This window comes from Oncorhynchus clarkii, chromosome 7 (genome assembly GCF_045791955.1).
Source record: "Oncorhynchus clarkii lewisi isolate Uvic-CL-2024 chromosome 7, UVic_Ocla_1.0, whole genome shotgun sequence".
Classification (NCBI taxonomy): Eukaryota; Metazoa; Chordata; class Actinopteri; order Salmoniformes; family Salmonidae; genus Oncorhynchus; species Oncorhynchus clarkii.
Genome location: NC_092153.1, coordinates 68,388,621 through 68,492,088, shown reverse-complemented (window position 1 = coordinate 68,492,088; position 103,468 = coordinate 68,388,621). Strand labels below are relative to the sequence as shown.

Below are 103,468 nucleotides of genomic sequence, written 5' to 3'. Positions count from 1 at the left end.
ATAGGAAAGCACAACACAGTTGATGTCCCAACTGTCCAGCAACAGAAACCACAGTTCACGTCATCCTTCACTGTCATGGATACATCAAAGGCAGACTCAGAAGAAACACATTCATGGGAATGGGATAATTTATTTCCTCCATTCATCATGTATGAACTAGCACTGCGCTTGATTCCCAAACATACATCAGAGGTCATGGAGGGTTCAGTCAGCCAATGAGGAGAATCCTCAACTCCAGTGGTAGAAGTCATGTCTGTCAAGGCAGCTAAAAAGTAATTGAAAGTCATACAGCAAAGCCAATGTCTGCTACGACCAATGACAGGACACCCCTCCAACCCTTTTAGCCAATGACACAATATTACTGTAGGGGCAAGAACGACATAGTACGTGTCTTACCCTGCCATACGTTTCAGTCTTGGTAAATGTACACACACACACACACACACACACACACACACACACACACACACACACACACACACACACACACACACACCATACCTCCAGCCATGCCCACTCGCCCCTCTCATATATCTTTGCCCATGTCACCCCTCCACAGCAGAATGACAATGATTGTCTATATTTATTATTCCGCTGACCAACTGTTCCTCCAACCAATACTCTCACAGAGAGGCACAGTCCTGTCGTATCAGAAAGGGAGAGAGGGGGGGGGGGGGGGGGGGGGGGCGACCGGAGAGAGAGGGGAACAGGAGAGAGACAGTCAGACACTGTCAGTCATAGAGTGCATGACCAAGAAAGAGGACAGGGAGATATAGACAGCAGAGAGGAGAGAGGAGAGCAGACCCAGCAGGTAATGAAGAGAACTAGTAGGATTACCTTGTCAGAGCAGACCTAGATTAGCTGAGCCAGCTGACCTGGTGGAATACAGCACCGAAGGCAACCATCTTCACTTGGGCCAACTTGGGCCAATATCTGGAGGACCAGATCCGTTTGGGAGTACAGTAGGTGTCTGGCTGAGGAGGCCATTTTAGCGACCGACTTCACTTCATCCAACTTTCCAGGTAGAGTCAAGATGGGGGACAGTGGTGGCGAACCGAACCTGCAGTCCTACATTATGGACGAGGAAACTCTGAAGAGAAAGCAGAAGGAGAAGCTAAAGAAGCTCCTGGCCACTGGAGGAAACCCTCGGCCCGCGCGCTCTCTCTTCTTCCTCACGCTGAAGAACCCTTTCCGCAAGGCTGCCATTAACATTGTGGAATGGAAGTATCCTTTAGTGGTCAGGGGCCAGGGGTCAGGGGTCAGGGGACAGGAGTGTGTGGGAAAATGGGACGGGTTGTCACTTGATAGCCATGCTCAGAGTCATGTAGATATGATGTAGCCTGGTCCCAGATCTGTTTGTGCTGTCTTGTCAACACAGCACAAACAGACTAGGTATCAAAAGGTTTTAACCATGAAGCAGGGTCATGCTCTTGGGCATTCATGGTTTGAAAGCACTGCACTTCTATTGTTTCTTACATGGACAGATAGTGAAGCCTGTCTTTGGACTAGAAGGATAGCAAATGACTGTTGATGACACTGATAATGCACCTTTAGTTTGGTCTTGTTGATGACACTGATAATGCACCTTTAGTTTGGTCTTGTTGATGATACTGATAATGCACCTTTAGTTTGGTCTTGTATTGATGGCCATTTCAACCCAGTAGTGTTTTCCACATGGTGTTCTGGATAACCCAGTAGTGTTTTCCACATGGTGTTCTGGATAACCCAGTAGTGTTTTCCACATGGTGTTCTGGATAACCCAGTAGTGTTTTCCACATGGTGTTCTGGATAACCCAGTAGTGTTTTCCACACGGTGTTCTGGATAACCCAGTAGTGTTTTCCACACGGTGTTCTGGATAACCCAGTAGTGTTTTCCACACGGTGTTCTGGATAACCCAGTAGTGTTTTCCACACGGTGTTCTGGATAACCCAGTAGTGTTTTCCACACGGTGTTCTGGATAACCCAGTAGTGTTTTCCACATGATGTTCTGGATAACCCAGTAGTGTTTTCCACATGGTGTTCTGGATAACCCAGTAGTGTTTTCCACATGGTGTTCTGGATAACCCAGTAGTGTTTTCCACATGGTGTTCTGGATAACCCAGTAGTGTTTTCCACATGGTGTTCTGGATAACCCAGTAGTGTTTTCCACATGGTGTTCTGGATAACCCAGTAGTGTTTTCCACATGATGTTCTGGATAACCCAGTAGTGTTTTCCACATGGTGTTCTGGATAACCCAGTAGTGTTTTCCACATGATGTTCTGGATAACCCAGTAGTGTTTTCCACATGGTGTTCTGGATAACCCAGTAGTGTTTTCCACATGGTGGTCTGGATAACCCAGTAGTGTTTTCCACATGGTGTTCTGGATAACCCAGTAGTGTTTTCCACATGGTGTTCTGGATAACCCAGTAGTGTTTTCCACATGGTGTTCTGGATAACCCAGTAGTGTTTTCCACATGGTGTTCTGGATAACCCAGTAGTGTTTTCCACATGGTGTTCTGGATAACCCAGTAAGTAGTGTTTTCCACATGGTGTTCTGGATAAAGCCGTTGATGGACGTTTTTGGACATGTAAAATATGAGCTTGTTAAAGCGGCGGCGTAATGATATTCCTGGGGTTGTACGGACACCTGTCCTCCCTCGTCACAGTCTAAAAACAGACACGCTAAGCTGTGAGAACGCTGCCTCAGATACAGACTGGTGGCGGGACTGGGTACTGCAGTCTGAGAGGGCACAGCATGATTTGTATTTATTTGATATATTTATCCTTTATTTAACTAGGCAAGTCAGTTAAGAAGAAATTCTTATTTACAATGACGGCCTACCAAAAGGCAAAAGGCCTCCTGCGGGGACGGGGCCTGGGCTTTAAAAACAATTTTTAAATACAAAATAAATATATGACTAAACACACAACACTACATAAAGAGAGACTTAAGACAACAGCGTAGCAAAGCAGCAACACATGACAACACAGGATGGTAGCAACACAACATGACAACAACATGGTAGCACCACAAAGTGGTAGCAGCACAAAACATGGTACAAACATTATTGGGCACAGACAACAACACAAAGGGCAAGAAGGTAGAGACAACAATACATCACACAAAGCAGCCACAACTGTCAGTAAGAGTGTCAATGATTGAGTCTTTGAATGAAGAGATTGAGATAAAACTGTCCAGTTTGAGTGTTTGTTGCAGCTCGTTCCAGTCTCTAGCTGCAGCTAACTGAAAAGAGGAGCGACCCAGGAATGTGTGTGCTTAGGGGACCTTTAACAGAATGTGACTGGCAGAATGGGTGTTGTATGTGGAGGATGAGGGCTGCAGTAGGCATCTCAGATAGGGGGTAGTGAGGCCTAAGAGGGTTTTATAAGTAAGCATCAACCAGTGGGTCTTGCGACAGGTATACAGAGATGACCAGTTTACAGAGGAGCATAGAGTGCAGTGATGTGTCCTATAAGAAGCATTGGTGGCAAATCTGATGGCCGAATGGTAAAGAACATCTAGCCGCTCGAGAGCACCCTTACCTTCCGATCTATAAATTATATAAATTAATCTAGCATGGGTAGGATGGTCATCTGAATCAGGGTTAGTTTGGCAGCTGGGGTGAAAGAGGAGCGATTACAATAGAGGAAACCAAGTCTAGATTTAACTTTAGCCTGCAGCTTTGTTATGTGTTGAGAGAAGGGCAGTGCACCGTCTAGCCATACTCCCAAGTAGTTGTATGCGATGACTACTTCAAGCTCTAAAACCTCAGAGGTAGTGATCACACATGTGGGGAGAGGGGCATTCTTCTTACCAAACCACATGGCCTTTGTTTTGGAGGTGTTCAGAACAAGGTTAAGGGTAGAGAAAGCTTGTTGGACACTAAGAAAGCTTTGTTGTAGAGCATTGAACGCAAAATCCGGGTAGTGGCCAGCTGAGTATAAGACTGTATCATCTGCATATAAATGGATGAGAGAGCTTCATACTGCCTGAGTTATGTTGTTGATGTAAATTGAGAAGAGTGTGGGGCAAAGGATTGAGCCTTGGGGTACTACCTCGGTGACAGGCAATGGCTGAGACAGCAGATTTTTTGACTATATACACTGCACTCTTTGAGAGAGGTAGTTAGCAAACCAGGCCAAAGATCCCTCAGAGACACTAATATTCCTCAGCCGGCCCACAATAATGGAATGGTGATGATAATGTAGTTGTGGTATATCATCCATGATAGTACCCTGATTATGGCTTTGTATTTATTACACATCCAGGAGTGTAATACTACACAAGATTGACCATTTGAATGTGCTGTACTGAAGGGAGCCAGATATTTGAACTCTCCACCATCTTCACCCGGTACAGCCAGAAGAGGCCTGGCCACCCCTCAGAGCCTGGTTCCTCTCTAGGTTTCTTCCTAGGTTCCTGCCTTTCTAGGGAGTTTTTCCATGCTTCTACATCTGCATTTGCTTGCTGTTTGGGGTTTAAGGCTGGGTTTCTGTATTAGCACGTTGTGACATCTGCTGATGTAAAAAGGGCTTTATAAATACATTTGATTGATTGATTGATCTTTACCACAGGTGGCAATGTAAATAGGTCAGATTTTCTTGTAACTGACCCATTGTGTTGGCCTCAAACGTCTTCCAGTGTTTTAGATATGAGGATGTCCCTATTGAGGGGTTGGGTGGCACTAACATGCACATATAGCAGACTCACTTTATTGATGACTCACATTTTTATGATTCAGATTGCCAAGATTGCAATGGTTACGCTGTTAATAGTTATCCACCTAGTGATTCTCAGCTCCTCCAATACCCCTGAACAGCACACATTGTTGTTGTAGCCCTGGACAAACAACTGACACAAAACTAGCTAGAGCATGAGTTCACTGTAATATGAGGCCTGTTAAACCATACTGTACACCTTAAGGCTATTTAGATCAGTCATCTGATAGTTGGGTGAGGTTGTAAGATCTCATCGAGATGCATGTGTGCTACCCGAAGGCCTCGAACAGTGGAATAGCTATCCATATCCATCCATACTGCTTGGTTAGGTAATATCAGTGTGTTCCTGTGTGTTTGAAAATAAATGAGCATACCCCACACACCGTTTAGATACTCTGTGAGCATCTCACTGTCTTTTGAAATGATATTAATACTATACATCTTGCATCCAGTGGTGTAAAGTACTTAGTTAAGTAAAAATACTTGAAAGTACTGCTTAAGTCGTTTTTGGGGGTATTTGTACTTTACTTTACTATTTATCATTTTGACTTTGACTTTTACTCCACTACATTCCTAAAGAAAATAATGTACTTTCTACTCCATACATTTTCCCTGACACCCAAAAGTACTCATTAACATGCTTAGCAGGACAGGAAAATTGTCTAATTCACACACTTAAAAAGAAAATCTCTGGTCATCCCTACTGCATCTGATCTGGCGGACTCACTAAACACAAATGCTTTGTTTGTAAATGATGTATGAGTGTTGGAGTGTGCCCCTGGCTATCCGTAAATTTAAAAAACAAGGTTTTGCTTGATATAAGGAATTTGAAATAATTTTAGCAATTACATTTATTTTTGATACTTAAGTACATTTAAAACCAAATACATTTTGAATTTTGCTCAAGTAAGATTTTACTGGGTGACTTTCACTTTTACTTGAGTAATTTTCTATTAAGGTATCTTTACTTTTACTCAAGTATGACAATTGGGTAATTTTTCCGCTAGTACTTGCATCTCTGTAATCCACTGGATGTGTGTAAACAGTGTAAGTTGAACCTTTCCTAAGTGTTTGCCTTCAGACCTTTCGAGATCATTATCCTGCTGACCATCTTTGCCAACTGTGTGGCCCTGGCTGTGTTTCTTCCCATGCCTGAGGAGGACAGCAACAACACCAACAGTAACCTGGTGAGTATGGACCCGTATGGACCCAGTACCCATCTCACATCTCATATGATGCAGAGCATCTTATTCTACTAGTTGTGGTTGAATGAATTGAGGTTGGGAAGCAGGGTTTTCACAGGAAGCCTCCCTGTCTGACATGAATACACAGAACATGTATGTCTGAATGTGTAGTGAGCACCTCATTCATACCTCGATCATGGAGGTGAATGAGCTGGTTATTTCGTGGCCCTGCTGCAAATTGGTCACCGTTCTGTTGTAGGAGCACAGTTCATAAATCAATCAGACTGGGATCTGGAGTCTAGTGTGGCCATCTTGGCTCCACTTCTCATGACTTATAACAGGCACGAAGGCCTGGATGTTTGGTGTAATCCAGTTTCAGTGCAATTTGATTTGGTAGACCGAGATGTCTATTTCTGAGTGACCCAGTCAGGAGATAAATATAGAGGTTGTCAAAACAGACGTGAAGAAGCCCTGCACCCTATCATCTCTGTATGTCATCATCAGTGGACATGTGTGAGTGTGGACTGCTGTACAATATGAGTATATTTGTGTGTCAGAGAAACCTGATGATGCATCAATATACTGTACTATGTCCATGTCCTCTGGGATGATAGTGACCTGTTGCTTGGTGTATGAATCCAGCCGTGTTGAAGCAGGGTGAGGACAGGAATGAACAGGGATACTTTTCGGCCCACTACACCCTATTACTGAGAATCATGTAGTGAGGGGGTGTGCAGTTTTCTTAATCAGCCACATGAGAAGCAGTTGCCATATGCTTTGACTGGGGTGGAACCACTGACCTGATGCCTGCAGTATCTCAGTCATCCATCATTTACAGTTACAGAGGCACAGATCCAGGCTCAGTTTCATCTGCCTGTAGGTGGAAGGGATGGGGTGTTCTGTAACTGTAATGACCTGTGCTATTTGGGGTCTGGCTTTTTGAATGATCTAAGATACGGTTCACCTTTCGCCATGGCTGAATGTGCACTTTTCAAATCTTATGTGTACTGAAAAGAAAAATATGTTTTTTTAATGTAACATCAGTGCAAGATTTACAAGTGCTGTTATAGTGTTGTTATACTGTGGTGTACTAGTTGGAATACTGTTATGGATAATTATAGTGGTCTCAGTTATTATAGGCTGTGAAATGCTGGGTCAGATTGTACTAGAGCTAAGTTGTCTACCCATCAAAGGCCATCTCCAAGAGGATATTTTTTGCATCCCTAATAAAGGCTGGTCATTTTTTTTTAGCTCACAGACATCCACTAGAGAGTAGGCATAAGAACAGTATCATAAAGGAAATACAGACTGATGCTGTGCTGCGTCTTCTCTTTTGATAAGCTACAGCTGTACAGTAGCATGGCAACATTTCATTTTCGTCTTTTTCTTCTTTTTAAGGAGTGGGGCTGTCCCACTCCTGTCGTATGTTTTTGCTTTATTTTTTGGATAGGATAGATAGAGAGGAAAGAGAGTTTCATAGAGTTGCTGAAATAGCAGTGATCCAGATTCAAACGTTACATGTTTGCAATTGCAGCTTAGGCTACAGTAGAGTCAAAATGTATAGCTGTGAGCTTGATGCAACCGATTCCAAAATTGCCTCTTGGCTTAAAAAACATAATTTGTTCCTTCTAGTCATGATGTCTGTTCTACGGATCTTAACCTGGGCCACATTGTGATGTCAGAGACAGAGGGACTCTGTTCACACCAGAGGAGTGGCCATCAGGTTACAAAAGCTTTTTTACCTGTAAAGCACAGACCCATAGAGAGACTGGCCCTGTCCCTGCAGCATAATGTCCTCGACCCAGCTGACTGAGAGGGACAGGTGCTCCCTCTCCCCCTCCTGGTCCCCTCCCCCTGGTCCCCTCCCCTCAACTGGGTGTGTAAAGGCTATATATATAGACCGCCCCTCTTCAGTCCATCTACCACACCACATGGACTCAGTGGGGCACCAGAGGAATGTGTGACGCCACTGTTGAGCCGCATCATGTAATCAATATGTGTGTGTGTGTGTGTGTGTGTGTGTGTGTGTGTGTGTGTGTGTGTGTGTGTGTGCGCGCGCGCGCGCGGGTTAGTATGTGAAACCCAAAGACACATTCTATAAATGCCCCTATAGGAATGTTCATGACTTGACAGAATCTAACCCCAGTGTAATTTAGGTTCTCTGTGCTACATACAGTACAGCACTTTGAAGCGTTATTAAAGGTATTGTTTTTATGCTGTGAAACTGCTTACACATGCCCTTACCCTGGTGGGATGAATAGTCAGGCCCTATTAAGAAATCATACCTCAAATAGAACATGTTACCCATGGCCACTTGCTGGTGTATCTGTCATCACAGGTGTATTTATCGCTTGCCCACGCTCAAGATCCCGTTTCAAGTTCAACTTTAAGTTCATTTGCCAAGTTATGATACAGGCACAAAAGTATATACAAATTAGATGTTTTGTAAGTCAAGAGCCCCTATGTAACAGACCGTCAAAATATAAATAAGTAGCCTGATTAATTGATATACTGCTTTGTAGATTTTAAAAAATGAAGGCAGATAATTGTGTATACTAATAACCATTATCTCTAAACAATAAGTCCCACTGAGATAAGGAAGCTCTGTCTGGAGGGAGACCTGGGTGCTGTCTGAGTATTATGTGAGGGATGTGAAGGGTTAATAAAATCAGACAGGGCAGTGAGTGAGTAGGTGCCATTTTAGGGACCTTAGCTCTGAAGTGTTCAGTTGTTAGTCAGCGGGGCCATTCCCTGTATGCCTGGCCTGTAATGGGAGAGGAGAGACACAAATACACAGACCAGGGAGTTATACTGGGGGATTTTTACCAAGCAGGATCAATGACTTAGTCAGATTAACTCTTGTAAATACTACAAAATGACTCAATATTCCCTGTGTAGTGTAAAAAGAATATACTAGAAATGGTTGTTATCAATTATAGCATGTTTGGAGCATTTGCTACCAAGCAGAATCAATGAATTGTAGTCCATTACACATAGAAATATGGGAACTGTAGTTAGTACTTCATGATACCCTAACAAGCCGTCATTGATGTTTTACAGGAAAGTCTGGAGTACATCTTCCTCATCGTCTTCTCCATAGAGTGCTTTCTAAAGATAGTAGCCTATGGATTTCTATTTCACGAGAATGCATATCTACGGAACTGTTGGAACATACTGGACTTTGTCTGTGTGTCTGTTGGGTAAGTAGGGACAACGGATATGGAGATGGAAATGTACTGCCATATCATAACTTTTCTTTCTGTGAACCCATATGATGTTGTTTATCTCCCTTTGTGCTCCTCTGTCTTTGAACTTCTTCCCTCTCCCTGTGTCTCTCCTCTCCCCTCTCTTCTCCCCCTCTCCTTATTCTCCCCCCATTCTCTCCCTCTCCAGGCTGTTCGCAGTCATCGGTGACTCCATCACCTATATCAGTGGTGTGGAGGCTCAACCAGGGGAGAAGGGAGGAGGCTTCGATATGAAGGCCCTCAGGGCGTTCAGGGTGCTCCGGCCCCTCAGGCTGGTCTCTGGAGTCCCCAGTAAGGATCACTGTAAAATAGAGACCTTGTAGCAGTCATAAGGGCAGGAAATCAGCAGAAGGCAAGGCAGGTTAAAGTATAGATTTATTTACAAGTCTTGGTGATCCATATAATACAACATATTCAAACAAAAAGTAATCATAGTTTTACAATATAGATACAATGGCAACAGTCAAAATAAATAGCCTCTGAATCTGGCTTAACCAGTCCTGAATGGACACAGGTATATAGGGCAAGACAGCCTCCCCTTGAGAAACCAAAATGAATCTGTCTTTAAGGACCTCAAACACAAGGCCTATTGTATGCACTGGGCCCAACCAAATGGGCAATTACCAATAAACTGGTTCATTTAGGGCAATTTCCATATCAATCATTACATTAAAAAAACGAGTCAAAATTATACTTAATTATGATATAACATCACAGTTCCTAAACTGAACACTTTTATCTCAACTCACAGTAGGCATAGGATACTGACTCTGAGGAGTCACGTGACACCACGTATTTGTTGCGTTCTATCTCAGTATTTGGCGCCTTGGCGTGACGGAGAAACCAGACAAACACGGAGCGATCCAAACAAAAGACATCAGAGAAATGTACAAAATAACCAAACACTTTTTTCTCACTAGTGTAGCCTAGTTTGTAAACTCTGCAAACAATATGTCTAAATTCTAAGTATGAGAACCGTAAATTAACGCGATAGCCCTAGCCTAATACATTTAATGAATTAACAGAAATGGTTGATATAAGCAAACACTAACATTCTAAATTACTGGGAAATTAGGAGAAAATTATTTGCGGAGAATTCGGGCGCATTCAAAACAATGATCGCCCTATTGTCACGGGAAGCAGAGAGCCCGTTGCCCCCGTTACAGGAAGCAGAGAGCCCGTTGCCCCCGTTACAGGAAGCAGAGAGCACGTTGCCCCCGTTACAGGAAGCAGAGAGCCCGTTGCCCCCGTTACAGGAAGCAGAGAGCCCGTTGCCCCCGTTACAGGAAGCAGAGAGCACGTTGCCCCCGTTATAGGAAGCAGAGAGCCCGTTGCCCCCGTTACAGGAAGCAGAGAGCACGTTGCCCCCGTTACAGGAAGCAGAGAGCACGTTGCCCCCGTTACAGAAAGCAGAGAGCACATTGTTTCCGTTACAGGAAGCAGATAGCACGTTGTGTCCGTTACAGGAAGCAGAGAGCACGTTGTGTCCGTTACAGGAAGCAGAGAGCACATTGCGTCCGTTACAGGAAACAGAGAGCACGTTGTGTCCGTTACAGGAAGTAGAGAGCACGTTGTGTCCGTTACAGAAAGCAGAGAGCACGTTGCGTCCATTACAGGAAGCAGAGAGCACGTTGTGTCCGTTACAGGAAGCAGAGAGCACGTTGTGTCCGTTACAGGAAGCAGAGAGCACGTTGTGTCCGTTACAGGAAGCAGAGAGCACGTTTTGTCCGTTACAGGGTGCAGAGAGCACGTTGGTGGTGAGAGGAGCCTAGTGCTCACCACAACCACATTCCGAAAAAACTTTCCTTCAGCGACAATGCTAGTGTCAAATACAACTTGATTTGGATAATTCCAGTGAGTTTGCAGTCTGATTAAGTTAACTTAACATTGGTCGACTACAAGGCCTATGACGTTTATAATGTGTGGTCACCCTCCAGGCTTGCAGGTGGTGATGAATTCCATCCTGAAGTCCATGTTACCTCTGTTCCATATCTCCCTGCTGGTATTCTTCATGGTCACTATCTATGCCATCGTGGGACTGGAGCTCTTCAAGTGCAAGATGCACAAAACCTGCTACTACACAGGCACAAGTAAGGAACAGAACACACATTTATGCATATACATGCACAAGCACACACACTCACCCTGCCTATATATTTTCCCCAATTGTCCTTCAGATATCATAGCCACGGTGGAGAATGAGAAGCCATCTCCTTGTGCCCAAGCCGGGAACGGGCGGCGCTGCACCATCAACGGGACAGACTGTAGGGCAGGTTGGGCCGGACCCAACAACGGCATCACACACTTTGACAACCTGGGCTTCGCTATGCTCACTGTTTACCAGTGCATCACTACCCAGGGCTGGACCGACGTGTTATACTGGGTACTGTATTACACCCCCCCCTATACCCATATACTGTATATTACTACTGTATTGTATATCTCTGATTTACCCCACTTAATGAAGTTCAAATTTCAAAAAGGCACTTGCATATTTGAGCTATCTGGTTGTAAGAGCATGGTAACAACGACGTCACTTAAAAGAAAAGAGAAACCCGCACACTGCTCTTGCTAGTATCACTCTTTTTTTTATTGACTGTTACCCATCGGCCTCATGGCATTCGTCAAAAGCTCTGAAGAAATCCAAGAGGCCAACACATAAGCTTAAATAAAAAACAGTGATACTAGCAAGAGCAGTATGCAGGTTTATCGTTTCTTTTAAGTTGCCTCAATTAATGTAGCCCATATCTGTACTATCACTCTGTCTCATGTCTGTCTCTCCATCTCTCTTTCTTTCGCTCTCTCTCTCTCTCTCTCTCTTTCAGTGCATGCTGGGAGTGGTTTGTAGTTGAGAGGCTGTGTGGAGGGCTCTGTCCTTACTTATTTTCTTGATTCTTTCCTTAGTCTTCTCTTCAAATGTTTATTTTCTATGGTGTAAGTTCAACGCACTGTTAGTTTAGCGGTACCCACAGTTTTTTTTCAAAGTTAGGGAACAGGAAGAGGACAGAGTTTTAGTTTCCTGTGGATTTGAATGGTGTGGTATGCGCGATGGCTTCGCAGCCTAAAGCGGAGGAAACACTGTCGTTACGTCGTGGATTCAGGTGTGTCCTGATATGGTGGAGGAGGTTCAGCTCGCGGTCTGCGAACAGGCAGGAGCTGAATTCATACATTCCGCATCCAGAATGAACAAAGATGTGGTTGTGTTCATGAAAATAGTAAATTTGGTAGGTAGTGCCAATTTCTCCTCTTTCGACTAGGGTGGTAGTTGCAAATCTGCTTCCATTTATTATGGCTGATCAAATCCGGAAAGAGCTGAGTCGGTTTTGTAAGTTTGCTAGCGGTTTTTGTGTACTGTCAGCAGGTTTTCAGGCAGACGCAATTAAGCATGTTGTTTCATTCCGGAGGCAAGTATTCATGTTTCTGAATAACAATGAACAACAGTTAAATGTGCATTTTTAAAGTGGGGCATGGGGAGGAGCTCTACGTGGGGTTTCCTAGCACAGTGTGTGGGGATTTGCCAGTGTTTTGAGTGTGGGGATTTTGGGCATAAAGGTACATAAAGGCTGTAGACAAGGTGAGGGCACAAGCGCCAGTGGGGGAAATCAAGGTCAACGTGCAGGTGAAGCTGGGTCTAGTCAGGCTATAGATGGTGGTGTAGATGAAGCTGGGTCTAGTCAGGCTATAGATGGTGGTGTAGATGAGGCTGGGTCTAGTCAGGCTATGGATGGTGGTGTAGATGAGGCTGGGTCTAGTCAGGCTATGGATGGTGGTGTAGATGAAGCTGGGTCTAGTCAGGCTATAGATGGTGGTGTAGATGAGGCTGGGTCTAGTCAGGCTATAGATGGTGGTGTAGATGAGGCTGGGTCTAGTCAGGCTATGGATGGTGGTGTAGATGAGGCTGGATCTAGTCAGGCTATGGATGGTGGTGTAGATGAAGCTGGGTCTAGTCAGGCTATGGATGGTGGTGTAGATGAGGCTGGGTCTAGTCAGGCTATGGATGGGGGTGTAGATGAAGCTGGGTTTAGTCAGGCTATGGATGGTGGTGTAGATGAGGCTGGGCCTAGTCAGGTTCTGCTAGTGGATGAGGAGAGTATAGTGGGGAAGGGCAAGCAACTAGGGGTGGTGGAGGAGGGTGTCAGGTGGAAGAGGAAAAAGAGGGAGAAGAAAGGAGGTGGGAGGGGAGAGACTGGTGTGGTCAAAGGCACTAAGGAACCTTTGCCTGGTGCTGGGGGGGAGGTCCCGACTAGAGAGAAAGGGCAGGTGGTCAGAATGGGAGATGCAGATGAGGAGGTCGAAGGTGAGTCTGAGGAATAGGACAATGAGGAGGCTTTCTTTTCAGGCTCTTCCCCAATGGGTCCAGAGCTGACAGCCTGTCAGGCAGAGGTGTCAAAGTACACGATGAGGGAACTGTCAAGGTTCCTGAATGAGACTGAAGGAAAAAAGGTTAATCTTGAAGCTTTTTTTGAGAGTTTGTAAGGTCAGTACAACACGCAATGAAAAATGAGGGGCATGGTATCCTCTTACCAAGGAAACGTTTTAGGTTGAGGAAGTGGGTCACAACCGTGCGTAAGGGTCGACCTTCAGATGCTGTTTAGATTAATTGTTTTTTTTCTGGCACTGGGGCTTTTTGAGCTTTGTTATTGGTCTCTTTCATTGCGGGCCTTTCTCCCACTTATGGAGACTCTTCGGGTAGGCTCACTTAATATAAATGGTGCCAGAGATGCAGGAAAGAGGAGTGTGTTGGGTGAACATGTAAAACCCCAAAAAGTACAGGTGTTGTGTCTGCAGAAGACTCATAATGATGCGATGAATGAAGTCAATTGGGGGCTCTGGTGGAAAAGGGTAAGTGTGCTGAGTTGTGGAACAAATGTTAGTGCAGGGGTGGCAGTCCTTTTTGCACCGGGTATGGTGGTAAGAATTTGCTCCGTAAAAAGGAGGTGTGTAGGGGTAGACTGCTTGTAGTTAAAGCAGACATTAACAACAAAGGTTTTGTCCTTATAAATATGTATTCACCTAACACAGGGAGAGAGGGCGGGGGGGGGGGGGGGTGTCTTAGACAGGAAATCTCACAGGTAGCGCCTGAGGAGACGCTGGTGGTAGGCGTGGACTGGAACTGTATGATGGATTTTAGGAAAGATAGAAATGGGGAGGAGTCTCATTCAGGCTCAGTGTGGTGTTTAGAGACATCATTAAAAACATCTACAGGATCGGTGTCCTTCTCGTGGGACTGTTGAGCTAACGTAGGCTAATGTGAGTAGCATGAGGTTGTAAGAAACAAACAAAAAAATCTTAGAACATAGACATATCTGATGTGGGCAGAAAGCTTAAATTCTTGTTAATCTAACTGCACTGTCCAATTTACAGTAGCTATTACAGTGAAATAATACCATGCTATTGTTTGAGGAGAATGCACAATTATGAACTTCAAAATGTATTAATAAATAATTTGGGCGCATTTGGGCAGTCTTGATACAACGTTTTGAACAGATATGCAATGGTTCATTAGATCAGTCTAAAACTTTGCACATACACTGCTGCCATCTAGTGGCCAAAGTCTAAATTGCGCCTGGTCTGGAATAACACATTATGGCTTTTCTCTTGCATTTCAAAGATGATGGTACAAAAAACCCTCATGTTTTTTCTTTGTATTATCTTTTACCAGATCTAATGTGTCATATTCTCCTACATTCATTTCACATTTCCACAAACGTCAAAGTGTTTCCTTTCAAATGGTATCAATAATATGCATATCCTTGCTTCTGGTCCTGAGCTACAGGCAGTTAGATTTGGGTATGTCATATTAGGTGAAAATTGAAAAAAAAGGGTCAGAATCTTTAGAGGTTGCAGTTTGACCTAGTGGATGTTTGGAGAACTAAACATCCCAACACATGACAGTATACACGGGTGAAGGTCTTTGGGGCTAGGGTGAGTGCAGCCTGACTAGAGCTGTTTTACATGTCCAGGAATCAGAGCAATAGGCTGTTGGGCGCTACCATTCTCCCGGTGGGTTTTATGGATCGCCACATAAACATGGCTTGGCTGTCTATTTCACCAGGGCCTCGGCAGGAATCCAATTGGAAGTTTAATGTAAATCTCTTACAAGATGCCACGTTTTTTTTGCTCAGGTTTCCAGACTTTTTGGGAAAGGTGGGGGCAGCAAAGAGTATGAGTCTTTGAGTCAATGGTCGGATGTGAAAAAAGTCCAAATTCTGCTTTTCTGTTAACAGTATACAGCTCTCTCATCCTCAGAGGCTAGGAGAGTATTGGGGGAACTCGAGCGTAGTATCAGTGAAGTGGAGGTAGAGCTGGTGGGGCAAGGCAATGTAGGCCTCCAAGGCTAATTTGGCTGAATTACGTAGGGACCTGGGCAGTTTTTTACAGGCATATTGTGAACCGGGACACTCAATCACGGACAACTTGTTCTTAATCAGGGACATGTTGGACTTGTCGAAAGTTTCTAATGTGAACTTTGGACTGGTCTCTTTAGATCAAGAGAAGGATTTTGATAGAGTGGACCATGAGTATCTGTTCAATGTGATGTCTGTGTTTGGGGAAAGGTTTTTGGCTTGTGTGAAGATGTTGTATGCTGGGGCATCATGTATGGTCAAGGTGGGAGGGGGGCTCAGTAGGCCGGTCTGGATGAGGCGGGGCATTAGACAAGGATGCCCTCTATCGGGCCAGTGCCGCTGACGTTTCTGGGATGGTCAGTGATGGGCAGGATATGCAGGCACTAGAGACTAGTCTGAAGGTGTACGAGAGAGCTTCTTCAGCTAAGATGAACTGGGGCAAGAACAAAGCCCCCGCTACAACCCTCCCCCCACCAGTTTGCAACACATGATGGATTTTTTTCTGGTTGGGTCATCACTGGCTGAGGGAGGCAGTGTTGTACATGTCCGTCCACAAAGGAGATAGCAGATATTTTACCTATGTCAAATATTGTGATTCATTGGGCTGCAGAATGTTACAACATGTCTGCTAATTAATTGATATAAATGTTGAAAAGGTTTGGATTCAAACTGCAGCCTTGTCTCACACCTCGACATTGCAAAAATAATAATGTTCTTTGGTTTTTTATTGCACACATGTTTTCTGTGTACATACATTTGATTAAGTCATACACTTTACCGCCAAGCCCACTTTGGAGAATTTTGAAGAATAGACCTTCGTGCCAAATAGAATCAAATGCTTTTTTATAGTCAATATTGTAAGCAAAGAGTGTACGGTGTATATATGGAAAGTAGCGCAATTTTTTATTTGACCTTTATTTAACTAGGCAAGTCAGTTAAGAACAAATTCTTATTTTCAATGACTGCCTAGGAACAGTGGGTTAACTGCTTGTTCAGGGGCAGAATGACAGATTAGTACCTTGTCAGCTCAAGGGTTTGAACTTGCAACCTTCTGGTTACTAGTCCAAAGCTCTAACCACTAGGCCCCACTAGGCTACCCTGCTGCGATGGTTGGGGAGAAAGTCAATCTGACATTTACTTATTACATTTTTTCTTGAAGAAAGGTTTTAATTCATAACTTCAAAATGCTACAGAAAATCTTTCCCAAGTTGCTGTTTATGCAAATTCCTGTGTAATTATCGAGGTCTGATTTGTCTCCACTTTTGTGGACAGGGGAGATGAGCCTCTGGTTTCAGAAATCAGGGAAGCAGCAAGAAGTTAGTACCATGTTGAACAATTTAAGCACAGCATTTTGCAACTTACATATGCTGTTTTTCAGCATTTAATTTCTGATGTTATTTTGACAACAGGCCTTCTTTGGTTTTATAGATTTTAGCTTTTCATTTAGTTATTGTTGGGTTATTGAGTAATCTAATGGATTTTGGTTGTTTTTAAATGACTGATTGAAGGATGTTAAACTTTGCTCAAATGTCTAATTGGGTATGCTGTAAGTCTTTTTGTGGGATGTTTTTGTATAGATTATCAAAATAGGTTTTCCAAATTCATTAATCTTGTATGGCTAATTCTTGTAGCTTTGTTCTGCTTAAATTGTTACACATGTCCCACAACTGATGTTGTTCAATTGCGTTTTCAATTTCAACAAGTGTCTTGCTGTTATAATTCAATGTTTTGCATTTCAGTGTATGTTTATACTGTTTCAGAGTTTCAAACTATTCCTAGCTGAGCTCTGGGTTGTTTTGTTACTTATGTTTTTCATTTGACATTTGTTTTAGATTGTTTTACATTCGTTATCAAAATGTTTTTTGCTTCTAATGTTTTCTTTGGTTTTCTCTCTCTCTCTCCATCTATCTCGCTCTCTTTCTCTCTCTCTCTCCCTCTTCCTCTGTCTCTCCACCTCTCTTTCTCTCTCCCCCCATCTCTCTATCTCCGTCTCCTAGGTGAATGATGCTATTGGTATGGAGTGGCCATGGATGTATTTTCTGACTCTCATCTTGGTTGGCTCCTTCTTTGTGCTCAACCTGGTCCTGGGCGTGCTCAGTGGGTAAGTGGAGACACACACACACCATAAACACATCACCTAGTATGTCTCTTTTTCTCCTCCATTTCTCTCATTTTTATATTTTCTCTATCTCTCTTTTACCTCCGTCAGTGAATTCACTAAGGAGCGAGAGAAAGGCAAGGCGCGCGGAGAGTACACAGAGATGAGGGAGACCCAGCAGCTGGATGAGGATGTGAAGGGCTACATGGAGTGGATCACACAGGCCGAAGTCATGGACGCCGACGGGGAGGGACAGGGTACTTATAGCTTCCTAACCCAATCACCAACACACAACAGGATCAATTAGAATAGAATAGAAGAGTACAATAGGAGTCAGCCCTTACCAAACCCCATGCAGTAACAACAGTGTATCTTGTCCCAAGGCCTGCTACCCCTGGAAGATGGAGAATCTGAGGCAGGGAGTCTAAAGGACATGGACACAATGCAAAAAATCATGTACTACTAGTAAGTACACCAACACCTGCCTCTGACTGGGACAACACTCAGGTGTCTTAATGAAAGGAAAACAGACCTCATGAGTCTGACACATCTCCTAACATGACATCTCTTCATCTCCTCCTCTCCCTTATCTCTCACTGTTCAGCAAGCTTGCTCGTAAATGGAACATTTTCTTCCGGCGTAAGTGTCTTGTGTATGTGAAATCCCGTATGTTCTACTGGTGGGTGATCTTTCTGGTGTTTCTGAACACGCTGGCCATCGCTACTGAACACCACAAGCAGTCCCAGCAACTCACTGAGTGGCAAGGTCAGTATCTACACATATCTATAACATATCTGCACACATTTTTTTATTTGATATTTTACCTTTATTTAACGAGGCAAGTCAGTTATAACAAATTCTTAATTTCAATGACGGCATAGGAACAGTGGGTTAACTGCCTTGTTTAGGGACAGAACGACAGATTTTTATCTTGTCAGCTCAGGGATTTGATCTTGCAACCTTTCGGTTACTAGTCCAACTCTCTAAACAGTAGGTTACCTGCCGCCCCACACAAATCTATAGCGTGCCAACACATACAGTGCCTTGCGAAAGTATTCGGCCCCTTGAACTTTGCGACCTTTTGCCACATTTCAGGCTTCAAACATAAAGATATAAAACTGTATTTTTTTGTGAAGAATCAACAACAAGTGGGACACAATCATGAAGTGGAACGACATTTATTGGATATTTCAAACTTTTTTAACAAATCAAAAACTGAAAAATTGGGCGTGCAAAATTATTCAGCCCCTTTACTTTCAGTGCAGCAAACTCTCTCCAGAAGTTCAGTGAGGATCTCTGAATGATCCAATGTTGACCTAAATGACTAATGATGATAAATACAATCCACCTGTGTGTAATAAAGTCTCCGTATAAATGCACCTGCACTGTGATAGTCTCAGAGGTCCGTTAAAAGCGCAGAGAGCATCATGAAGAACAAGGAACACACCAGGCAGGTCCGAGATACTGTTGTGAAGAAGTTTAAAGCCGGATTTGGATACAAAAAGATTTCCCAAGCTTTAAACATCCCAAGGAGCACTGTGCAAGCGATAATATTGAAATGGAAGGAGTATCAGACCACTGCAAATCTACCAAGACCTGGCCGTCCCTCTAAACTTTCAGCTCATACAAGGAGAAGACTGATCAGAGATGCAGCCAAGAGGCCCATGATCACTCTGGATGAACTGCAGAGATCTACAGCTAAGGTGGGAGACTCTGTCCATAGGACAACAATCAGTCGTATATTGCACAAATCTGGCCTTTATGGAAGAGTGGCAAGAAGAAAGCCATTTCTTAAAGATATCCATAAAAAGTGTCGTTTAAAGTTTGCCACAAGCCACCTGGGAGACACACCAAACATGTGGAAGAAGGTGCTCTGGTCAGATGAAACCAAAATTAAACTTTTTGGCAACAATGCAAAACGTTATGTTTGGCGTAAAAGCAACACAGCTGAACACACCATCCCCACTGTCAAACATGGTGGTGGCAGCATCATGGTTTGGGCCTGCTTTTCTTCAGCAGGGACAGGGAAGATGGTTAAAATTGATGGGAAGATGGATGGAGCCAAATACAGGACCATTCTGGAAGAAAACCTGATGGAGTCTGCAAAAGACCTGAGACTGGGACGGAGATTTGTCTTCCAACAAGACAGTGATCCAAAACATAAAGCAAAATCTACAATGGAATGGTTCAAAAATAAACATATCCAGGTGTTAGAATGGCCAAGTCAAAGTCCAGATCTGAATCCAATCGAGAATCTGTGGAAAGAACTGAAAACTGCTGTTCACAAATGCTCTCCATCCAACCTCACTGAGTTCGAGCTGTTTTGCAAGGAGGAATGGGAAAAAATGTCAGTCTCTCGATGTGCAAAACTGATAGAGACATACCCCAAGCGACTTACAGCTGTAATCGCAGCAAAAGGTGGCGCTACAAAGTATTAACTTAAGGGGGCTGAATAATTTTGCACGCCCAATTTTTCAGTTTTTGATTTGTTAAAAAAGTTTGAAATATCCAATAAATGTCATTCCACTTCATGATTGTGTCCCACTTGTTGTTGATTCTTCACAAAAAGTTTTATATCTTTATGTTTGAAGCCTGAAATGTGGCAAAAGGTCGCAAAGTTCAAGGGGGCCGAATACTTTCGCAAGGCACTGTATCTACATCTACACATATCTATAGAATAAACTCACGAGTGGCAAGGTCAGTATCTACACAAATCTATAATATATCTATCAAATAAACTAACAGGTGGCAAGGTCACTATCTACAGATATCTATAGCATATCTACACATATCTACAGTCTGTATATAGAATAAACATGTAACTGAGTTAGGAGTGTGCCATAAGCTTACTCTACAACTAGCTTAAAATGTCGCCAATGTAGCTAGCGAATTGGATCCTTTTCTATAGCTCAATTGCTTGGTATGTTGTCAAGGAAGGCGGTCCCGGGTGTTTGCGATTAGAGGATCACTAGTTCAAGCCTGGTACGGGACAGGGACATTGGAGGAAGCAATACTGTTAGCGTCACATTAGCCTCACCAAATTGTATTAGTCACATTCGCCAAATACAACAGTTGTAGTAGACCTTACAGTGAAATGCTTACTTACGAGCCCCTAACCAACAGTGCAGTTTTAAAAAATACGGATACGAATAAGAAATAAAAGTAACAAGTAATTAAAGAGCAGCAGTAAAATAACAATAGCGAGACAATATACAGGGGGGTACCGGTACAGAGTCAATGTGTGGGGGCACCGGTTAGTTGAGGTAACATGCACATATAGGTAGAGTTATTAAAGTGACTATGCATAGATGACAACAACAGAGAGTAGCAGCTGTGTAAAAGGCCTTCCTCTGACACTGCCTGGTATAGAGGTCCTTGATGGCAGGAAGCTTGGCCCCAGTGATGTCCTGGGCTGTTTGCACTACACTCTGTAGTGCCTTGCGGTCGGAGTGCGAGCAGTTGCCATACCAGGCAGTGATGCAACCAGTCAGCATGCTCTCGATGGTGCAGCTGTAGAACCATTTGAGGAGCTGAAGACCCATGCCAAATATTTTAGGTTTTGTCGTGCCCTCTTCACAACTGTCTTGGTGTGCTTGGACCATGTTAGTTTGTTGGTGATGTGGACACCAAGGAACTTGAAGCTCTCAACCTGCTCCACAACCTGCTCCACCGTCAATGAGAATGGGGGTGTGCTCGGTTCTCTTTTTCCTGTAGTCCACAATCATCTCCTTTGTCTTGATCACATTGAGGGAGAGGTTGTTGTCCTGGCACCACACGGCCAGGTCTCTGACCTCCTCCCTATAGGCTGTCTCATTGTTGTCAGTGATCAGGCCTACCACTGTTGTGTCATCGGCAAACTTAATGGAGTCGTGCTTGGCCGTGCAGTCATGAGTGAAAAGGGAGTACAGGAGGTGACTGAGCACACACCCCTGAGGGGCCCCTGTGTTGAGGATCAGCGTGGCGGATGTGTTGTTACCTGCCCTTACACCTGGAGGCGGCCCGTCAGGAAGTCCAGAATCCAGTTGCAGAGGGAGGTGTTTAGTCCCAGGGTCCTTAGCTTATTGATGAGCTTTGAGGGCACTATGGTGTTGAACGCTGAGCTGTAGTCAATGAATAGCATTCTCACATAGCTGCTCCTTTTGTCCAGGTGAGAAAGGACAGTGTGGAGTGCAATAGAGATTGCATCATCTGTGGATCTGTTGGGGCAGTATGCAAATTGGAGTAGGTCTAGGGTTTCTGGGAAAAAGGTGTTGATGTAAGCCATGACCAGCCTTTCGAAGCACTTAATGGCTACAGATGTGAGTGCTATGGGTCGGTAGTCGTTTAGGCAGGTTACCTTAGTGTTCTTGGGCACAGGCACTATGTTGGTCTGCTTAAAACATGTTGGTATTACAGACTTGGACAGGGAGAGGTTGAAAATGTCAGTGAAGACACTTGCTAGGTGGTCAGCGCATGCTCGCAGGTAATCCATGGTAATCCATCTGGCCCTGCGGCCTTGTGAATGTTGACCTGTTTAAAGGTCTTACTCACATCGGCTGTGAAGTCATCCAGAACAGCTGGTGCTCTCATGCATGTTTCAGTGTTATTTGCCTTGAAGCGAGCATAGAAGTAGTTTAGCTCGTCTGGTAGGCTCGTGTCACTGGGCAGCTCCGGGTGTGCTTCTCTTTGTAGTCTGTAATGGTTTGCAAGTCCTGCCACATCCGACGAGCGTCAGAGCCGGTGTAGTACGATTCGATCTTAGTCCTGTATTGACGCTTTGCCTGTTTGATGGTTCATCGGAGGGCATAGCGGGATTTGTTATAAGCTTCCGGGTTAGAGTCCCGCTCCATAAAGATGGCAGCTCTAGCCTTTAGCTTATTGCGGATGTTGCCTGTAATCCATGGCTTCTGGTTGGGGTATGTACGTACGGTCACTGTGGGGACGACTACATCGATGCACTTATTGATGAAGCCAATGACTGATGTGGTGTGTGGTGTACTCCTCAATGCCATCGGAGGAATCCCAGAACATATTCCAGTCTGTGCTAACAAAACAGTCCTGTAGCTTAGCATCTGCTTCATCTGACCACTTTTTTATTGATATGGTCACTGGTGCTTCCTGCATTCATTTTTGCTTGTAAGCAGGAATCAGGAGGTTAGATTTATGGTCAGATTTTCCTAATGGAGGGCGAGGGAGAGCTTTGTATGCGTCTCTGTGTGTGGAGTAAAGGTATTCCAGAGTTTTTTCCTCTGGTTGCACATTTAACATGCTGATAGAAATTTTGTAAAACGAATTTAAGTTTCCCTGCGTAGAACCGCCGCCTCTGGGTGAGAGTTTTCTTGTTTGCTTATGGCGGAATACAGTTCAGTCAATACTGTCTTGGTGCCAGCCTCTGACTGAGGTGGTATGTAAGCAGCTACGAAAAATACAGTGTGGTCATGTTTATCATGAGATACTCTACCTCAGGTGAGCAGTAGCTCGAGACTTCCTTAGATATCGTACACCAGCAGTTATTTACAAAAATACATATTCCTCCGCACCTTGTCTTAACAGATGCCACTGTTCTATCCCGCCGGTGCAGTGTATAACCAGCCAGCTGTGTGGTGATAGTGTCATCATTCAGCCACGAAAGCCGTGAAGCATAAGATATTACAGTTTTGAATGTCCCATTGGTAGATTAATCTTCCGCGTAGGTCATCTATTTTATTGTCCAAAGACTGCATGTTTGCTAGAAGAATGGAAGAAAGTGGGGGTTTATTCGATCGCCTACAAATTCTCAGACGCAAATCACTCAGTTGGGGGCATGTAAAATGTCTGCCTTCTTCTCCGGCGTCATCTTATGGTTGAGCTTCCCTGAGAGGCCTCACCTTTGATATGAAAGCCTGTGAAAGTTCTTGTCAGAAAAAGGTTAAAAGAAGGTGGAGTGTATTCAAGCCGTTTGCCCCTCCCCACAATTGGAATAACCACCTTCAAAACAGAGGTGGAGATTCCAAACCGAAAGCCAATCATTTTCACTTGTGCCCATGTGGGGTAGTGTCATTACAACCAAATTATATATTATTTGTGAAAAATCTACATCTACTGACAACCAATCAGCCTGCAGCAACTGGCAATAGCGCTCCACTCATACCTACTATTCCTTTATCAACTTCCCTCTGGAGAACAACGTAAGCGAGACCTGGAAGCCGAGGCTAGCATCACACTGAAGTTGGTTTCATATACACAGCATCTAACGTGTGTTGTTGTCTCTGACATGGCTAACACATTCAGTAATTCTCTTTATCTCTCTCTCTCCCTGCCTCTTCTTCTCTCTCCCTGCCTCTTCTTCTCTCTCCCTGCCTCTCCTTCTCTCTCCCTGTCTCTCCTTCTTTCTCCCTGCCTCTTCTCCTCTCTCACTGCCTCTCCTTCTCTCTCCCTGCCTCTTCTTCTCTCTCCCTGCCTCTCCTTCTCTCTCCCTGCCTCTCCTTCTCTCTCCCTGCCTCTTCTTCTCTCTCCCTGCCACTCCTCTCTCCCTGCCTCTTCTTCTCTCTCCCTGCCTCTCCTTCTCTCTCCCTGCCTCTTCTTCTCTCTCCCTGCCTCTCCTTCTCTCTCACTGCCTCTCCTTCTCTCTCCCTGCCTCTTCTCCTTTCTCCCTGCCACTTCTCCTGTCTCCCTGCCTCTCCTTCTCTCTCCCTGCCTCTCCTTCTCTCTCCCTGCCTCTCCTTCTCTCTCCCTGCCTCTTCTCCTCTCTCCCTGCCTCTCCTTCTCTCTCCCTGCCTCTTCTTCTCTCTCCCTGCCTCTCCTTCTCTCTCCCTGCCTCTTCTTCTCTCTCCCTGCCTCTCCTTCTCTCTCACTGCCTCTCCTTCTCTCTCCCTGCCTCTTCTCCTCTCTCACTGCCTCTCCTTCTCTCTCCCTGTCTCTTCTCCTTTCTCCCTGCCACTTCTCCTCTCTCCCTGCCTCTTCTTCTCTCTCACTGCCTCTCCTTCTCTCTCCCTGCCTCTTCTCCTCTCTCACTGCCTCTCCTTCTCTCTCCCTGCCTCTCCTTCTCTCTCACTGCCTCTCCTTCTCTCTCCCTGCCTCTCCTTCTCTCTCCCTGCCTCTTCTTCTCTCTCCCTGCCTCTCCTTCTCTCTCCCTGCCTCTCCTTCTCTCTCCCTGCCTCTCCTTCTCTCTCCCTGCCTCTCCTTCTCTCTCCCTGCCTCTTCTCCTCTCTCACTGTCTCTCCTTCTCTCTCCCTGCCTCTCCTTCTCTCTCCCTGCCTCTCCTTCTCTCTCCCTGCCTCTCCTTCTCTCTCCCCCTCCCAGACACTGCCAACAAGGTTCTGCTGTCTCTGTTTGCCATTGAGATGATAATAAAGATGTATGCTCTGGGCCTCCAGCAATACTTCATGTCTCTGTTCAACCGCTTCGACTGCTTCGTGGTCTCCACCGGCATTCTGGAACTCATCCTGGTCCGCATGGACGTCATGACCGTCATGGGCATCTCTGTGCTGCGCTGCATACGACTGCTAAGGCTGCTCAAAGTCACCAAGTAAGACTTTTACAATAGGCTGCATTAGGATTGCAGGTGTGTTAGTGATGGACTGGACCAAAATCCTGCACACACCATGGCTCTCCATATTGGTCCAGTTAATTTATTGATACGTTGATTGATTGTGTCTTACATCCTCATCCCCCAGAGGGCAATAGCTAATCAGGAAGTAGGTAACACTCCCCCCCTCCTCTCTCTCTCTCTCTCTCTCTCTTTTTCTCTGTGTGTGTGTGTGTCAGGTACTGGACATCTCTCAGTAACCTGGTGGTATCCCTGCTGAACTCCACAAAGTCCATTGCCTGCCTGCTCCTCCTCCTCTTCCTCTTCATCGTCATCTTCTCTCTGCTGGGCATGCAGGTGTTCGGGGGAAAATTCAACTTCCCCAACCAGTCCAAACCCCGCAGCACCTTTGACAGCTTCCCCCAGGCCCTCATCAGTGTCTTCCAGGTAGGGAGGAATACACAACCAATCATCATTATAACACAATTAGCACACAATGTGGGAAAGATGATATGACCATGAAGCTGTATGATATGTAGATGTTGGACATTAGAGCTTGCTTTTTGTTTGATTCCCTCTGGAAAAGGCTAATAATTTCCCTCTCTCTCTCTCTCTCTCTCTCTCTCTCTCTCTCTCTCTCTCTCTCTCTCTCTCTCTCTCTCTCTCTCTCACTCTGTCTCTCTGATAGATCCTGACGGGGGAGGACTGGAACGCTGTGATGTATGATGGCATCATGGCGCATGGCGGTCCCACAATGCCCGGGATCCTCGTCAGCATCTACTTCATCATCCTCTTTGTCTGCGGAAACTGTATCCTCTCTGTGTGTGTGTGTGTATGTGTGTGTGTGTGTGTGTGTACGTGTGTGTGTGTGTGTGTGTGTGTGTGTGTGTGTGTGCTGTGTGTCTGTGTTGAGTCTGCACACATGAATTGCTAGTCTAAACTAAAACCAACCAAACTCAGTCCAACCCCTCTATCAGACAGAAATCTGACGGTCCTACTGTCCTTGGGTAAATAAGTGTCTCTCTTACATTGCCGACCGTAATTACCTTTGACCCTTAGCCCTCAGACATCCTGCTGAATGTGTTCCTGGCCATCGCCGTGGACAACCTGGCGGAGGCCGAGAGTCTGACCATGGCCCAGAAGGAGAAGTCTGAGGAGAAGAAACGCAAGAAGCTGCTCAGGGCTAACATGCCTGACAAGGCAACAGAGGAGAAGGCACTCCTGGCCAAGAAGTTGGCAGCAGAGAGGGCTAAAATAGAGGGCATCCCTACTACAGCCAAGGTCAGGGCCCATGCGATCATAATATAATGATTATTATAAGGACATGGAGAACCTGATCCTAGATCAGAGCTCCTACTCTGAGATGCTTTATGAAAACAGGCCCAGATATTTCACACTGTCAACTATTGTCCACAGACAGACCTGCCCCACAGTGGACATCCGTGTAGCCGGTGGGATACAACCCATGCTCCCTCTAATAAAAATGTTGTTTATGTCACAGCTGAAAGTAGACGAGTTTGAGTCCAACGTGAATGAGATCAAGGACCCCTTCCCCCCTGCTGACTTCCCTGGTATATCCCACTATCTCACACACCTCTGGGCACATCCATGCAATGGAATCTGGATCTAACAGAATTCAGAATTTAGAATGTGTCACGTTCTTCTGTTCTTTCTGTCGTCCAGGCGATGATGAGGAGGAAGAGCCTGATATCCCTGACGCCCCGAGGCCCCGACCAATGGCAGACCTGCAGCTGAAGGAGGAGGTGGTACCGATTCCAGAGGCCAGCTCCTTCTACATCTTCAGCCCTGAGAACAAGTAATGATCATGATGTTGATGATGATGGTGATGATGATTATGATGATGGTGATGGGGATGATGTTGATGATGTTGATGATGATGATGATGATGGTGATGATGTTGATGATGATGGTGATGATGTTGATGATGATGGTGATGATGATTATGTTGATGATGTTGATGGTGACGATGATTATGTTGTTGATGATGGTGATGATGATGATGGAGACGATGATGATGATGGTGATGATGGTGATGATGATGATGATTATGATGGTGATGGTGATGATGTTGATGATGATGGTGATGATGTTGATAGTGATGATGATGATGATGATGGTGATGATGGTGATGATGATGTTGATGTTGATGATGATGATTATGATGGTGATAGTGATGATGGTGATGATGATGGTGAATGAATTAGGATGGTGATGATGATGATGAATGAATTAGGATGGTGGTGATGATGATGATGAACGAATTAGGATGGTGGTGATGGTGATGATGACGATGACGACGATGATGATGATGATGATGATGAATGAATTAATTAGGATGATGATGATGGTGATCATGACGATGATGATGAATGAATTAGGATGGTGATGATGATGATGATGAATGAAATAGGATGGTGATGATGACGATGATGATGATGACGATGATGCATGAATTAGGATGAATGAAATAGGATGATGGTGATGATTACGACAATGATGAATGAATTAGGAGGGTGATTATGATGATGATGATGAATGAATTAGGATTGTGATGATGACAATGATGATGATGATGATGATGATGAATGAATTAGGATGTGATGATGATGATGAATGAATTAGAATGGTGATGATGATGATGAATGAATTAGGATGGTGATGATGACAATGATAATGATGATGATGATGAATGAATGAGGATGTGATGATGATGCTGAATGAATTAGGACGGTGATGATGGTGATGATGACGATGATGATGAATGAATGAATAAGGATGGTGATGATGATGATGGTGAATGAATTAGGATGGTGATGATGATGAATGAATTTGGATGGTGATGATGATGAATGAATTAGGATGGTGATGATGATGAATGAATTCGGATGGTGACGATGATGATGATGATGATGATGGTGATGATGAATGAATTAGGATGGTGATGATGAATGATGGTGAATGAATTAGGATGGTGATGATGATGAATGAATTAGGATGGTGATGATGATGATGATGATAGTGAATGAATTAGGATGGTGATGATGGTGATGATGATGACGGTGAATGAATTAGGATGGTGATGATGATGATGGTGAATGAATTAGGATGGTGATGATGATGAATGAATTAGGATGGTGATGATGATGATGATGATGATGATGATGACGATGACGATGATGATGATGGTGAATGAAATAGGATGGTGATGAGGATGATGAACGAATTAGGATGGTGATGATGATGATGATGATGACGATGATGATGATGGTGAATGAATTGGTATGTTGATGATGGTGATGAATGAATTAGGATGGTGATGATGATGATGATGAATGAATTAGGATGATGATGATGATGATGATGATGATGATGATGATGGAAAACAAATTAGGATGGTGATGATGGTGAGGATGACGATGATGATGATCATGAATTAATTAAGATGGTGATGATGATGAATGAAATGGGATGGTGATGATGATGATGATGATGGTGAATGAATTTGGATGGTGATGATGATGATGATGATGGTGAATGAATTTGGATAGTGATGATGGTGATGATGATGGTGCATGAAATAGGATGGTGATGATGATGATGATGATGGTGAATGAATTTGGATAGTGATGATGGTGATGATGATGGTGCATGAAATAGGATGGTGATGATGATGATGATGATGATGGTGAATGAATTTGGATGGTGATGATGGTGATGATGACAATGAGGATGATGAATGAATTAGGATGGTGATGATGATGATGAATGAATTAGGATGGATATGATGGTGATCATGACGATGATGATGATGAATGAATTAGGATGGTGATGATGATGATGATGAATGAAATAGGATGGTGATGATGATGATGATGATGATGATGAATGAATTAGGATGGTGATGATGACAATGATGATGATGATGACGATGAATGAATTAGGATGTGATGATGATGATGAATGAAATTGGATGGTGATGATGACAATGATGATGATGATGATGAATGAATGAGGATGGTGATGATGGTGATGATGATGATGATGAAGAATTAATTAGAATAGTGATGATGATGATGAATGAAATTGGATGGTGATGATGACAATGATGATGATGATGATGAATGAATGAGGATGGTGATGATGGTGATGATGATGAATGAATGAATCAGGATGATGATGATGATGAATGAATGAATTAGGATGGTGATGATGATGGTGAATGAATTAGGATGGTGATGATGATGAATGAATTTGGATGGTGATGATGGTTATGATGATGAATGAATGAATTAGGATGGTGATGATGACAATGATGATGATGATGATGATGAATGACTTAGGATGGTGGTGATGATGATGAATGAATTAGGATGGTGATGATGATGATGAATGAATTAGGATGATGATGATGATGATGGTGAATAATTAGGATTGTGATGATGATGATGACAATGATGATGATGATGATGATGATGAATGACTTAGGATGGTGGTGATGATGATGATGAATGAATTAGGATGATGATGATGATGATGAATGAATTAGGATGGTGATGATGATGGTGAATAATTAGGATTGTGATGATGATGAATGAATTAGGATGGTGATGATGATGATGATGATGAATGAATTAGGATGGTGATGATGATGATGAATGAATTAGGATGGTGATGATGATGATGGTGAATGAATTAGGATGGTGATGATGATGGTGAATAATTAGGATGGTGATGATGATGAATGAATTAGGATGGTGATGATGATCATGATGATAATGAATTAGGATGGTGATGATGATGGTGAATAATTAGGATGGTGATGATGATGAATGAATTAGGATGGTGATGATGATGATGATGAATGAATTAGTTTGGTGATGATGATGATGATGAATGAATTAGGATGGTGATGATGATGATGATGATAATTAAACAATTAGGATGGTGATCGTGATGATGATGATGAATGAATTAGGATGGTGATGATGATGATGATGATGATAATGAAACAATTAGGATGGTGATGATGAATTAGGATGGTGAAGATGATGATGAATGAATTAGGATGGTGATGATGATGATGATGATGATAATGAAACAATTAGGATGGTGATGATGAATTAGGATGGTGATGATGATGATGATGAATGTATTAGGATGGTGATGATGATGATGAAACAATTAGGATGGTGATGATGAATTAGGATGGTGATGATGATAATTAATGAATTAGGATGGGAATGATGATGATGATGATGAATGAATTAGGATGATGATGATGATGATGAATGTATTAGAATGGTGATGATGATGATGATGAATGTATTAGGATGGTGATGATGATGATGAATTAGGATGGTGAAGATGATGATGAATGAATTAGGATGGTGATGATGATGATAATGAATGAATTAGGATGGTGATAATGATGATGAATGAATTAGGATGATGATGATGATGATGATAATGAATGATTTAGGATGGGGATGATGATGATGATGATGATGATGATGATGATGATGAATGTATTAGAATGGTGATGATGATGATGAATTAATTAGGATGATGATGATGATGAATGAAATAGGATGGTGATGATGATGATGATGAATGAAATAGGATGGTGATGATGGTGATGAATGAATTAGGATGGTTGGTGATGATGATGATGAATGAATTAAGATGGTGATGATGATGATGGTGAATGAATTAGGATGGTGATGATGATGATGAATGAAATTGGATGGTGATGATGGTGATGATGATGATGATGAAGAATGAATTAGAATGGTGATGATGATGATGAATGAAATTGGATGGTGATGATGACAATGATGATGATGATGATGAATGAATGAGGATGGTGATGATGGTGATGATGATGAATGAATGAATCAGGATGATGATGATGATGAATGAATGAATTAGGATGGTGATGATGATGGTGAATGAATTAGGATGGTGATGATGATGAATGAATTTGGATGGTGATGATGATTGTGAATGAAATAGAATGGTGATGATGATGATGAATGAATTAGGATGGTGATGATGATGATGATGATGATGAATGAATTAGGATGGTGATGATGATGATGAATGAATTAGGATGGTGATGATGATGATGAATGAATTAGGATGGTGATGATGATGATGAATGAATTAGGATGATGATGATGATGATGGTGAATGAATTAGGATGGTGATGATGATGGTGAATAATTAGGATTGTGATGATGATGAATGAATTAGGATGGTGATGATGATGATGATGAATGAATTAGGATGATGATGATGATGATGATGATGATGATGATGAATGAATTAGGATGGTGATGATGATGATGAATGAATTAGGATGGTGATGATGATGATGGTGAATGAATTAGGATGGTGATGATGATGGTGAATAATTAGGATGGTGATGATGATGAATGAATTAGGATGGTGATGATGATGATGATGATGAATGAATTAGGATGGTGATGATGACGATGATGAATGAATTAGGATGATGATGATGATGATGATGATGATGATGAATGAATTAGGATGGTGATGATGATGATGAATGAATTAGGATGGTGATGATGATGATGGTGAAGGAATTAGGATGGTGATGATGATGATGAATGAATTAGGATGGTGATGATGATGATGATGAATGAATTAGTTTGGTGATGATGATGACGATGATGAATGAATTAGGATGGTGATGATGATGATGATGATAATGAAACAATTAGGATGGTGATAGTGATGATGATGATGAATGAATTAGGATGGTGATGATGATGATGATGATGATAATGAAACAATTAGGATGGTGATGATGAATTAGGATGGTGAAGATGATGATGATGAATGAATTAGGATGGTGATGATGATGATAATGAATGAATTAGGATGGGAATGATGATGATGATGATGAATGAATTAGGATGATGATGATGATGATGAATGTATTAGAATGGTGATGATGATGATGATGAATGTATTAGGATGGTGATGATGATGATGAATTAGGATGGTGAAGATGATGATGAATGAATTAGGATGGTGATGATGATGATAATGAATGAATTAGGATGGTGATAATGATGATGAATGAATTAGGATGATGATGATGATGATGATAATGAATGAATTAGGATGGGGATGATGATGATGATGATGATGATGAATGTATTAGAATGGTGATGATGATGATGAATGAATTAGGATGATGATGATGATGAATGAAATAGGATGGTGATGATGATGATGATGAATGAAATAGGATGGTGATGATGGTGATGAATGAATTAGGATGGTGGTGATGATGAATGAATTAAGATGGTGATGATGATGATGGTGAATGAATTAGGATGATGATGATGATGAATGGATTATGATGTTGGTGTTATGTGGTTATTTTGCCTCCTTATTTGACTGTCTGTTACTCAGTATAGAAGTCTGCAGCCTGTGATGTAAGCTGTGTCCCCCTCCAGGTTTCGTAAGCTGTGCCACCGCATCATCAACGCAACCACTTTCACCAACACCATCCTCCTCTTCATCCTCCTCAGCAGCATCTCCCTAGCCGCCGAGGACCCCATCGACCCCATGTCCTTCAGGAACCAGGTGCCCACAGATATGCCTGCTGTATCATTCACCCCCTTATCTCAAAGGGAAAATCACTTTTTTTCAGTAAAGTGATAGAATTTTGACAACATAACTGACACAAGGGGGTTTCTCTACTTTATTGCTCTGTAGTGTATGAGCAAAGTAAATAAAGCATCACTGTCTTAGTGTACACAGACTGCCTTACCTAGACTATGAGGAGGTCTACACTGGAGATTCTGCTAAAGGACTCTGGTGCACTGATACTGCTCTGAGATGATGTTGCCCTGTCTCTGCTGTGTAGGTGCTGGCCTCCGCTGACGTCGTCTTCACGTCAGTATTCACCGTGGAAGTTGTCCTCAAGGTAACCAGGCACGGCTTGTCTTTTCCACTACTAGTAGAGTTGTACTGGTTGAATGGGATCATGTCTTACATGAAAAAGTACATTTACATTACCAAGTACATTAATGGGTTAACCTTTAACTGCAGTGGGCTAAATCAGGGTCACACAGAGTGTTCCTTGGTAGTCTTTAACACATCCACTGAAACAAAAATATACACATGGTTAAGGGCTTTAAAGAAAGAGGACACCTTCACCATGTCAGATATAGAGTTTAAATGTATCCAATGTTGAGTTTGCATCCCAATATTACACTTTATATACATAGACCAAACTGTTTGGCATACAAATACCGGATTTTCATCATAAAAAATAAATACATCATTAATTATGAAATTATGAAAAATATGAATAACATTCCCCCCATGAGGCCAAAGGGGGTGCTTTCGGTCACTGACCCCAGGAAAGGGCCACACACTTAAATTGTTAATGTGACAAACTCTCTCGACAATATGTTACATCCACTTTTGCAGCACTTAATTTATTTTTTATTGTGCACTGCAGAAGAGTTCTACAGTATATGTTTTCACATGAGCAGCTGTGGTTCATGTGGGTTCATGGTTTGTTGCTTTGAGAGGGTTTATGTGTCAACCAATCTCATCATGTCAGAATCCATCCTCCTCTCCCCTAGATGACCGTGTATGGAGCCATAATGCACCCTGGCTCCTTCTGCCGGAACTCCTTTAATATTTTGGATCTGATAGTTGTCACCGTATCCCTCCTCTCCATGCTCATGGAGTAAGTAGTCCCTGGGAATGTAAAATGTCATTGCACTCCTGTGACAACTGAATCTAACGTGCTCGATATATCATTCAGTTATGAGTGTGTGTCTTTGTCCAGGTAGAAATACAGATTATAGACAAGCAAATGTTGTGCCTGCCCTATCTAGGTCCAGTGCTATCTCTGTGGTGAAGATCCTCAGGGTGTTAAGGGTGCTGAGGCCCCTAAGGGCCATCAACAGGGCTGAGGGTCTCAAGGTGAGCTTACCAGTGCAATCCACCTGTCCCCCTGTCCTCCTGTCCTACTGTCTACCCCTCACTTATCCCCATCACAACTTTACTCCTCTACTTCCACACCTATACTCCTCTACTCCTCTACACTTCTACTCCTCTATACCTATACTCCTCCATACCTATACTCCTCTACTCCTCTACTCCTCTACTCCTCTACTCCTTTACACCTCTACTCCTCTACTCCTCTACACCTCTACTCCTCTACACTTCTACTCCTCTATACCTATACTCCTATACTCCTCTACTCCTCTACTCCTTTACACCTCTACTCCTTTACACCTCTACTCCTCTACTCCTCTACACCTCTACTCCTCTACACTTCTACTCCTCTATACCTATACTCCTATACTCCTCTACTCCTCTACTCCTTTACACCTCTACTCCTTTACACCTCTACTCCTCTACTCCTCTACTCCTTTACACCTCTACACCTATACTCCTCTACACCTCTACTCCTATACTCCTCTACACCTATACTCCTCTACTCCTCTACTCCTCTACACCTCTACTCCTCTACTCCTCTACACCTCTACTCCTCTACTCCTCTACAGCTCTACACCTTTACTCCTCTACTCCTCTACACCTATACTCCTCTACTCCTCTACATCTCTACTCCTCTACACCTGAATACCTCTACTCCTCTACACCTGTATACATCTACTCCTCTACATCTGTATACCTCTACTCCTCTACACCTGAATACCTCTACTCCTCTACACCTGTATACATCTACTCCTCTACACCTGTATACCTCTACTCCTCTACACCTGAATACCTCTACTCCTCTACACCTGTATACATCTACTCATCTACACCTGTATACCTCTACACCTCTACACCTGTATACATCTACTCCTCTACACCTGTAAACCTCTACTCCTCTACACCTGAATACCTCTACTCCTCTACACCTGTATACCTCTACTCCTCTACACCTGTAAACCTCTACACCTCTACACCTGTATACCTCTACTCCTCTACACCTGAATACCTCTACTCCTCTACACCTGTATAAATCTACTCCTCTACACCTGAATACCTCAACTCCTCTACACCTGTATACATCTGCTCCTCTACACCTGAATACCTCTACTCCTCTACACCTGTATACCTCTACTCCTCTACACCCGAATACCTCTACTCCTCTACACCTGTATACATCTACTCCTCTACACCTGTAAACCTCTACACCTCTACACCTGTATACCTCTACTCCTCTACACCTGAATACCTCTACTCCTCTACACCTGTATACCTCTACTCCTCTATACCTATATACCTCTACTCCTCCACTCCTCTACTTCTCTACACCTCTACTCCTCTACTCCTTTACACCTATACTCCTCTACACCTGTAAACCTCTACTCCTCTACGCCTCTACATCTTTACACCTCTACTCCTCTACTCCTCTACTTCTTTACACCTCTACTCATCTACACCTGTATACCTCTACTCCTGTACACCTGTATACCTCTACTCCTCTACACCTGTATACCTCTACTCCTCTACTCCTCTACACCTCTACTCCTCTACACCTCTTCTCCTCTACTCCTTTACACCTGTATACCTCTACTCCTCTACACCTGTATACCTCTACTCCTCTACTCCACTACTCCTTTACACCTCTACTCCTCTACACCTCTACAAATATACACCTCTACCCCTCTACTCTTCTACTCCTTTTCACCTCTACTCCTCTACACCTCTACTCCTATACACCTCTTCTCCTCTACACCTCTACTCATATACTCTTCTACACCTCTACTCTTCTTCTCCTCTACTCCTCTACACCTCTACTCCTCTACTCCTTTACACCTCTACACCTCTACTCCTCTACTCCTCTACACCTCTACTCCTCTACTCCTTTACACCTCTACACCTCTACTCCATTACACCTCTACACCTCTACTCCTCGACTCCTTTACACCTCTACTCCTCTAAACTTCTAACCCTCGACTCCTCTACTCCTCTACACCTCTACTCCTCTACTCCTTTACACCTCTACTCCTCTACTCCTCTACTCCTATACACCTCTACTCCTCCACACCTCTACTCCTATAATCTTTTACACCTCTACTCTTCTACTCCTCTACTCCTCTACACCTCTACTCCTCGACTCCTCTACACCTCTACACCTATAATCCTCTACACCTCTACACCTCTACTCCTCTACTCATCTACTCCTCTACTCCTCTACTCCTCTACACCTATACTCCTCTACACCTCTACTCCTCTACTACTTTACAAATCTACACCTCTACACCTCTACACCTCTACACCTCTACTCCTTTAGACCTTTACTCCTCTGCTCCTCTACACCTCTACTCCTCTACTTCTTTACACTTCTACTCCTCTACACCTGTATACCTCTACTCCTCTACACCTGTATACCTCTACTCCTCTACTCCACTACTCCTCTACACCTCTACTCCTTTACACCTCTAGTCCTCTACTCCTAGACACCTCTACTCCTCTACTCCATTACACCTCTACTCCTTTACACCTCTACTCCTCTACTCCTCTACACCTGTACTCCTCTAATCCTCTACACCTATACACCTCTAATCCTCTACACCTCTACTCCTCTACACCTTTGCACCTCTACTCCTCTACACCTCTGGTCCTATACACCTCTACTCCTCTACACCTCTACTCCTCTACTCCTTTACACCTCTACTCCTCTACACCTCTACTCCTATAATCTTTTACACCTCTACTCTTCTACTCCTTACTCCTCTAAACCTCTACTCCTCAACTCCTTTACACGTCTACACCTCTTGTTCTCTACTCCTTACACCTCTACTCCTGTACTCCATTACACCTCTACTCCTTTACACCTCTACTCCTCTACTCCTCTACACCTGTACTCCTCTAATCCTCTACACCTATACACCTCTAATCCTCTACACCTCTACTCCTCTACACCTTTGCACCTCTACTCCTCTACACCTCTGGTCCTATACACCTCTACTCCTCTACACCTCTACTCCTCTACTCCTTTACACCTATACTTCTCTTCTCCTTTACACCTCTAATCCTCTTCTCCTCTACTCCTTTACACCTGTATACCTCTACTCCTCTACTCCACTACTCCTCTACTCCACTACTCCTTTACACCTCTACTCCTCTACACCTCTACAAATATACACCTCTACCCCTCTACTCCTCTACTCCTTTTCACCTCTTCTCCTCTACACCTCTACTCCTATACACCTCTTCTCCTCTACTTCTTTACACCTCTACTCCTCTACACTTCTACTTCTTTACACCTCTACTCATCAACACCTGTATACCTCTATTCCTCTACACCTGTATACCTCTACTCATCTACTCCTCTTCTCCTCTACTCCTCGACACCTCTACTCCTCTACTCCTTTACACCTCTACTCCTCTACACCTCTACACTTCTACTCCTCTACACCTCAACTCCTTTACACCTCCACTCCTCTACTCCTCTACACCTCTACTCCTTTACACCTCTAAACCTCTTCTCCTCTACACCTGTACTCCTCTACTCCTTTACACTTCTACTCCTCTACACTTCTACTCCTCTACACCTCTACTCCTTTACACCTCTACACCTCTACTCCTCTACTCCTCTACACCTCTACTCCTCTACACCTCTACTCCTCTTCTCCTTTACACCTCTACTTCTCTACACTTCTACTCCTCTACACCTCTTCTCCTCCACTCCTTTACACCTCTACTCCTCTACTCTTTTAAACCTCTACCCCTCTTCACCTCTACTCCTCTACACCTTTACACCTCTATTCCTCTCCACCTCTACTCCTCTACTCCTTTACACCTCTACACCTCTACTTCTCGACTCATTTACACCTCTAATCCTCTACACCTCTTCTCCTATACACCTCTACTCCTCTACACCTCTAGTCATATACACCTCTACTCCTCTACACCTCTACTGCTCTACTCCTTTACACCTCTACACCTCTACTCCTACACGCCTATACTCTACACCTCTAATCCTCTACATCTCTACTCCTCTACTCCTCTAATCCTCTACACCTATACACCTCTACACCTCTACTCCTCTAATCCTCTACACCTCTACACCTCTAATCCTCTACACCTTTTCACCTCTACTCCTCTACACCTCTAGTCATATACACCTATACTCCTCTACACCTCTACTCCTCGACTCCATTACACATCTACACCTCTTGTTCTCTACTCCTTACACCTCTACTCCTGTATTCCTCTACTCCTTTACACCTCTACTCCTTTACACCTCTACACCTCTACTCCTCTACTCCTCTACTCATCTACACCTCTACTCCTCTACACCTCTACTCCTCTACACCTCTACTCCTCTACACCTCTACTCCTCTACACCTCTACTCCTCTACTCCTTTACAAATCTACACCTCTACACCTCTACACCTCTACACCTCTACTCATCTACTCCTTTAAACCTCTACACCTCTACTCCTCTACTCCGTTACACCTTTACCCCTCTACTCCTCTACACCTCTACTCCTCTACTCCTCTAAACCTCTAAACCTCGACTCCTCTAATCCTCTACACCTCTACTCCTCTACTCCTCTACTCCTCTACACCTCTACTCCTCTACACCTCTTCTCCTCTTCTCCTTTACACCTCTACTTCTCTACACTTCTACTCCTCTACACCTCTTCTCCTCCACTCCTTTACACCTCTACTCCTCTACACTTCTACACCTCTTCTCCTCTTCTCCTTTACACCTCTACTTCTCTACACCTCTATTCCTCTCCACCTCTACTCCTCTACACCTCTACTCCTTTACACCTCTAGTTCTCTACTCCTAGACACCTCTACTCCTCTACTCCATTACTCCTCTACTCATTTACACCTCTACACCTCTAATCCTCTACACCTCTACTCCTCTACTCCTCTAATCCTCTACACCTTTTCACCTCTACTCCTCTACACCTCTAATCCTCTACACCTCTACACCTCTACTCCTCTACACCTTTTCACCTCTACTCCTCTACACCTCTAGTCATATACACCTCTACTCCTCTACACCTCTACTCCTCTACTCCTTTACACCTATACTTCTCTTCTCCTTTACACCTCTAATCCTCTTCTCCTCTACTCCTTTACACCTGTATACCTCTACTCCTCTAATCCACTACTCCTTTACACCTCTACTCCTCTACACCTCTACAAATATACACCTCTACTCCTCTACACCTCTACTCCTCTAAACCTCTACTCCTCTACTCCTTTACACCTATACTTCTCTTCTTCTTTACACCTCTAATCCTCTACTCCTTTACACCTGTACCTCTCTACTCCTCTACTCCTCTACACCTGTATACCTCTACTCCTCTACTCCTTTACACCTCTACACCTCTACTTCTTTACACCTCTACTCCTCTACACTTCTACTTCTTTACACGTCTACTCATCAACACCTGTATACCTCTACTCCTCTACACATGTATACCTCTACTCCTCTACTCCTCTACTCCTCTTCTCCTCTACTCCTCGACACCTCTACTCCTCTACTCCTCTACACCTCTACTCCTCTACCCCTCTACACCTCTACTCCTCTACTCCTCTACACCTCTACTCCTTTACACCTCTACACCTCTTCTCCTCTATACCTCTACTCCTCTACTCCTTTACACCTCTACTCCTCTACACTTCTACACCTCTACTCCTCTACTCCTTTAAACTTCTACACCTATACCCCTCTACACCTCTACTCATCTACTCCTTTACACCTATACTTGTCTTCTCCTTTTCACCTATAATCCTCTTCTCCTCTACTCCTTTCCACCTGTACACCCCTGCTCCTCTACTCCTCTACACCTCTACTCCTTTACACCTCTTCACCTCTTCTCCTCTACACCTCTACTCCTCTACTCCTTTACACCTCTACTCCTCTACACTTCTACTCCTCTACACCTCTACTCCTCTACTCCTTTACACTTCTACACCTATACCCCTCTACACCTCTACTCCTCTACTCCATTACACCTATACTTCTCTTCTCCTTTGCACCTATAATCCTCTTCTCCTCTACTCCTTTCCACCTGTACACCCCTACACCTCTACTCCTCTACACCTCTACTCCTCTACACCTCTACTCATATACACCTCTACTCCTCTACACCTCTTCACCTCTACTCCTCTACTCCTCTACTCCTCTAATCCTCTACACCTCTACACCTCTACTCCTCTACTCCACTACACCTCTACACCTCTAATCCTCTACTCCTCTACACCTCTACTCCTTTACACCTCTACACCTCTTCTCCTCTACACCTCTACTCCTCTACACCTCTACTCCTCTACTCCTTTACACCTCTACTCCTCTACACTTCTACACCTCTACTCCTCTACTCCTTTAAACTTCTACACCTATACCCCTCTACACCTCTACTCATCTACTCCTTTACACCTATACTTGTCTTCTCCTTTTCACCTATAATCCTCTTCTCCTCTACTCCTTTCCACCTGTACACCCCTGCTCCTCTACTCCTCTACACCTCTACTCCTTTACACCTCTTCACCTCTTCTCCTCTACACCTCTACTCCTCTACTCCTTTACACCTCTACTCCTCTACACTTCTACTCCTCTACACCTCTACTCCTCTACTCCTTTACACTTCTACACCTATACCCCTCTACACCTCTACTCCTCTACTCCATTACACCTATACTTCTCTTCTCCTTTGCACCTATAATCCTCTTCTCCTCTACTCCTTTCCACCTGTACACCCCTACACCTCTACTCCTCTACACCTCTACTCATATACACCTCTACTCCTCTACACCTCTTCACCTCTACTCCTCTACTCCTCTACTCCTCTAATCCTCTACACCTCTACACCTCTACTCCTCTACTCCACTACACCTCTACACCTCTAATCCTCTACTCCTCTACACCTCTACTCCTTTACACCTCTACACCTCTTCTCCTCTACACCTCTACTCCTCTACTCCTTTACACCTCTACTCCTCTACACTTCTACTCCTCTACACCTCTACTCCTCTACTCCTTTACACTTCTACACCTATACCCCTCTACACCTCTAATCCTCTTCTCCTCTACTCCTTTACACATGTACACCTCTACTCCTCTACTCCTTTACACCTCTACACCTCTACTCCTCGACTCCTCTGCACCTCTACTCCTCTACTCCTCTACTCCTCTAATCCTCTACACCTCTAAACCTCGACTCCTCTAATCCTCTACACCTCTACTCCTCTACTCCTTTACACCTCTACTCCTCTACTTTTCTACTCCTCTACTCCTCTACACCTCTACTCCTTGACTCCTTTACACATCTACACCTCTTCTCTCTACTCCTTTACACCTCTACACCTCTACTCCACTACTCCTATTCTCCTCTACACCTCTACTCCTCTACACATATACTCCTCTAACCCTCTACTCCTCTACTCCTCTACTCCTCTAAACCTCTAAACCTCGACTCCTCTAATCCTCTACACCTCTACTCCTCTACTCCTCTACTCCTCTACACCTCTACTCCTCTACACCTCTTCTCCTCTTCTCCTTTACACCTCTACTTCTCTACACTTCTACTCCTCTACACCTCTTCTCCTCCACTCCTTTACACCTCTACTCCTCTACACTTCTACACCTCTTCTCCTCTTCTCCTTTACACCTCTACTTCTCTACACCTCTATTCCTCTCCACCTCTACTCCTCTACACCTCTACTCCTTTACACCTCTAGTTCTCTACTCCTAGACACCTCTACTCCTCTACTCCATTACTCCTCTACTCATTTACACCTCTACACCTCTAATCCTCTACACCTCTACTCCTCTACTCCTCTAATCCTCTACACCTTTTCACCTCTACTCCTCTACACCTCTAATCCTCTACACCTCTACACCTCTACTCCTCTACACCTTTTCACCTCTACTCCTCTACACCTCTAGTCATATACACCTCTACTCCTCTACACCTCTACTCCTCTACTCCTTTACACCTATACTTCTCTTCTCCTTTACACCTCTAATCCTCTTCTCCTCTACTCCTTTACACCTGTATACCTCTACTCCTCTAATCCACTACTCCTTTACACCTCTACTCCTCTACACCTCTACAAATATACACCTCTACTCCTCTACACCTCTACTCCTCTAAACCTCTACTCCTCTACTCCTTTACACCTATACTTCTCTTCTTCTTTACACCTCTAATCCTCTACTCCTTTACACCTGTACCTCTCTACTCCTCTACTCCTCTACACCTGTATACCTCTACTCCTCTACTCCTTTACACCTCTACACCTCTACTTCTTTACACCTCTACTCCTCTACACTTCTACTTCTTTACACGTCTACTCATCAACACCTGTATACCTCTACTCCTCTACACATGTATACCTCTACTCCTCTACTCCTCTACTCCTCTTCTCCTCTACTCCTCGACACCTCTACTCCTCTACTCCTTTACACCTCTACTCCTCTACACCTCTACACTTCTACTCCACTACACCTCAACTCCTTTACACCTCCACTCCTCTACTCCTCTACACCTCTACTCCTCTACCCCTCTACACCTCTACTCCTCTACTCCTCTACACCTCTACTCCTTTACACCTCTACACCTCTTCTCCTCTACACCTCTACTCCTCTACTCCTTTACACCTCTACTCCTCTACACTTCTACACCTCTACTCCTCTACTCCTTTAAACTTCTACACCTATACCCCTCTACACCTCTACTCATCTACTCCTTTACACCTATACTTGTCTTCTCCTTTTCACCTATAATCCTCTTCTCCTCTACTCCTTTCCACCTGTACACCCCTGCTCCTCTACTCCTCTACACCTCTACTCCTTTACACCTCTTCACCTCTTCTCCTCTACACCTCTACTCCTCTACTCCTTTACACCTCTACTCCTCTACACTTCTACTCCTCTACACCTCTACTCCTCTACTCCTTTACACTTCTACACCTATACCCCTCTACACCTCTACTCCTCTACTCCATTACACCTATACTTCTCTTCTCCTTTGCACCTATAATCCTCTTCTCCTCTACTCCTTTCCACCTGTACACCCCTACACCTCTACTCCTCTACACCTCTACTCCTCTACACCTCTACTCATATACACCTCTACTCCTCTACACCTCTTCACCTCTACTCCTCTACTCCTCTACTCCTCTAATCCTCTACACCTCTACACCTCTACTCCTCTACTCCACTACACCTCTACACCTCTAATCCTCTACTCCTCTACACCTCTACTCCTTTACACCTCTACACCTCTTCTCCTCTACACCTCTACTCCTCTACACCTCTACTCCTCTACTCCTTTACACCTCTACTCCTCTACACTTCTACACCTCTACTCCTCTACTCCTTTAAACTTCTACACCTATACCCCTCTACACCTCTACTCATCTACTCCTTTACACCTATACTTGTCTTCTCCTTTTCACCTATAATCCTCTTCTCCTCTACTCCTTTCCACCTGTACACCCCTGCTCCTCTACTCCTCTACACCTCTACTCCTTTACACCTCTTCACCTCTTCTCCTCTACACCTCTACTCCTCTACTCCTTTACACCTCTACTCCTCTACACTTCTACTCCTCTACACCTCTACTCCTCTACTCCTTTACACTTCTACACCTATACCCCTCTACACCTCTACTCCTCTACTCCATTACACCTATACTTCTCTTCTCCTTTGCACCTATAATCCTCTTCTCCTCTACTCCTTTCCACCTGTACACCCCTACACCTCTACTCCTCTACACCTCTACTCCTCTACACCTCTACTCATATACACCTCTACTCCTCTACACCTCTTCACCTCTACTCCTCTACTCCTCTACTCCTCTAATCCTCTACACCTCTACACCTCTACTCCTCTACTCCACTACACCTCTACACCTCTAATCCTCTACTCCTCTACACCTCTACTCCTTTACACCTCTACACCTCTTCTCCTCTACACCTCTACTCCTCTACTCCTTTACACCTCTACTCCTCTACACTTCTACTCCTCTACACCTCTACTCCTCTACTCCTTTACACTTCTACACCTATACCCCTCTACACCTCTAATCCTCTTCTCCTCTACTCCTTTACACATGTACACCTCTACTCCTCTACTCCTTTACACCTCTACACCTCTACTCCTCGACTCCTCTGCACCTCTACTCCTCTACTCCTCTACTCCTCTAATCCTCTACACCTCTAAACCTCGACTCCTCTAATCCTCTACACCTCTACTCCTCTACTCCTTTACACCTCTACTCCTCTACTTTTCTACTCCTCTACTCCTCTACACCTCTACTCCTTGACTCCTTTACACATCTACACCTCTTCTCTCTACTCCTTTACACCTCTACACCTCTACTCCACTACTCCTATTCTCCTCTACACCTCTACTCCTCTACACATATACTCCTCTAACCCTCTACTCCTCTACTCCTTTACAAATCTACACCTCTAATCCTCTACACCTCTACTCCTCTACTCCTGTACTCCTCTACACCTCTACTCCTCTAATCCTCCACACCTCTACACCTCTACTCCTCTACACCTTTTCACCTCTACTCCTCTACACCTCTAGTCATATACACCTCTACTCCTCTACTCCACTACACCTCTACACCTCTAATCCTCTACTCCTCTACACCTCTACTCCTTTACACCTCTACACCTCTTCTCCTCTACACCTCTACTCCTCTACTCCTTTACACCTCTACTCCTCTACACTTCTACTCCTCTACACCTCTACTCCTCTACTCCTTTACACTTCTACACCTATACCCCTCTACACCTCTACTCCTCTACTCCTTTACACCTATACTTCTCTTCTCCTTTACACCTCTAATCCTCTTCTCCTCTACTCCTTTACACATGTACACCTCTACTCCTCTACTCCTTTACACCTCTACACCTCTACTCCTCGACTCCTCTTCACCTCTACTCCTCTACTCCTCTACTCCTCTAATCCTCTACACCTCTAAACCTCGAATCCTCTAATCCTCTACACCTCTACTCCTCTACTCCTTTACACCTCTACTCCTCTACTCCTCTAATTTTCTACTCCTCTACTCCTCTACACCTCTACTCCTTGACTCCTTTACACATCTACACCTCTTCTCTCTACTCCTTACACCTCTACTCCTGTACTCCTCTACTCCTTTACACCTCTACACCTCTACTCCACTACTCCTATTCTCCTCTACACCTCTACTCCTCTACTCCTCTACACATATACTCCTCTAACCCTCTACTCCTCTACTCCTTTACAAATCTACACCTCTAATCCTCTACACCTCTACTCCTCTACTCCTGTACTCCTCTACACCTCTACTCCTCTAATCCTCCACACCTCTACACCTCTACTCCTCTACATCTTTTCACCTCTACTCCTCTACACCTCTAGTCATATACAACTCTACTCCTCTACACCTCTACTGCTCTACTCCTTTACACCTATACTTCAATTCTCCTTTACACCTCTAATCCTCTTCTCCTCTACTCGTTTACACCTGTATACCTCTACTCCTCTACACCTGTATACCTCTACTCCTCTACACCTGTATACCTCTACTCCTCTACTCCTTTACACCTCTACACCTCTACTTCTTTACACCTCTACTCCTCTACACTTCTACTTCTTTACACGTCTACTCATCAACACCTGTATACCTCTACTCCTCTACACCTGTATACCTCTACTCCTCTACTCCTCTACTCCTCTTCTCCTCTACTCCTCGACACCTCTACTCCTCTACTCCTTTACACCTCTACTCCTCTACACCTCTACACTTCTACTCCACTACACCTCAACTCCTTTACACCTCCACTCCTCTACTCCTCTACACCTCTACTCCTATACCCCTCTACACCTCTATTCCTCTACACCTCTACTCCTTTACACCTCTACACCTCTTCTCCTCTACACCTCTACTCCTCTACTCCTTTACACCTCTACTCCTCTACTCCTTTACACTTCTACACCAATACCCCTCTACACCTCTACTCCTCTACTCCTTTACACCTATACTTGTCTTCTCCTTTTCACCTATAATCCTCTTCTCCTCTACTCCTTTCCACCTGTACACCCCTACACCTCTACTCCTTTACACCTCTACACCTCTACTCCTCGACTACTCTTCATCTCTACCACTCTACTCCTCTACCCCTCTACACCTCTACTCCTCTACTCCTCTACACCTCTACTCCTTTACACCTCTACACCTCTTCTCCTCTACACCTCTACTCCTTTACACCTCTACTCCTCTACACTTCTACTCCTCTACACCTCTACTTCTCTACTCCTTTACACTTCTACACCTATACACCTCTACTCCTCTACTCCTTTACACCTATCTTCTCTTCTCCTTTGCACCTATAATCCTCTTCTCCTCTACTCCTTTCCACCTGTACACCCCTACTCCTCTACTCCTTTACACCTCTACACCTCTACTCCTCTACTCCACTACACCTCTACACCTCTAATCCTCTACACCTCTACTCCTCTACTCCTCTGCACCTCTACTCCTCTAATCCTCTACTCCTCTACATCTCTACTCCTCTACTCCTTTACACCTATACTTCTCTTCTCCTTTACACCTCTAATCCTCTTCTCCTCTACTCCTTTACACCTTTACACCTCTACTCCTCTACTCCTTTACACCTCTACACCTCTACTCCTCGACTCCTCTTCACCTCTACTCCTCTACTCCTCTACATCTCTACTCCTCTAATCCTCTACACCTCTAAACCTCGACTCCTCTAATCCTCTACACCTCTACTCCTCTACTCCTTTACACCTCTACTCCTCTACTCCTCTACTTTTCTACTCCTCTACTCCTCTACACCTCTACTCCTTGACTCCTTTACACATCTACACCTCTTCTCTCTACTCCTTACACCTCTACTCCTGTACTCCTCTACTCCTTTACACCTCTACACCTCTACTCCTCCACTCCTTTACACCTTTACTCCTCTACTCCTCTACACCTCTACTCCTCTACTTCTTTACACCTCTACTCCTCTACACCTGTATACCTCTACTCCTCTACACCTGTATACCTCTACTCCTCTAGTCCACTACTCCTCTACACCTCTACTCCTTTACACCTCTACTCCTCTACTCCTCTACTGCTTTACTCCTCTACTCCTCTACTCATTTACACCTCTACTCCTCTACTCCTTTACACCTCTACTCCTCTACTCCTCTACTCCTTTTCACCTCTACTCCTCTACACCTCTACTCGTCTACAACTCTACTCCTATACTCTTTTACACCTCTACTCCTCTACTCCTCTACTGCTTTACTCCTCTACTCCTCTACTCATCTACAACTCTACTCCTATACTCTTTTACACCTCTACTCTTCTACTCCTCTACTCCTCTACACCTGTACTCCTTGACTCCTCTTCACCTCTACTCCTCTACTCCTCTACACCTCTACTCCTTTAATCCTCTACACCTCTAAACCTCGACTCCTCTAATCCTTTACACCTCTACTCCTCTACTCCTCTACGCCTTTACACCTCTACACCAATTCTTCTCTACTCCTCTACTCCTCTACTCCTTAACACCTGTACATATCTACTCCTCTACTCCTTTACACCTCTCCACCTCTACTCCTCGACTATTTACACCTCTACTCCTCTACTCCTCTACACCTCTATCCTCTACTCCTCTACATCTCTACACCTCTTCTCCTCTAACCCTCTACTCCTCTACTCCTTAACACCTGTACATCTCTACTCCTCTACTCCTTTACACCTCTCCACCTCTACTCCTCGACTATTTACACCTCTACTCCTCTACTCCTCTACACCTCTATCCTCTACTCCTCTACATCTCTACACCTCTTCTCCTCTAACCCTCTACTCCTCTACTCCTTTACACCTGTACATCTCTACTCCTCTACTCCTTTACACCTCTCCATCTCTACTCCTCGACTCTTTACACCTCTACTCCTCTACACCTTTACTCCTCAACTCCTCTACACTTCTACACCTCTACTCCTCTACTTCTTTACACCTACACACCTCTACTCCTCAACACCTCTACACCTCTACTCCTCTACTCCTTTACACCTCTACTCCTCTACACCTCTTCTCCTCTACTCCTTTTTACCTCTACTTCTCTACACCTCTACTCCTATACACCTCTACTCCTCTACACCTCTACTCCTCTACTCCTTTACACCTCTATTCCTCTACCCCTCTACCCCTCTACTCCTTTTCACCTCTACTCCTCTACACCTCTACTCTTTACACCTCTACTCCTCTACACCTTTACTCCTCAACTCCTCTACACTTCTACACCTCTACTCCTCTACTCCTTTACACCTACACACCTCTACTCCTTTACACCTTTACACCTCTTCTTCTCTACTCCTCTACACCTCTACTCCTCTACACCTCTACTCCTCTACACCTCTACTCCTTTACTGCTCCACGCATTTACACCTCTACTCCTCTACACCTCTACATCTCTACTCCTCTACTCCTATACACCTCTACTCCTCTACACTTCTACTCCTCTACACCTCTACTCCTTTACACCTCTACACCTCTACACATCTACTCCTCTTCTCCTTTACACCTCTACTTCTCTACACTTCTACTCCTCTACACTTCTACTCCTCTACACCTCTACTCCTCTACATCTATACTCCTCTGCTCCTATACACCTCTACTCCTCTACACATCTACTCCTCTACACCTCTACTCCTTTACACCTCTACACCTCTACTCCTCTACACCTCTACTCCTCTTCTCCTTTACACCTCTACTTCTCTACACCTCTTCTCCTCCACTCCTTTACACCTCTACTCCTCTACACTTCTACTCCTCTACACCTCTACTCATCTACACCTCTACATCTATACTCCTCTGCTCCTATACACCTCTACTTCTCTACACCTCTTCTCCTCTAACCCTCTACTCCTCTACTCCTTTACACCTGTACATCTCTACTCCTCTACTCCTTTACACCTCTCCACCTCTACTCCTCGACTCTTTACACCTCTACTCCTCTACACCTTTACTCCTCAACTCCTCTACACTTCTACACCTCTACTCCTCTACTCCTTTACACCTACACACCTCTACTCCTCAACACCTCTACACCTCTACTCCTCTACTCCTTTACACCTCTACTCCTCTACTCCTCTACACCTCTTCTCCTCTACTCCTTTTTACCTCTACTTCTCTACACCTCTACTCCTATACACCTCTACTCCTCTACACCTCTACTCCTCTACTCCTTTACACCTCTATTCCTCTACCCCTCTACCCCTCTACTCCTTTTCACCTCTACTCCTCTACACCTCTACTCTTTACACCTCTACTCCTCTACACCTTTACTCCTCAACTCCTCTACACTTCTACACCTCTACTCCTCTACTCCTTTACACCTACACACCTCTACTCCTTTACACCTTTACACCTCTTCTTCTCTACTCCTCTACACCTCTACTCCTCTACACCTCTACTCCTTTACTGCTCCACGCATTTACACCTCTACTCCTCTACACCTCTACATCTCTACTCCTCTACTCCTATACACCTCTACTCCTCTACACTTCTACTCCTCTACACCTCTACTCCTTTACACCTCTACACCTCTACACATCTACTCCTCTTCTCCTTTACACCTCTACTTCTCTACACTTCTACTCCTCTACACCTCTTCTCCTCTACTCCTTTACACCTCTACTCCTCTACACTTCTACTCCTCTACACTTCTACTCCTCTACACCTCTACTCCTCTACATCTATACTCCTCTGCTCCTATACACCTCTACTCCTCTACACATCTACTCCTCTACACCTCTACTCCTTTACACCTCTACACCTCTACTCCTCTACACCTCTACTCCTCTTCTCCTTTACACCTCTACTTCTCTACACCTCTTCTCCTCCACTCCTTTACACCTCTACTCCTCTACACTTCTACTCCTCTACACCTCTACTCATCTACACCTCTACATCTATACTCCTCTGCTCCTATACACCTCTACTTCTCTACACCTCTTCTCCTCCACTCCTTTACACCTCTACTCCTCTACACTTCTACTCCTCTACACCTCTACTCTTTTAAACCTCTCCCCTCTTCACCTCTACTCCTCTACTCCTTTACACCTCTATTCCTCTCCACCTCTACTCCTCTACTCCTTTACACATCTACTCCTCTACACCTCTACTCCTCTACACCTCTACACCTCTTCTCCTCTACTCCTTTACACCTCTACTCCTCTACTCCTCTACACCTCTACTCCTCTACTCCTCTACTCCTTTACACCTCTACTCCTTTACACCTCTACTCCTCTACTCCTTTTCACCTCTACTCCTCTATACTTCTACTCCTATACACCTCTACTCCTCTACACCTCTTCTCCTCTACTCCTTTACACCTCTACTCCTCTACACCTCTACTCCTCTACTCCTTTTCACCTCTACTCCTCTACACCTCTACTCCTATACTATTTTACACCTCTACTCCTCTACTCCTCTACTCCTGTACACCTCTACTCCTCTACTCCTCTACTCCTGTACACCTCTACTCCTCTACACCTCTTCTCCTCTACTCCTCTACATCTCTACACCTCTTCTCCTCTACTCCTCTACTCCTTTTCACCTCTACTCCTCTACTCCTCTACTCCTCTACACCTCTACTCCTCTACACCTCTACACCTCTACTCCTTTACACCTCTACTCCTCTACTCCTCTACTCCTCTACACCTCTACTCCTCTACACCTCTACACCTCTACTCCTTTACACCTCTACTCCTCTACTCCTCTACTCCTCTACTCCTTTACTGCACTGACACTGTAGTCACATTCATAATGGTCTTTTACATGTTCCCATTACCTAATGCAATAGTTAGACCAACCCAGCCGCCCCATGTTTTTCTAGTTCTTGTCATGGAGATCCGATCTGACATGCTGGTTTCTGCTGTCTCTTATGATCTAGCATGTGGTCCAGTGTGTTTTTGTGGCCATCAAAACCATTGGCAACATCGTGCTGGTCACCATGCTGCTAGACTTCATGTTTGCCTGCATTGGAGTCCAGCTCTTCAAGGTGAGCTCTAGATAGTTCTGTACATGGTGGCCTTTGAACCATATGATGAAAACAGAATTCCACCAAAGCTTTTATTATCACTCAGTATTGTGTGTGTGTTCATTCCTGAAGGGACAATTCTACTCCTGCACAGATCCTGACAAAATGACAGAGGAGGAGTGTAGGTAAGAGACCGGTGATATTGTCCTCGCACACAACATTACATGACAGTACAGAATGGGACATTACATGACAGTACAGAATGGACATTTCATGACAGTACAGAATGGGACATTACATGACAGTACAGAACGGGACATTACATGACAGTACAGAATGGGACATTACATGACAGTACAGAATGGGACATTACATGACAGTACAGAACGGGACATTACATGACAGTACAGAATGGGACATTACATGACAGTACAGAACGGGACATTACATGACAGTACAGAATGGGACATTACATGACAGTACAGAATGGGACATTACATGACAGTACAGAATGGGACATTACATGACAGTACAGAACGGAACATTACATTTGTTCTGTTTTCTTTCTCTCTGCCACACTCTCACCTCTCCCATGCCCTCTCTTTCACTGATTAATCTCGCACTCTCCCCTCTTCTCAGGGGTAACTATATTAGGTACCAGGAAGGTGCCATCCATCCAATGACGATCCATAAGAGAGAGTGGATCAACTCAGAGCTCAACTTTGACAACATCCTTGAGGGCATGCTGGCTCTCTTCACTGTCTCCACCTTTGAGGGCTGGCCAAAGTGAGCCTCACACACAAGCCTGGGAGTTTGTATACTGTACATCATGGCATGCCTAATACAGTACTATGGAACACATGAAGGTGTATGTATTTCACACTTGCTAACATGCCTTTGTGTGTATGTGTGCAGACTGCTGTACAAGGCCATAGACTCTAACATGGAGGATGTTGGTCCCATCTACAACAACCGTGTTGCCATCTCCATCTTCTTCATCATTTACCTCATCCTCATCGCCTTCTTCATGATGAACATCTTTGTCGGCTTCGTCATCGTTACATTTCAGGAGCAAGGAGAGCAGGAGTACAAGAACTGTGAGCTGGACAAGAACCAGGTGTGTGTGTGTGTGTATGTTTTGTGTGTGTCTTTTTTGCAGTGTGTAACTCCTGTGTGTGCTGTCCTCCCTCTGACAGCGGGCGTGTGTTGAGTACGCCCTGAAAGCCCGGCCGCTGCGCTGCTACATTCCTAAGAACCAGTATCAGTACAACGTGTGGTACATCGTCACCTCCTGCTACTTTGAGTACCTGATGTTCCTGCTCATCATGCTGAACACCATGTGTCTGGGGATGCAGGTAACACTATTGGAGGTGGTTCAGGGAACTGCGTTGGGGTGATGAGTATCTTTGACAAACATTATCATTTGAAATACAAAACGTGAAACTTTAAAAGTACTTCTCCTGCATCACATCAATGTAATGCTCCTGCCAGAGGTTCCTACTAGAAGCATCCCTTCTTCATATCAAGGAGTTTTTTACGTTTATTTTTTATTTGGACACTTGAAATGAGATGAGCATCTCAAGAGATTCCATCATTGAGGCGGCAGGGTAGCCTAGTGGTTAGAGCTTTGGACTAGTAACCGAAAGGTTGCAAGTTCAAATCCCTGAGCTGACAAGGTACAAATATGTCGTTCTGCCCCTGAACAGGCAGTTAACCCACTGTTCGTTCCTAGGCCGTCATTGAAAATAAGAATTTGTTCTTTAACTGACTTGCCTAGTTAAATAAAGGTTACATTTTTTGGGAAAATGTCAAATAAAATCAATATCTTCCATTTGTCTTTTCCTTCTTCTCTCCTTCTCCCCCAGCACTGTAACCAGTCAACCCATGTGACTGACCTGTCTGACATGCTGAACGTGATCTTCACTGTGCTCTTCACTGTGGAGATGGTCCTCAAACTCATGGCCTACAAAGCTAAGGTCAGTTGTCCATAGGGATGTCCTGTGTGCACTACATTACCCAAGATGCAGTGCAACTCAACGTAAGATCAGAATGATTCCAGAATAATAGGACTGTGGTTATGTAGAACAGTTACTTCATACCTCTTCATTGTGCACAACCCTCTTGTCAAAGTTCAGAGCTGGAGTGTGTAGATGAAGTTCAGAGCTGGAGTGTGTAGATGAAGTTCAGAGCTGGAGTGTATAGATGAAGTTCAGAGCTGGAGTGTGTAGATGAAGTTCAGAGCTGGAGTGTGTAGATGAAGTTCAGAGATGGAGTGTGTAGATGAAGTTCAGTGCTGGAGTGTGTAGATGAAGTTCAGAGCTGGAGTGTGTAGATGAAGTTCAGAGCTGGAGTCTGTAGATGAAGTTCAGAGCTGGAGTGTGTAGATGAAGTTCAGAGCTGGAGTGTGTAGATGAAGTTCAGAGCTGGAGTGTGTAGATGAAGTTCAGAGCTGGAGTGTGTAGATGAAGAAACCTTTTATACACACACTTCTGACAGATGCCCTTCCCTTTCCCTCCCTAGGGTTACTTTGGGGACCCATGGAACGTCTTTGACTTTGTCATCGTCATCGGCAGCGTTGTTGACGTCATCCTGAGTGAGGTCGATGTGAGTATTGTCATTGCGTAATGTTCACCAGAAATATGTAGGTATTGTCCCTGATATGTACTATAATACACAGTTCCCACTGTTCCTAAAAGGTTTATATAACAGTTCAGGCAGACCCACTGGACATTTTTGTCCTCACATTTTCATTTTCTCTCCCATTGGTTTCAGTTATTGTTTATAAGAAGCAGATAGTCAGGTTGGGGAACAGCTACAGACATTTCACAATAAAAGCTCTGTCCTGTCATCTGACTGTCTGGACTGTGTTTACACCCCTGTCTGACACCCCACCCACCCATCCACCCACCCACCCACCCACCCATCCATCCATCCACTTAGAGACATAAAGGCCAGGCTCCCCTGTCAGCACTTGGCCCCAACAATAGCACTGAGGATGTGGTCAGTATTCGTCATTGGAGTGACCCTCACACCAGCCACACCTGCACCCTCACCCCCCCGAATACTAGTCTCAAAAACCCGACCCTAGTCACTGTGTTGCCCCCCGAAGCCCTGCAGCACCTGGCTGCAGCTTGCCTCACCCACCTTCCACGCCTTGAAAGCCAAACCACAACCTGTCTGCTTGGTTACTTTATGCCCCTAACATAACACCTGGTCCCAGACCTGGTCATTTCCCTCATTGGTGTCACTGTTTAAAACTGGGATTTTTTTTGTTTTGTATTTTTAGTTAACCTTTATTTAAGAGAGGGCTGATTCCAAATCAGTTGTTAAGGGCAGAAAACAACCAATGTCTTCTTGTTTCACCTCCCACCACCATATGTTCAGTGATCTCCAGCACTCCTGCAAGTAAGTAAGAAAGTGACATCCTTCTGTAGTTTTTACTGTGATTCCTGTACAAGGGACTGAGCCAACAGGTTTGGCATCAGGTTCTAGATTTAAAGCAGCGTTTCACACTATCTTGCTTCAGAAAAGTAAAGGTCATTTTTTTAAATGAAAAGAGAGCTCAAGTTGCCACTACAGTAAACCTTCAGAGACCCCATCAACCATTTTCACCTCTTCACCCCTCAGCCGTCATCCAGTCATTTATTACAACGTTGTCCTTGGTTGTTTTTGTGCTCACATGCCTTCTCTCCCTCCCTCTCCCTCCATACTGCAGTCTTTCATCCTACATTTTCTCTTCCAACTTTGCTCCATGCATACCTCCATGGCTGACTCCGCTCCCTTCGCCACTTCCTGTTCCACCACCTGTGTCTGATGATGTTGCTTCCTGTCTGACTTCACTTGGTGTGTCTCTGTCTTTCCCCCTCACAGGCAGCCCTGGCCTCCTCTGGAGGACTGTACTGTCTTCACGGCTGCGCTGTAATTATTCGCCTGTAGACACTGCAAGAACATTGCATGAAATCATATGAAACATTGCATGAGCATGGTATACTAATTCTACGAGACATTGCATGAGCATGGTATACTAATTCTACGAGGCATTGCATGAGCATGGTATACTAATTCTACGAAACATTGCATGAGCATGGTATACTAATTCTACGAGGCATTGCATGAGCATGGTATACTAATTCTACGAGGCATTGCATGAGCATGGTATACTAATTCTACGAAACATTGCATGAGCATGGTATACTAATTCTACGAGACATTGCATGAGCATGGTATACTAATTCTACGAGACATTGCATAAGCATGGTATACTAATTCTACGAGACATTGCATGAGCATGGTATACTAAATCTACGAGACATTGCATGAGCATGGTATACTAATTCTACGAGACATTGCATGAGCATGGTATACTAATTCTATGAGACATTGCATGAGCATGGTATACTAATTCTACGAGACATTGCATGAACATGCATAAAACATAGGAGGAAACTTTGCAACAGCACATTGCGTGAGCGTTGCAAGTTCTTTGCCTGATCATCCATGTTTTCCTTAAACCCGTTCCGCTAGCGGAACCCCTCGCCAACAGCCAATGAAATTGCAGGGCGCCAAATACAAATCAACAGAAATCTCATAAATCAAATTTCTCAAACATGCAAGTATTAGGCACCATTTTAAAGATACAATTCTCGTTAATCCAGCCACAGTGTCTGATTTCAAAAATGCTTTACAGCGAAAGCTCCACAAGTGATTATGGTAGGTCACCACCAAGCCACAGAAAAACCCAGCCATTTTTCCAGCCAAAGAGAGGAGTCACAAAAAGCACAAATAGAGATCAAATTAATCACTAACCTTTGATGATCTTCATCAGATGACACTCATAGGACTTCATGTTACACAATACATGTGTGTTTTGTTCAATAAAGTGCATATTTATATAAAGAAATCTCATTTAACATTGGCACGTTACGTTCAGTAGTTGTAAAACATGCGGTGATTATGCTGGGAGCCACATGAATTCACAGAAATACTCATTATAAATGTTGATGACAATTCTAGTCTTATGCATGGGACATTAGATACACTTCTCCTTAATGCAACTGCTGCGTCAGATTTCGGAAAAAGCATAATCTGAGAACGGCGCTCAGAGGCCAAACCAGCCAGAGAAATATCCGCCATGTTGGGTAGTCAACATTATTCATAAATAGCATTATAAACATTCACTTACCTTTGATGATCTTCATCAGAATGCACTCCCAGGAATCGCAGTTCCACAATAAATGCTTGTTTTGTTCAATAATGTCCATCATTTATGTCCATTTATGTCCAATAGCTTCTTTTGTTAGGACGTTTGGTAAACAAATCCAAAAGCACAATCTGGTCCAGTCGGACGAAACAAAAAGTATATTACAGGTTGAAGAAACTTGTCAAACTAAGTATAGAATCAATCTTTAGGATGTTTTTATCATAAAAGTTCAATAATGTTCCAACCAGAGAATTCCATTGTCTGTAGAAAAGCCATGGAACGAGAGCTAACTCTCTCGTGACCGCGCGTCATGAGGCTGTGACACTCTGCCAGACCACTGATTCAAAGAGCTCTCATCCGGTCCCACCTCACAGTAGAAGCCTCATTCAAGTTTCTAAAGATGGTTGACATCTAGTGGAAGTCTTAGGAAGTGCATATTGACCCATATCCCACTGTGTATTCGATAGGGCTGAGTTCAAAAAACGACAAAACTCAGATTTCCCACTTCCTGTTTGGATTTCTTCTCAGGTTTTTGCCTGCCATATGAGTTCTGTTATACTCACATACATCATTCAAACAGTTTTAGAAACTTCAGAGTGTTTTCTACCCAATACTAATAATAATATGCATATATTAGCATCTGGGACTGAGTAGGAGGTAGTTCACTCTGGGCATGCTATTCATCCAAAAGTGATAATGCTGCCCCCTATCCCAAAGAAGTTAAATGTCTGTATTTACAGCATGCTGACAATTAAAGTGTTTTTACAATCTTAGGAACCACTTCAACATGAAATGGTTCTATAATTCTCTGAAAAAAATGCACCCATTGCTTGGCTCCTTCTGACACTAACCAGACTCCTCCAGTACATGACTGCTCAGATACTCTGTGAGAGGTGAGACCTGTGTCCTTACAGACTGCTAGGTTTTGCTGGCATGTTGCCCCTATTGAACTAAAACTGTGCTAATTAGAGTAACAACATCTTCAATTTTAGTTAGAGCTGAAGCCAAGACTAGCAGCATTTTCAGTGACTGTTTATTTCATTTGTGCTTTCAGGAGGTGAACCCAATGCAAGCCATAGCGGCTTCGGAAAATGCCCGTGTGTCAATCACCTTCTTTAGACTGTTCCGTGTGATGCGTCTGGTTAAACTGCTGAACCGTTCTGAGGGGATCCGGAATCTTCTGTGGACCTTCATCAAGTCCTTCCAGGTCAAAGTTCATTCCAATTCTGTGCCTTCCATTCTGTGAGATACAAAATTCCCAGGTTTTGATTGGTCAGTGTGCGTGAGTCTGACGATGTGATTGGTTGCTGTGTTGCAGGCTCTGCCCTACGTCGCCCTGCTCATCCTCATGCTATTCTTCATCTACGCTGTTGTTGGGATGCAGGTACTGCACACACAAACACACACACAAACATGCACACACAGCACTCTCTGATGAGTTGTGTGTATGTCTCCTGTAGATATTTGGTAAGATAGCGCTGATAGATGGGACACACATCAACAGGAACAACAACTTCCAGACATTCCCCCATGCTGTGCTGCTGCTCTTCAGGTGAGTGATCTGATTTATCAGTCGCTCAGTCAGTTTCCATTATCTTCCATTGACTTTGCGGTCCCTTTACACAGCAGACTTGTATAGCAAGATACCCTTACACTCAGTGATTACATTGACAACACAAAAGGGCTGAAAACAAGTTGTAATCTCTCTCTCTGCCCCACTCCCCTCTCTCCCACTTCCTCCCTCTCTCTATCCCTCTTTCCCTCTCTCTCCAGGTGTGCGACAGGTGAGGCATGGCAGGAAGTGATGTTGGCATGTCTGTATGGGAAGAGGTGTGACCCTAAGTCAGACTACCTGCCTGGAGAGGAGATGACCTGTGGAGCCAGCTTCGCTATCATCTACTTCATGAGCTTCTACATGCTCTGTGCCTTCCTGGTAAATGATGCACAAACATGCATACACACATACATTAACAAACATACATGCATACACACATATACACACACACATTCGCATGCGCGCACACACACAGTCACACAGTCACACACATGCATATGATTCTGTTGTCCTCTACAGATCATCAACCTGTTTGTGGCGGTCATCATGGACAACTTTGACTACCTGACCCGTGATTGGTCCATCCTGGGTCCTCATCACCTGGATGAGTTTAAGAAGATCTGGGCAGAATACGACCCAGAGGCCACGTAAGTCTGTTTTTCTGTTTCTTTTTTATACCCCCCTATAAGAATATATGATCAGTCTTTTCAATTCGTTTTTTATCCTCTCAATGTTAGCTGTAGATGTTCTACTGTTAGCTGTTGTTTCCCGTTCTGTCCTGCAGGGGTCGTATTAAGCACCTGGACGTGGTGACTCTGCTGCGTAGGATCCAGCCTCCTCTGGGCTTTGGAAAGTTCTGTCCCCATAGAGTGGCCTGCAAGGTGAGAAACTAAATCTGTTTATTTATTTTGTGGGTTCATCTGACTTGTCTATTAATGCAGCAAACATATTTTGTAATGATATCTTTATTCATTCTGACTGCAGAGACTGGTGTCCATGAACATGCCACTCAACAGTGATGGAACGGTCACCTTTAATGCTACGCTGTTCTCGCTGGTCAGGACCGCATTGAAGATTAAGACCGAAGGTGTGTGTGTGTGTGTCATTCAATTGCAGAGTACTGTATTTGGGCCAATTGAACGTTAAGCATCTATATTCCCACCTCACTGTCATTATCTCATTGGTCAGGTAACTTTGAGCAGGCCAATGAGGAGTTGAGGGCCATCATCAAGAAGATCTGGAAACGCACCAGTATGAAGCTGCTGGACCAGGTTATCCCACCAATCGGAGGTGAGTTAAAACATTCTATTGTAATCCTCAACTTTATGGTCCCAAAACAAGCTGCCCATTCTAATTTGCTGGCATGTTTGATTGGTGTGTGTGTCAGATGATGAGGTAACCGTGGGGAAGTTCTATGCCACCTTCCTGATCCAGGACTACTTCAGGAAGTTAAAGAAGAGACAGGAAGAGTATTATGGCTTCCGCCCCACCAAGAAGAACGCCTCCAACGAGATACAGGTGAGCCCACACCAACCTCATAATGGGAAACCTGTAGGGCAATACGCCATTAAATGGGATTGGCAACTCTTCTAGTGATGTTACTGATGTTTCATGTAATAATCCTGTACACAATCTAACAATTCTTAATTTTCATCACAATCTCATTATTTCTCTAACCCCTCCTTTCCCCTCTGTCTCTCCCTCCACCCCAGGCGGGTCTGAGAAGCATTGAGGAGGAGGTGGCTCCAGAGTTGCAGAGAGCCATCTCGGGAGACCTGATGAACGAGGAGGAGATAGACAGAGCCATGGAGGATGCAGCGGAGGAAGGCATCTTCAGGGTGAGAGGAGAGAGAGAGGGAAGATGGGGAGGGGGAGACAGGGAGGCTGCAGAACGAGAGGAGGGAGGACAAGTTCAGAGTGAGAAGACAGAATAAAACTCCTGTCTCTGAATGTTGTACCTTTCTGTGTGTTCCTGTGGTCAGCGGGCGGGCGGTCTGTTTGGGAACCATGTTGATTCCTTCACCATGGAGGAAGGAACCCATAACCCTAACGCTACACAGGTAATCATTTCAATCATTTCAGTGCCATCACCTCTAGTATGTAACCTTCTTCAGACTCAAAGTGCTTCACATAGTATTGTATGGACCTGGAGTTTTTTCACATCACATAGTCAGGAAAATCTCCTGTCCCCGTGGCGGTAACTCAGCCGTCTGTGTCTCTGTATAGGTGACCAGCCAGCGGCCCCTGCAAATGAGCAAGTCAGATGAGGGGGAGGCGACCAGCTCACCTGCCTACCATGCAAATGAGGAATTCTTCCCCACAATGCCTAACAAAACCAACAACAACAATGTCAACAGCAATGCCGGGGAGAGGTGAGTTTGCGTGTGCTTGCTAACATTTGTGTTTTTGTTTTCCTTACTTGAGAGGTCAAATTACACAGTAATAAAGCAGTTATAACAATCTGACTGACTATTTGTCCTTCTGTAGTTTTCCCTATGAGACAGATGACAGGGTGCAGGTCTATACTATCTCAACCAGCAGAATTCCCCGAGACACCACAGACTGGCAGCTGCAGACAGTACCTGGACCCAGCCAGGACCATGAGACTCCCAGAGAGACCCCTAGCCCCCAGCAGGCCCAGACCCAGACCCCAGACAGCACCTTTGACACACTCATAAAGGAGGTGACTGGAGAGACCAGGCGTATATTCCATTATGGAATTATTATATTCCATTATTCCATAAATACATATTTTATCAATGATGACGTCAGATACTTAGTCATCCCCTCTCTGTCCTCTATCTCTTCTCATGTCTTTCACCTCTACCAGGTCCTGATAAATGGGGGGTTGGAGAGCTTGGCCAGGGACTCTTGTTTTGTGTCGGTGACGAAACAGGAAATGGCCGAAGCTTTGAACTTTGACCCGGTGGACATGGAGAGTTCCGCTACTGACCTTATGAATGGTCGTAGAGGGAGGGTCACCACACCTCCAATCAGGCCCCCTCGCAGATCACAGAGAAAGGCCAACAAATTAACAAAACCCACCGATCATGTTTAGGCCAATAGGCCTGTCCTGCAATGCAGCATGTCATCGACCTTGTTAAGGCCAATAGGCCCCCCTGCAAAGCAGCATGTCATGGAGTGACTTCACGTGCTGAGGCATTAAATGCCACATTCTACAAATAGAACAGTCCTTTTTTGGTGCCTTTATAGCGAGTAATATCATCTGATTGGTTAAGCAGGCTTTATGGCACCTGTGACTTCATTGTTGTGGTGTCATTCAGACTGGATGATTTCTCTCTTGGTTCATTTAAAGAGGAAATACTCTTCCTGCTAGAGAGCAGACTTTCTTTACCATGTTTATTTTGTTCACAGTACAGACTACTGTTCGGACTTATGTTGACTTCAGGCGAACATCATGTTGTCCCGACTAACATGTTCTTGAGTCTCAACTTGAGGAATTTTTGCTGGCATTAAAGTTTGGCCCTGTTTGAAAACTAGTGTCCTTCCCTGTTCCCTCCCATCCTTGAAGTAATCACTGATCCACCGATAGCTGCATAGGTGTTGAACATGGTTGCGCCAGTGACTGGCTGATGGAGGAAGAGAAGGGTGTTACTTGTCAGGGGGCATTTTCTGAGTTCTATCATGATGACAAGGCAAGACATGGCTGGACCAGGATGTTTCTGGGCTGGATCATGTCTACACTGTCCATATAAGGACAATCTCTGTAGGCTATATGGAGAAAGCTAACGTGCATGTTCAAGATACACAGATTCTGCCCAGGTCTCCACACATCAACATATCTTCACAATACCTAGATATTTCTTTCACTTTAAATATCCTATATCTGAAACATGTACATCATCTCTAGTATAGACAGGATGGATGACCCTGTGGTGTAACATAAGGGAAAATATTTCTGGTGTAGGGTAGCCACTAGCTGGCCATGCTACAGTAGAATGCAACAAAGTGTAGATAAGAGGATGTGGTTAAAGATGAAGATGAATGGTAAGTTTAGGTACCGTGGTTGGAATCGTATATTTGTGACTAGAAAGCTGTGTGTAAGGGTCAGATATGGACAACTTATGGTGTAGAATACCAGGGGTGAAAGGTCTGATGATGCCATTTTGTCTATTATTCTATTTTCAACAATATCGTTCATTTTCTTTTTGATGTAAGCCTTTTGGTTGAAACAGACTCTTTTTATGAAAATATCCTTTTTGATTCTTCATTATTTTTTCAGTCTAAAAGTGATTAGGTTGTATTTTGAGAGACAGTGGCATGTCACTGTTATTTGGTTTAATAAAGGCTAAATAAAATAGCTGTAATGTGATGAAGGCCAAATAGAAGGCAAAGTAAAAACGTGAATCCCAAAAGGTTTTGAATAATAAAATCAGTTGTTCCCATTGAGCTTTTTAAACAGAGGTGTTTTGCATTCATCTAGAGTATGTACTACTGCCATTAACTTTTGTCATGGTCATTTTGATAACGTTATTTGAGACATTTTATTGCTTTCTCTCTGTTTCTGAGATCTGTTTCAATATTGTTTCTCTAAAGTTTAAACTATATGATCACAATAAAAAATATTTTATAAAGTGAGAATTCTTACATTTTCCCAGTCAAATTATTGGAGATTTTTATGGTTGGGTCTCGTGAGCGGGAGGTAGCCTAGGGTTTAGACTAGACCGTTGGGCCTTAACCGAACGGTCCCTGAGCAAGGCGGGTCCATCGTTCTGGTTGTGACAGACCGGGTATAGAGAACAGCGGTCAACACTAGACATTCTTGTGAGTCTGGTGGTTAGTCATTGTCTCTTCTCCGCCGAGATTAGTTTATGTTTTGGTAATATAATGTCCTCCAGACATTGAGATGTCAGACTTCCAACATGAGGGGAGGGGTGAGAAAAACCTCCCCCATGGGAGGGTGACCCTAATGGTGGACCCCACCTTGTTTACAGACCACCTTGACACCATGCCGGGCCAGACCCCACCCTGTTTACAGACCACCCTGACACCATGCCGGGCCAGACCCCACCCTGTTTACAGACCACCCTGACACCATGCCGGGCCAGACCCCACCCTGTTTACAGACCACCCTGACACCATGCCGGGCCAGACCCCACCCTGTAACAGACCACCCTGACACCATGCCGGGCCAGACCCCACCCTGTAACAGACCACCCTGACACCATGCCGGGCCAGACCCCACCCTGTAACAGACCACCCTGACACCATGCCGGGCCAGACCCCACCAGGCCAGACCCCTAAGCAGCAATCATACTCTTTTATTATAGTGTAACAGACTGGGCTAGCCCACTGAGCTAAATCTTCAGGTCTCAGGCAAGGTTACTAATCACTCAAGTGTGGTTCATCACCACGTCGAATACAATAGTACAGTCTATTATTAGCCTATTATTATTAGAAAGATATACAAGAAACACAAAGCCCTAAACCCTCAGCAAACATTTTAGAGTGCTTTGTTTCTATAATCTCAAGAGTGTGATGTTTTTTTTATCTGACCCGGTGGCCATTTGGGTTCGTCTAGGCTAATAATCTGAGGTTGAGAGGAAAAGTTGTCTCATTAACACTTTCACACACACACACATTGGAAGCATTGTTATGATTCTGACAAGTTACACTGTACTAACAAAGGAAAGACTGGAATGGTAAATGTACATCGAACACAGACAAGGCTTTCAACAAGCACTGAACTCAGAAATGAATGTCGTGAGGACATTTAGTAGTACGTTGCATACAAATGTCATATTGTCCATAGACTTTAGAAGAGAACATGATTAAATAACACATTTTAAATCTCATGGTGTTTGGTGCTGCCCATCACGTTACATGGCCGAACCCAAAGGGAGAGTAGGAGATCGCTGAGAGAATTGGAGCCAGCATCTTCAGTCATCCTGGTGAGTTACTCTTAAAATACAATCTTAGAAAAATAGGAGCAATCTAGAACCAAACAGGTTCCTTCGGCTGCCCCCATAGGATAACCCTTAGAAGAACCCTTTTTGGTTCCAGGAAGATCCCTTTTGCTTCCAGGTAGAACCCTTTTTGGTTCCATGTAGAACCATCTGTGGAAAGGGTTCTACATGGAACCAGAAAGGGTTCTCCTATTAGAACAGCCAAATAACCCTTTTGGAACCCTTTTTCTGAGTGTAGTACACCTGAATTATTAAATGACATATATTCCTTTACCTTACCTACTCTAAATCAGACAAGGATAAGTTTATTTTTATAAGGCTTTGTTTCGTACCTTCACCCCCTCTCTCTTTCTCTTTCTCTCTCTCAGGACTTTTACAAAGGGGGTATCCTGAAGTGTCCAGAGGGGGTGTCAGTGTCTGAGCTCAGGGAAGCGTGTGACTACCTCTGTATTAACTTTCACTACAGCACCTTCAGGTACCAAGACCTCAGTGAGTAACACAGTCACACCTGGTCTGACCAGGACTCTGTTCAAGACCGAAATGTTGAGTAATGCTTTGCAACGTTGCATGTACAACTAAATAACGCTACGGTAATCTGTTTTTAATTGCTTATTCTTCTTAATCTTGAATGTTCTGTATTGAGATACAGAGCCTTGCGAAAGTATTCGGCCCCCTTGAACTTTGTGACCTTTTGCCACATTTCAGGCTTCAAACATAAAGATATAAAACTGTATTTTTTTGTGAAGAATCAACAACAAGTGGGACACAATCATGAAGTGGAACAACATTTATTGGATATTTCAAACTTTTTTAACAAATCAAAAACTGAAAAATTGGGCGTGCAAAATTATTCAGCCCCTTTATGTTAATACTTTGTAGTGCCACCTTTTGCTGCGATTACAGCTGTAAGTCGCTTGGGGTATGTCTCTATCAGTTTTGCACATCGAGAGACTGACATTTTTTCCCATTCCTCCTTGCAAAACAGCTCGAGCTCAGTGAGGTTGGATGGAGAGCATTTGTGAACAGCAGTTTTCAGTTCTTTCCACAGATTCTCGATTGGATTCAGGTCTGGACTTTGACTTGGCCATTCTAACACCTGGATATGTTTATTTTTGAACTATTCCATTGTAGATTTTGCTTTATGTTTTGGATCATTGTCTTGTTGGAAGACAAATCTCCGTCCCAAATCAAATCAAATCAAAATCAAATCAAATTTTATTTGTCACATACACATGGTTAGCAGATGTTAATGCGAGTGTAGCGAAATGCTTGTGCTTCTAGTTCCGACAATGCAGTAATAACCAACAAGTAATCTAACTAACAATTCCAAAACTACTGTCTTATACACAGTGTAAGGGGATAAAGAATATGTACATAAGGATATATGAATGAGTGATGGTACAGAGCAGCATAGGCAAGATACAGTAGATGATATCGAGTACAGTATATACATATGAGATGAGTATGTAAACAAAGTGGCATAGTTAAAGTGGCTAGTGATACATGTATTACATAAGGATGCAGTCGATGATATAGAGTACAGTATATACGTATGCATATGAGATGAATAATGTAGGGTAAGTAACATTATATAAGGTAGCGTTGTTTAAAGTGGCTAGTGATATGTTTACATCATTTCCCATCAATTCCCATTATTAAAGTGGCTGGAGTTGAGTCAGTGTCAGTGTGTTGGCAGCAGCCACTCAATGTTAGTGGTGGCTGTTTAACAGTCTGATGGCCTTGAGATAGAAGCTGTTTTTCAGTCTCTCGGTCCCAGCTTTGATGCACCTGTACTGACCTCGCCTTCTAGATGATAGCGGGGTGAACAGGCAGTGGCTCGGGTGGTTGATGTCCTTGATGATCTTTATGGCCTTCTTGTAACATTGGGTGGTGTAGGTGTCCTGGAGGGCAGGTAGTTTGCCCCCGGTGATGCGTTGTGCAGACCTCACTACCCTCTGGAGAGCCTTACGGTTGAGGGCGGAGCAGTTGCCGTACCAGGCGGTGATACAGCCCGACAGGATGCTCTCGATTGTGCATCTGTAGAAGTTTGTGAGTGCTTTTGGTGACAAGCCAAATTTCTTCAGCCTCCTGAGGTTGAAGAGGCGCTGCTGCGCCTTCTTCACGATGCTGTCTGTGTGAGTGGACCAATCCCGGTCTGTGTGAGTGGACCAATCCCAGTCTCAGGTCTTTTGCAGACTCCATCAGGTTTTCTTCCAGAATGGTCCTGTATTTGGCTCCATCCATCTTCCCATCAATTTTAACCATCTTCCCTGTCCCTGCTGAAGAAAAGCAGGCCCAAACCATGATGCTGCCACCACCATGTTTGACAGTGGGGATGGTGTGTTCAGGGTGATGAGCTGTGTTGCTTTTACGCCAAACATAACGTTTTGCATTGTTGCCAAAAAGTTCAATTTTGGTTTCATCTGACCAGAGCACCTTCTTCCACATGTTTGGTGTGTCTCCCAGGTGGCTTGTGGCAAACTTTAAACAACACTTTTTATGGATATCTTTAAGAAATGGCTTTCTTCTTGCCACTCTTCCATAAAGGCCAGATTTGTGCAATATACGACTGATTGTTGTCCTATGGACAGAGTCTCCCACCTCAGCTGTAGATCTCTGCAGTTCATCCAGAGTGATCATGGGCCTCTTGGCTGCATCTCTGATCAGTCTTCTCCTTGTATGAGCTGAAAGTTTAGAGGGACGGCCAGGTCTTGGTAGATTTGCAGTGGTCTGATACTCCTTCCATTTCAATATTATCGCTTGCACAGTGCTCCTTGGGATGTTTATAGCTTGGGAAATCTTTTTGTATCCAAATCTGGCTTTAAACTTCTTCACAACAGTATCTCGGACCTGCCTGGTGTGTTCCTTGTTCTTCATGATGCTCTCTGCGCTTTTAACGGACCTCTGAGACTATCACAGTGCAGGTGCATTTATACGGAGACTTGATTACACACAGGTGGATTGTATTTATCATCATTAGTCATTTAGGTCAACATTGGATCATTCAGAGATCCTCACTGAACTTCTGGAGAGAGTTTGCTGCACTGAAAGTAAAGGGGCTGAATAATTTTGCACGCCCAATTTTTCAGTTTTGATTTGTTAAAAAAGTTTGAAATATCCAATAAATGTCGTTCCACTTCATGATTGTGTCCCACTTGTTGTTGATTCTTCACAAAAAAATACAGTTTTATATCTTTATGTTTGAAGCCTGAAATGTGGCAAAAGGTCGCAAAGTTCAGGGGGCCGAATACTTTCGCAAGGCACTGTATATACTTTGCCATGCACAAGAGTACGTGAACTATGACAACAAATCAGAGGTCCTAGTTAAAATAATGTGACCTCTGTCTGTTCCTGTCCCAGGTGCGTTACTGCATGAGCTGTCTAATGATGGAGCTAAGCTTGAGTTTGAGGTGTTCCTTGGGGAGCTTGTTGTCCCTGTGATGATGTCCAGTGCTCAAGAGGGGAAGAGGGAGTGTCACATTGTGGTTCTCACAGATGATGACATAGTGGATTGGGAGCATGACAGAGTAGGTGCCATAGTACTACGCCCCTCTCAGAGTAATTAGAATGAATAATAAATGACTGATAAAATGGATCATTTAAATGTATATTTTGGACAGTGCTGTTCATCAAATGTTTATACTTTATATTCTTGAGGATCTAGCAACCCAGCCTAATTTTGGAGTGAGCACGTTGTTTTATACTACTTCCTGTTTGATATTATTTCCTGTTTGCTCTTTAATGTGACCAGTTTTGTACAGCACCAAGCTCTACTGCTTCTTCAAGTACATTGACAACAGAAACATGGCCAAAGCCCGACTGAAGGAGAGAGGACTGAAAAACATGCATTGGCATCTAGGGTGAGTCACTTCCCATGCTCCAAATCAACCCCTTGGCCCTTAGCCGCTTCTCCTAGCCCCTTCCCCTTTGGTGTTTATCCTAAGGAAACAACCAGGTAAAGCAATCCAAGTGTTCCAATGCTATAGGCTACATAGACTCGGAACACTTTCTTACATCTATCCAGTATCCCTCAGATCTACAAACCCTACAGAGATACTGAACATTATGTGTGTGTGTGGTCCTGCTGTATCCCAGGGTACCCCACCTGTAAGGAGAAAGTGAAGTGGCGACCTTTCATCCAGCTGTCCTGGGAGAAGAAGGAAGGAAAGAGTCAAATCAAATCAAATGTATTTATAAATCCCTTCTTACATCACCTGATATCTCAAAGTGCTGTACAGAAACCCAGCCTAAAACCCCAAACAGCAAGCAATGCAGGTGTAGAAGCACGGTGGCTAGGAAAAACTCCCTAGAAAGGCCAAAACCCAGGAAGAAACTTAGAGAGGAACCAGGCTATGAGGGGTGGCCAGTCCTCTTCTGGCTGTGCTGGGTGGAGAGTATAACAGAACATGGCCAAGATGTTAAAATGTTCATAAATGACCAGCATGGTCAAATAATAATAATCACAGTAGTTGTCGAGGGTGCAACAGGTCAGCATCTCAGGAATAAATGTCAGTTGGCTTTTCATAGCCGATCATTGAGAGTATCTCTACCGCTCCTGCTGTCTCTAGAGAGTTGAAAACAGCAGGTCTGGGACAGGTAGCATGTCCGGTGAACAGGTCAGGGTTCCATAGCCGCAGGCAGAACAGTTGAAACTGGAGCAGCAGCACAGCCAGGTGGACTGGGGACAGCAAGGAGTCATCATGCCAAGTAGCCCTGGGGCATGGTCCTAGGGCTCAGGTCCTCCGAAAGAGAGAGAGAAAGAAAGAGAGAATTAGTGAGAGCATACTTAAATTCACACAGGACAACGGATAAGACAGGAGAAATACTCCAGATATGACAGACTGACCCTAGCCCCCGGACACATAAACTACTGCAGCATATATACTGGAGGCTGAGGCAGGAGGGGTCAGGAGACACTGTGGCCCCATCCGATGATACCCCCGGACAGGGCCAAACAGGAAGGATATAACCCCACGCACTTTGCCAAAGCACAGCCCCACACCACTAGAGGGATATCTTCAACCACCAACTTACCATCCTGAGACAAGGCCGAGTATAGCCCACAAAGACCTTCGCCACGGCACAACCCAAGGGGGGGCGCCAACCCAGACAGGAAGACCACGTCAGTGACTCAACCCTCTCAAGTGACGCACCCCTCCTAGGGACGGCATGGAAGAGCACCAGTAAGCCAGTGACTCAGCCCCTGTAATAGGGTTAGAGGCAGAGAATCCCAGTGGAGAGAGGGGAACCGGACAGGCAGAGACAGCAAGGGTGGTTCGTTGCTCCAGTGCCTTTCCGTTAACCTTCACACTCCTGGGCCAGACTACACTCAATCATAGGACCTACTGAAGAGACTTAAAGGTTGAGACCGAGTCTGTATCTCTCACATGGGTAGACAGACCATTCCATAAAAATGGAGCTCTATAGGAGAAAGCCCTGCCTCCAGCTGTTTGCTTAGAAATTCTAGAGACAATTAGGAGTTCTGCGTCTTGTGTCCGTAGTGTACGTGTAGGTATGTACGGAAGGACCAAATTGGAAACATAGGTATGAGCAAGCCCATGTAATGCTTTGTAGGTTAGCAGTAAAACCTTGAAATCAGCCCTTGCCTTAACAGGAAGCCAGTGTAGGGAGGCTAGCACTGGAATAATATGATCACATTTTTTGGTTCTAGTCAGGATTCTAGCAGCCGTATTTAGCACTAACTGAAGTTTATTTTGTGCTTTATCCGGGTAGCCAGAAAGTAGAGCATTGCAGTAGTCTAACCTAGAAGTGACAAAAGCATGGATACATTTTTCTGCATCATTTTTGGACAGAAAATTTCAGAGTTTTGCAATGTTATGTAGATGGAAAAGAGCTGTCATTGAAACAGTCTTGATATGTTCTTCAAAAGTGAGATCAGGGTCCAGAGTAACGTCGAGGTCCTTCATAGTTTAATTTGAGACGACTGTACAACCATCAAGATTGTCAGATTCAGATTTGGGTTTGGGATGTCAGATTTGGGTTTCCAATATCTCCAAAATAATGTGATGATCGATGGTATCAAAAGCAGCACTAAGGTCTAGGAACACGAGGACAGATGCAGAGCCTCAGTCTGACGCCCTTAAAAGGTCATTTACCTCCTTCACAAGTGCAGTCTCAGTGCTATGATGGGGTCTAAAACCAGACTGAAGCATTTCATATACATTGTTTGTCTTCAGGAAGGCAGTGAGTTGCTAGTTTTTTATATTTTCTGGGTCAAGTTTGGGCTTTTTCAAGAGAGGCTTTATTACTGCCACTTTCAGTGAGTTTGGTACACATCCTGTGGATAGAGAGCCGTTTATTATGTTCAACATAGGAGGGCCAAGACGGACTTCCAGTGTGTCCCCAACATCATCGACTCTCTGGGGGAGCCACCACGACCCGCAACCACACCCACAGGTTGACGAGCTGGATAGGCTGATCAGCACCGATCCCCACCCTCCAATGACAGTTGAAGGCATAGAAGTTGACCTTGTATAGGATCATTTATTCCCCATATTGGTTAAGGTCAGGGTTTGGCAAGGTTGAGCTGATCCTAGATGTGTGTTTTGGGGCAACTTCTACCCAAGGCCCTCATCTGTTAGCCTGTCTCCCACTCAGGATATGTACATTTACAGACACACGCAAACAAATCTCAATGACTGTACAGTCCAAACCCATGTACACATACCGAGACAGAGGAGCATGCAACACAGACATGTATACAGATGTTAGATCTTAATTTGGTCACTGAATAAAATAAATTCACTGGAAATCCACACTAATGCAGTTGTATGAACAGTTTTGTACTTTTAATGTAGCTTAATTTTGGCCAGGTAATAGCCTAACCACCGATCAAGCAACATTACATTGGCAGAAAAGTGTGTATGTTCAAATCCTGTTGCTGCAGGATAATTTTGCTGCAACAATACCGGTCAAATTAAGATCCTACATCTGTACATGTACGCACACATACAAACACAGATTTGGACAAGGAGGATGTTTACAGCATATAACCAGACCTACTAGTGTGTATCTGTTCAGTTGTCTTATTAATACTTTACCCACCACCCCCCCCATGTGTTATATTAAGTGTGTGTGTGTGCTGTTTTCTTTCCTTTTACGGCTGATTACATTTTATACTATGGAAATTGTTTATATGAAGGTTGCCGTTCAGTATTATTGTTTAAGGTTATGTACATAGTTTTTCTTCAAAGAATTTGTTCCAAGAATTTCACAGCTGCAGAGGAAATTTGAATAAATATATTGACGACTGAACTAACTTTATGATTTTGTGTTTTGCCTAATAGAACCTAATGTTGACATCTTATATAAGGGATGGCTGTCCTGACAAATACATACAAATGAAGCCACAGACAGTATACCACAGAGTTGTAAAACACTTTTATTGAATGATGATATCATTTTAGCATTTAAAGCTTTTTTCTTTGCAGAGAAATGTGGTTGAGCTGAAAACATTCAAAACCTCAGAAGTATTCAATAAGACACACACTCACATCTATGCATAGTATACTGTATGTGTCATCCAGCAGAGATAAATGATTGGGGGTTATACATGTAGTCATTTGCATATGGATATCTGTTAAACACATCAGCAGACATAATGGAAAGTGTTGTACCGCCTGTTTGTCACGTGTACCTTTTCAAACAGCACTACAGTAGTAAGGCTGCGTTTACAAAGGCAGCCCAATTGGTATCTTTATTCCACTTATTGGTCTTTTGACCAATCACATCAGATTATTTTCACATCAAATCAATATCAGAGCTGATCTAATTGGTCAAAAGACCAATTAGTGAAAAAAATACCAGAATTGGGCTGCCTGTGTGTCTATCATTCTAAGCAGCTGCTCAGGGCTTACTTCTCCGGCAATAAAAACACCTTAAAGCACTCGAGTGAAAACTAGAATGGGTAGAAAACTACACTTCAACGTCATTCAGTCGTCCATCTGGAAAGGACACTTTACAAAGGTATTACTAAAGGGTAACTATATGGGAATGACCTTTTGTAATGACCTTTAAGCATAAGAAGTTACATAGCACTTTTTCAAGAGAATACAATGCTAAGACTTTGAACAAATGGTTAGTGTTCCATAGCTGTACTACTACCACATGGCATAGTAATTAGATGATTTACTAGTTACTCTAGTAAAGTCTCCTGTAGTTACTCCAGTAAAGTGAGAACAAGTTCACACACACACACACACACACACACACACACACACACACACACACACACACACGAAAGTTGAAATTCCATATTTAGGGAAGTTCTAAAATGTACACGAAATTCATGAATAACCAGCGTTATTCATAAAACAGTGGTACCTTTGGAAGTTAAAAATACTATATGGAAAAAAACTGAAGACTAAAATAAGAATCCTTTCTTTAAATACCAGCTTTAGAAAGTCCGGCTGTAAAAAAAATCAAGTAAGTAAGTTGTGAGAGCGAAAGTCCAGATCTTTCCACCATGCAATGAAACAACTTGACATTAAAGAAGGGGGGATTCAAATGTTAAACTACTGTACAGCTCCTGTAGTTCTTTGGGTAAAGGCCGATTCAGACAGCTCAACATACACACACAACCAGCATTAGTTATATCCCTGAAAACTAATACTATTTCAATACAACAGCATTTAGAATCAACCTTATTGAAAATGTCTGTATTATACAAAATTAGAGAAGAAAAATAACTGGGCACAACAAAGGCAGTAAAGGAGAAGTGGTTCTTGCTTATATTTCTAGAGGAGTAGCAAGACCACGATGGAATGTTCTGTCCTTTGTTGAAAATTCTCACTCACTAACTGGTGACATCACAAAAATCCCCAAAATAGAACCCTAAAATAGCAATCGTCTAACTCCTCCCTTGAAGGCAAGCAGTGATCTGATGACATCACAGGGGAAGTGATACAGACTGCTGGGAACCTGCCAGCTCCCAGAGAACAGTAGAGACGTTTTCCTATGAACAGTCTGACTGGTTGAGGAGAGGAATAGGGAGAAGGTTCTGGAGGGGCACAAAGGGGGCGGCTCTACGGCTGTTCAGTGCTGCTGGGAAGGTTAGAGTTAGGCTTCAGCTTTGAGACATTGGGTCCTACTCAATCAAAGCTGCTATCCCGGTTTCTAAGATCAAGTTTTACATTCGCAGAAAGGTCAAACAGTGGTCACAACCGTTTATTCACCGGGTATAATTAATCCTGGTTCAGGAGGCCTGCAGGGAATATACTTACCCCATAAACACAGTTTAACTGAACTGTCGAAATAAACTGATATTTTGCTTTTTTCATATTTGTGGTAATATGAAATAGAACAGTGAAGTGAAGACATCTGGGTGTTGCTGGGAGGTGAGGGGTTCAGGGGGCCATTGCAGTGAAAGTTATTGGGTCACAGTTCATCTCTTACTTCCCTTCATGTAGGAAGGGATGGCTCCCCTGGCTGTCAGACCCTCAAAGCGCTTGTAGGTGTAGTTGATAAAGACCCAGTCCTTATTCTTATAGTCAGCCTCCGCTGCAGCTGCTGCTGCTGGGGACTTGGTGGGAGCTGCTGCAGCTTGGGAGAGAGAAGAGGGAGAGGAAAGAGGGAGTGGAAATAGATAAGGAGAAAGGGAGAGAGCTTTATAGTTGATAGGGTATACTGTACAACCACACACACACACAGAGTCAAAATAATAATCAACTGAGACACAGGAAAATAGTTTCTGCTGAAACTGTCTGTCTTTCTCTCACCTGTGGGTGAAAGGATGTCTGACTCAGGGAACTCATCGAAGTTTGACGTGTCGTCGATGCTTTTAATCTCAATGGGGATCGCTGCAGGTCTCTCCCTGTGATGGGTGACAAAACGCAAAACTGTAGTGAGGCATGGACATTTGGACCACTGAGGTATAAAAACCGTATTGATTTAGATATAAACTGTTCCTTGTAAGTAGTCCCTGTGTACCTGATGTGGTCATAATCGACTCCCTCAAAAAACAGGTTTCTCTTGATCTCCTCCACTCCTGTCGCCCCGATCCGATGGTCTCCCTCACAGCAGAACCTAAGCAGTAAAATAGACATGTTTAGATCCTGAGAACAACCACAGAGGGATATAGAAGTGTGCTTGCCATAGATACAGAACTAGCTTGAGATTACATTGTAACCATTTAGTTGATGTTCATTCTTCTCAAGAGCAACATGCTATGAGTAAGCTACAGAATGTTTATTCATCTGGCTCTATTTTTCAACATGTTGATATGTAGTACTGGTGTTGACCTGAGGATGAGATCCTTGGCCCTCTCTGAGATAGGTACTTCTGGAGGGAACACCAGAGTCTCCTTCCAGTTCATCACTTTCTTATAGGTTTCCTGGGGTGTCTCTGAACAGAAAGGGGGGTAGCCTGGAGAGAGAGAGGGACATTTAGACAGCAATCCTAATTCAATCATAACTTGCGTCAAACTGACATCAATGCGTGATTTACACAAAGGTTTCAGTTACTAATGCCACTCTTAAGTTAGGGCCTGTGTTTCCAATCAACAGATATCCCTCCTACCAATCAACATCTCATACATGATGACCCCCAGGCTCCACCAATCACAGAGCTTGTTGTATCCAGTCTGCATGAACACTTCTGGGGCAATGTAGTCTGGAGTTCCCACAGTGGAGAATGCCTGAGAAATGGTGAGAGGAGAGGAGAGGGGGGAAAAGGAGAGAGGGAGAGGACAGGGGGGAAAGGAGAGAGGGAGAGGAGAGGACAGGGTGGAAAGGAGAGAGGGAGATGAGTAGAGAGGAGAGGGTTAAGGTGCCTGCAGACTAGGTTCTTACTGCAATATTACTGTATGACCCTCTTGAGACACCATAGCAACAACATAGCCAGTAACATTGCTTCAAAATAGTCCGAATTAATCTAAGATAAATCAAGAAATCTGTAATAGATGTTGACGTTTTTGCAGAGGAGGTCTTAGACGGGAAAAAACCTTCAGAACATCAAAATGTCACAAAATGTGACTTTACCTCCATAGCCCAGACAGTAGAACAACCTCCATAGCCCAGACAGTAGAACAACCTCCATAGCCCAGACAGTAGAACAACCTCCATAGCCCAGACAGTAGAACAACCTCCATAGCCCAGACAGTAGAACAACCTCCATAGCCCAGACAGTAGAACAACCTCCATAGCCCAGACAGTAGAACAACCTCCATAGCCCAGACAGTAAAACAACCTCCATAGCCCAGACAGTAGAACAACCTCCATAGCCCAGACAGTAGAACAACCTCCATAGCCCAGACAGTAGAACAACCTCCATAGCCCACACAGTAGAACAACCTCCATAGCCCAGACAGTAGAACAACCTCCATAGCCCAGACAGTAAAACAACCTCCATAGCCCAGACAGTAAAACAACCTCCATAGCCCAGACAGTAAAACAACCTCCATAGCCCAGACAGTAGAACAACCTCCATAGCCCAGACAGTAGAACAACCTCCATAGCCCACACAGTAGAACAACCTCCATAGCCCAGACAGTAGAACAACCTCCATAGCCCGGACAGTAGAACCTCCATAGCCCAGACAGTAGAACAACCTCCATAGCCCAGACAGTAGAACAACCTCCATAGCCCAGACAGTAGAACAACCTCCATAGCCCAGACCGTAAAACAACCTGTAGCTCACAAGTTCAATTTGCATTACCAGAAAAGTCCTGAATTGACCAAATCGACCTCAGACGTTTCTCTAACGATGCCATACACTTGCTGCGGAAATGTAACTGACGTAACAGTGAGTGTGCTGCATATCTCCTTACAGGGACAGGACTCCAACCACCTGCACACCAGATGTGTACTGTACTGTGTCTGTGCTCCTACGCTGCCCTTCCTCACTTCATCCAGAGACAGTCTCTACCGAACAACAGGCTCTCTAGCGTGACAAAATGTATTTTCTTTGGAGCTGCTATACCCTTTCACATGAGAGAACACTTTTTCCTATGAGTAAATAAACACAACCAACACGTTTAAAAAACAGAGGTCATTGTGAAACCGTATACTACAGTCATCCCTGTCGTGTTTATGAGGAGGTTTAAGATAAGCTGAGTAGTAAATGAAGGTAGCCAGAGCTCCATGACACCCACCAGCTGGCGTCTGTTCCTCTTCCAGGTCTCTGCTTTCCTCTTGGAGTTCATGTACTGAGATGCTGTAAAGAAAACATTATTTGTCACAGGCACAACTCAATTACAACTACACACATCGGTGGAAAATGTACGACAAATCATGACAAATAAGTGCCTTCAGAAAGGATTCATACTCCTTGACTTATTCCACATTTTGATGCGTCACAGCCTGAATTCTAGATTGTTATTCTCACTCATTTACACACAATTTCCCATAATGAAAATGTGAACAAAATGTTTTTAGAAATGTTTGTAGATTTATTGAAAATTAAATACAGAAATGTATAATTCACTTAAGTCAATACATGTTAGAATCAACTTTGGCGGCGATTACAGCTGTGAGTCTTTCTGGGTAAGTCTCTAAGAGCTTTGCACACCTGTACAATATTTTCCCCATTATCCTTTTCAAAATGAATTGTTAGATAAACATTTTCAAAACTGTAACTCAGCCGCTCAGGATCATTCACTGTCCTCGGTAAGCAACTCCAGTGTAGATTTGGCCTTGTGTTAGGAAACAGCCTGAAACAGGTTTTCCTAGGAATTTGCCTGTGCTTAGCTCCATTTACTTTATTTTTTTTATCCTGAAAAACTACACAGTCCTTTACAAGCATACCTATAATATGACGCAGCCACCACTATGCCTGAAAATATGGAGAGTGTATTGTGTGTTGTATTTGCCCCAGACACAACACTTTGTACTCAGGACAAAAAGTGAATTGCTTTGCCAAATGTTTTGCAGTATTACTTTATTGCCTTTTAGCAAACAGGATGCATGTTTGTATTCTGTACAGGCTTCCTTCTTTTCATTCTGTAATTTAGGTTAGTATTGGGGAGTAAATACAATGTTGCTGATCCATCCTCAGTTTTCTCCTATCACAGCCATTAAACTCTGTAACTGTTTTAAAGTCACCATTGGCATCGTGGTGAAATCCCTGAGTGGTTTCCTTCCTCTCCGGTAACTGGGTTAGGAAGGATGCCTGTATCTTTGTAGTGACTGGGTGTACTGATACACCATCCAAAGTGTAATTAATAACTTCACGATGCACAAAGGGCTCCCAAATGGCACAGTGGTCTAAGAAAACCTGGTTCGAATCCAGACTACATTGGGGCAAAGAAGTATTTAGTCAGCCACCAATTGTGCAAGTTCTACCACTTAAAAAGATGAGAGGCCTGTAATTTTCATCATAGGTACACTTCAACTATGACAGACAAAATGAGAAAAAAAAATCCAGAAAAATCACATTGTAGGATTTTTAATGAATTTATTTGCAAATTATGGTGGAAAATAAGTATTTGGTCAATAACAAAAGTTTCTCAATACTTTGTTTTATACCCTTGGTTTCAATGACAGAGGTCAAACGTTTTCTGTAAGTCTTCACAAGATTTTCACACACTGTTGCTGGTATTTTGGCCCATTCCTCCATGCAGATCTCCTCTAGAGCAGTGATGTTTTGGGGCTGTTGCTGTGCAGAACGGACTTTCAACTCCCTCTAAAGATTTTCTATTGGGTTGAGATCTGGAGACTGGCTAGGCCACTCCAGGATCTTGAATTGCATTTTACGAAGCCACTCCTTCGTTGCCCGGGCGGTGTGTTTGGGATCATTGTCATGCTCAAAGACCCAGCCACATTTCATCTTCAATGCCCTTGCTGATGGAAGGAGGTTTTCACTCAAAATCTCATGATACATGGCCCCACTCATTCTTTCCTTTACACGGATCTGTCGTCCTGGTCCCTTTGCAGAAAAACAGCCCCAAAGCTTGATGTTTCCACCCCCATGCTTCACAGTAGGTACAGTGCCTTGCGAAAGTATTCGGCCCCCTTGAACTTTGCGACCTTTTGCCACATTTCAGGCTTCAAACATAAAGATTTAAAACTGTATTTTTTGTGAAGAATCAACAACAAGTGGGACACAATCATGAAGTGGAACGACATTTATTGGATATTTCAAACTTTTTTAACAAATCAAAAACTGAAAAATTGGCCGTGCAAAATTATTCAGCCCCTTTACTTTCAGTGCAGCAAACTCTCTCCAGAAGTTCAATGAGGATCTCTGAATGATCCAATGTTGACCTAAATGACTAATGATGATAAATACAATCCACCTGTGTGTAATCAAGTCTCCGTATAAATGCACCTGCATTGTGATAGTCTCAGAGGTCCGTTAAAAGCGCAGAGAGCATCATGAAGAACAAGGAACACACCAGGCAGGTCCGAGATACTGTTGTGAAGAAGTTTAAAGCCGGATTTGGATACAAAAAGATTTCCCAAGCTTTAAACATCCCAAGGAGCACTGTGCAAGCGATAATATTGAAATGGAAGGAGTATCAGACCACTGCAAATCTACCAAGACCTGGCCGTCCCTCTAAACTTTCAGCTCATACAAGGAGAAGACTGATCAGAGATGCAGCCAAGAGGCCCATGATCACTCTGGATGAACTGTAGAGATCTACAGCTGAGGTGGGAGACTCTGTCCATAGGACAACAATCAGTCGTATATTGCACAAATCTGGCCTTTATGGAAGAGTGGCAAGAAGAAAGCCATTTCTTAAAGATATCCATAAAAAGTGTAGTTTAAAGTTTGCAACAAGACACCTGGGAGACACACCAAACATGTGGAAGAAGGTGCTCTGGTCAGATGAAACCAAAATTGAACTTTTTGGCAACAATGCAAAACGTTGTTTGGCGTAAAAGCAACACAGCTGAACACACCATCCCCACTGTCAAACATGGTGGTGGCAGCATCATGGTTTGGGCCTGCTTTTCTTCAGCAGGGACAGGGAAGATGGTTAAAATTGATGGGAAGATGGATGGAGCCAAATACAGGACCATTCTGGAAGAAAACCTGATGGAGTCTGCAAAAGACCTGAGACTGGGACGGTGATTTGTCTTCCAACAAGACAATGATCCAAAACATAAAGCAAAATCTACAATGGAATGGTTCAAAAATAAACATATCCAGGTGTTAGAATGGCCAAGTCAAAGTCCAGACCTGAATCCAATCGAGAATCTGTGGAAAGAACTGAAAACTGCTGTTCACAAATGCTCTCCATCCAACCTCACTGAGCTCGAGCTGTTTTGCAAGGAGGAAAGGGAAACAATTTCAGTCTCTCGATGTGCAAAACTGATAGACATACCCCAAGCGACTTACAGCTGTAATCGCAGCAAAAGGTGGCGCTACAAAGTATTAACTTAAGGGGGCTGAATAATTTTGCACACCCAATTTTTCAGTTTTTGATTTGTTAAAAAAGTTTGAAATATCCAATAAATGTCGTTCCACTTCATGATTGTGTCCCACTTGTTGTTGATTCTTCACAAAAAAATACAGTTTTATATCTTTATGTTTGAAGCCTGAAATGTGGCAAAAGGTCGCAAAGTTCAAGGGGGCCGAATACTTTCGCAAGGCACTGTATGCTGTTCTTTGGATGCAACTCAACATTCTTTGTCCTCCAAACACAACGAGTTGAGTTTTTACCAAAAAGTTCTATTTTGGTTTCATCTGACCATTTGACATTCTCCCAATCTTCTTCTGGATCATCCAAATGCTCTCTAGCAAACTTCAGACGGGCCTGGACATGTACTGGCTTAAGCAGGGGGACACGTCTGGCACTGCAGGATTTGAGTCCCTGGCGGCGTAGTGTGTTACTGATGGTAGGCTTTGTTACTTTGGTCCCAGCTCTCTGCAGGTCATTCACTAGGTCCCCCCGTGTGGTTCTGGAATTTTTGCTCACCGTTCTTGGGATCATTTTGACCCCACGGGGTGAGATCTTGCGTGGAGCCCCAGATCGAGGGAGATTATCAGTGGTCTTGTATGTCTTCCATTTCCTAATAATTGCTCCCACAGTTGATTTTTTCAAACCAAGCAGCTTACCTATTGCAGATTCAGTCTTCCAAGCCTGGTGCAGGTCTACAATTTTGTTTCTGGTGTCCTTTGACAGATCTTTGGTCTTGGCCATAGTGGAGTTTGGAGTGTGACTGTTTGAGGTTGTGGACAGGTGTCTTTTATACTGATAAGTTCAAACAGGTGCCATTAATACAGGTAACAAGTGGAGGACAGAGGAGCCTCTTAAAGAAGCCTCTTACAGGTCTGTGAGAGCCAGAAATCTTGCTTGTTTGTAGGTGACCAAATACTTATTTTCCACCATAATTTGCAAATAAATTCATAAAAAATCCTACAATGTGATTTTCTGGAATTTTTTTCTCATTTTGTCTGTCATAGTTGAAGTGTACCTATGATGAAAATTACAGGCCTCTCTCATATTTTTAAGTGGGAGAACTTGCACAATTGGTGGCTGACTAAATACTTTTTTGCCCCACTGTATATCACAACCAGCTGTGATTGGGAGTCCCACAGGGCAGCGCCCAATTGGCCCAGCGTCACCAGAGTTTGGCCGGTGTAGGCCACCTTTGTAAATAAGAATTTGTTCCTAACTGACTTGCCTAGTTAAATAAATAACAAACAATTTTATTTTTTTTAAAATTTTTAATTTTATTTTTTACTCATCTACCAATAGGTGCCCTTCATTGCGAGGCATTGGAAAACCTCCCTGGTCTTTATTTGAATCTGTGTCTGAAATTTACTGCTCAACTGAGGGACCTACAGATCATTTTATGTGTGGGTACAGAGATGAGGTAGTCATTCAAAAATCACGGGGTAGTGTGTGTTTAGGCCAGCGCCAAAAAAAAAAAAAGATTCAATCAATTTTATATTCAGACTGGGAAAAGTCAAGGGGTGTGAATACTTTCTGAAGGAATTGTATACTGTAAGTTGTATAGTTTTATCAACTGAAATGAATCACGAATGGCTTTATTGTTGTACTCACTGAAGTCATTGGAGATGCTGTGGTTGAGGTTCCTGTAGAACTCTGTCCGATGGGCTTTCTTCAACCCTGTACACAGGCCAAAGTCTGACAGCTTCACATGGCCCTGGAAAACACACACGGTTAGCTGTACTACACTACTTCATGGGGATGTTTCAGTAATACTGTGTGACAACACCAGAGAGTGTTTCTGAAATCACACTTCCTGTGGATGTTTCAGTAATACTGTGCGACAACACCAGAGAGTGTTTCTGAAATCACACTTCCTGTGGATGTTTCAGTAATACTGTGTGACAACACCAGAGAGTGTTTCTGAAATCACACTTCCTGTGGATGTTTCAGTAATACTGTGTGACAACACCAGAGAGTGTTTCTGAAATCACACTTCCTGTGGATGTTTCAGTAATACTGTGTGACAACACCAGAGAGTGTTTCTGAAATCACACTTCCTGTGGATGTTTCAGTAATACTGTGTGACAACACCAGAGAGTGTTTCTGAAATCACACTTCCTGTGGATGTTTCAGTAATACTGTGTGACAACACCAGAGAGTGTTTCTGAAATCACACTTCCTGTGGATGTTTCAGTAATACTGTGTGACAACACCAGAGAGTGTTTCTGAAATCACACTTCCTGTGGATGTTTCAGTAATACTGTGTGACAACACCAGAGAGTGTTTCTGAAATCACACTTCCTGTGGATGTTTCAGTAATACTGTGTGACAACACCAGAGAGTGTTTCTGACATCACACTTCCTGTGGATGTTTCAGTAATACTGTGTGACAACACCAGAGAGTGTTTCTGAAATCACACTTCCTGTGGTGACTGAAACTGTGTGTGGATTTATTAATCTAGACAGGGTCGACAGACAGATCACCACATTATAATGCTGATGTCACTCTCCTGTCTGTGTGTGTGTAATGATGTCATTTCAACCATATTTAAACCTGTGTGTAATGATGTCATTTCAACCATATTTAAACCTGTGTGTAATGATGTCATTTCAACCATATTTAAACTTGTGTGTAATGATGTCATTTCAACCATATTTAAACCTGTTTGTAATTATGTCATTTCAACCATATTTAAACCTGTGTGTAATGATGTAATTTCAACCATATTTAAACCTGTGTGTAATGATGTCATTTCAACCATATTTAAAGTTGTGTGTAATGATGTCATTTCAACCATATTTAAACCTGTTTGTAATTATGTAATTTCAACCATATTTAAACCTGTGTGTAATTATGTAATTTCAACCATATTTAAACCTGTTTGTAATTATGTCATTTCAACCATATTTAAACCTGTGTGTAATTATGTAATTTCAACCATATTTAAACCTGTGTGTAATGATGTCATTTCAACCATATTTAAACTTGTGTGTAATGATGTCATTTCAACCATATTTAAACCTGTTTGTAATTATGTAATTTCAACCATATTTAAACCTGTGTGTAATTATGTAATTTCAACCATATTTAAACCTGTGTGTAATGATGTCATTTCAACCATATTTAAACCTGTTTGTAATTATGTCATTTCAACCAGGTAGTGTGTATGTGTACCTTAGAGTCCAGCAGTACATTGTCAGGTTTGATGTCTCTGTGTATGAAGCCCATCTGGTGTATAGAGTCTATGGCCAGTACCGTCTCAGCCACATAGAACTGAGTCTCCTCCTCTGACAGAGTATCCTTCTTCATCAGCAATGTCATCATGTCACCTGCAGGGAATGCAACACAGACCATCAGCATCACACACACACACAAACACGACTGCAAACATGCACATGGACATGGACAAACATAACACCCACATCTCCAGCAGTGGAGGCTGGTGGAAGGAGCTATAGGAGAATGAGCTCATTGTAATGGCTGGAATGTAATGCATGGAACAGAGTCAAACATGTGGTTTCATATGCGTGATACCTTCCATATATTACATTCCAGCCATTAGAATGAGCCCATCCTCCTATAGCTCCTCCCACCAGCCTCCACTGACCTCCAGGTAGGAACTCCATGAGTAGGTAGAGGTTAATCTTGTCCTGGAAGCTGTAGAACATCTTGACCACCCACAGACTGTCTGCCTGCACCAGGATGTCCCTCTCAGCCCGGATATGGCCCACCTAACATAGAAATACAACACAGATCATACAGAATTAACAGACATATTCTCTCTACACTCATTAGCACTGAGCGAATAGTGCTTTTTGAGGTCGGGCGTTTTCGGTTCGATTATTAAAAAAAATAGTTTTGGTTACGATTATTTTTAAACATTAAATTAATTAAGAAATAATGACATTAAATCTATTTCAGATTTGATTTATGGAAATTCCAAAGGAAAAAATATTTAACATTCAACTGTCAAAACATTGAAAATTTTCCATTGTCTCTGTCAGGTCCACACTGAGCAGACATCAATAAATACAATATTTCAGTTGTGTGTTTAACTTCCTTTTTTATTTCATTACTTTATTATTTTCCATTCCAAGTCATCTCTGCTCCGGCAGTAGCAACCAGCCAGCCAGACAACGTTGTCTCTGCTCGGGCAGTAGCAACCAGCCAGCCAGACAACGTTATATCTCTGCTCCGGCAGTAGCAACCAGCCAGCCAGACAACGTTATATCTCTGCTCGGGCAGTAGCAACCAGCCAGCCAGACAACGTTATATCTCTGCTCGGGCAGTAGCAACCAGCCAGCCAGACAACGTTATATCTCTGCTCGGGCAGTAGCAACCAGCCAGCCAGACAACGTTATATCTCTGCTCGGGCAGTAGCAACCAGCCAGCCAGACAACGTTATATCTCTGCTCGGGCAGTAGCAACCAGCCAGCCAGACAACGTTATATCTCTGCTCGGGCAGTAGCAACCAGCCAGCCAGACAACGCCATATCTCTGCTCCGGCAGTAGCGCACGCACGCACGCACGCACGCACGCACGCACGCACGCACGCACGCACGCACGCACGCACGCACGCACGCACGCACGCACGCACGCACGCACGCACGCACGCACGCACGCACGCACGCACGCACGCACGCACGCACGCACGCACGCACGCACGCACGCACGCACGCACGCACGCACGCACGCACGCACGCACGCACGCACGCACGCACGCACGCACGCACGCACGCACGCACACACACACACACACACACACGCACGCACGCACGCAGCACGCACGCACGCACGCACGCACGCACGCACGCACGCACGCACGCACGCACGCACGCACGCACGCACGCACGCACGCACGCACGCACGCACGCACGCACGCACGCACACACACACACACACACACACACACGCAGTACTAAAAGTTTACTTGTTCAATGAATCGGAAGAAGAAAAAGAGTTAGATGTTTTCTGTTATCCATTATCTCACTAGGAACAACTTAGTAGTAACTGTAGTTCTGACTGCGCTATTCTTTCTTTTTGCAACATGAAATCACTATCAGTTAGCATGTGGAACATTCAGGGCCTAAACTCATCAACCTTTGGACTGAAGAGTTTAGCACTGGAGTTAAATCTTAAAGATGTTGACATCATCATTCTGCAGGAGACATGGTGTAAGGCTGACATTGTCACTCACTGCCCCACAGGCTACAGAGAGGTAATTGTGCCGACACAGAAACACAGCTCTGTCAATAGAGGCAGAGACTCTGGAGGATTGATAACTTGGTACAAATCCAAACTACTAAATCTAATTGATCCCCTCAAAATTTGTAAATATCACATTCGGTTAAAACTGAAAAACATGATATTCCCCACCCTCGAGGAACAGACGTGCCATTTCCAGGCTCAGGGAAATGTGCTCATCTGTGGGGATACAAATGTGCACACAGGACCCCTACCTGATCTAACGACCACAAGGGGGGACAGCTTTATTACAGGCCATACTGTTTCTAACTGTCTTTATCTCCCCATAGAAACAACAGTGACAGCACCATCAACAAAAACGGAAGGGATCTGTTGCAGCTCTGCAGAAGCCTGGGTCTGTACTTTGTCAATGGTAGGTTACGGGGGGGGGGACTCTTTGGGGAGATTCACCTACTGCTCACCTCTTGGCCACAGCACAGTAGACTATATGATCACAGACATTGACCCTTTCTCTCTCAGCTCATTCACTGTCAAGCCACTAACACCTCTGTCTGATCACAGCCAAATTACCTTGTTCCTCAAAACCACACATTCACAGCCAAATTACCTTGTTCCTCAAAACCACACATTCACAGCCCAGACGAATACCAGAAAGCAACCAGTAACCAAAAAATCCAAACACTCTTAGATAACCTTCTGGATACCACACCCACTCAGAGTAAAACAACAAAAAAAAAAGATATATTCAGGAAAACTGCAAAAGAAGCACAACTGAAATTGATTTAAAAAAAAAGATAAAAAAAGACCACAGATGACAACTGGTTTGATGCAGATTGTAAAATTATAAGGAATAAACTTAGAACACCATCCAACCAAAAGCACAGAGACCCAAATAATGGTGAATTACGCCTTCATTACTGTGAGACTTTAAAACTCTATAAAACGTACACTCGTAACCAAAAAAGCACAGTACAACAGCAAACAGCTGACACTAATTGAGGAGTCCATAAACACATCAACTTCTGGCAAAATTGGAAAAACCTAAATAAGAATCGAAACTAGAGGAATTAGAGATACAAAATGGACAACCCATTTTAAAACACTACAACACTGTTCAAATTGACACAAACGCAGAACAATGCCAAATTCATGAGAAGTTGAATGGAATTCATGAGAAGTTGAATTACTGACCAGCTGCTCAATAAGAAACTTCAGGCCCTCACATTTAAAAAAGCATGAGGACCTGATGGCATCCTAAACGAGATGCTCAAATTAACTAGTGCAACATTTCAATTGGCTATATTGAAACTGTTTCATTTGATCCTGAGTGTAGGTTATTTCCCTGGAATCAAGGACTCATAACCCCAATCTTTAAGAACGGAGACAAATTTGACCCTAACAATTACAGAGGCATTTGTGTGAACAGTAACCTGGGGAAGGTAGTATTATAAATGTAAGAGTTCTAAACTTCCTTAATAAGCACAATGTCTTGAGTAAAAGCCAAATTGAATTTATACCAAAACATTGCATGACCGATCATATTTACACCCGACACAACCTGATAGACAAACATGTCCACCAAAATAATACCGAAATATACGCTTGCTTTATCGACTTCCGAAAAGCATTTGATTCTATTTGGCATACAGGACTGTTCTACAAAAGTATTGAAAATGGTGTAGGGGTAAAATATATGACATAATTAAATCAATGTATACTGTCAATACATGCAGCATTAAAATGGGCAAGAAAACAACATAATTATTTAACCAGGGAAAGGGCCTTCGCCAGGGTTGCAATCTGAGCCCTGCACTCTCCAATATTTACATCAACGAATTGGCCACTATTCTAGAAAATCCACGTGTGTTCTGGTGTTAGTCTCCACAATTCAGAGGTTAAATGCCTGCTCGTCGCAGATGACCTGTGCCTGCTGTCACCCACAGCACTTGGCCTACAGCAGAGCCTAGACCTGTGAGAACAGTACTGCCAGACCTGGGACCTGGCAGTAAACCCCAAAAATACAAAAATAAATGATTTTCCAGAGAAGATCCAGATCTCAGGAAATTAGTTCTCAATTGGTACAAAATATATAGAGTACTGCACACAGTGCAATTACTTATGTTTAAAAATAAGCTCAATTGGACACCTTAATGAGGCAGTGAATGAATTGAGAAAGCACGCAGGGCATTCTACGCCATTAAAAAGCTAATTCAGGCCTCCCGAGTGGCGCAGTGGTTTAAGTGTGAGATTCTGGGTTTGAGTCCAGGCTCTGTTGTAGCCAGCCGCAACCAGGAGACCCATGGCGCAGTGCAAGCTGACACGGTCGCCAGGTGTACAGTGTCCTCCGACACATTGGTGCGGCTGTTTTCCGGGTCAAGTGGGCATTGTGGCAAGAAGCAGTGCGGCTCGGTTGGGTCGTGCTTCAGAGGACGCACGGCTCTCGACCTTCACCTCTCCCGAGTCCGTACGGGAGTTGCAGAGATGAGACAAGACTGTAACTACCAATTGGATACCACGAAATTGGGGAGAAAAAGGGGTAAAAAGTTTGTAAAAAAGAAAAAAGCTAATTCTAATTGAAATACCTATTAATATTTGGCTACAACTAATTGAATGTGTCATTGAACCAATTTATGACAGCGAGGTGTGGGGTCCACTTGCAAAACAAGATTTCCACCAATGGGACAAACACCCCATTAAAATCCTGCATGCAGTGTTCTGTAAGATTCTCCTACATGTCCAGGGGAAAACTACAAACAATGCATGCAGGCCAGAATTAGGCCAACACCCACTAATAATAACAACTTAAAAGAGAGCAAATAAGTTTTAGAAAAATCTAAAATACAGTGACCCCCTCTCATATCATTACCAAGCCCTGCAATGCCAAGAGCTGAGCAAAGAAAAGAGCCCCCTCATCCAGCTGGTCCTGGGGCGGAGTTCACAAACCTGTTCTACTAACACACTGAAGTCCCAGGACCAGAACATCCAATCAATCAGAATAAACCAAATTACAACACAGTCAAAATAAAACTACACTGCTTATTGGGAAACACAAGCACAAAGCAAAATACAGTGCTAGCTGGCCCTAAATTGACTGAAGACAGTGGCTAACTATTTACCCATGGTTACTGATCAAAACCTTGACAAAGTACAGGCTCAGTGAGCACAGCCTTGACATTGAGAAGGGTAGACACAGGAAAACCGGGCTCCCTGTAGAGGAAAGGCTGTGCAACCACTGCACCTTTGCAGAACCTGAGACAGAGCTGCATTTCCTGACAACATTTAAAAAATATATAAAACAATTAGAGAGTGTAATTTCCCCAAATTGGAAACCCTTATTCAAGATTTCAAAAACCTCTCTGATGAGAATAGGCTACCCGTCCTGTTGGGGGAGGACACAGAGAGCTGTGGGTTGGCAGCGCACTACATTGCTGCCTGCCATAAGATGAGGAACAGTGTCTAGCAGACCAATCAACCTGCACATGTCCTTTATGCTTATTGTTATTGTTCAATGTCTGGTTACCCTTGATTATTGTTATTGCTCTTGTCTTGTTGACAATATTGTAAATATGCAAAGTAAGTTTGGCAATATGTACATTGTTACGTCATGCCAATAAAGTACATTGTATTGAGAGACAGAGAGCAAGACGGAGAGAGAGAGAGACAGACCGAGAGAGACAAAAGGGAGAGACGGAGAGACAGAAGGGGGAGACAGAGGGAGAGACAAAATGAGACCGAGAGGTGGAGAGAGACACACACACCTGTTCCTTCTCCAGCATATCGGCCTTGCGCAGGATCTTCATGGCGTAGATGTGGCCTGTGTCCTTCTTCTGGACCAGACGCACCTGGAAGTCAGGGGACAAAGGTCAAAGTTGAGCCAACATGGCAGCAAGAAGTTCACGAGGTCATAGCCAATGCAAGGGCATTTACACTACCGTCATCAATACATTTTCTGAAACAGTGGATTAGGCAGTTGTGCGTTTTTTGTGTTCAGACGTGTTCAGAATTCTAATAGCTTCATGTATGCTTACCTCTCCAAAAGCTCCTCGACCAATCACCTTGAGGGACTCAAAGTCATCCAATCCCAGCCTGGTTCTCTTCAGCCTCAGGAACTCTGTCTCCTTACGCGCGTGCTGGGAGCGCCGAATACGCTTCTGCAACACAGGTTGTGTGTAAGTGTGTGTGTGTGTGTGTGTGTGTGAGCACGTGCCACTGCTAGAACTATACTCGCCTCTTCATCAGGCAGCCCCTCCTCCTCCATCACCATCTCCAGCTTCTGTTGCCTGGCAACGAAATAGGGGTTGAGGGTCAAGAGGCAAAGGTTATGGTCAAATATGCTGAGTCAAGAAGACACCTCCCAACCTACTGATCACTACACTACCTGCTGTTTCATTTCTACAGGACAGTTATGGAGGAACGGTAACAGAATTGGAATGGCCCATTCATACATTCTCAAAGAGAAACAAACCATAAACATTGGTGGGTAGGTTGAGCTGTGACCAATGTTCCCTCCAAGCTGCATGCAAGCGCATAGCTCCCCCAGGACTGCCCCGCAGAAGAAATAGCAGCCCGCGTAGAGAAGCACGAGATTGAACTGCACTCAACTTTCTAGAGTTTTCCCCGTTAGTTAACACTATCAACGTTTCCCTTTACTGTGGGAATTAATAAATAATAAAAGCCACTTTCAATGCAACAAACCCGAAACAAAATAAACTATGTAAGACTTAGCATGCAAAACTAACTATGCAAGAGTTTTTGCTGTAAGAGTTGAAAAACAGAGTAGGATTCTATTGCATTGACAGGCAAAACTGAGGCCTGTACTCTTCACAGAACGGTAAGCCATACCGCAGATGGCCTATATGCACATAGACCATTGCCATATATGGATCTGTGCCATTCACTTTGAACTGGACTGTGTTTACAGCATGAGAAGTCGTGAGTTGATCCGCATGTTTTGAGATCAAAGCTAGAGCTACATGTAGCCAGGTGTGTACATTTGACCTTTACTAGTTAGGAACTTATTAACATAGTTATAGATCATTTGTAGTCAGCAATGGGGGAGTGGTTGCTCCCTACAAGATCAAAAAACATGTGCATTTCTAGCCATCTTTGAAAAGCGAGTCAGGTAAAGAACAGTGTTGTATTTTGAGACAGGCTTGAATACGCTATGTAGCCAATAGGCAGAAGGTATCATTATTTGTCTTATTCTCTGTAATAATGGTATGGGAATAATGATGCATTCTATTTTGTGGTTTCTTGCATCAAACAACACAACAACATTTTCAGTCACCTTGTCTGAAAGACAACTGGAATAAACAGGTTAATGTCAAGCCATGATGTTTTTTCAAAAGTCTCATGGAATGTAGGGTGGGGCGGCAGGGTAGCCTAGTGGTTAGAGCGTTGGACTAGTAACCGGAAGGTTGCGAGTTCAAACCCCCGAGCTGACAAGGTACAAATCTGTCGTTCTGCCCCTGAACAGGCAGTTAACCCACTGTTCCCAGGCCGTCATTGAAAATAAGAATTTGTTCTTAACTGACTTGCCTGGCTAAATAAAGGTAAAATAAAAAAAAAAAAAAAATAAAAATGTAGGCCTACATTGAACACCACATATTGGCTGCAACTGTAGGCTGTACAATTCAACAGCTATTTCCATGTTAAAAATGCTATGGGATGCATTTTCTCCATGGTTTTTGATGGTAGGCCACTCTGGTAGGTCTACATTATGATCAAATACCCACAGTAGCCTACTTGACCAAACGGGTACAGCTTCAGTGTTCACAGCAAACGCGCGCCAGAAGTTGCACAGAATTTTCACAACATTCAAGTTTGGCTCAGCAGACCTTAAATTCGCTCAGTGCCTAATTTTTTTTTGAGGGAACATTGGCTGTAACTGGGAGTTTGCTTTGGGAATAACTTCCTTTTCAGACGTCTGTAACGGCTTCTAGCCCCTGAGCTAACTGTATAAAACACTGTCTCTCTCTTCCTTCCTCTTTCTTTTTCTCAACCATACACATACTCTCTTCCTAATAAGGGGTTTCCATAAAGAAATGGTGTGATAAAGTTACAGTCCACCAACACTCACTCACTCACACACACACATACACACACACACACACACAGGGGCTCTAAGCAGAGAGAGATCACGTGATGTGTCACACCTCTACTCTCTTCTCCTCGTTTGTGGCAAGCCACTGTGCTGCCTTCTTAGCTTCTGACATTTCAGGAATCATCTTTGCTTTTCAGAGTTCCAGTTTGTGTGAGCATGGTGCAGAACACCCACCTCATCTCTCTCTCCTCATGCTGGTCTATCAGGTTACAGTAGAAGTTCTCCAGGGTCACCATAGCCATGTTCACTCTCTCCTTGGTGTGGTTACTCATCGAGGAACATGAGGAATGACCCCTCGTTGCCATGGTTACCTACCCCCCCCCCACACACACACACACACACACACACACACAATTAGTGTAAAGTGTCCTATGCCCTACTGTCTACAGATGTCCCCTATTATGTAGCCTCCAGCTGGTCACCACATCTCTCTGATGGATATGAGTGATAGATAGCATAACTGATGGCGCTAAATTGAACCACAAATTCACAATAAAAATTATACCAAATTGATTCATTAATTTTTGCGCCTTTCAAATATCATACCATGAAAAGATGCCCATATTATGCCAACTTAAAAGGTGGGGTAAAATAATTGGTTATTCTATATTACAGTGAACTTTGAGTGCATATAACTAAAGTTTTCCACAAACAAAATGGCAGGTAGTACATCATTAATACAGTGTGATGACTATTGCCTAAGTCAATTCTAATTCAATTTTAACACAGTAAAAATGGATGGTAAATATTCTCACGTGTTCCACTGGTAGATCAACAATACAGTGTGATTAACCCGAGGGTGCAAAGCTGGCATCAAAGCAAAGGGTGACTACTTTGAAGAATCTCAAACATATTTTGATTTGTTAAACAATTTATTGGTTACTACATGATTCCATATGTGTTATTTCATAATGTTGATGTCTTCACTATTATTCTACAATGTAGAAAATAGTAAAAATAAAGACAAACCCTGGAATGAGTAGGTGTGTTCAAACTGACTGGTACTGAATATATATATGAATTTATATTTTTTAAGAACTCAGTCCAGCTTTCAACTTACTCTTGAAAGTTGTAATAATAGAATGCATAAGGTGCTATTTGGGTAGTGCATCAAGTTTTCCTCTTAGAGAGCTATTTATATCTTGTCATAAATGCCCAAGTCAACTATCTCATATCAGCTAATGTTTTTAGCTAGGTTTTGTTAGCCTATACAGTTTGTTCTAATGTTTGAGTCACTCAAATATCACATGAATAGACATTAGAAATTGCAAAATGTATAGAATTGCAAGAAAATGTACTTAAAAACTGCCAAATTGTCTCTGCACCCCCTGACAAAATGTGTAGAATTGCCAGAAATAAGCTTTAAACCTGCAACATTTTCTCTCCGCCAACAAGAGGGGTGTGAACAGCAGAATGTTCCCCAATGCTGGAAGAGGGTCCTGAGTGAAAAAGTTTGGTAACCCCTGCTGTAGAGTAGGAATGATGGAGGGGAAAACTAAATGGCATTTTTTCCCTACCAGAAATTAGTATAGGAGATTTCTTAAGGCTTCTAATCTTATGCCTATATTTATATAACTCTGTGTATTATTGCACAAAAAAATGTATTTAAACTTTGTAAAAGTTAGGGCAGGGAGGAAGGGGTGGGTTATAACCATAAATATTGCTTTATTCCAAATGGACACCTACTCCCTAGGCACTTCAAGTAGATCTTCTCCAGTCCACTCATGTACAATTATTCATGTACAACACACCTATACAATTATTGGCACCATTCACAAACCAATTTGTTAATTCACCACAAAATCAACATTTTGCCATTTCCATCTCAGTCTCCTGACTTTATTCCCATTTCAAACCTGTGATTTCAATTAAAGAGGGGGGCCCATAAGCGCAGACGAAGGATATCAAGGATCTGGAAAGAACCTGTATGGAGGAATAGAGGAATACAGATCGCTCCTAATGTGTTCCCTGCCCGGCCAAACTGAGCAGAGAAAGGCCTTGGTCAGGGAGGTGACCACGAACCTGATGGTCACTCTCACAGAGCTACAGAGTTCCTCTGTGGACATGGGAGAACCTTACAGAAGGACAACCATCTCTGCAGCACTCCACCAATCAGGCCTTTATGGTAGAGTGGCCAGACGGAAGCCACTCCTCAGTAAAAGGCACATGACAGCCCGCTTGGAGTTTGCCAAAAGGCACCTAAAGACTCTCAGGCCATGAGAAACAAGATTCTCTGGTCTGATGAAACCAAGATTTAACTATTTGGCCTGTATGCCAAGCATCAAGTCTGGAGGAAACCTGGCACCATCCCTACGGTGATGTATGGTGGTGTTTTTCAGTGGCAGGGACTGGGAGACGAGTCAAGATCGAGGCAAAGATGAACGCAGCAAAGTACAGAGAGATCCTTGATGAAAACCTGCTCCAGCGCGCTCAGGACATTCAAGTGTCTGAATATCCTTGAGTGGCCCAGCCAGAGCCTGGACTTGAACCCGATCTAACATATCTGGAGAGACCTGAAAATAGATGTGCAGCAACACTCCCCATCCAACCTGACAGAGCTTGAGAGAATATGCTGGGAAGAATGTGAGAAACTCCCCAAATACATGTGTGCCAAGCTTGTTGCGCCATACCTAAGAAGTCTCAAGGCTGTAAACGCTGCCAAAGGTGCTTCAACAAAGTACTGAATAAAGTGTCTGAATACTTATGTAAATGTAATATTTCAGGGTTTTTTTTATTTATAAATTAGCAAAAATTTCAAAAACCTGTTTTTGCTTTGTCATTATGGGGTATTGTGTGAAGAGTGATGAGGGGGAAACTGTTTTCCTCAATTTTAGAATAAGGCTGTAACGTAGCAAAATGTGGAAAAAGTCAAGGGGTCTGAATACTTTCCGAATGCACTGTATATCTTTTTTGCATATATCTTTTTTTATACATTTCCCTTTATTATTTTCCCCTAACTCTACCTCCCCTAATTGGAGTAAACCTAGTGGGCAACAATACTTAGGCTTCTACTTCCAGCTTATACATACATTTTACAGACATGGTAAATGGTAGACTTTCCATTAGTTATCTATTTTGTTGTCTTTTTTTATTTTCTAATCCCACCCTTCAGCTACCCTTAAACCCGCCTATTTATCTCTAAAAACCATCCAGTCTTGACTTCTACTTGCCATATATTTTTCAACTGTGCTGTGATGTTTCACAAAAGTTCTGAACCTGTCTATACGCATAGTTCCACAGATTCTAAATTAAAAGATGAACACCTTTACAAAAAGTACTATTATATTATTGATCGACTGACCATGGCTTTTCAAGACACCCAGCAGAGCAATTTGCAAAGATAGCTTTAAATTAATGTTGTGATTTTTCAACCGTTCCTGAATCTGCTACCAAAAACAAGCTACATATGGGCAGTACCAAAACAAGTGATCAAATGATTCTGTCTCTTCGCAGCTAAAGCTGCAGAGCTGGGATGGTTGTATCCATATATATATATATATATACACACATATATATATATACACATATATATATATATATATATATATATATATATATATATATACACATATACATATATATATATACACATATACATATATACATATATATACATATATACATATACACATATATATATACACACACATATATATATACACATATACATATATACATATATATATAAGATTATTATGGTTGCAAGAATTCTGTATAATTTAAATTGAAAAAAGTGTTTAAATCCAGCGTTGTTTTGTGTATCAGTTCATAAACCCTTTGCCATAGAATCAGCACATCAAATATCTCTTCCCAACTATTTTGCAACCGGTCTGGCACAGCCGTCAATTATTTGGTCCTTAAATGGAACTGGTATGCTTTTATATATTTGCTATACTCAGTGTATGATATGCAGCTGCTTTGTAAAAATATGTATGGCTTTTTCCCAAATTAATTTATGATCAGATACTTCAGTTGTAACTGATTTTGCTGCTCTAAATGTTTACAATTGCTAGACAACTTTAGCACAGTCCCAAACTTAGACTATCCTCTTTTTTAACAACAGGCTGTATAGAAATCAAAATGTATCCGGTGCTGCAGCGCAGCATCTGCTCATTCGTTGTCATGCTCTGTTGTGGTATTTAAAAAATGTCTGCTTGTCTCCAGTCATGAGGTGTGTTTATAAAAGGCATTTTTTACTCAGACCGCAAATAAGATGATAGATTCATGCATGGATTTATTATAATGTAGTTATTTTCAACTCTACCCTTGTCCTCAGTGGTCTGCAAATCCACAACCGTCTGGCTACTTTGTAATGTAATGCTTACAAAACAAAGTACATTTTCTGAAGCTTCATATCTAAGGCTCTGTTCTGTCCTAGGAGTGAGGGTAAACGTAGGCATGTTCTCTGCTATCCACTTTATGTTTTTATTATAATTTTGGGTATGGGGGGGTTCACTTTCTTATTTTCAAGCGTTCAGGGATGGTCGGGTAAAAATATATTTTCCTGAAGGGAGGGCCATCCATGTTCATTTTCAGAGGTCAACTGTTCTCCTGGTATCGTTCATTATAAATAATGTACAGTCCCTAATCTACTAATCTTCTATAAAGCCCCACAGTGGAGTCACCTCTTCCTAGAGAGAGCCCCCCCACGTTCCTATGCTGTCCCTTAAGACAACATAGTCACATTAATTTCTATAAAGCCCCACAGTGGAGTCACCTCTTCCTAGAGAGATTTAAACGGTTATGAAAACGTCACGCCAGGGTAAGCCTACACGAAACACAGTCCTTATTTTAAGTGTTTCTAAAATCCCCTATGGGGAAAATGAATGGTGAAAAACATTTCCTTGTTTAACCGCTAGGTTTTATGGGTATTACAACTCACACTGTGTATTCTGTGGACAAAACACACACATATGTCCCCTGTCTCTTTCGCGAATGTTGAATATAATTCCATTTGAACTTGTTGTCCGCCGATTTTTTCATTTTGTGTGTAGAAATTTGAGACAAAGAATCGACAGTAAAGTACTTTCAAACCGAATCTAAAACGAGGGTCTCTGTGTGTGGCTATCACGATTTGTATCACACGCACAAGACGGAAGTACCGCGATGCATGAACAACTTCAGTTGTACAAAACAGAACTCAACAGCGTTTGGAGTAAACACCATAGAGCCTTTGTTTTACTATTAAAGACTAATGTGATCACAGTGTGATTGTCAGTCAAGAGAGATGAGCCTTTGTTTTACTCTTACGGTATCTAACATTATCACAACTTTCTAAAGTAGCCTAAATCTCAATTTCTCCCACGCAAAGTATCAATAAAACAACGTTCATAAAGTAAGTTCGTATGGTACATCTACAACGTGTACATGATCATTGTCAAATTAAATGTTACTCTCACCTCCTCCGTTATGGTATTAATCGTTGAAATTCAATTCGGATCTGTTCCTCTCGTCTGATGACGGTCGGTATCCACTCGTAATTACGGGAAGTGAAGTGCCCCTCCCCGCGCAGTTCCAAATTATCCCGGGCCATGTTCGGGTGGGCTACTCGGGTCATATTCAGGTAACGATGATGTTGTTAGTCTGACCCTTAGAATTCAAAGAGGAATGGCAGAATTATTTGGGTTTCAAATATTACTATAACATACCCTACCTACTATGTGATGAAACCTCAAAGATCAATTTAAATTGTATTTGTCACATGCGCCGAATACAACAGGTGTTGTAGACCTTACCGTGAAATGCTTACTAAAAAAAGTAAAGTGACTATGCATAGATAATAAACAGCAGAGTAAATCCCTCTAAAGATGAGGATTCCCGAGTGGCGCAATACAAGAGCCGTCTCTACAGTCCCTGGTTCGAATCCAGGCAGTATCCCATTGGGCTGCGGACAATTAAGCCCAGCATCGTCCAGGTTTGGCCGAGGTAGGCCATCATTGTAAATAAGCATTTGCTCTTAACTGACTTGCCTAGTTAAATAAATAAAAATATTCACAATCTCTGTCAAAACGTGTCCTATATATGATACTGGTTTTTATTTTTTATTATCCATTTGCTTATTTCATCCTTTGACATTCACGTGGTGTACAGGTCTGATCATCATATGATAATTTATTTTGAGTGATACTCTTGTCTATTGTTTGTCTCAGGTGTAATTTGTGCAACGTTTCCAACAATACTTATTCCTGCGTACATGGACAGTAGGTGATGTGATATGTCTGCAATAAAGTAACCTTGAAAGCCCATTTTGTTTGAAGGCAGGTAAGTAACTGTTCAATTATCATAAATCCGCTAAACAAATTTCAGAGGCACGCAACAATTAAATCTCGAACAAGGTTATGACATTATTTGTAAATGCTGTCTTTTTTTTTTGTTTTTTTTTTACACACAATGAAAAATGCAGGTTGACGTTCTTGAACACGCTGTGTTCTCGACTGCTACGGAAGTGCGGTGTTTTTCCGACAGTGTTATCATCAGCCAAAGATTATGGATATGCTGACAAGATAGGTCTACATGTCTTTCAGCCCCAACAATGGGAACATAATAACAAATAATTTGTAGACTGCAAGAAACCTAAACATATAATATTTGACTAAAACATAATTTCAAACATTGCTTCATTTTTATATGATCATGTGTCTCTCTTATGCGTGTAAATACTTGGGAACAGATTTCCCAACTTAAAATCAATTGGAGTTGATTTCTTGGTGTTTTTACATTTGTTTTATCTCCAACAATGAACATGTAAAAAATCATTTGTATCATAATAATACAGCGTTTTTTGCTCAGTAAATTTGAGGGGCCAAATAAAACCAACCGTGGGCCAAATTTTGCACGCGGGCCGCCAGCTGGGGAACCTAGTGCTACGCTATAGTCTCATGCCATGAATAGCCATCTCGAGACAACTCTGACATAGGGTTTTTTCTCAAAGTTGCCGGGATGTCATGTGTCCTACTTATATCAGTACACTCGTAAAAACGTAAACCTCACGTAGCAAATAATCCATTCATTTTATCGTTGACCAAATTTGACACTCTCTCATTGACCTCCATACCCAAACTCTTTGCTTGGTACGCCACCTGCTGGAGGGAGACATATTTTCTGCTGAGTTGGGTCTCTCTCTTCTTCCTCCTCTCTGCATCAACTTTGCAATTGGGCTACTTTGAAAACGAATGTGCGGGTGAAAATGTATTGGGTTTTTGGGCTACTTCTAAATTGCACCGCTACCGCCATTTAATTTCTCTTGTTTAAAAAAAATATATATTTTAATTTCACTGTGACCTGATACTTCTCACTATCAGGCAGTGATGCAGGCTATACAAGGTGACTTTCATCAATATATTTACCTGTATTTACCCCCAAAATACGTAACGTTAATTAGCTGCTAATTTGGCTATCATAAAGAACTACAAATGCCATGATGGTCTGGGCGAGACTGCCGAATCGAGACAAAGGTAAGATTTTCTGGATTAACGATCTAATATTAGCTAAATGTAGTAATGAATAAATTGGCTACATTTCTTTAAATAGACAATTCTGTGAACTGTCTTGTGAAAATGATAAATTGACACAATACCTGTTAGCAAAGATGTCAGCTAGAAATGACATGCAGGAGCTTGCAGAGATTTATAGTTTTGCATGATGTCTATTTTGACGTTAATTGGCATTTTCGAATCTGAGAATAAATAGAGCCGAATATATTGATAAAAGTCACCTTGTCCGAGAGAGATTTACATGATTATCAAACCGTCATGCCAGGGTAACCTACACGAAACACAGCCCTTATTTTAAGAGTTTCTAAAATCCCCTATGGGAAAAATTAATGGTAGAAAAACGATTGGAACCATTTCCCTGTTTCACCGCTAGGTTTTATGGGTATTATGACACCTCCACTGTGGGGAGGGAGGCCCGGAGTCATTGGTGTTGAGAGAGCGATGCAGCAGGCAGTAATGACAAGTGATGTGAGAACAACAAACTAATTAACTAGCACTAGCCAGCTACACTACCATTCGAAAGTTTGGGGTCAATTAGAAATGTCCTTGTTTTTTAAAGTAAAGCACATTTTTTGTCCATTAAAATAACATAAAATTTATCAGAAATACAGTGTAGACATTGTTAATGTTGTAAATGACTATTGTAGCTGGAAACGGCAGATTTTTTATGGAATATCTACATAGGCGTACCGAGGCCCATTATCAGCAACCATCACTCCTGTGTTCCAATGGCACGTTGTGTTAGCTAATCCAAGTTCATCATTTTAAAAGGCTAATTGATCATTAGAAAAACATTTTGCAATTATGTTAGCACAGCTGAAACTGTTGTTCTGATTAAAGACGTAATAAAACTGGCCTTTAAACTAGTTGAGTATCTGGAGCATGTCAGCATTTGTGGGTTCGATTACAGGCTCAAAATGGCCAGAAACAAATAACTTTCTTCTGAAACTCCTCAGGTTATTCTTGTTCTGAGAAATGAAGGCTATTCCATGCGAGAAATTGGCAAGAAACTGAAGATCCCGTACAACGCTGTATACTACTCCCTTCACAGAACAGTGCAAACTGGTTCTAACCAGAATAGAAAGAGGAGTGGGAGGCCCCGGTGCACAACTGATCAAGAGGACAAGTACATTAGAGGGTCTAGTTTGAGAAACAGACGCCTCACAAGTCCTCAATTGGCAGCTTCATTTTATAGTACCCGCAAAACACCAGTCTCAACTTCAACAGTGAAGAGGCGACTCCGGGATGCTGGCCTTCTAGGCAATGAATTTTCTATATTTGCAGGTTAGGCTCGGGTGCGGGCCTCAGATTTTCACTTTATCACAGTGAGTCAGGCGTTTGTAGATGGGTTATTAGCAATTGCGGAAAGGTGCCGGTGAACAAACAACTGACCTGTGCATCACTACTGTATGCCTAGCAAGCTAGCTAGCTAACATTGTCCAGAAAATTGAAGTAGGAGAGAGCTGTGAGCATAGGTGAGGACTATCAAATTCAAGTAGTCTAGCAGTGATTGATTGATTAATAGTAAAATATAACTCCCTTTCGATTTTTATACTCCCGTTGAAAATAGGATTAATTTAGAGGAATGTGACTTGTAATAACACTACTGCACAATGTTTAACAATAATATTTTCTGAAAAAAAAACATGCTTCTTAACCATTCACTATCAATCACTTATATAGTTCAGATCAAATCATTTGGTGTGATGAACCAATAACAAAGGGAAAAATGCAGAGAACAAAGTAATACAATTTGACCCGTTGTATTTAGATTGTCATTATAGAGACACCTATTGGATAAATGTGGCAACTCCTCTCTTGCTGCAAAAAAGTTTTCGGGGGGGAAATGTTCAGGTCTTGTGGGCGGGTTTTGAGTAGTCATTGGTCTATAAATATTTAGTAGACCTGGCTTCCCTGAGTGGAGCGAAGTCTTGTATGTTTTTCTGGAAGAAGAAAGTTGCTGACATATACAGTTGTTTCTGTATGGACAGCGTATGCAGAGGGTTTCTAAGTACAAATATTGGGGTATATGGTTCAATGAGCAATATACATGGAAAGATCATGTCATAAATGTTGGAACAAAATGTAAGAAGGTGGTAAATCTTATGCGCTCGGTCTCTGGTTATGAAGGGGGTGCTGACAGACAATCGTTGATGGATATTTATAGCTCTGATCAGAACGACAATTGATTATGGGTGTATAGTTTATGGAACAGCGGCCAAGACTTGGCTTCAAAAGATGGACAGACTCCAGTATATGGCTTTAAGTATATGTATTGGTGCATTTAAATCAACATCTGTATGTGCCTTACAAGTGGAGGCAGATGAGATGCCTTTGTATATATGGTGTAAAAAGTTGTCATTAGCTTCTTGGGTTGAAAGGCTGAGGTTGAGCATCCCACTGCTACTGTTCTAGATGACTGTTGGGAATATACTAGTAGACAAGGCAGTGCTTTTGGTTGGACAGTTGGAAAGCTTGCTGATGAGTGGTTTGAGGGAGTTGGAGGTTGGCCTTTCTGTGGTGAAGGGGATGTTCCTCCATGGTTACTCCTGAATCCTGTTGATTTTTTAAATTGTTATTTTATTGAACCTTTATTTAACTAGGCAAGCCAATTATGAAGAAATTCTTATTTACAATGACGGCCTACCAAAAGGCAAAAGGACTTTTGATAGGACAAAACACACATCACGACAAGAAAGACAACACTACATAAAGAGAGACCTAAGACAACATAGCAAGGCAGCAACACATGACAGCATGGTAGTAACACAACATGGTAGCAACACAATATGACAACAACATGGTAGCATCACAAAACATGGTACAAACATTATTGGGCACAGACAACAGCACAAAGGGCAAGAAGGTAGAGACAACAATACATCATGCAAAGCAGCCACAACTGTCAGTAGGAGTGTCCATGATTGAGTCTTTGAATGAAGAGATTGAGATAAAACTGTCCAGTTTGAGTGTTTGCTGCAGCTCGTTCCAGTCGCTAGCTGCAGCGAACTGAAAAGAGAAGCGACCCAGGGATGTGTGTGCTTAGGGGACCTTTAACAGAATGTGACTGGCAGAATGGGTGTTGTATGTGGAGGATGAAGGCTGTAATAGATATGTCAGATAGGGGGGAGTGAGGACTAAGAGAGTTTTATAAGTAAGCATCAACCAGTGGGTGTTGCGACAGTTATACAGAGATGACCAGTTTACAGAAGAGTATAGAGTGCAGTGATGTGTCCTATAAGGAGCATTGGTGGCAAATCTGATGGCGGAATGATAAAGATCATCTAGCTGTTCGAGAGCACCCTTACCTGCCGATCTATAAATTATGTCACCGTAATCTAGCATGGGTAGGATGGTCATCTGAATCAGGGTTAGTTTGGCAGCTGGGGTGAAAGAGGAGCGATTACAATAGAGGAAACCAAGGCTAGATTTAACTTTAGCCTGCAGCTTTGTTATGTGCTGAGAGATGGGCAGTGTACCGTCTAGCCATACTCCCAAGTACTTGTATGAGGTTACTACCTCAAGCTCTAAACCCTCAGAGGTAGTAATCACACATGTGGGGAGAGGGGAATTCTTCTTACCAAACCACATTACCTTTGTTTTGGAGGTGTTCAGAACAAGGTTAAGGGTAGAGAAAGCTTGTTGGACACTAAGAAAGCTTTGTTGTAGAGCATTGAACACAAAATCAGAGGAGAGGCCTGCTGAGCACAAGACTATCATCTGAATATAAATGGATGAGAGAGCTTCCTACTGCCTGAGCTATGTTGTTGATGTAAATTGAGAAGAGCGTGGGGCCTAAGATCGAGCCTTGGGGTACTCCCTTGGTGATAGGCAGTGGCTGAGACAGCAGATGTTCTGACTTTATACACTGCACTCTTTGGGAGAGGTAGTTAGCAAACCAGGCCAAAGACCCCTCAGAGACACCGATTCTCCTTCGCCAGTCCACAAGAATGGAATGGTCTACCGTATCAAAAGCTTTGGCCAAGACAATAAAAATAGCAGCACAACATTGCTTAGAATCAAGGGCAATGGTGACATTATTGAGGACATTTAAGGTTGCAGTAACACATCCATAACCTGAGCGGAATCCAGATTGCATACCAGAGAGAATACTATGGACATCAAGAAAGCCAGTCAGTTTATTATTGACAAGTTTTTCCAACACTTTTGATAAACAGGGCAAAATAGAAATAGGCCTGTAACAGTTAGGATCATCTTGAAGTCCCCTTTAAATAAAGGATGAACCGTGGCTGCCTTCCAGAAAGGAGGGACAGGTTAAAAAGGTCAGAGACGGCCTTGGCGATGATGGGGGCAGCAACCTTAAAAAATATAGGGTCTAAACCATCTGACCCAGATGTTTTTTTGGGGTCAAGTTTCAGAAGCTCCTTTTGCACCTCGGACTCAGTGACTGCCTGCAGGGAGACACTGTGGCATGGCAGGGGGAAAAGAGGGAGAAGCATCAGGGATAGTCACATTAGAAGGGGTGGGAGATGAGGAAATGTTGGACGGGCAAGGAGGTATGGCTGATTCAAATAGGAATCCTGACCTAACGATGTGATTAAAGAGCTTAGCCATGTGCTTCTTATCAGTAATAACCACATTAAGGGACATGGGCAGCTGTGAGGAGGAGGGTTTATTCTCCAGGTCTTTAACCATTTTCCAGAACTTCTTGAGGTTGGACACACAGAGAGAGAACTGCTCCTTAAAGTAACTAACTTTGGCCTTCCGGATAGTCTGAGTGCACTTATTTCTTATTTGCCTGAACGAGACCCTGAGTATGCGTGTGCCGAGCCTTTCACCAAGAGCAATTCTTGAGGTGGAGTAACTCTGCTAGATCACGGTCGAACCAGGGGCTGAACCTGTTTTTAATTCTCATTTTCTTTATGGGGGTGTGCTTGTTAACAATACCACTAAAAATATCAAAAAGAAGGTCCAAGCGTCTGTGACAGAGGGAATCAAGCCGATTCTATACCAATTTACAGAGGCCAGTTCATGAAGGAAGGCTTGATCATTAAAGTTTTTTAGCAAGCGTCCATGACAAATCAGGACAGGTTGTTTCAATGAGCAGCCATTACGAACACAGGCTGTTAAACAGTGATCACTAAGGTCATTACAGAAAACACCAGACTGATACCTATCAGGATTATCTGTGAGGATAACATCGAGGACAGTAGCCACAGGAGCAGGCGTTTACATTCCTGAATATTATTTGCAGATATGTAGAAGACTAACAGATGAACTGTCAATACACTCAGTTGAACTGTTGGTGATAATAGTTGCTCTCCAGTGGGTGTAGGACGTACAACCTGTTAGAATTATAGTAGACTCAGATTCTCTGTCTGTATTGAATAGTTTATCATCTGGTAAATCTAATAGGAGTGACATACTATTAGAGGTATTCATGTTATAATGGAGAATTGAGAAAATGGGTGTAGTAGTGAGATTCTGCTGGGTCCCAGCACATTCGTGTGTGGAAGGGAATTAAATTGTAC

At 43.2% G+C, this 103,468-nt stretch overlaps 2 protein-coding genes and 1 pseudogene across 2 annotated transcripts; 2 read left to right on the top strand and 1 right to left on the bottom strand.

Moving 5' to 3' along the window:
• Positions 1–635: 635 nt before the first annotated feature.
• LOC139413736 (dihydropyridine-sensitive L-type skeletal muscle calcium channel subunit alpha-1-like) lies at positions 636–61,386 on the top strand. Its single transcript, XM_071161451.1, has 43 exons — positions 636–1,224; positions 5,783–5,888; positions 8,946–9,085; positions 9,279–9,421; positions 11,068–11,220; positions 11,308–11,513; positions 17,475–17,578; positions 17,687–17,832; positions 17,959–18,040; positions 18,180–18,340; positions 24,836–25,061; positions 25,301–25,508; positions 25,750–25,870; positions 26,128–26,342; positions 26,563–26,632; positions 26,745–26,877; positions 32,573–32,702; positions 32,986–33,045; positions 33,713–33,819; positions 33,971–34,058; positions 51,048–51,155; positions 51,267–51,319; positions 51,774–51,920; positions 52,050–52,251; positions 52,331–52,489; positions 53,000–53,110; positions 53,655–53,738; positions 55,005–55,052; positions 57,389–57,541; positions 57,653–57,718; positions 57,795–57,886; positions 58,108–58,267; positions 58,409–58,536; positions 58,674–58,770; positions 58,874–58,976; positions 59,078–59,179; positions 59,277–59,407; positions 59,602–59,727; positions 59,872–59,949; positions 60,116–60,261; positions 60,377–60,572; positions 60,720–60,959; positions 61,003–61,386. The coding sequence occupies exons 1-42, from the start codon at positions 1,034–1,036 to the stop codon at positions 60,945–60,947; spliced, it is 5,508 nt and encodes a 1,835-aa protein (XP_071017552.1). The 5' UTR covers positions 636–1,033; the 3' UTR covers positions 60,948–60,959; positions 61,003–61,386.
• A 1,560-nt stretch (positions 61,387–62,946) lies between these two features.
• On the top strand, positions 62,947–70,314 carry LOC139412666 (BTB/POZ domain-containing protein 10-like; annotated as a pseudogene).
• An 888-nt stretch (positions 70,315–71,202) lies between these two features.
• LOC139413727 (serine/threonine-protein kinase 38-like) lies at positions 71,203–95,974 on the bottom strand. The gene is made up of 14 exons (XM_071161423.1): positions 95,883–95,974; positions 90,658–90,794; positions 88,609–88,660; positions 88,409–88,531; positions 88,139–88,222; positions 82,783–82,906; positions 82,350–82,504; positions 80,786–80,888; positions 75,926–75,987; positions 74,353–74,470; positions 74,076–74,199; positions 73,765–73,860; positions 73,554–73,648; positions 71,203–73,377 (listed from the first exon to the last, which is right to left on the bottom strand). Exons 2-14 carry the CDS (start codon positions 90,786–90,788, stop codon positions 73,220–73,222), a joined length of 1,425 nt encoding a protein of 474 aa, XP_071017524.1. The 5' UTR covers positions 90,789–90,794; positions 95,883–95,974; the 3' UTR covers positions 71,203–73,219.
• Between the last annotated feature and the right edge of the window lie 7,494 nt (positions 95,975–103,468).

Excerpts from the sequence above, each read along its gene's own strand:
- LOC139413727 (XM_071161423.1), bottom strand. The coding sequence starts at position 90,788 with ATGGCAACGAGGGGTCATTCCTCATGTTCCTCGATGAGTAACCACACC. Across the intron at positions 80,889-82,349 it reads ATGTACTGCTGGACTCTAAG|GGCCATGTGAAGCTGTCAGA; the intron begins GTACACATACAC and ends TGTGTTTTCCAG. Across the intron at positions 73,861-74,075 it reads GCCAAGGATCTCATCCTCAG|GTTCTGCTGTGAGGGAGACC; the intron begins GTCAACACCAGT and ends TTTACTGCTTAG.
- LOC139413736 (XM_071161451.1), top strand. The coding sequence starts at position 1,034 with ATGGGGGACAGTGGTGGCGAACCGAACCTGCAGTCCTACATTATGGAC. Across the intron at positions 26,343-26,562 it reads GCATCCCTACTACAGCCAAG|CTGAAAGTAGACGAGTTTGA; the intron begins GTCAGGGCCCAT and ends TTTATGTCACAG. Across the intron at positions 58,537-58,673 it reads GAATACGACCCAGAGGCCAC|GGGTCGTATTAAGCACCTGG; the intron begins GTAAGTCTGTTT and ends TCTGTCCTGCAG.